The sequence below is a fragment of the Prosopis cineraria genome, unplaced genomic scaffold (genome assembly GCF_029017545.1).
Source record: "Prosopis cineraria cultivar Desert tree isolate PC_DT_omini unplaced genomic scaffold, ASM2901754v1 PC4, whole genome shotgun sequence".
NCBI classification, from domain to species: domain Eukaryota; kingdom Viridiplantae; phylum Streptophyta; class Magnoliopsida; order Fabales; family Fabaceae; genus Prosopis; species Prosopis cineraria.
In genome coordinates, this window is record NW_026555335.1 from 7,649,789 (window position 1) to 7,793,967 (window position 144,179).

A 144,179-nucleotide genomic window follows, 5' to 3' on the forward strand; every position below is an offset into this window, starting at 1 on the left:
CTCCCAGATTGAGTAGTCACTGCATGTTAATACCAAACCAGAATTATAAGAAACACCGGATGTTTGGATCAACTCGCTAGGTGTTAATCTAACTTCATAACCAGAGGTTTCAAGTTCAAGAGCCAAATATGTAGCGATGTTTTATAAGAGATCTCAAGTTCAAGCTTTAAATATACAGCAATGCTTAAATTCTCGATGGGAGGTATGCTCCCAAAGAGATCCCCACGAGCTACCGACCAAATTAATTTGGGTGAAAGACAGAGATGTCGAGGTGAAAGTAAAAAAGAATTATAAGAAACACATGATACATGCACGTGTGTGCAAGTGTAACGACACTGACGATATACACTTGTATTAAACATTCGTAACGTACTTATCATATTTGCTTGGCAGGCATACCGTGTAATATATATTAGACATACAACGGCAAAAAAGAAATGGAATTTTGCGGAAAATGTATTCCAGGTTTTGAGCTAAGTTACAGTGAGCTGCAGAGTCTGCATTTTGATGTCATGGAAACGACAGACACTTGTGGGGATACCGAGTTTCTCACAGCAGTTGATACTAAAGGTGCTATATAGTTGGAAAGGAAATCATATGAGCCCATGGCTATTAAAAAGATAGCACTTTCGAGTACATCCTGAGCTGCAGAAACACCGATCATGGACATAACATAATTTCTTGCCTCGTGTTCTCGAAGTTATCTATCTGAGCATACAAGTTGATTAACCCACCTTATCAACCACAAGAAAATATTCTTACAGTGGTTCTGAATTCACTTAAAATTAACACGTATGTGTGTGGTGTGAGGATAAATTCACTTACGGAAATTTGTCCAGTTTGATTTAAAATGCCACTTCCACCGGAAGCGCAATTGAATCCCTTGACAATCACTAATCCAGATGTGGTGGGAGCCAATTAAGGAGGGAAATCAGAACCCAATTGATTGCCCCTGGAAATTAAATGAATGTAGAAGGAGACAAATGAAAGAGAACAACACCAGATAAGCTGTCAACGCTTGCAATGCATCCCCAAAACTGAATTGCCTTTTCATGTCGATAAACATCAGAAACCACGTCATGGAGAATCAATTGAATAGAGTTGGGTTTCGAAAAATAATTATATGAGCAAAGAAAAATCCAATGCTAAATACACGTGTGTTATGATCAGTCGAGTAATACAACAATATTAACTGCATGTGGCCATTCGTTTATATATCTCAACCATACCCGGGAGCAGATTCACTAAAGTACTTGGGATTGATTCCTATGATCTTTCTTAAAAAAAAATAAAAAAAATATTTTATGCCTTTTACATGGCTTCCATGTTTTTTTATTTATTTTAAACACATGCTGATGTAAAAAGGAAAGAGGAGAGAGAAAGGAGGAGGATGAGAAAAAACTATATCACTCTTATTTAAATGTCAAAATTATGCAATTGAAAAATTTTATGGCTATTTATAGAGCTCTAAAAATAATAAAAATAATAATAAATTAAAATTTAAATTTAATCATAATTTAAAAGATGAAGATAAAATATCTAGCTCGTCTAGATATTTTATTTTATTTAACATAATACTTAAAAATAAAATAAATTTAAAATACTAAAGAAATAATAACAATTCCTGAATACTAAATCAAATCTTAATAAACCGTAAAGCAAATCAAATATAATTTTCATCATATATTATTAGTGTGAAGCTAGAAAAATTTATTAGAAAGGGTTGAAAACACAAAACATATATAATAATTGAAAAAAATTAAATATATATATATATATATATTATTAATATAATATAAATATTTCAACAATTTTTCATGCCATAAGAATAGTTAATTATTATGTCTACAATAAATTTATTATCAATTGCTTTTTCCATATAAACTATCATTAAATTAGTGAAGATTTTATTTTTTCCATAAGCATTGAATAATTTAAGTGCATCATTAGAATTTAAAGTTCTATTCAATATAAAAAATATTATTATTTATTTATTGGATTTACTATATAATTTTTTTAATTGATAATTGTAATAAATAAGTATATCAACTCGGTAATGATGTTCAATTGTCACAAATTATTCAAGATTACGGTGCAATTTTGCCCTTAACTATTCTCAAAAGAGCAATATTACCTTAAAAGTACTCATCATATCAATATTACTCCTAAATTAATTAAATTGAAGTTATGTTGCCCCTGTCATTTAAAAAACTGTACTTAATAGGATTCACTTTTTATTATCTTTCTCTAGTTAACGATTGCTTATGATTTTTAAATAGTAGGGGCAACATTGCTATGATGGATAGTTTAGAGATAACATTGCTCATTTGAGAATAATTTAGGAGCAAAATTACACCTTAATATCAATGAGATCTAAGTATATCATAATAAAAATCATTTATATTAACAACTTGGTTATTATAGAAAAAAGTAATTTTTTTAAAAGAATATATCTTAAGTATAATCTCTTAACTTTTAGATAAATGATTTTATGATAGATATCAAGCACATAGCACCTAATATATTTTGAAATTTTTCTTGTTGTGCTTGACAAAATTTGTTAGTAATAATTGTTATAATTTCTTTTATCAAATGTAAAATGAAAACAAAATTAAATGATATCAATATTTTAAGAACAACTATAGCGTTATCTTATTAAAAATAAATAAATAATTTGACAATTATATTTTCAAGCTATTAAAATAATTGAACTATACATGTCTAAAAAATTATTACAGAATTAAAATAAAAATTTTATCTAATATCTTAATATTTTTATAATGTGCCAATTTAAAGGCAAAAAATATATAACTCTTATATTTTATTAAAAAATAAAAAATTTAGGATAGCCGTGATCCAAACTCATCCCTGTTTACACCCACAGGCCACATGTGTTTTCTTCCGAGAATGATCTACCGCAATCTCGAGGCTTTGGGCCTTCAACACGTCTCCCACTAGTATCTTTTATAATGTGATTTGTAAATTTCTCAATTTTTTGAATTGAATTATGTTATTGTGCTGGTTGGAATATTTGCTGCATGTCTGTTCTTCTTTTGGTGTAATATAAAGAATTAGGGGTAAATCAAATAAAATAAAAAAAAACAGTGTTTAGACCATGGTTTGCTCGAAGGACAGAGCCAGGTGCAACACAAAATTCAGATTTCTTAGATGAAAAGGCAATTAGTTTAATAAAATGTAATAGCTTTAATTTAATATTTCAAAATATTCTTTCTAGCTTTCTTCGTTCCGGTATTTATTTCCATTATCAATAAAATAATTTATTTTATTTTAATTAAAAAGCTATTTATATTTTACATCGATATGTTAGAATTTGAGAATAGAATAACCAGCCAAATATTTTTTATAGCGGTAAATAGTAAATAATAATACTGTAATGATGAAATCTTAAATCCAGGTAATCTTGTCGGGATTACATATTAATACCTTCTTATTGGCTACGATTACATATTAATCTTCACCTACGCCTTCAGCGGCAGATAACAACAAAATATCCACACACACAAATAGTTTTGAGGGGGGAAAAAGGAAAATTGAAGGCCAAGAACAAAGAAATTTCTTGGTAATTCTGACCAGACAGTCAAACTGTCACTGGAAGAAAGAAAACAATTTGATTCAATCATTTAACTCATTTTAACAGTTATCTTAGGTTGACCCACTTTAATTCAAGTAATTTTTAAAAATTCAAAGTAAAAACCCAAGACTTACAACGATTAACTTGTTTTTTAATACATATATATGTGTATATAAATATTATTTTTTATTTAATTATTATATTATTAATTTAATTTTTAGTTTAACCAATTAAATTATAAAATTTGTGATTCTTTGATTTATTATCTAGTATGGTTTTTAAAACTTTGGTAATAACGAAAAAGCCTTCTTTTGTTTGTTCATGAACAGGGGGAGGAGAATCCCCCACTCACAACCACAAATAGCTGATAATCCTAACTATTAATCAGTAACCACACTTAAAAAAAAAAACCATTGAAAATAAAATTTTAAATTCAACATCCAAAAGTCTTAATAAATTTATTAAGACTTTAACCCAAACAATTCTTAAAAATTCAAAGTAAAAACTCAAGACTTACAACGATTGACTTGTTTTTTAATATATATATATATATATATATGTATATGTATATATTATTTTTTATTTAATTATTATATTATTGGTTTAACTGTCAATTTAACCAGTTAAATTATAAAATTTGTGATTCTTTGATTTATTATCTAGTATAGTTTTTAAAACATTGGTAATAGTGAAAAAGCCTTTTTTTTGTTTGAACAAGGGGGAGGAGAATTCCCCACCCACAACCACAAATAGCAGATAATCGTAACTATTAATCAGTAACCACACTTGAAAAAAAAAAACCATCGAAAATAAGATTTTAAATTCAACATCCAAAAATTTATTAAAAATAAATAAAAATCGAATGGACATTAGTCTATTCATTAGTCAATTTCCCATTAATTAATTAATCTAAAAGTTCTTTATCTCAATTAACCCGTTAGTGGAACATTTAAAAACCAACCGGATCAGTTCAAAAAACAAAAGATCATTTCAAGAAATTCATAGGACTGATTCAACCGAACCAACTAGGCAAAAAATATCAATATAATAAATGTGCTGTTGTCACAACCATATGCCAACTTCATATTAAATATTTTTTGTAAAACTTGAATGTAAAAAGAAAAAAAAGGACAAAGAGATCAGTTTGAAAAATCAGGAGTGATGAAAAAGACGATGAACCAAAAAGCGTTGGTCCTAACGAAGGAGTTATATCTTCTTAAACACAATGTCTTGACTTTGAATCCATGTTTTAAAAAAAAAAACAGAACTATTGTCAATTCAATCTAATAATGTTCGAATCTGACCCATCAATCATATAAAAAAATTGATGATGAACTGTGTAGAGTATAATGTACCTATGATCAGATGGTGTATACATTTCAAATAACAAAGCAATCAGAATCAAAAGCGAAGCAGATTGATCCTGAAATTTTCTGAATGACTGATAAATTGAGAAAGCATAACTATCTGCCAGATAGAACTGTGGTGGCCATGGAGTAGGTGGATCCATAGTAACCCGAATTTCCTATTGCCCTCTGGCTCGCCACATAATCAGCCAATGTGGTGCCATTCGAGCAGCTTTCTGCTTCTCCTTCTTCTCCTACTGAAAGGAAATTGGCCGTAACCATCCTCGTATCAGGTGGCTCCTCCACCTTCGCTCTCGCTTCAAGCATCTCCACCACTTGCTTCATGCTTGGTCTCACCCTCGGCCTCTCTTGTATGCACCACAGTGCCACGTACACCATCCTCTTCACTTCTCTCTCTTCCACGCCCCCACTGTCAATCAACGTCTGATCCACTATCTCCATGGGTTTTCCTTCTCTCACTTTCTCGTTCACAGTCTTTGGAAAGTAATCCCACTTCTTCTTTGCCCTGTCCCTTGGATCTTGGATTACGCACACGTTTCTTCTTCCCCCTATTATCTCCAGCAGTACCATGCCGTAACTGTATATGTCTGTTTTCTCTGAAACTCCGTGTTCTAACAGCCATTCTGGAGCTAAATACCCTCTTGTTCCTCTCACTGTTGTCATCACTTCGCTCTCATCTTTCCCCATTAGCTTCGACAGACCGAAGTCTGAGACCACTGCTTTGAAATTCTCGTCCAGCAGAATGTTCTCTGGTTTTACATCCAGGTGTAGGATTGTCGATCTGCAATCATCGTGGAGGTAAGAGAGAGCTTTGGCTACATCGATCGCTACTCTGTATCTCAAGCTCCACGATAAAAACCCCCGGCGAGATCTTCGATTCTCGGTTTTAAAGGGGAATATCCAGGAATCCAGAGATCCGTTTGGGATGAACTCGTAAACCAAGTACCGAGGGGCTGTGGTGGAATTAAAGTACCCAATCAGGCGCACGAGGTTGACATGCTGGACGCTGGCTATGGCGGCGACTTCCGATTTGAACTCCTTCTCGCCTCGTTCTTCGCCGTTGATTCGCTTGACGGCTACCGTGGTGCCGTCGTTTAAAATACCTTTGAAGACTGAAGCTGAGGCTCCTTGGCCGAGTAGCGACTGGAATCTGTTGGTGGCGTCTTCGAGCTCTTGGAATCGGAACTTGGTCGGAACGCCGGCGACTTTTCGCAGGAAGCTGTACTCTATTCGGAGCTCTCTACCTTCAGATTTATATCGGGATTCTATCAGTCTTCTTCTGCGGTTGTATCGCAATCGGATTAGAACGCAGGCGAAGACTGCGATGATCAACGTAACATCGGCCCCCAAGATGAGAAAGAAGACTCTTGAACGCTTTAAGAAGCAGCGAGCGATGACGACGAATGTGATCAGAGCAATCACTGATATTACAGAGACTGTGTTTACTAGTCTGTCCTCCATTAACGCCTCATGGTTTTCCACTGCCTTATGGTTGAAGAAGTAGAAGATGGATGCAAAAGAAAAGTCGTCTCTGGGTATTTAGTATTTACCCAGTTTTGATGATGACTTGGGAGAGACCAGAAGAAGTTGGGCAAGTTGCAGTCTTGCAGCATTCCAAATTTTATTCCATCTAAAAACGTTTGACTTTGACCAAATTCATAAAGAATTAGAAATGGTGGGGTTTTTTTTAATATTTTAAATATTTGGAAGCAAACAAAAAATTGGATGATAAAAAAATTCAATCAAGGATTGACATTTCGCGAGGATGATACTTTTAAAAAAAAATCAATTGTTTTAAGAAATTAAATTGTATAACTTATTTTTTAATAGAATTATATATAAATTCTACATAAAAAAAACTAAGTACTCATAAGTCTCCTCCACTTATAAATGCTGAAGTTTGACATATAAATATAAAAGTTAATTTGTTAATGAAGTGAAAAATAATTATTTCTTTTATCTAGAATCTTCTTGCATTTCTCCCTTGTCATTTTACTAGGCATAACTTGCTTTTTTACTTGGGCGTTTTTTATTTTCAATGTTGTATGCTATAATATACATTTTCCGAGACGCCTTCAACAAAGTAGAAACACGCCCATTTTCACGTATTAAACCCATTGCTGACTTGAAATCCCGAAAAGAAAAAGGGCCAGAACAGAACAAGACAAGATTAAACCAACAAAGAAAAATATAACGTAAACGATCAAACCAGCAAAGAATGACGATGAAGAGCGATGAAGAAGAACACTGAAGGCAATCAACAAGACAGAACTAACTCAGTTAAGAACACCCAACAAAGGACAGAAAATAACGATGACGTAAACATTGAAGGCAATCAATGAAACAGAACTGAATGCAGCAAAGAATGTAACATCTCAAAATTTAAAATAGGCTTAATTAAATTGATTAAAATGATATAATTAATTTAAGTTCTAATTAGAGTAATTTTTTTGGTAAAATTTAGTTAGAGTAATTGGATAATCATTGAATTCATTGGATCCCACATGGGAGTTAATTTCAAACCCTAAATGTTATTGGGACATCTAAGGCCTGATTTAATAGGCTTAAATTAGGGTTTTTAAATTGTGTTATTCACTACAATGGACAACACCATACATTGTGGCGGACAAGTCAAATTTTAAACTCTACAGGCGTGACCTCAGATAGAACATAAGAGAGGAAAAGAGTGAAAGTACGCGAGAGGAAAAGAGGAGGCTAGAGCACTGCTGGGACAAGCTTGGGGTGTTGGTTGGTGGTAGTTTTGGGCTACTAAATCACCAGTTAAGCTTCCTCTTCCTTTCTTTTACCTCTCATGTTTGTTTTCTTCTACCTTATGGAGCTGTTGAACTTATGGCTAAGTTCTACCCACTCTAATGACTTTAATAGAGTCTAATGAGAGTTAACTAAGGTTATAATCTTTGATTATTGCTAATGGCAGCGGATAGTGTCTTTAATAATGGGTTTAGAGTTAATTCTAATGTTAATTAACTAAACTTAAGCCAATAAACTTAGCCAACAGTGTTTATTATATTTAATAAAGGTTAAATAAGTTAATGAAAGTGACTTTTAGGGTTGATTTTACTTAATTATGCTTAATGAGAGGTTTAAGGCCTTAATTATGATTAGACTTAATTAATAATGATTAGTCACTAATGTTGTATGTCAATTATTAGTATAGATTGACTACTTTGAAGCTTGTTGTGTTTGCTAGAAAACTCCCCTAAAATCTAAAATATACTCTTACAATTGTAACCTAAGGGTGGAGATAACAGGGGGTTAAATTCTTAATTATTATTTACAATTATGAGTTGTATATTATTGATTTTGATGAGCTTGATTATATGAATATGTAAGCACATTAGTATTAATAATTGAGAATTATGTGGCTATAATTAGGTGAGTTGCATGATTGAGTTGTAGTATATGTTTAAATGGATGTTTGGTATTATAATAAGCATGAACATATGAGATTGAGTATTAATTATGTTTTCTTGGCTTAATAGCATGTGCTTAATTATGAGATAAGTTAATCAAGTTTACTTTTATGACATTTCATTGCCTAACATGAGTATGTTACATAATGATGGATGGCGGAAGTTCACCTAATGAGTAAGGGTGATATGGAAATTTCACATGGTATAACCTCCACCAAAATTTGCAAACGATGATTGACATATTTGATTAAAGTGCTTTTATGTCCATTGTCATTTGGGAATGGCATATGCGAGCATGCCGCCTTGGATAGCCAATTTTCTATGGGGGACGGTGGGGGTTGGGCAATTATGATACCCTTAAAATTCGAGAAGAGAGGATCTATGGTTTGATAGTAGGGAGTGGGTACTTTGGCTAGGTAATCCCTCACAATTAGAGAATAGGCTTAATCCGGTCACACAGACTAATCTTATATGATTTGATAACTCATAGATTCAATTAAAAGATATAAAGATAGGAATAAGAATGGATTGCATATGATTATGTATAATTGTCATTATTAAGTTATATACCAAGTGATTAATGATTAATAACTTATGGTATATTTTGAGTGTCAATGGAATGTTAAACATGAATATTTTCCTTACATATTTATATTTGCCTTACTTTTATGTACTTGAATTTATGTGCCTTGATTACCAAGATTATATAATCTCACTCTCATTTATTAATATTTTTCTCGGCAATGTACGTTGAAGGCAAGGCTAAAGGGGAAGCATTAAAGACTAGACACTTGTGTGACTTCATAAGTGAAATCTATAATTATTTAGTTCGTGTATTTAAATATTTATTATTGTTAACATTAGGGATTGTATTGTTAGACTATACTTATCACTTGCATGTAGTCCCATTTTTTGTTGATGGTCTTTTATGTGTTTTGAAGTTGAGGCCAAATGTGCAAGTGTGTGATTAAATTATGATTGTTAAATGAATTGGTATGTTGAGGAGTTAAACATGCAAGGTTTATTGTGATTTATGTTGAACATGGTTGTGGTGACTAGTAGCTAGTTATGGAGGGGAAACACTTGGTTGATGAGTTATAAGTGTGACAAGTATGTTATAGCCTTAAGTGTTCTAGAATCCTCATTTAGTATTGAATTGAGGTGAAAACAAAGCCATTAGTTAAAGTATTTAATTATCTACATGTGAATGTCTAGATCGCCTTAATCGAAGGTTTGAAATGAAAATTAGATGTCGTGGAAGTTAGATTTTAGTTCTAGTCTTTTATGTGCTGTACCGTCATGTACATTATAGTGGAATTCTTTGTTGGTTGTGGCAAATGTGTCATGCATTGGCTATGACGGAAAGTGTCGTTGGCCGCAGTGAGTGGCTTCTGTGCCACAAGCTAAGGCAAATTTGCCCAGAAATGCTAAAATGATTGTTTTGCTCCTTTTTCATCAATTAATACTTAGCTACTTTTCCAATCTTCCATAATCCTCATGTTCTCTAATTTTTTATGTTTCAAAGACCTTAACTTATGGTTTTTAAACTTGTATTATCTTGGGACCTCATTTACTCAAATATTATTTATAAATGAACTTTGAAGTTTCAAATGGTTAAGGTTGATCATATCTTCCTTTGATTTCTTTCTTAATTTAATTAATTGGTTTAAATGCTATGGTTATGTATAGATAATGATGGAGGTCATTACAAAGAACATCTGACACAATGAAGAAGATCGACGAGCTTCAATGAAAAAGAACCAAGTATGGTGCGATCATATCCTTTAATAGAATAGAACCAAAGGCCATCAACTTTAAGCATGAAGCCACAAACATCTTCAAGTTTAAAGTCTCATTTGGCAAAAATCTTAGTTCAGCTCATCTTCCACCATATCATGATTTAATATGTTAGTAGATTCAAACGGAGTTAAGACGGAAGAATTAACAAGCTTAACCTATGAGAGGCAGCATATGTATTTTCACTTGTTTTTATTATCCTTGTGGGTTTGTTGCCTCATATACGAGGCCCAAGTTGTCGTTCTATATCTTTTGTCTCAGGGGATCATTTTGGTGTCTTTTAATTGTGCTTTGATATAAAGGAGAATGACATTTGAGGATAAAAAGATTGAATTAATTTAATATTAAAATTAAAAGATTTAAAAAATATATCAAAATAAGGATAAAAGATCTTTTCAATGGTTTGATACTTTTATGAAAAAAAGGGAAAATTTAGCTTGTTAAAGATAGTATGATTTTTAATGGTGTGATCACACTCATTTCCTAATTCTTATCTAATGAAATTTGTCTTTTTCTAAAAAGGGAAATTTAACTTTATGACTACTCCTATTTCCTGAATTTTAACTTTATGCCTATGTAAAAATCACAATCTCATAACTTTTCTGCATTGAGTTTATATCTTCTCAACTTTTTATAACTTTTTACTTTAGGCTATCTCATTTTGGATTTAAGATTTCTCTCAGATTCTTTCAAGATTAGCAAAATTTGAAAGCCTTGACAAGGAAATATACTTTTGCTTCAGATGAAACTACCTCTTTAATCAAGATGTCCTTAAGCTTTTACAAGACTTTAATAGCTATAGAACTTAAAAGTGTGGTACTGATATTTTTATTTTTTTCTACTTTTACTTTACCTAGATATCTTTGTAATGAGAAATATTTAGGTCAATCAGGTGCACCACGTAATTTGTGATTTATCTAATTAAAATACCTTAAGTAATTTAAATAAAATCTTGTGTGATATTTTTTAAATTAATTTTATTATTATAACAGAATGCACACTTGATTTCTTATATTTTTTTCTACTATCATTAATATTAAAATTAATTTATATTTAATGATATCTAAATGTAACATTTTAATTGGACAAATCATAAATGATATGGTGCACTCAATCTATATAAGTATTTCTCCTTGTTAATTCTGTTTTAACATTATCCTTGTAGCTACATTTTCTTTTTATTTGTTAATATATGTGCCTTTTTACCCCCAAAAAAATCTTGTTAATGTGATAATGACATTTCAAAAATAATTTAATTTTTTCTATCTTGAACTCTACTTGATAGGGACGCGGAAGCAGAATCGTGCTAGTTTAGGGACAGAACCCTGAAACAACAAAAACACAAGAATAAAAAAGAAAGGGACGAAATTTATGACGGAAATAAAGAAAGGTATGAAGTAAACAATAGGATAATGATCAAGGAGAAGATCCTCTAGAGCACCTGCCTCTAGGATCCTCTTGAGAGGAGTGCCCCAATACTCTCCAAGCTCTTGAACTTCTTGCACAAGACTAAACAAGGCTTGCTTCATAGCTTTAGTTCGGGCTCTTGTCATTGGACCTCCAATATATTGTAATGGGTCTTTAGGTACGTTGAATTGGAAGTATTGGGTTCCTTCTATGTCACCATGCTCATGATTACCATCCTCAAGCTTCGTTGCCATTAATGCTATGTCACCCGTGCCATGGGGTCCATCATTCCCTCCCAGTTGGAAAGGATTCGTCCTCGAATCTTTATTAGCTTGCTTAGCATATTGCTCATTCTTTCGCTATATGTTTGCTTTAACCTTAGCATGTAAGTCCTGCACAAACTTAGCTTTTTTCTTGCCATCAGTGTTAGCATGCTCAGAGAAAGGCAAAGGTAAAATATCAATAGGAGATAATGGATTGAAACCATAAACAATTTCAAATGGAGAATAAGAAGTAGAAGAATGAACAGCCCTGTTGTAAGCAAATTCAATATGAGGTAAACAATTCACCCAATTCTTCAAATTCTTCTAAATTATTGCTCTTAATAATGTAGTCATAGTTCAGTTAACTACCTCAGTTTGACCATCAGTTTGTGGATGGGCAGTAGTGGAAAAAAGTAACTTAGTCCCTAATTTATGCCATAGGGTACGCTAGAAATGACTAAAAAACTTCACATCTCTGTCACTCACAATAGTCTTAGGTAAACCATGCAAACGAACAATCTCTTTAAAGAATAAGTCAGCAATGTTAACAGCATCATTAGTCTTAGCACAAGCAATAAAGTGTGCCATCTTAGAGAACCTATCAACAACAACAAATATGGAATCTTTGCCTGCAGAAGATTTAGGCAATCCAATTACAAAATCCATAGAGATATGTTCCCAAGGGTGAGAGGGGACGGGTAAAGGAGAGTAAAGTCCATAAGGTTGGATCTTAAATTTTGCCTGTCTACATTTAATGCATTTATCACAAACAAATATGACATCTTTTCGCATGTGAGGCCAAAAGAAATGATCAGACAAAATAGCCAAAGTTTTATCTACACCAAAGTGTCCCATCAAACCACCACTATGTGCTTCCTTAGTAAGCAACTCACGCATAGAACAAATAGGAATGCATAATTTATTTTTCTTAAAAAGAAATCCATCAAATTTAAAGAAATCACCAGATCCATGATTTTCACAAGATTTTCAAATATTTTCAAAATCAGGATCAGTTTTATAAAGATCTTTTAGAATCTTAAAACCAAGTAATTGAGCATGCAAATAGAAAAGTAATGTATACCTTCGAGATAAGGCATCAGCAACGATATTTTCTTTACCTTGCTTATGCTTAATCACATAAGGAAAGGTTTCAATAAATTTCATCCAGCGAGCATGTCTCTTGTTTAACTTACCTTGAGTCTTGAGAAACTTTAAACTTTCATGATCAGAATGAATGATAAATTCCTTAGGCCACAAATAATGTTGCCATGTTTCTAAGGCCCTCTTTAGAGCATAAAGCTCTTTGTCATAGGTGGAATAATTCAAAGCTGCGCCGTGAAGCTTTTCACTGAAGTAAGCTATGGGCTTAGAATCCTGCATTAAAACAGCACCTATACCAATACCAGAAGCATCACATTGTATTTCAACTGCTTTAGAGAAATTAAGCAAAACAAGTAAAGGGGCATTAGTCAATTTATCCTTTAGGGTTTGGAAAGCCCTTTCTTATGTTTTACCCCATTTAAAGGTCACATCCTTCTCAACAAGTTCATTAAGAGAGGCAGCAATGCTAGAGAAATCCCTAACAAATCTCCTATAGAAGCTTGCTAAGCCATGGAAGCTTCTCACTTCACTTGCATTCTTAGGGGTTGGCCATTCACGAATAGCCTTAACTTTCTCCTCATCTACACGAATTCCCTGTGATCCAACAACAAATCCTAAAAAGATAACAGAGTCCATGCAAAAGAAATACTTTTGAAAATTAGCATATAACTTATATTCCCTCAAGATGTCAAACACATTTTTAAGATAATTCATATGATAGTCAAAGATTTACTATAAATCAGAATATCATCAAAGTAAACCACAACAAACTTGCCTATAAACTTCCTAAAAACATGATTCATTAATTCCATAAAAGTGCTAGGAGCATTAGTCAAACCAAAAGGCATAACTAACCATTCATATAATCCAAATTTAGTTTGAAAGGTAGTTTTCCATTCATCACCCTCTTTCATACGAATTTGATGATAACTACTTCTAAGATCAATTTTAAAAAAGATAGAAGCACCATGCAATTCATCAAGCATATCATCAAGTCTAGGGATAGGGTAACGATACTTTACAGTGATTTTGTTGATTGCTCTACAATCAACACACATCCTCCAAGATCCGTCTTTTTTTGGCACCAAGATAACAGGGACAGTACAAGGGCTAAGGCTCTCACGCACAAAGCCTTTCATCATCAATTCCTCTACTTGGCGTTGGATCTCCTTAGTCTCTTCAGGGTTAGCCCTATAAGCAGGCTTGTTTGAAATAGCAGTTTCAGACAAGAAATCTATCCTATGCTCAATTCCTCTTAAGGGAGGAAGTCCATCAGGAATTTCATCAGGGAATAGATCTCTATAATCCTGCAACAAAGAAACAACACTAGAAGGCAAAGTGGGGTCAAAAGTGTTAGTAGAAAAATAAATATTCTTGAGAATTACAATAAGGGCTTGCTCACTCATCAAAGCCTCTTGAATCTTACTTTTCCCATACAATAATATTTTTTTTCACTATTTTCCTTCACTCCCACCATTCTATTTTTTTTCTTTTCTCACCTTCTCACCACTCTTTTTCCTCTCTTTTGATTGATTTTCAAGTAAAGTAATACTCTCTTTCTTTTCTCTCTCACTCATGCCACAATTAAGGAGATCTCTCCTTTGCTTGTAATCTTGAGTAATCTTTAGTTGATCTTCATAGGCTTGGATGGGCCTAAGAGGATTTAATACAACAGTCTTGCCTTTAAAAGGCACCTTGTAACAATTTCTAAAACCATCATGAGTAGCTTTACTATCAAACTGCCAAGGCCTACCTAATAACAAGCGTTCAGCAAGCATAGGGGCTACATCACATAATACATCACAGGTATAAACTCCAACAGAGAAAGTAATCAAAACTTGCTTAGAAACTCTAATTTCAGCAGAATCATTCAACCATTGCAATTTGTAGGGCTTAGGGTGTGGAATTAAAGGTAAAGATAATTTATCTACAAGTAAAGTGCTAGCGACGTTAGTGCAACTACTACCATCAATTACCATGCTACACACTTTCTCTTTGATGAAGCATCTAGTGTGAAAAATATGCTCGCGTTGCTCATGTTCATCATCCTTCTTTGGTTGAATATTGAGAGCCCTTCTTGCCACCAAGATAGAGTTAACTACACCTTTGCATTCAAGCTCATCATTTGATTCATGGGAGGTAGAATCATCATCAACATTATCAGCATCATCTTTATCACTTTCATGCACACTATCATAGCCACCATCATCTCTCAAGATCATAACCCTTTTATTGCCACAATCTCTCGCCATGTGGCCCACACCATGACATTTGAAACACTTAATAGGAGAAGTGTTAGATGAATAAGAAGAAGGTTTATGGTTAGAAGTTTTACCCTCATACTTGATCTTTATTTCTTTCTTGGCCTGGGATGTATCTTTGGCTTTGGAATCCTTCCATTTAGAAGTTGTCTTGGAGTCTTTACAAGAGGACTTGGAACGTTTGTTCTTATTTCTCTGCTCCAACTTTATAGCCTTGTGTATGAGCTCTTCCTTGTCCACAAAAGTGTACAAGTCAAGCTTATCTCTCAACTCTAGCCTCAAGCCATTCATAATTCTTGACATTGCTTCACGTTCATTTTCTTGAATGTTTGCACGAAACTTCAAGATATTCAACTCGTGCACATACTCCTCCACTGTCATAGATCCTTGAAAAAACATTCTCAATTTTCTATTCAGCTCTGTATAGTAGTAGCTGGGGACATAAGCCTTTCTCAAGTACCTTTTAAGCTTCTCCCACGTTTTAATGGGCTTTTTCCCAAGTTGGTTTCTTTTGTACTGTAAATCTTGCCACCAATAAACAGCATAGTCAGTGAAATTCAAAGAAGCAGTTTTTACCTTCCTTGACTCAGACAAATCAAGAGTCATGAAGATTTGGTCCATCTTCATTTCCCAATCAAGGTATTTTTCTAGATTGTTGCTACCCTTGAATGAAGGATACTTTACTTTTTGGTCCGGTAAGTCAACACCACGCTTTAAGGATTTCTTTCTCTTAGGAGAAGGGGGTTCTTCATACTCCTCATCATCGCTGGAGATCTTATGCTTCTTTCCTTTAGAAGAGGAAATCTCCGGCTCATCTTTATCCTCTTTATGGAACCTATGATCAAGTTCCAAGCGAAACTGCTGCAACTGTGTTTTGATAAGTTCTAAAACAGAGTTCATATCAATACTAAGGGATTCATCCTTGTTACTCATGTTCACAGAAGCACTAGAAACCATATAAGATAAAAATAGGTCCTCACACACACAAACTCACGTGTTTACTCTCAAGATAAAGTCACTCGTGTTTCACAAAAAAAAGTAATGGCTTTTTTTTAATGATGAAAAACACACTTGCCTTTTACCACTCACTAAGCTTGTGGATAGAATCCAATGGTGAAACCAACACAAATCAAGAAACTAAGGAACAATCAAGTGAATATCTTCTAAATTAAGGAAACTAGAAAACAAGCACAAGGTGAAAAGAGGATTTTTTTTTTTTTGCAATGTTGAAACAAATAGGAAAGCAAAATTTTCAAATAAAATTAAGCTTGTTAAAGAAAAAACCACATGTGACAACAAAAATAAGAAAGAAAGAAATAAAAGTCAAAGAGTCAAATACTCAAAGACAAAAATAAAAAACTAAATAAAATAAGAGAGTAGCACAAATAGCAAATAAGAGAGTAGAGAATTTGAAAAGTGCTACCAAAAATTAAAAATAAGAAAGTGATCAACGTATAAGACTTTCTTATACCCAAGTTGACTTTTCTCTTTAGGCAACCTCTTGGTGACTTGGAGTTCAAGAATAGCCTTTTTCTACAGTCATAACTCACAGCAATATATTTTTTTGTAATTTTTTTTAAATTTTCGGATTTTTTTTCTCTTTTTTTTTCTCAACACACTAACACTTTTTTTTGCCTTTTTTTGCACGAATTTCTAGGTCTTTTTTTCTTTTTTTTAGAAGGCTAATAAAATGAAAACTCACATAAGATAAAAGTCACAAAGATGAAGAAGAGAAAAACCAAAAGATAGAAGTAGATGGGGTAGATAAGAGATGATCACAAAAAGAAATAACTCAAGATGAAAAAGAAGAAGGAAGGACAAGAATTTAAACCAAAACTAGCAACCAAAGCTCTGATGCCAATCTGATAGGGACGTGGAAGCAGAATCGTGCTAGTTTAGGGACAGAACCCTAAAACAACAAAAACACAAGAACAAAAAAGAAAGGGACGAAATTTATGACGAAAATAAAGAAAGGTATGAAGTAAACAATAGGATAATGATCAAGGAGAAGATCCTCTAGAGCACCTGCCTCTAGGAACCTCAACCTTCGAAGACACCAAAAGAGTTGATCACGCTCTTGATCACGTCTGTTTCTCACACGGGATACCACCACAAAGCACTAAGGCTCACAAGAGTTATAAACTCTAAAATGAATAATTTCATTCAACTTTTGTGTTGTTTACAATAGGGAGCCTGCCTAATTTATATAGGCTCATAGAAAAAAAATATTTCCTAAAATTAAAACCCTAATTTCCTAATACTAAAAGGAAAAATAATATAAAATAATGATAAAATATTCAGCCACATAATTTAGGAGATGTGATCCTAAAATTATGGGATTACAAAATTTAGAAATTAATACTATAATTAATTCTAACCTTTGACTAGACTCAAAATAGAAAATCAAATCAAAGGACCATTAAAATATGAATTAATTTAGGAGACAATCAAGGGATCATAAAGGATTTAAAATCACACCACCCTTGACTTCTTTACTAGGGTTTCATGCCTCCTTGCTTGCAAGAGGCTCAACTTATAGTCTTCATTGCATTGGGCTAAGGTCTGCATCTTTTGGGCTTGACTCTTCATAAGTTTGGATCCTAAATACATTATACACGTATAGATGCTCTTCTTTGGGCTTGAGAGGAGTGCCCCAATGCTTTTCAAGCTCTTGAACTTCTTGCACAAGACTAAACAAGGCTTGCTTCATAACTTTAGTTCGGGCTCTTGTCATTGGACCTCCAATATATTGTAATGGGTCTTTAGGTACGTTGGATTGGAAGTATTGGGTTCCTTCTATGTCACCATGCTCATGATTACCATCCTCAAGCTTCGTTGCCATTAATGCTATGTTACCCGTGTCATGGGGTCCATCACTACTAGTTAACGCGTCAACCAGTCCCATTAACGCGTTATTGTGATTCATGTAATTTAGTTTGGATACCCTTTTTATATAAAAATTAATTTGATAAATTTTTTGGATGAAAAATTAAAAAGCTGATTTAGATGTATAATGACTGAAAATAATATAAGCTTTATGAGATAGATAGATAGATAGATAGATAGATAGATAGATAGATAGATATATATATATATATATATTGTATAAGCATGTAATTTGATAAACTTAAGAAAAATATTAAAAATAAGAAGGAGTTAATATATTATTGTAAAACATTTGGTAAATACCAAAAAATTTAATTAGATCTATTTAATAAATAAGTATATAAATTAAAAATCATAAAAATGTCAAATATTTAAACTAATACAGAATTAATTGGACAGGGAGAGAGAACATAAAGGTAAATTCATTATTTTTTGGCTGGAAAAGGTAAATAAATTTTTAAAAATGTATTAATAAATATCAATGGTTGCATGTAACATGAGTAAGGATCCAAAAGTTTCAAAATTTATTTTTTGTATAGTAGGCTTTGTTGATAGCAAACTGTCAACTATGTTAGGATTGATATTTATATCTCAGCCACTTATTTAAGTAATGAGCTTATCACTCACACTAATTTAAGTTGGATTTCAAAAGTTAATTTTCATCCTAACTATAGTTGGGAAAAAAATCATTTACCAATTATTTTTACCCAAACATGATTCTTTTTTTTAAACTTCTAACTAGCTTTTTAGTTCACAATCTAAGTTTTGGGCCAACTACATATGATCCCAAACAAATACTAAATATGATTAGGGAGAATGATATTAAAGGTCAGAAACAATGAATTTATGATAGTTAAATTCTTAACAAAAATTTATATGAAATTATCAGTAAATATTGATTCAAATATTTATAAATTTAAAAGTTTTAATTATAAATAAGATATTTAAATTTTAGATATAACTCTCAAATTGTAATTGAAAATCTGTTTCCAACTATTTGAGTCTATATTTGCAATATAAATTCTCCATTTCAAGACTTTATTATCATTCTCCCATAAAATTATTATATTCAACCAAGACTTGTTCTCATTCATATTCCCATTCCCATTTCTGTTCCTATTCATTTTCAATAACAACGAATGATTGATAGGTTTTGCAGAATGCAAGTATGGAACAGCTGATTCAGATATGACTGGGGAGGCGTTGGAACATTTCGCTGCTATTACTTGATGTATGTGGATGTGCATGGGCAAGTGATTCACACATAGCATGTGTTGTGAGTCGTGAGTTGTGTGGTGTATGTTGATCCTGTGATCTGAAGTTATTTTGTGAGTGGGAGTGGATGATGTGTGATTTAGTGCTCGTCGTTTTCCTTTTCAGTTGTCCCGGGACTAGAATTTAGGACACAATAACCGTCTTGTCTCCCCAAATCTAACCACTCTTGCCTATGTTTTGTGACACTGTAGCCCAGTTGCCGTTAAGATTTAATCCCGCATGCTTTCACTTTTCGATTTCTTTACTTCATGAAATTTATAAATTAGGAAATGGACAACTTCTAAAGTTATTTTTGCCAAATACTCCCACTTTCATCAAATATAAAGTATTTTTCAAAAGTTTATTTTGTCTCTCAATATAAAAAATTTTATAATATTTTTAAATAATTAAATAATGTTACCCTTATTTTAAAAAATGAAGAAAATATTAATTGTATGTTGTATCCACTACCACCATGATATTAATTATGATATTATCATGGGCAAACCTACAAAATCATTATGGTTTTATATGATTTCAACTAAATAACATACTTTTATTAATATGCAATACTCCCTCCGTCTCTATATATAAAAAAAATTTTAAAATCTTTTTTTATCCATAAATATAAGAGGTTGTTAGCATATATTTTAATGAATGAACCATTATACCTTTATTAAATTAAAAAAAAAGATAAAAACTTTCATTAATTTATTTTAAAAAAAGAGATTCATTTTTTATTTATAATAATTAGATGCAAAATTGAAATGTTGTGCTTTTAATTAGATAACTTATTTTTATTAGTTTGCGTGACTCAATTAAAAACATCTAATATAGGGACCCAGGGAGTATTCAATTACAAACACTTTATATATAGAGATGAAGCAAATATACTAATGACCTAATTAAGGATTTGTATTTTCAAACATACATATAGAAGGTCTTGTTTTCTTACTACAAAGTGAAATAGATTTAAAAAATAAAGATAAAAATAAAATAATCAAAGGGGAGATGTGAGCACATTTATAAAAGGGAGGGATGATTTAGTTTATGGGGTTGAAAATCATGATTCATAAAATTTTTAAAAAGTGTGATAATTCTCACATTTATAATATATATTAATAAATTTTATTATGCTTACTATGAAAGAAATGGTGATTTAGTTCATTTTTAACTTTATTTTTTCAATCCATTTCATTCTAATAACCAAACGGGATTTAAGTAGTACTCCCCCAACTACAATATAAGGCATTGGTAATTAATTCAGTTTTAAAAACACATTAGTTGAAACCTAAATTTCTTAAAAAAATTTACATCTTTTCAATTATACTCTCATTAAATATTTTATATAAGTGCCTTGATAATGACAATTAAAATTCTAATGCATCATTTAAAAAAAAGAGTAATAAATGAAATAGGAGTATAATTAAAAAATCAATGATAAAAATTACTTAATGCCCTATATTTTAAATTAAAAAAAACTTTTAAAAGATACCTTGTATTGTAATTCAGAGGAAGTATCTCTTAATTTTGTAATTTATATTTGTATTGATTCTTGCTTTTCTCCATCTATTTCTATCTTCCCTACCTTTTGGAACCACACTAGAAATTTTAGCATATCTTCCATACTAGCAGGCATACATTTTGACGTATTACTTTCGGATTTTATTATAAAGCATTTTCTAGATGCATTTTTTATCCTTAATATAAAATATACTATGAGATATTAATTACATTTTTTTTCAATATCACCTCTATTTAAATTAATTAAGTATGACAGATAATGTAATGTAAATTTAAAAAAAATTGTTTAAACAGAGGTGAAATTAAAAATTTATTATATTTTTAAATAAAGTTAATAATTTAACTACTTATTGAATCTGATAAAATGATTGGAGATGTGTTATAATAAGGATTGGGCGAACATGTTATGAATCAAATTACATTGACAAGCCTTGCATCTCACATTAACCATTTTCACCCACTCTCCCCGCATTCTTTATTGCTATAAATAAATTAAGATCGATCAGCAAAGACACGGGAAGCGAACCGCAAAAACAAACTTTTTATTTTTTTTTATTTTTTAAATTGGGACAATAATGATAGTACCGTTCTTGGTGATAAATTTATTAGGAGATTTTGGGTAGGTATAATATCAATGACATTTTCTCTTGCCAGAGTACAGTAATGAATTTATTTGAAGGTTTTGGGTGGGTATAATTTTAATAGCTCGGGTGATAAAAAAAAAAAAGTTTTAATATGCATCATATCGGTATATATAAAGCGCTTTTATTTTAAGACAAAAGTATAAATTTAATTATAAATTATTTTTTAAAAATCATTGAATAGCTTAAAATAAATCAACAATTATTTAAAACAGACCACCATTATGGTCCCCACTTTCATTAACATCTCCTCCCTTCTCTCTCCAGATCTCAACTTCTCTCCCAATGACGTACTCAAGGCTTGCAAGAGCGTCCAGCCGTGAAAGCGATGGAGGGTGAGAACTTTCTTGAGACGTCTTTTGCAAATTCAGCAACATCTAGACCCACGGAATGAGGAATCCTAAATGAGTTCATACTGCCAAAATTTCCTCCATTCAACTGGAGAATCTTGCAGCTCACTCAATCTTGAGAATCTGAGACAAACTTTGACACCACCACCGTCATGGCGAGAGCGTCTTCATTGTTCCTTACTCTCCCTCCATCACCGCGGACAAGAGCCTAAAACCCACCTTCATCTCCTCTATCCCCACCTTTGACCGTGACTCCTGCCTTGCCTTCGTCACCTCCCACGGTCTAGCAATTCGCGCCAGCTTGCGATGTATCAAGTGGACAAAGTTACTTCTTCCCCACTATAACTTTAAGGCCAAGCCTCTGATGGTGATGGAGTTGCAATGGTCAGCTTGAAGTGAATAAAGTGTTGGAATGCTTATTTATCAATTTGCATTAATTAATAAGCTTAAACAGATTGATCTTTATGATCTTGTGTGAACCGAGATAAGTGGACCACACAAATAAGCTCAATAGGCAGAGGCCTAACCTATAATCCTATATCTATTAGTTATTTTCTATCTCTTAACTGATTAAGTCAAGGATAATGTGAGACAATTAATTTATTTATCTATTAAAGTGGTTATGAATTTAGTTTACATAAACCGATCAGTCGATAATCATAAACATACAATAGTTTCACTTTCTCCATCATCTCTGAACTCTCTGCAACTTATGGGGATCCAATAAATTGTATATCTGCCTATACTTAAAATAATCGAGGTCTTATATTCAGTCATGAATTTTTTAGATATGCACATTATTTTACTCAATTTTATTTGTTACATGAATTGAGATATTAAATTTAAGACAACTCTGTTGCAATAAGCTTGAAGCAGAGGGAAGAGATTTGGGGGGCCATTGTTGGAGTTACATGATGGGATTTTGGTTGCGATTGGGAAGGGAGGTTGAACAGAAAGAATGAAGCAACGTGGGTGCAAGGTTCCGGCGTGGTTGAAGGAAGAAGAGGAGACAGCAAAGAGATAATTAATGAAATAAAGAAGGATGAAGGAGGACCAGGCCATGGAGGGAATAGACTGCAAAAGAATCAGCCACATGTAATGAAAGTGAACCCCACAATTTAAAATAAACGGATGTTGCACCCAATGGACGGAAAGCACTAGTTGCTACATTTTTCTTATTTCATTCTTTATTTTACCCCACTTCATGAAATATATGTTATCCGGTGATTCTTAAAAAATACTCCGTAACTAAATTTGTACCTCTACCTTTCATTTCATAAATGAAGATATACTTCACTACCCAAAAACTAATCAAGGTTTTCTTCTCATGAATTCCATTTACGTTTCAAGTAATTATACCATTTTCAACAACTTTAAGTGTCATTTAAAATATAATAATGCTAAATATCAAGATATTTGATGCCTAAGAACCTGTTTAGCATGATATCCAATATGTCAAAAAATGCTCCCTCTAACATCTATTATTTTCAATTTCTTAAGTGGAACTAAGGAATGACAAATAATTAATTAAATGTTTTAAAAATAATAAAATTACAACTTTATCTCTATTAAAAATATGAAAAGAGAAATACACAATACACGATGAGTTATAAAATTAAATTTATAACAGGAATAAAATTAAAAAAATGGTAATAAATAATTCTTCATATGTCTCATATTAAGAACCAAGGAATCCTTCTACAAGGCATCCTGTAATAAGGACATGAGGGAATACAAGACAACAATATACCCCAAAATAACTACAAATAACAGATATGTGTTTTCCATTAGCTTTGACACTAAATAAAATAGGCTTACTCAAAAAAGTTGAATCAATCAATTCAATAAGGGCCAAAATAAATCAAAGTTGAATGAGTTTTCGAACATTCATGGGCGAAATGTCATTGGCATCACCATCTAACAGGCGTTTTGCTATGACAGCATTAGCAGCATCAGAAGGATGGAAAGCGTCCCAGAAGACATACTTGGAACGATCCTCGCAGACTTTTGATTTAGGAAAGCAAGGGATCAAGCCTCCAAATCTTCCAGCTACGTGACAGCATGAAGAATCTGGATTCTCAAAACCTGTTCCATGATGAAGACAAGTTAAAGCACCTAAAAGGTTCAAAGTACAATGCTTGAGAAATGAGAAGATTACTAAACACGCGAACCATATGCCCTGTAGTTCTGCAGAATGTCTTCTAAAATGTGATAAACATCTGCATAAACAAATAAAGACCCTTTCAAGTTCGTGTTGAGTTCTGCAACGAGGCTCTTCAATTGACCGTTAAATAATTGAGCCATCTGATTGGGGAAAGCAGCACAGTTATCTCCAGCATCTAGGTTTGTATCCCTTTCAAATGGTATGCACCCAATAGGGCCAACATTTGCCACCACAATTTTTCTGGCTCCCAGATTGGATAGTCGCTGCAAATTAATGTCCAATTATATCAGCAAGTTTGTAAGAAAGAATAAATATATGCAACGACACTCGTGAGACATGTCCTATGGGATACGTCACAGCCTCACAGTGGCAACGCTTGAAGTGGAGACTGAATATTTTGTCATGTTTGTACAAGTGGTCAGTCTTAATAGGGAATAGCAAAGGGTTTCCAAGGTTTTGATCAAAATTACAGTGAGCTGTAGCCTGAACTTCGATGTCATGGACGCCACAAACATTTCTGGAGACACCAGCTTCCTTTCGGGAGCTGATAACACAGGTGCTAAATAGTTGTTGATGAAATCGTTTGAGCCCATGGCCACTGAAAAGATAGAACTTCTGAATAGATTTTGAGCTGCAGAAACGCCAATCATGGAAATAATGTCTTGCCTAGTGTTTGCAAAGTTATCTATCTGAGCATCCAAGCTTAATCGACCACCCTATCAATGACAAGGAAATTCTCAGAGTTTCTTTATTTTCTGTATCAATTCACTTAAAACAGCTATACTGGGACAAATATTTTACAAAAATTTTGACTTTCAAGTTATTTTCCCCATTGTTGAGGAAGAAACTTACAAAAATTTGTCCAGTGTGATTCAAAATGCCACCTCCACCGGAAGCATAATTGACTCCCTTAAGAATCACTGATCCTCTCGTAGATGGAGCCAAATAAGGAGGGGTGAAATCAAGACCCAATTGATGGCCTGGTTGCACACATGATTGAAAGAGAAAAGAGAAGCAGTAATTAATTTGCCAGTTTCAACCAAAGGCTTGAAAGTGGGATAATTTTTTTTTTTTTTTAAAGGGAAATGCAGAACGCAAAAGTTAGCGAGTCTTACCCAAGATATCCACTATGGTTCTTCCATTTGTGAAACGTCCTGAGGGCCATCCAAAATCAATTCCATTGGGGACGTAGTTTGCCTTGGAGAGTGAAACAATGTAGTTGTTGTTACCTGGATCGAGTAAAGAGTCCCCAAACACAAAAGATGCAGTAACATTTTTTGAAAAGCAAATCCTAAAAAGGAGGAAAGCTGTCAATAGTTGCAATGTAACCCCAAGAATGACTGGTTTTTTCAAATAAATAAGCATCAGAAACCACGTCATAGAGAATGAAATGAATCAATTTTAATGAAGTGGCTGGTGCGTTAAAGATCTCAGGAACGACTAAATATTGAATGGGAAGCACTATGAGATAAAGAAGATTGTCTGCTAAGCAAGATGAGATGGAAGATCACAATAAATCAAAAATCCTATGCCGCACGAGAACCAAGCCTTCAATTCAATATAAATAGGAGAGGCGACAACCTGTTGCAACTTGACTAATGGGAGAATGGGTGAGAAATAAGCATTAGAAAGGTAAGAGCCAATGATAACAAAATAAAAAGTATCTAAAACTTCTGTAACATTGGCTTTATATCTCACCTATACAAGGCTGAACCACATAAATGACACCGCGTATTGTTCATGCAGACTCAAGTAAATATTTAGGTCCTCCTGACTTGGCAGAGTAAGAGACATAAGCAGCCCAGGTAAACATGACCTCCACATTTATGACTTCAAACATTTAAAGACTTTGGTTAGTTTCAAGTTGGCTATGTATCCAACTTGAACTTTTGGCAGCTTCTGTGCAGGGCTACTAGTGGTAAATCATTAAAAAAAATCTCAACTTCTACCTGTGACAATTTTTATTTCTGAAACCATCTATTCTTTTATTACTCCACGAATTAATAAACTCTTTTTCACTCGCTTGATAACTATTTTTTTAAACAGAAAAGAGCCCATTTTATTATTTCAATAAAATAAAGAAAGCAGTAAAACCTAGAATACAACCTAAAGGAAAGCAAGTAAAGCCTACAATATAACCTAAAGAAAACAGAACAAAAACCAACCGCAAATCAAATGAACTTGCATGATAACTTAATTTCATCATTTTCATCCTATCTGATTCACTTTCTTGGATACAAACGAGCCAGGCAAATGTTTAGATATGGACATCCTTCAATTAGCTAGGTATCAAAATGGGGAAAACTTTAACGTGCTAACAAGAGGACACACAACACATTTATAAGTTAGTACATAGAATGACGTTTACTTGATCTAGTTTTATTGTGTCAACCAAGACAAAAGAGATCACACCTTTTATTAATGTCATGCATCTAATATCGCACCCAGTTGACCGTACAAGTAAAACATGTAAATATATTTTTTTTCAAAGAGTAAAATTTGTTCATGCACATGCCCTTAATGGAGAAGTAATGTTTCTAGCACATCATCTAAAAACGTAAATTCCTTTGAATTCAAGTGAAAACACTTGCAAAGGATTTACGAGTGACAAGAAATTGAAAAAAATCCTTTCAGTATAGTTGCAGGAGTTGTGAGAATATTTTATTTTACGGTTTTTTAAGATGGTATGCATTTTCACTACAATTATTTATTGCATCAGTAGTTTTCCTTCGTCTAAAAGCATGTTTATTAAAAGAAACATTCCAGTAGTAATAACATAGTGTTCTGGATAATCAAATAAAGACATTTAGTGAAAAGTTTATTTTTTCCTCTTTTTCCTTTTTAATGGTAATTTGATCTTTTCTCAAAAAAAAAAAAGAAATCTTATTAATTTAAATTACTCAAAGTTGACTCATTTGAGAAACCAATGGAATATAATTATAACTTTTGTCATTACGTAAATTTGGTATGTTTCAAATGAATATTTTTCCTTGATGCCTTTACCAGTTACCTCTAACCACCTTAGTTGGCCATACTAAAATTAACTTTTGTACGGATATAAGTAATTAATAATGCTAGTAAATATTAAACATGAATAGTTAATAAGCCAAAACTGTTTCAAATATTTTTTCCTTAAAAAATCCAATTGAAAGAGCTCATTTAATTCTGGCTCCCACTAGCCATGTCAAGTTGGGCAAACCCCTGCTTGACATTGAATGCTCTGTACTGGACCTACCTTAAAAAAATAAGGATGACAGTAATTTCAAGTTTTCAACAGCTACCATACTCCATAACCCTGTACAGTATGTGTGAGTTTCTAGTTTTTCTGCAACGAGATGGAACACCGTCTGCATTGTTTACAAGCTTTAGATTTTAAAGATCTCCCAACGTTATATTTACGATTGTTCAAGATACCTACAAAGATATATGGCTTCCTCCTCTAATTGTATCATCAGCATCTTAAATTAGAAAATTTCACATGCTTCAATTTGTTTTCTGTGAAATTTAGTGGACAAGGTCTAAATGAGTATTGTACATATCTTTAGTACAGTTTCGAATGGCAATTTTTTGATTGTTATACATATCAAACAAGCAAATCTTAGTGCCTTGTTTGGTACATTAGAATTGAGACTACAGAAGTAGAAGTGGAACTCTCAAATTTGCTTGTTTGGTTCACAGGAAGCCAGTTCTCTAAGAAACCCATCATACTTCCATGAGAACTCAATTCCATCCTTCTCACTTACATAAGTTTTATCCAACTTCCATCATCATACCAAACATATTTTTTTTCATCCCACCTCCATTTCCATTTCCATTTCAACTTGCACTTTTATCAAAAACTTTTCCCTTGTACCAAAGGGGGCATTAATATCATTACATATTATATTTTATATTATCTTAGACCAGAACAAGTGACTTTTTTTTTTCAACCACCGTAGCATGTAGAGGCAGCGGAGCTGAAACTGAATTGCCTCTCTATTTACAACTTTGAAACTTTCACGACGGTAGGAAGAAATTCAAAGTTCCAAACTCTTTTAAGATATTATTCTGAATAAAACCACTCTACTAGCTCAAGGCTTTGAAAGAATAAAACCAGGCAAGAAGCCCTTCCTTCTATTCTATCACTGGTATCCAAGAAAGTTTCAGCACCAGAACATGTTAACTCAATTCGCTAATCGCTAAATCCATTCCTTTTATTATTAGCTAGTAAACAAAAATATGGGAGAACACCAGAACAAGCACTTTCTGGTTTTTCCCAGTGTATCCTCAGTCAGAAATATCGTTTCACTTTATTATAGGCACAAAGCAAATAGGTGCTTTAAATTAAAAATAATAATAATAAAATAAACACTGTCAAATGAGAGAAGATTTCTTTTAGACCGATCAGCTTCCCCCCACCCTCCTTTGGAAGTGGTAATTATTAACAAACATATTAGAGTCTTCACGTGTTTAATTATCCATCAATCTTTATTCTTTAGATATTCAAATTCCTTGACCTATCTTAACAACAAATCAAAACAAACCTCGTAAAGAAGACAGTGACCCTGAATCCCTTAATCGTAATCTAATTGCCATGAAGCCAGATCCAAAGCGACTCTAATCTCGCAAATAGATCCTGCTATTAGCTCGCTGATGGATCGTAGCCGACGAGCTCATGTTTTCCCGCGAGGCAGCGAGTGGAACGCTATTGAAAGAGGGATAGTGCGGTCTGGGCAAAGTAAAATCAAAGCCGGTGATGTTGAGGGCTTCGTTCTGGCTAGGGGCATTGGAATCGTTTGCTTAGTACGAACGTGAACCGAAATTGGGACGGATACAGTGACCAATCCTCAGTAGTCACGCTGTTTTATTAATTTGTTTATTAAATAATGAGAAAATTTTTATCTCTATCTTTATATTTTTTTATATTATTATTATTATTATTATTAAAAAATTAATTATTTAATTTTTATAATTTTAATTAAATTATAACTCAATTTTTATAATTTATAACTCGTAATATAATTTTTATAGTTTTAATTCAATTCTAAATTTTATCTTTTATAAGTCAATTTTAATAATTTTAATTATTTAAATATTAATTTATATATTTTAAAAAAAATTTGATAGATGAAAACTATTTTAAAATTTTAATATTCATAATATTTATAAAAATTAAGAGATTTTAGTAATTTAAAATATTAATAATAAATTTTAACATAATTTTAATCATTATAATTATATTTTTTTAAGATATAAAAATTAATATTTAAATTATTAAAAATATAAAAATTGATTAGCAAGAATTAAAATTTAAAAAATTGAGTTACAACCTAATCAAAATTTTAATGATTAAATTATAATAAATTAAAATTTAAAAATTATAATTATAATTAAATTAAAATTATAAAAATTAAAGAAGTTTTTGCACATATTATAGAACTATGTAAAAGAAATAGCCTTTCTTTTTTTAAATTTTAAAAATTTTATTTTTAATATTTAGTTGATATATAATTTACAGAACTATCTTTTTGAAATTATAATACTCTGTTTTTTATAAATACCATTATACTAGAATAGACTCAAAATGTAAAAAAGTAGGTGAACGTGAGAGACGAACGTGAACTACAGTCACAACAGAAGAAACAAGTAAATCAAACTCAAAGATAGAAAAAAGCAAAAACAGTGTGAGTGAGCCACAATCACAACAATAAAAGACAAACACAAGGCCAAAGACATCAAAATTAGATGAAACGGAGCACGCCAATGGAAAAACAGAGCTATAGAATTTTTTATCGTCTGTGTTTGATCCATTTTAAGTAAATGATTATGTGTTTTTCATGTTATTAATATATAATATTATATCATTGATATACAGCCGTATATCAATAATAAACAAATTTATGTCTGATTTTTTAGTTATGTTGATTTGTAAAAATATATTGTATATCATTGATATACTATTATAAATTAAAAATACAAAAATAACATAATTATTTGTCCAAAATAGATCAAACTAGGTTGGTAAAAAATTCTAAACACCTTAATTTATCATAAAAAATCAAATATCTAAAATAATAAATTAAAAATCATGAACAGTAAGAGAATAATATATGTTTTCTATTAGTAATTCAAACAAATTTCATGATCAATGATAACATATAATAAATTATGAACAAATAATTTATTGATTTAGCAAATATATCACCTAGATAAATAAAGATGATGAAAATTTGATAATAGATAATATTCTTTAGCTTCCAGAAAACAGAATATAGGAGAACTTTAATTTGAATTTTGAACTACACAATGTAAAATGCAAAATCTAATGATGGAGTTTAGTCTTCATTGTCAAATTTCAATTTCGTAATATACCTAAGAAAAATAGAGAGGGAAAAAGAAGAAAAACACTAGCACATGAGACTTCCTCCTCTACAATGAAATAACAATTGTAAACATACAATTCAGTTAATTAATGATGAGTTACAAGAAATATATTGTATTTTAATAATATATTTATTTTGAGAATAAAAAAATCACTTTTAATTGATTTTATGAATGAGTCATATTTTAAAATATTCAAAAATTTTATCCATAATTTATGAAAACTGTATTTTTTGAGGCTATTGAGCTAATTTATTCAAGATTAATTGATTAATTTTTTTATTTTATTTTATTATATTTTGCAAAAGGCGTTGGGTGCAGCACTGTAGTTCTAAAATTGTATTCTAAAATAAAATAAAATCAGAGTATGTCTTACGGTAACTTTTGATTATTATAATTTTTAAAAAATATTTTTTAATGTGCTGATGTTCTACAATGCATTAGAGATATTAACAATTTTTTATATAAAACATGTTATTTATTTCCATTTTCTACCCACTAAAATCATTCTCAATTAAAAAAATATTTAATTATTCTTTTATGTTATAGCTACAAGTTTATAATTATTTAGATTGGATAATTCTATGCATACCTTCTAAATACTTTTTTTATAGTATGATTATGGACTTTAATATTTAATATTAATTTTAATATTAAAAATTAATCAATATCTGTATTCTCTTAATTTTTAATATTCCTGTCTTAATTCTCCTGTACATCACATGGGTATGAAGTCTACTTACTTTTAAGTCCGTGTAACATAATTCAATACTGCGAGATTTATCTCCCTCCTGTGTAAAATTACCGTCGAAGAACACTGTAATTCACTAAATCTACAATGATTAGCAATTGGTGGAAAAAAACGGGGGGTAGAATGACAGAAATGTTTCCAAACAATCACTTAATTCAAATTAAATCTGAATTTTATAAATTTATAATTTAATTTTTTAATTTTATAACTTGTATTTTGAATTTTAATAAAAAAATAATTTTTTTATTTTTCAATCATATTAAAATTTAAAAAATAAGTAATAAATTTATCACAACGTAATTAAAAAATTGAGTTATAAATTTTTAAAAATTAACACTTAAAATTTAATTTAAATTAATCAATAATTTTAAAATTTCTTTATCATTCTTTAAAAAAAAAAAAAGAGTCTAAAAAGATATGTGGGCTAAGGACGGAAAGAAATTTTGGACCCACATTTGTTCCCCTCATCTTATGTGTCATGGCCTTTTTTTTTAAAAAAAAAGTTGAGACTAATCTGGATCCCCGCTTAACGTGTCTTCTTTGAGGTGGTTCTCACAGGTAGTGCCTTTTAGTTATTCTAATATCTTTTTTCTTCTACTTAGTTTTAAACATTTTATAATTCCATTTTTTTATTTTTCTTAAAAAAATTTAAATTCATTAAAATATTTATTTTGTCCTGCTTCTTCATTACCTTTGAGTCAAATAAAAGATTAATGTCTCCTGCATCACAAGGAGTCTTAAATCTAGTTGTCACAAAATGATGATAATTTTGGCAAAAAAAAAAAAACAAAATGATGATAATAAAAGACATCATGAATCATGAATTATTAATGAACCTCATCATATTCAATTTTTCTCTGAAAAATTTAAATGCAATTCTTGTAATAGATAATTTAGGTGACTTGCCTAGGATGTGTGACTTGGGAGGATGAGAACTTTCATTACCAAGTTTTGTTGAAATTGATAATAATTAATAATTCCTATCTGATAATTTTGAAATTAAATTAACATAAATTGAAAACAAATTCTGTTTCAAGAATATTTTCCTCAAACCACAATATAAAATATCATAGGCGTTGGATAGGTGTTATATATTGAATGTAAAAAAATATAAAGTGTTTATAGTGTTTTCATATGTAATCATTGTAGATCTTAATATTTCAATTTATATGTATAATAAAATATGATAGAATAAAGTAATTCATGCATACCTGAAGAATCCATGAGTGCTAGAGAAATCTTGATTATCTCGAGTATGGGCAGGTACACAACCCACAGGTCCCCAGAGCTTTCAGAGAGTTCAGAGATAATGGAAGTAGAAGAAAATGAGTCATGTGTATGCAGTTATTGACTGATCGACTTATATAGATCAGATATGTAACCGCCTTATTAAATAATTAAATAATTATATTATCTATTATCTCTGACTCAGTCAGTTAAAAGATAAGAAATAACTGACGGCTACTGGGTTGTGGGTTGGGCCTCTGCCCATTAGGCTCACTTGTGTGGTCCACCTATCACGGTCCACACAAGATCATAAAGACCAATCTATTGGGCTTGTTAATTAATGTTAATTCATAAATAATATTCCAACAATCTCCCACCTAGATTGCATTAATTAAGCAAGTTGTATAAACAAACCACAAACAAAATTTAGAAAATGAAACTCCACAAAATCACTGAATCCTATGGGGAAACAAGTGATATGATATCTCATAATCTGAATAAAATACAAAATTTTTATTCCAAACACAGTTCAGTAAAATAATAACATAAATCACTGATTCCTATGGGGAAACAAGTGACATGCATAGCATACTACAACAGAATAATTGAATCCTATAGGGATACAAATGATATAGACGCATCTAACTGAACTAGACATAACTCACAGAAAAAAACAAAGCCTAAAGAGAAATTGCAATATAAAAGGTTCTCAAACTCCTACTAAACTAGGGCATCAAAGGAATTCACAATACCCATGCAAGTTACATGATGTTGAAAAACTTCTACAGGTAAGCCCTTAGTTAGCGGATCTGCAAGCATCTGCGTGCCAAGAATGTGTACCACACGGGTTTGAGACTCAGCAATTTTCTCTTTCACGAACATAAGTTTGATATTAAAATGCTTTATATGACTAGAATTTCTGTGATTGTTAGCATAGTATACTGCAGATTCGTTATCACAATAAATGGTTAGAGGACGTGATATTGACTCAACTAGGTGCATGCTAGATATCAACTTCCTCAGCCATATAGCATGACGTGTAGTCTCAAAACAAGCAACATACTCAGCTTCCATAGATGAAACTGCTGTAAGTGTCTGTTTCACACTCTTCCAAGAGACAGCTCCTCCAGACAACATGAAAATATAGCCAGTCGTGGATTTACGATCATCCAGACAAGAGGCAAAATCTAAATTTGAGAAGCCAACAATCTCAAGATCTTTTGATCCCTTAAAGTCATAATCAAAATACCCAACAACCTTAAGAGAATTTGACCTTCTGTAAGTCAACATATGATTCTTCGTACCTTGAAAATACCTCATAACTTTCTTAGCAGCCTTCCAATGATTCGGACCTGGATCATTTAAGTATCAACCTAGCACTCCAATGGCAAAGGCTATATCTGGGTGAGTACACACTTGAACATACATAAGGCTGTCGACAGCAGAAGCGTATGGTATCTTTCTCATTTTAGCCCTCTTCTTATCATCCTTGGGATACTGTAACTCTGACAACAGCTCACCTTTCTGTACAGGAGCAGGTGAAGGGGAACATGAATCCATTCTGAATCTCTTAAGTACCCGCTCAATATAAATGGCTTGTGATAAACCAAGAATACCATGAGATCTATCACGATGAATCTGTATCCCAAGAACAAAGGAGGCTTCACCCATGTCCTTCATGTCAAAATGACAAGACAATAGGTGCTTTATCTCATTGAGGAAATTTATTGAATTATTGGCTAATAAGATATCATCAACATAGAGAATAAGAATGGCAAAATTGTTCCTATCAAACTTTTGGTAGATGCACTGATCTGAGACATTCTCAACAAAACTGAGAGAGGTGATAACTTCATCAAATTTTAGATACCACTGCTTAGAGGCCTATTTTAGCCCATAAATGGATCTCTTTAATCTGCACACTAGATGTTCTTTACTGAATTCGACAAAACCATCAGGTTGTGTCATGTAGACTTCTTCATACAAATTGCCATTCAAGAACGCAGTCTTGACATCCATCTGGTGAAGATCAAGATCAAGCTGTGCAACTAAAGCCATTACCACTCTAAAAGCATCTTTGGTGGATACCGAAGAGAAGGTTTCTGTGTAATCAATACCTTCTTTTTGGTTGTAGCCTTTAGCTACAAGTCTGGCTTTATATCTATCAATTTCACCTCTAGCTCCTCATTTTGTTTTAAAGACCTACTTGCAACCCACTGGTTTAAACCCCTTTGGTAGCTCTACAAGCTCCCATACGTGATTGCGGTACATAGAGGCAATTTCTTCACTCATAGCCTCCAACCATTCAGGAGAATGCAAGCTAGAAATAGCCTCTTGGTAACATATTGGGTTTAAGCTATCAATAGCATTTGAATCAAACTCCTGCAAATACACCATGTAATCATTTGGAATAGCAGACCTGCAAACCCTTTAGGACTGTCTCGGTTCAACAACCATATCCCTATCACCCTCTAAAGGTGGTTCATCTTGAGCTTCATTCTGATCCACGGCATTATTTCTGTCAACATGAGGAGTTGTCAAGATAGGCATAAGCAAAATGCTACTTTCGTCATGCAAAGTAATATGCCTAGGCACAGAGCTTCCACTGTCTAAGGCATCTTCAAAGAAGTAAGCTCGGTCAAATTCAATTATCCTAGTAGTGTGATTTGGACAATAGAATCTGTACCCATGAGATTCGATGCAATAGCTAATAAAGAAACCATCAACAGTTTTAGCATCAAGCTTCATCTGTTGTGGATTGTAAGGTTTTACCTCTGCTTTACAACCCCAAACTCACATATGTTTTAGTGCAGGAGTCCTTACAAAATACAACTCATATGGAGTCTTTGGAACTGACTTGCTAGGAACTTGATTCAAAATATAAACAGCAGTTTTAAGTGCATCACCCCACAAGAATTCCGGCAGTGAGGAGTGACTGATCATGCTCCTAACTATATCCATGAGAGTATGATTTTGCCTTTCTGCAACCCCATTTTGCTGTTGGGTGCCAGGCATAGTATACTGAGCTTCAATGCCATGTTCTTGAAGGTACAAAGCAAATGGCCCAGGGTTCCTGCCAGTCTCAGTATATCTCCCATAAAATTCTCCTCCTCTATCAGATCTCACACACTTGATCAACTTGTGAAATTTCAATTCGACTGCTGCTTTAAAGGTCGTGAATGCATTAAGGGACTCGCCCTTTTCGCACAAGAGTTCAATCCATCCATGACGTGATAGGTCAGAGATATCAATATGGATTAGGTCTAAAGTGTTTTCAGACCTCTTTACCCCTTTGGTTCTAGCTCTAGTAGGGAATTTTCCCTTTATACAGTCAACACAAGTCTCAAAATCTGAGAAATCAAGGTCTCGTAAGACACCTTGCTTGATCATGCACTCCAATCTCTCTCTAGAGATATGACCCAAAAGACGATGCCATAACATAGAGGAATTATCATTGGGCCTTTGACGTTTATGCCTAATAGTAGCATTGATATGGAGATTAGGAAGTTCAAGTGACCAATCATTCAATCGATATAAACCATATATCAAGGAAGCGACACCAACATTAATGGAATCAAAACAAATGTCAATTTTACTGTGGAATAAGTTACACTGTATGGCCCCCAATATTAGAGATCCTTGGTTAATATTAGGGGACTTTAATGATATCTCTTCAAGTTTCGAGCTCACAGGTGGATCAACTGGCTCTAGTTCAAGAATAAGATGGTTCCAAGACTAAATTTAGAGCTGTGCGTTCACAGATATCTAGGGAGTGTAGGTCCTAAATTCACTTGGAAAGGGCCTCGTTTATCAGGTTTCAATCGCCTTTATGAACTTTGGATCGAGCACTCGCTAATACATCTTTCTTTATTGAATTTTAACATTGCACAGTTAAGGTAATCCCTAGAACTAATTTTTCAGATCATAACCCTTTATTTTTCCATTTCCTTGAAAGAATGAATAGCCACAAATATCCAATTCAGAAGTTGAAATTAAATTTCTCTTCGCAGAAGGTACATAAACAACATTGTTCAAATGCAAAACATGACCAGAATTTAAATATAAAGAAGCAGTTTCAATGTATTCAACTAATACCTTGCTCCCTGCTATGTCAAAGACTGACTTCTGTGCCTCACTTGGAACCTTCTAGTTTCTTAGCCCCTGTAGAGAATTCACAACATGTACAGTGGCACCAGAATCCAGCCACCATGAGTCAAAGGAAGTTTTAATGGTGTTAGATTCAAAACAAACTAGAGCTAGAGGGGCAGTTTGAAGAGTTGTACCTTTACTTTCTTGTTTGTTCTTCAATTTGAAGCAATTAGCTTTAATGTGACCCGGTTTCTTGCAATAATTGCATAACTCTTTAAAGGGTTTCTTCCTCAACTTCTCACTCTTATCACCATCCTTCTTAAAGTTTGGATTATTAGGCTTTAGGGCATCATGCTTCTTTCCCTTTTTCTTATATGACCCTCCAGATTTGCTGCTAGAGCCATGAGAAACATAGTTTATTAAGTGAGAGGAATTCTTCTTCATAGCTTCCTCTTCTTGAGTGACTATCGATATCATCTGGTCAACAGACCATTCAGCTTCTTGTGAATTATATGAAGTCCTCAAGAATGCGTACTCTGATGGCAGTGATTGAAGAACACGGTAAACCAAGGTACTTGCACCCAAATCAATCCCATATAACTTAAGCTTGTTATAGTAATGAACAAGCTTCAGAATGTGCTCCTTGACACCAGAAACTCCATCATATCGAGTATTGTCAAGAAATGACAGATAGTAGTTCTTTTGAGTCTTGTCAAGCTTCTTGTATTTGTTACCAATAGCTTTCAAGTACTCCACTGTAGTATCATTTTTAGGAATGTTGTCCCTAATTTTCTTTTCAATTGTGTACTTGATGATCGCTAGACAGATCCGGTTGGACTCACTCCATTATTTATGGAAGGCTATTTCAGAAGCACTGGACTCGGAAGAGAGATCCATAGGCTTGGGCTCTCTCAGAGCTAAATCTTTCTCAGAAATAGTTAGATACATATTGAGGGACTCTTTCCAGTCATCATAGTTAGTCCCATTGAGAGCCTTCACAAAGGATAGTTGCGTAAAAGCAGAAACTAAAATCGCAAAACAGAAAATAGGAAATATTAATTATGCGTGCATAACATAATTATAAAACAGAATTCCCCAACAAGTGATTATCAATTATGCAACTATAACCATACACCAAGAAGGCTCATATACCATAAAGATTTAGCTCACATAAAAGTCCATACAAAATAATGCATTAAACATTTTCATACCTATAGGGTACAATAAATATCTAATACATTAAAGGAGTGCTATTAGCCTATTCTCAAAGCCAACCATCAAAATCACATTACTAATGTCATACCTATGGGGTATGTCCATTATCAATGCTACAAGATCCTAAACGTCATCAATAATTTACAAAGTCGTAAACTTTATGACTTTAGGACAAAACAAAATAATTTTAAAGTCCTTAAGGTCTTTTGAGAATTAAGGAACAAATTTAGGACTTGAGTGAAATTTTTTTGAAAGGTTATCAAGGGCAAATAAGTAATTTTGAAAGTGATTTGGGTCAAATTTGAAATTCTGGAAGTTAAGGGACTATACTATAATTTACAAAAATACCTTGGGGCTAATACGTAAATTAAATAAATTATGGGCCAAAAAGAGGTAATTTAAAACTGGGGCCGAAACGTAATTAACAAAAATATTTATATTGCCCACGGTGAGCTGTGCTGAGTCTTGATATCAAGGCGGCCACGAAGAGCTGGGGTAATGTCATTTAAATTTATTCTATTAAGTATGTTTAAAAATAATATACTCTATTAAAATAATATTTTTTTTATTTTTTGCCTGAGCTTTTACCCTTTTAATTTCAGAAGCCTTTAAGTTTATTCAATTTTTTTCCCTTTTTTCTTCTTCTTATTCTTTTCTCTTTTCTTTTCTTTTTATTTTTATATTAAGTATATTTAAAGATAGTATATTTTAATTTAAGTCATTTGACTAAATATTTCCTAAACTTTATATATCATGATTCATTTTTTAATTTTTTAAATGTGAGATTTCTTCTTATACTCTAATCATGCCAAATGCTCTTGACATATTGAGAAGGACGGTGTCAAGAAATTATGGTGACAGAAACGATTGCCCTTTTGAATAAATTGAGAGCTGCAAGGGAACCAATATTGGAGATGATATCGTTCCTGGTATGGGCGAAGTTATCCATCCGTGCATCGAAGTTGATTCGTCCACCCTGTGAATATATAAGCGAATTATTAATCATCTAATCAAGGTTCAGAAGTTGGTGATGGAGCTAGTAATTAACACACACATACACCTATATAAGATGAAACAGAGGAAAAGAAAAACGTACGTACGAAGATTTTTCCAGTGCCATTGAGAATTCCAGCACCCCCAGAGGCATAATTGACACCACGAAGAACCACTGGCCCAGATGCAGTGGCTGCCAAGTATGGTGGAGTATAACCCATGTCTAGTTCTTGTCCTGTTATATTGTTATCACATCTACATTAAACTCAGATGTACAAATTGTTTGAATATCAACAGAATAGTAATCTAGAAGCGGAACTTTTCCATTTTCTTATCATTAATTCCTCTTCACTTCGCTAATATTTAACAATTGACATGGAATCTATTTTAGCCTTAAATTTGAGATGAATGCATGGTTATGGTTAGAGAAGTGAAGAGAAAATGGTGATAAGAAAATAGGTTATGTGCCTCTTAAGGGTGAATTTAGGATTTGACATTAGTTGAGAGGAAAGTTTTAAGGATATAGAGAGGGAACAGAGTTTAATTATATTGTTTATCAGGTCCAAATATGTCTCCATCATATATTTAGCTTGACATGAAAAATTTGCATCCACGACTGGAATAGATGAGAGTAAATTAAATTTAAAAGAAATGCCGCATGTCACGTCTTGAAAATATCATGCACAACTTCCATCTTCATGTGCACTTCTCTTATTTTTCAAAGAACCGTTCCCGTTCCCGTCAACAATTTTAACATTGATAGATGACATAGCCACTATTAATTTTAATTAAAAAATATTGATATCTTCAGCCTTGATAAATTATAATAAACATTAATATTCAGAAGCCATTGGTGCAACACAAGACACGAAAAGAAACGTTTGCTGTCATTTGATACCTATGATATCGACGATGGTTTTGCCATTAGTGAAGCGTCCAGTGGGTATACCAAAATCGATGCTGCGTGGGAAGAAGTTGGCCTTGGAGAGGGAAAGAAGGTAATTGTTGTTTCCAGCATCAACAAGAGAATCCCCAAACACGAAATTTGCAGGTGCCTCCTTTGAAACGCTCATTCCCAATAGCACGCCCAAAACTGTGAAACCACCAATCACGGTCTTAAGCCTCACTGATCTATCCATCTTTTTCACTACCGAAGAATGAACAGCAAGTATGTGTATAGGAAACTGCAGAGGAACTCCTGAGCTTGGAGCTTAATGAGGAAATTAAAAGTCTATTCATTATTTGAATGATATGGAGAAAGAAAGCTTACATTCTGTATTAAATGACCTTTGAAATGAGCAACTACCATGTGATTATATTTGGTGTCTCTATTTGTTTTTCTGTGAATCAATGGAATCCGTGCATTTTCTGATAAACTTCTCAATAGTAAAATTACTATCCTCTAGTTAGTAGTTAGCTTCATAGAGTTTAACATGACAAGACATGAGCATGTACTACATTTTCCTTGTTAATAGGCGCCATACTATGGCCTTCCTATGACAATAAGTCTTACGGTTATTATATAACGTCAAAACTTGCCCATAGCCAATCCATGAGTATCCCTTTTAAAATTAAAAAAAAGTAATCAATTCACACAGTTTTAAAGAAGTTGGTTAAGCATGTGTTTGAAATTAAAAAAAATTGGACTAAATTATCATTATAATTAATTAAATAAATTTGTCTACTGAAAATAAACATTGACTTTATAAAGGACAATTAGAGATAAATCCTCCTTAAAACTTGTAACTTTGCTTATAAATAAAAACAGAGAGGCACATAATAGTTTTTCTTATATTTAAAAATAAAAAAAGTAGTATTATTTCATTTCTATTTATAAAAAAAACTATCTTTTTTTCATATAAACAAAATCACTTATTTTAATAAACATTTATGACATATTTCCTAAATCATTCCTCATAATTTACATTAATAAAAAATAATTAATGCATATTTATATTAATTAACATAGGGCACTTTAATTCAATTTCTTTATTTTCAGATATAATTATTATGCTTAACTAATTTTTTAAAATGATATGATATAATTCTTTTCTCTTATATATAGATGGGGGAGTGTTATTTAAGTTCATCCACAATCCAGACAATTGGATATCATTGGCCGACCTATTGTTCATAATGAGACAATGAGAAGTTGTTGCATTGTGCGGAGCTCAAAACCGATGAACTTTCATGTCCAATTCAAGTTAATGCATTTCACATTAGAACTTGCTTCTTTTACTGTTTAAGGTTAATTACAGGCAGAATCAAACCCGCAACTCCCCCTTATAAAGAGTTAATATGCTATTAAGTTACAAGACAATTGGTTTATTATAACATACATCATTACATGTGGGGAAAACCCAAGCAAGTTGCCATGTTTTTTTACGAAAGCTTGAGATTTTAAACGAATCTTTTGGAGTTAATGTCAACTAAAAATTCAAAATAAAAAGTCGTAAGAAAGAAGATGAAGCTCACTGCTATTTTATAATTCTAATTAATTTATTTGATTTTTATCTGAAAAAAATAATTTAGTTTATCTTCTTTTTTTCCTTCAAATTTAGACTAACATAAGTTTAAAAATGGGATCAATAAGTTTGTGGCTTCTCTAGATGAAATGCAAATGTATATACTCATTCTTTCTTAAATTATAAGATATTTTTTTAAAAAAATCTCACAGCTCTTTAAATACATTTTAGAACTTTATTTTTTTAAGATAAAAATATAAATTTTTAAAAATATTTTTTATTTAATGAAAAATATTAAAAAAAGAGAATATATTAAAGAGAGAGATTACAGTGATTCTCGTAACTGCATTTATGTGCATATGTAAGTGCTGTAGAGATGAATAAAATAACTTCACCTTCAATCATTATTTCATTTTCCATATCATCTTTAAACAGTGAAAATATAATAAGATCACAACTAGGGTCACTTATAACGCAGGTCGATTAATGCGTTTCCATAAGATTAAGATCTCTTTCTCTGATCCATACTTCTAAACTTCTTGTAAATCCTTACATTAATTCCGAACTCGACTACAAGACAAATCTAACATATACTCCCCCCATCCAAAATATAAGTAGCTTTTTTTAAAAAAAAATCATATGTCAATAAAGTTCTCTTCTATAAAAACATATACTCCCTCTATCTTAAATTATAGAACACTTTTAAAGAAGTTTCTTCATCTCAAAATATAAAACATTTTGAGTGAATTAAGGTTTTATTAAATGTACCGTTTTTAATATTATTCTTTCTCTTTTATAATTAATTTTCGTTCATTTTTAAAAGTTTATATTTTTGTTTTAAAAAAATAAGGTTGTTAAGTATATTTAATGAGATTTATTGGTATGTGAGATTTTATTTAAAATTTTTTTTATAATTTAAGACATAGGGAGTATTGTTTTTCCTTTTTACCTCTAGTCCTGATTATCAATGCACTCCATAATAAATGATAAATACATTTACAAAAATATGTAAATTAATAAATATAAAAAATAAAATAAAAAAATTATATATATTAGATTGCTTTTACTTTAAATTAAAATTAGTTGAGAAAAAAATACTTATAACCTTATATTTTAGATCGGAGGTAGTATATAACTCGGCCAACCTCCAAACGAATGAAATCATGGGCACGCGGTACAGTAACTTCATTAATCTTGATCAGTAGGCAATGAATTGATTCGACCACTGACCAAGTTAGTAAAGTACATACTTAAATGCTTAATTAAAGATGCAGCTCGTTAATGCTCATCCCATTTTCAGACAGTGAAAACCCTGCACGCAGAGAGCAAAATTTCCTGCAATTCGATGTGTGTTCACAACTACTCATACTCCATCCACCCAGTTAATATTATTAAACTTTTTTTTTAAAATATCATGTTAAAAATATAAAGTATTTTAAAATTTTAATATGCAATTATTAATAAGGTTTATTAAAAATACTCTTAATTAGGGATAATTAATAATATTTTTTAATTGAAATATCCTATTAATAAAAATAAATATAAAAAGAGAGGGCTATTTTAAAGACAATTAACTAACTTATGAAAATGTGTAATTTAACTAAAAGATGTCTTATACTACTGGACACGTGTATATATATATATATATATATATGAGAAAATTGACTTTTGGTTATTGATTTTTTTTTAATTATCAATCTAGTCTTTAATTTTTAACTCAAAACAACTCAATTCTTAATTTATTGGCTTGAAACAACTTAATTTGTATAATTTTTTAACTCAGAAAATTATAAAAACTTAGTTGCAATGGACTAAAATTTAAGGGTAGATCAATAATTTAAAGAAAAATTAGAAATTTAAAATTATATTATTAGCTTCACCTATGAATAGTGATTAATTGTATGCAAAAAGTTATGTTATTAATTCTCCTCTCTCCCCCTCCTTGTGTGTGTATGTATGTATAAAAATTTCTAGAAAAATGAAACTGGTAAGCTTGAAGATTGTTCCATTGTGATTTACTCTCTCTCTAGTTTAAAATATAATTATTGTTTAATACTAATCTGTATGCCAATTAAAATTTTTATTCAATTGTGATAATATATATTGTTTTTTATTATTAGTTTCAATTTATAATGAGTGGGAAAAAAGACATAAATTTACAAACATAAAAATTCAGCTTAATAAACACAAGGGATAGTGGAATTTTTTTTCACAATTGCTAAGTCATTTATATTTCAGGCTAAGGTTAGCCAAGAGAAAATGTGCTTATGTTATGGACTAGATGAAGTGTTTATTATTCCCTCATTCAAAATTAAGGTACTTTTAATTGAATTACACTCACAATGAATAAGTCGATTGTATTTGAAATTACACTTTCTTTGCATGTTCACCCCTTATTTAGCAGTAGAGTTGTTAATTAGAGACGGAACAGCCCTTCAGGGTTTAAACAAGCTAACCTTATTAAACTTAATTGTATCTCAGTATTTCATTTTGATCAGCCCTCCTTGGCCCTTAGAGCTGAAGAGCCGGCCTCAGTGCCTTGGCCTTATATTTTTCTTCTTCTATTTTTCAATTTAAAAAATGTATTTAAAATCCTAAAAAAATTATTACAGATACATTAATTCTAGGAAAACAAATTTAAATCAATTCATACAACAATAAATTTAAATCTAATAAAAAACAACAACATCACAAAATCAACACAAATAACAATCAGACTTTACTAGCATCATCAATTAAATATTGATAATTTTTATCATCAACATTAATATAATTTGATTCTTCTCCTCATAAAGCCTCATCAATGGCAAATATATTAAGCTTTTCATATTTTTTCTTTATCATCGTAAAATGAGGTTAAAGTTTTAGAATCAATGTAATATTTAATTTTTTAATATTAAAATTTTTAAAAAAATTATAAAAGGGACTTAAAAGAGTAGGCTCTAGCCCTAAAAGGGCTAACTCTTTTATTTTAAGATTTAAATTGATTCTTTTATTTTAAGACTTAAAAGTGTCAACCTTTTTATGTTTGAATTGTTATTTTACACTTTAAAGTAGCGATCTAACTCTAATTTTTTTTTTTGGGTTTAAAGGGGTTGAGATTGATGGTTCTATTTAGTAGGGTGTTTTAATTAAAAAAGCTTATTAACTATATCCCTTAATTAAAGATATTTTTGGTAAAATTTCATTAAATACATCTTGAAAAACTTATAATATCTTATATTTTTTAACATCTTACTTTACAAAAGAGAGTAGTGGTAATTAAAACTAGCCATGCATGTATAAAATATGAATGCTACTAGAGTTGGCTTTCTCTCCATCTGCATGTCACCCTTGTGGCCGATGTTTAGGTTGCTTGGGGAAATTTATAACATTTTTAGGTTTGTTGAAATCTTACAAACTACAACAAAAAATAGAATTTAACGACAAAAATAAGCAAAGTCTTGTATATGAAGGTTTTTGTCAGAAGAAGAGACAAACTTAAAAAGGAGAATGGGACAAGTTGATCGATCAGTACCCAGACCTCTTTTTTCAGGCAATGTGAGTCTGGACTTTGGACTTGAACATTGAAAGGAAAAAAAAAAAAAAACGAACTCAGACTCAGACTGCAATTGTGAACAAGTTATTATTTTTCTAAGGTATTCAACACTTTTTTTTTTAATGAATTCATCCTGTAGTAAAGCCACATATATAATTTGTGGCAAAAAGGTATATTTATATGTATGATTTACGGACAAGATGTTTTGTCTTTATGGAAGGCAATTGGTCTCTATACGCATGAAATTTAAAATTTCTCTACTCTTTTGACTTCGTTATATTACGCCAAGGTGGCATCAAGTAAGTCCACTAATATAGTAGAGTAACAATCCCCTATTGATTCCTTTATGACAATGTTGTATTATTACATTTCAAGGATACACATCAAATCTTGAGATTGCAAATCAGAATTAATTACCACACATTTGCATCTTAATGAAAAGAGATCTAGTGTATCGCATGGCACTATCTGTTCGTGGGCATACCACACACGTAAGGAATTAGCCAGCCAAACTTGTGTTTATTACAATCCAAAACTAATCGATTTCAGACTTTTTACAATCATGCTGTGAACTGTTAATACAAATAAACAAGAGAGTGGCATGCAGATAAAAAGTAGAAGTGAGTATTATCCATGACCTCACTTCTTCTCTTTATCGATCTCTTATTCTCTCGTGTTCTCTTGACAAGTACGTACTTGTATCCATCATGCATTCACATAATCTCACGCACACGCAAATACACGGATTATTTATTGGAAGAATTTGATTCAAGATTTACCACCAACTGATCCAGCAGTAACATTATTGTCCCCGCCACCGCTGGCACTCGCATATTTGTTACCATGGTTCACACCTGTCTCAACGGCGCCGCTGCCACTGGTGCAGTTGCTTCCACCGTTTCCGCCGCTGGAGCCTATCCCGCCGATACTTATACCTATACTTAAGCCCCCGCTACCTCCATTGTCCCCATTGTCACCACATCCGCCATTGTCACCACCACTAGGCTCACCTCCATAGCTTCCATCTCCTCCTCCCTCGTAACCTCCTCCATTTCCTCCTTCATCGCCACCTCCTGCGTAACCTCCTCCATTTCCTCCTCCGCAGTCACAACCTGCTCCTCCGGCGTAACCTCCTTCACAACCACTACCACAACCTTTTCCTCCTTCATCCCCTCCTCCTTCATAACCTCCTCCACTTCCACATCCTCCGCCATAGCCCCCTCCGCTTCCATCACAACCTCCTCCTTCTCCTCCATTCCCTCCCGCGTAACCTCCTCCACTTCCTTCTCCTCCGCCCCCTCCGGTGTAACCTCCTCCACTTCCTCCTCCGCTTCCACAGCCTTCTCCCCCTCCGGCGTAGCCTCCTCCACTTCCACAGCTTGATCCTTCTCCTCCTCCACCTCCGGTGTAACCTCCTCCACTTCCTTCTCCGTTTCCACAACCTTCTCCTCCGGCATACCCGCCTCCGCTTCCACAACCTTTCCCTTCTCCTCCTCCACCTCCGGCGTAACCTCCTCCACTTCCTTCTCCCTTTCCACAACCTTCTCCTCCTCCGGCATACCCGCCTCCGCTTCCACAACCTTTCCCTTCTCCTCCTCCACCTCCGGCGTAACCTCCTCCACTTCCTTCTCCCTTTCCACAACCTTCTCCTCCTCCGGCATACCCGCCTCCGCTTCCACAACCTTCTCCTTCTCCTCCTCCACCTCCGGCGTAACCTCCTCCACTTCCTTCTCCCTTTCCACAACCTTCTCCTCCTCCGGCATACGCGCCTCCGCTTCCACAACCTTCTCCTCCTCCTCCTCCTCCTCCACCTCCGGCGTAACCTCCTCCACTTCCTTCTCCCTTTCCACAACCTTCTCCTCCTCCGGCATACCCACCTCCGCTTCCACAACCTTCTCCTTCTCCTCCTCCACCTCCGGCGCCGTAACCTCCTCCATTTCCTTCTCCACTTCCACAGCCTCCTCCTCCTCCTCCTCCATTTCCCCCTCCAGCGTAACCTTCTCCGCTTCCTCCTCCTTGCCCACTTCCATAGCCACTACCATCACCACCTTCACTTCCGTTACCATAGCTTCCATAACCAGGAGTCACACCTTCAGTGCCATGAATCTCGCCAAGTTTGACTGATCTTCGACCCTCGGATATTCCTACAACCGCCATTAATATCACCACCAGGAGAGTCCCACTCACAAGATTTCTCATCTTTAATTAGAAAAACAGAGTAAATAAAGATCGATATTAATCGCTCGATTGGCGACTTAGTCTGGCGAACATCGCTCGCATTTATACTGACAATTACTGGGCCGTAGATCGTTTAACCATTAATGCATTTCGTTGAGCTCTCTTTTTCTGCGATCGAGACTGCTAAACTTCCACTCGTCCTTTCATTCCGAACAGGATTAGAAGACAGATTCTATATAGTCTGATCGACTCCCAACAAAACCTTGTCTCTTCTCTCAAGTACTTCAAGTGCTAATAACTGGCTGTGCACAACTCATGCAAGTTTCGACTATCTAAAACAAACTTGCTCGTATATCTATGATATATTTGAACTTGTCCAAGGAATTAATAGGATGCATCTAATTGACGTACATCCCGTTTTTAGTTACGAGAGCCGTGTACGTAGTAAATTTTTCTGTAATTCAGTGTCATTACAATGATGAGTAAGTAACAAAACAAATGGAAACAATGTCACTTATAAAATGGAACTGGCGGCCATGAAGCTCGTCCCACCATGTGGTTCACTTATAAGTCGTATTAAATATTAATGTAGCTTGCAACAAGGCTCTATATAGCACCCGAGCCCACCATGCCACCATCTAATCATAGTTAATTAGGTGGCATTTTGTCTTATAATTACAATGAATCAAAAGAGTGTGCCTAAGTTATTCATGCCTCTTCTAGAGGGTGGTTTGGCGTATATTATATATATATATATATATATATATTTATTGATATTAATATCGAGATTGGTGATATTGTCATTGTATATCACTTTTTCTTGGACAAATTTTTCTGTATCATCAGACTGGGCCTAAGTCTCTCTCTCTGGTTTTTTTTCTAAGAAAATAGAAAATTTCTAGGCTTAATAAAGCAAAGCACAATATCCAAAGTCAGATTTTATAAGGCCCAAGCCCGAAAAGGCCCAATCTCCATATATGGCACTGTGTGCTCAATAAGGCAACATCCTCCGAGGCAACGCAGCGAAGGTACCGGCAGCCTTCAAGTTTCGAGGCTCACGCTCATTTTCCGGTTCTCCTTGCTCAAGTGTCGCACTATCGTAGTCCTTCAGACCATCAACAAGGGTCTAGTTTTTTCTACTCTTAGGGCATATAAATCTACTCGCAATAGAGACTTTTATATTCCCTGTCTCGAATTTCTTTCGGGAACTTCTGTGGCAAAAAGCTGGAAAGAGGGAAGATGGAGGCTGCGGATGAGGGAGTAGAGAGGATTGAGGATTCCAAGGATTTACAGCAACAGAGCAAAGCGTTTGATAAGCTCACTGACCGTGTCGAGGATCGCCAGCTCGACTCCACTCGCGTCCAAGAGGTCCCTCCCCGTCTCCTTAATACTTGCTTTTTTATTCGATATTTTATTCTGAGAAATCAAAAATTGTAAGAATTCGTTAGTTAGTGGTGATGGAGGCTTGGTTTATAATGATTAGGGCAGGGCAGTGCGTTCCACTTAAATGGTTTTATGCGATGCTTTCTAACAGTTCTGTGATTTGGTAGGCCATGGCGTCCATTGCTGCATCGGCAGAAGCGGACTGGAATGCGATGCGTTTGAGGTAAACAGATGAGCTTGTTATTTTCCAGAAAACGGTTGAAGTCAGAAGTTCCTTTTTTTTTTTTTTGCAATCACCAACGCCATAATCCTTCTCTTTCAGTAAGTTGACATGGGGATGTTTTAACAAGTGGAGAGGCTTTTGGCATGCTCCTTTCCAATCACATGCTATTTTGCTTTCAAATATTTTAAATGCACCAAAATACCCTATTTCTAATCAAGAGATTCATGTTAGTATGTTAGATTTCACTTGACTACCTAATCACTTTTATTGCAAAATTGTTGCTGGATGTTTTGATCTGTTTTGACCAACACAAGTAATTGCTATGAAGTCTCTTCTTCATCATTATCTCTTAGTTTATTATTGTTATTCTTCTTGCTTTTTCTCTTTTATTACCCAATTCTCTGTCGTTTAATAAAAGTATGAGAATGGCATTTTGATAGATGAGATATGTAGAAAAAGACACTCTAATCTATCCCATCTGCGACAGGTTTATACCTTGCATTTAAATCTTTTGTGCTCCAAAATCAGTGGCTTGCAGTTATGATGGGTCATTAATATTTTGGCCAAGGCAATTAAAACCAAACCTGTCATTGAATTGGTAGGGGTACTAACGTACTAGTGTAAGTTTCATTGATCAGATTGTGGTAAAATCCATCATAATTAAATTAATATATTTTTCTAACTGAAATATTGATTATTCTAAAAATAATCTTGAAGTCTTGTTATTATCACACACATTACTACAAACAGTTTGCATAAAGCTAGTAAAAATATTACAAGCCTCGAGATATCATTAGTTTATTATAGCAATAATGCATGTCATTGTATATATGCATCTATGTTTGTATAGACATGAACCATGAACCCAAAAACCATGTTCATACAAATAGACTTAAACCAAGGTGTATGGACAACTAAGTTTTTATTTCATGAGTGGAATATGGAGACAGGACACAAATTATTATTATTTTTTTAAAGGGCCCTCCTAGCTAGATCCTGGTTAACTGAACCTAGGAGGGAAGTTGAGTGTTCATGATTAAGGAGGGGATAGAATTTGTAAATTGAAAAATGCTTTTTGAGTTCAATAACTGAAGGTGAGTATTACCTTGTCCCTCATTGCAAAGCGCAAGGAGTGAGAAACATGAGCTTATATAAGGGAAGAGGAGTGGGGGGTCTTTTTCATGCTTTGTGTTCTGGGTATTACTTTGTGGAAAAAACCCATGGTTTATCAATCTTCTCCTTTTAGTCCAAAATTAAATAACCAGCTCAAATTTGTGAACCAGTTTTATTGAAATCTGTCAGTGTTTTTACAGATGTACCTGTTTTTAAGTAGTTTTTTTTTTGGCAATTTTTTTGATGTTGGTTTTGGCTTAGTTCTAGACTGAACTTGTTACGGATTCATTAATGAATTGGATAATATGTTTCCATTTTTATTACCTTGATTTTGGCAAACTTTTAGGATACGTTGGATAAGATTGAGGGGCTGATGAAACATACCATAAACTATCACTTGGAGTAAGGTCTGTCTTTTTCCTTAGACTCACATCCCAGCTATGAATTTTGCTCTCCCCAGGGAGTCAAAGCCGCAAACCAAGATTAACATGGGTTTGTTAATCTTTGCATATTTCATACCAAGAAGGAGGCTTTAAAAACTTCCAGGCTTAACTGAATTTCCCTTAGGTGATAGAAATTTCATTGGCCAACAGCACAATCAAAATATGCATATTATCATCTTGAATTCCCAAGCTATTGGGCTTTTAATCTGAATTTGTAAATTTTATTTAAATTTTGCTGGTTAAAGATTCACATAAATCTGCAGAGTTTGAAGTTCCACCAATGTTTTTTCTGCGTTTGGTTGCTGACTTATCTGATTTTGATATTAGTTTGATGTTATGATTTACAAGTTTCTCTTTTTTTTTTTTTTGGGGGGGTTGGGGGTGGAATAAAAGCTCATCTTGAATATATCTTTCACCTGAGCCACTTTGTCTGAGACCCAAATACAAGCATGCTTGAACCAATTTGCATTTGGTAGTATGAGAAAAGCTTGTGTCAGCAGCGGAGCCATTGGGACACTAGAATAACATTCTTACCCGCTGATTTGGTGTCCCCAAATCCACATATCTTAGCAATTTTTCATCTTGAGCATTTTCTGAGTAACAAATCTTCAAAAGTGTCAGAAGTGCATCGATTCTATCTCCCAAAGTTGATTTGTGCAACTAAAACACATATTTATAGCTATTAAATCAAGTCTTAGTAGACAATCTCTGCTCTATTTAATCTGCACATGTCTTTCTTTTGTTCCCATGTTTGGATTAAAATCGCCAGTTAAATAACTTGCATTCTTTATGCAAACATATTTTCTCTTTAACTGCTAAATTGCTCATATCGTGTTGAACCACTTACCAGTCACCACGTTATTGACGCCTTAGTCTTGGTATGCAAATGTGAACTGTGAGCTTATATTCAAAATTCATTACTGTATGCTCTCACCACCCATTCTGTCGTTTGCAATATAAGTGTATGTATCAGTCAATTTTTTTATATCTTAAATCTAACTTCATTTTTATTTCATTACCAGGGAGAAAGAACTGGCTGCTGTTAAGATAAATGCAGCTGATGTTGACATAATTGCAAATGAACTAGAGGTAACTTCATCTTGAACTTGAAGTTTCACAACTTTTTTAAGCTCATTCTGGTCTAAGATAGATTGGTAACTCTTCTTTAATGTGTTCAACAGTTGGACAAAAAGGTGGCTGAAAGAACCTTGCGTGAGCACAAAGGTGATGCTGTTGCTGCCATTAGGCATTTGCTTCGCTGAAGATTTGGGTCGAAATTTGGATCCTCAAATGTATACCATCAAATGTCTGATTTATTCAGGATTTTCATTTTTAATATTTTGGGGGTGGCAAATTAGATTTTTGCTTTAGTGACAAGTATTACGTGTTTTTAGGTGAAGCCCTGAAAGATCCGCTTTGTATTGAAATTTGCAACCTGCATGGTTTATTTACCAAATTTTGGGTTGAGCGGATGCTTTCTGCATTTCATTACATTTCTCAGACACAACCTTTAAAAGTTAGTATTAGTATTTAATATTTAATTGTCTCTCAATTTCAAATTATAAGATATTTTTGGAAGATTTAACATTTTAGAATATAAAATAATAAAGTTTTATTGAATAAGTTTATTACTTTTTCTCTATCTCTATTTAATTTTTATTCTCTCTTTTTTAAAATATCAAATGAAAGATATTTTTAAAAGTTTATATTTTTGTTTTGAAAAAAAGTAAGGTTATATTTAATTAGATTTGTCAGTATATAAGATTTTGTTTAAAAGTATCTTATAATTTGAGATTGAGGGGTATTAATAAATCAGAAGAAACAATGTTTGCTAGTAGAATGTGAAATGACATTTATTTTTTATTTTAAAATAAAAACAAATGTATTAAATGATACTAAAAATATGATAAAAATTTATCAAATTTTACGTTATGAGCCATGATATGCAAACTATAGATTTTGCATTTTACTGTAGTATACAGGCAATAGGAAGATGGCTATAAAGAAAGAAAAAAGAAAAGCACTGCCAATTGGTGGAATCTTTCTGCCGTTGTTTGTTGCCTTGTTGGAAAGTTTACAAGTGCTAAAGCTCTATAATACTCAATCGATCTAATCAGAGCTTGGAAAATTTTCCGCAACTGAAATTCTACAAGTTGCATGCAAAAGTTGGGGTTCAGACTCGTGGCCCCCAGCTTGTATTGCATCTATCTTCTATTGTCTTCTTTTTCGGCTTTCTGCTGCTTTGGGTGTGTTGGATTTCAATGATCAAAAGTTGATTAATACAACGTGATGATGTTTAAATAATATTTTTTAAAACTGATATACTAAATGAAAGAAAAATTAGATTTTGGAAAATGGAGTATGGGAAAATTGAAAGTAATTGGTTAGCTTCTGTAAAATAGAGTTTTAGGAACCAAATAGAATTTAAAAAAATTAGAGGTGTTTGAATTTTTTTTCTTTTTCGAAACTATAGTTTTGCACCCCATAATTAATTCCAGAGGAGTATCTAAACAGACCCATCAAATTGTCATTTCAGTTAAATGTATAATACATCAACCAAATTGCCAGAAGTTGCTTTGGCTATCTATCTCAATCATCATATCCACTTTATTAAGGCAATAAAGTTGTCGCGCAAAGACACAACGACGAGGTGAATAAATTCCCTCCATGACTATAATTCATAAGAACTATTGGTGCATAGTTCACCTAACTTGCTCACTTTGACTTGTTAATCATTATAGTTGGTCCAGAGTTCACTTTTAATTATGGATGGCATTGAGATTGAACAAGATAGATTTGTTAGTCTCTCCAGTCAAATTCATTTTTAATTTGTCTTATATCAATTATATAATTTTGAGAGTTTTTCTTATACTCAATTTAGACACGTTTCTTAACATATTGTTTGGAATTTAAAAAATAAGTGGAACTATTTATAATTTTTGAAGTAGTGTAATTTTTGGCTTCGAACAATTATTAATTATATTTTACAATTTTTAATTTGAAACTAAAAGGTTTTGTACATTACAAACATAAAAAATTGAGTAAAAGTCATGTAGTGTGGATCATGTTGTTGGAAAATATTGTATAAAATTATCATTTGTACAGGTTTTATATGTATCAAGAGAGCTGAATGGTGCTGCTGACACGTTGGCTAAGGAGGGACTCCAGTCTTCTTTCTTCCTGAATGTCGTTCCACATTATCTAAGGGACCCTGCAGCTAAAGAGAGTATGGGATCTCAATCCCTTCCCTTCTAATTTTACTGTTGGGCTTTGCCCTCTCTTGTATTAAAAAAAAAAAAATTAAAGCGATACTCACACCATTCCATCATTCCACCAAAGTTAGCTCATATAAAAAAAAAAAAAAAAACAGAGAGAGCCTACATTTGGTTCAGCTTCACCCATATTTTGATAACTTCTATTCCTCTCTCTCTCCCCCTCTATATATATATATATATATATAACTCTCAAACAACAGAACAATTCATTCAATGCTTCAATGCTTCGCATCCATAATAGACTCTATCTAATTAATCTAGATTGAACCATGTGCCAATGTATTCTGAACTCAAAGTTGAGACCAAATCTAGTTAAGCATTCGTCTCTTATTATACTTTCGTATATTTATATTGCATGCTGATATGCAGAAAATTTCAGGCAGAACACAGGTAGGGTCAACCATGTCACGACCTCGTCCAAGACTCAAACCATGAAAGATTGAATTTTTCTTCAAACTTAGCTCAGACGCCTGATTAAATGTTGATTTCAAATGCATTAAGGAGCTCGTGGTATTAAAAAAAAAAATCTTGGGAGACTACTTCCAATAACGTTCATCCTCAAAGGGCACTAAAATATGAAATGTCCCTTTAAACACTAAAAGGGACAGAGGATTTTAAACCTTGCACATAAGGAGCAATTAACCTGCACTGGTACTTCAGTTGATTTTTGAAATCTATTCTTGTCCATAACTCCAACTGGTATTAGCGGCAACTGGTTCTGTTTCTTCCCTCATTCATGTACAAAATTCTGCCACTTTGGACTACAAAGAAAGGAAGTGGACCTACGTAGGAAAATCACACTCACTGATTGGTTTAAAACAGAATAATCGATCCTGAAGGGTTATTGTCAAATGCCAATCTGACATGCCAAGCCGCACTTCGTTGATTCAAGTGGGCAATGACAAAGCTCCAACCATGAATATCAAAGAATATAAAGGGAAGGAACTTTTCTGATCCTAATCCCCTTAGTCCAATGAAAACTCGAAGTTTTTGCTTTCTCTGCCACTGTACAAATTTTTTTAATAGCACCTAAATTCTCCATCTAGGATTACAACAGAGGTCACAATCAACCCCATTTGGCATGGCTCCAGGCAAATAGCACTACTAACAAATCGAAGATCTTCGATGCCTTAAAAGAGACAAAACATGACCATCCCCCAATCATAATCAATGTCAAAAGTCTCTTGCTCCACTTTTTCTATTTTCCATGTTGTCCCCTTATAAGTTCTATTGCAAATGGTGATGAACCGCAGTTCTGATCAGCAATTTGGTATGGTTCCAAGTTCCAACTTCAAGCCGGGCAGTTTGTACCAACTCCTCGGCTTACCAGAAACTGGTAAAAATGTATGCAGAAAATCATCATATGGACTGCAAGCAAATAAAGGAGAAGAAGCTCAGAGGCTGTGTTTAGGATTCCTTTTGAGTGTTTTCAACACCAGCAGAACGAGCTGCTTGAAATTGAAGGGCATAACGTCTTTGCAGCTCTCTCAGCCTTTCTAGCAGTTCCTGAAATGTTGGCCGACCAGCTGGATCACTGGGGGGAATGAACCAAGATACAAGTCAGCAAAAGATATTTAACAATGGTAACGTGTTCCCGCAGAAATGCTGGCATACAACTAGGTGAGTCACATCATTTATATACCAGTAAAATAAAGCCAAATCATTAAGAACTCATACAATACTACATTTATCCAATAGTGCTATAGTGAATAATAATAGAGTATGAGCTTTTTCCAATGTCCAATTTACATGACAGCACAGTGATGGCTAATAGGCTGTGGGCCCAGTGATATAACTTGCACTATTTTATTTGATAGTTTATAAATGAAATAGTGCACCTGGTGTACCCAAGAATTTTCCCATAGTGTTAATGATAATAGGGGTATTTAGTTGGCATGCTAATTTTCTCTTAGTCAATTCATTTTTCTCTTCATTTCAGAATGAAAAAAGTTTCGATATATAACTTACAAATTTTCTTTTAAGGTTTCCATAACTTGAAAGCAAATATGGGAACAACAGAAAAATATAGTTAGTATATCAGATGCACACGACATGCATGCATGTGTGCTGCTAACAACTTAAGGTGACCAACATTAATTAAATAGTAAACTCAAGGGCAGTAAATTTTCTGGGGACAAGAAGACACAGACTATTTGCCCAAAAAAGGAGGGAGAATTTGAGTCTTGCTACTAACAGCATACAAACAACATTGTTTCACCCATCAAAATTATTAGAACAAATAGTTTGCAAGGTTGTCTCTGTTTGTCGCCATTATTTAATTCATAAGTTATCTTAAAAAGGTGAACTTGTCCCCACTCTAAGCATTAATACCATCAAATATGTGATCATTCTTAACAGAAGCCCATACCAAAAAGCTGAAAGAACAAAAATTCCGACTCCCAAAAAGAGGTAGAAAAATAGATGGAATAAGCGTTTCCTATCACCTAGTTCCGTTACGTAAACCAACAAAACATTGTAAAGTCAACTGATGAAACTGCCAATTTGTCATAGACCAGATTACCAAAATGAAATTTGGGCTACTTCGAGTATTCCAGGTAAAGAATGAAGAAACAGAAACTAGAAATGTCAGCAACTATGGAACCATCAATATATACAAAGCACCAGCTCAAGCAAAAGCTCTTTGGATTTCGATTTTGTCATAAAATTTAAGCAGGGAAGTAGGAATGATAAGGTTCAAATGAGTAAAGATGTTGAGAAATGCTAAAGATAATAAGAAGAAACTCAAAATATAGATTTTTAACAAAAAAGAAAACATCTCAAACAGCTGGTCTTAAGAAATTTGTTAAGGCACGCTGGCCAACAGTAGGACACAAGTCATTTTTAATTGATCATTTACTTTACTAGTGGCATAAGATTAATGCTTGTACGTGTAGAGCTGCGGAAAACGAAATAAATTAGTATGGCAGAACGAACAGAATATAATATAAACCTATGCCAGCAGCTCTCAATTATAGCAGCCCACGTAGGATCAACATCCTTCGGAATTTCTAGCCGCTGGTTCATGAACCCAACAGCTCCAATTACCTGCAAGTATCCTAGAGTAACCATTGTTCATATTTGGACTCACCATAATATGACAGTTACAAAATATGAATATGACAAATTAATATAATTAAATATCAGAAGGAATTGGGAAACAAATTAATTAACAATAGAAGTTGCAGGTCCCTATGACAAAATAACAAAACAATTCAAAGATCCCCATATCTTCAAGGGCTGGAATAATTTATTTAAGTGGTTTTTCCATCAATATGAAACCAACTCTTTTGGTGGCTTTCGGTTCAACAATCTTACATGACACCTTACTATATACATTCTCCATGTAGGAAATTCAAGGCTCACATATTCATGAAAACTATACCTGCATTGAGTTGAGACTCTCCCAAGGGATCTTTTCAGTTGTAAGTTCCCACAATATCACCCCAAAGCTGTATACATCAGACCTGATATCCCCAAGAAGCAGAGAATATAAAGTATTCAAAATCCATAAGTTCAGTGGGGAGAGAGAGAATAATTAAGCGTACAGATCAGACATACTTCTCATCAGAAGGCTCATTACGAAGAACTTCTGGTGCCATCCATTGAGGCTGCAAAGAAGAAAAAGCTAGAATCAGCAACTTCTTTGTTTGTGTGAAATAATAATGAATTCAAACAAAAAGATCTTGTGGCCAACAAAGAAGATATGTGAACCCACCGTGCCCTTTCCTGTCTTTGTCGTGAGATAAGTTTCATGCTTTAGGCGCGAAAGGCCAAAATCACCAACCTGTTCAGCTAGCACATGGTTAATATACTGTCTAACTAAACAAAATATAATACTAGAAATACTCAAGCAATCAAAAGAGAGCGTACAGCCTGACAAATGGAGAATAAATAGAAAAATTACAAGATGCTGACCTTAACAGTCCAGTTCCTATCAACTAGAAGATTTGAAGACTTCAAATCTCGATGAATGATAGGTGGGCTGCAATGATGAAGATAGTTTACACCCCGTGCCTATAGAAAGGATAAAAACAGAACATATCTTTAATTAAAGCAAGAAAATATCCAAAATGAATATGTAATACAAAAAAAAAAGAAAAAGAAAAAGAAAAAGAAATGAATATGACGCTATATCAACAAAACTTGAATGAGACGTTTTCTCCATAATATTACCAAAGAATACTTACAATGTCTAAAGCCATATGAACACGTCGTCTCCAGTCAAGTTTGGATGTGTTTCTCTGAAGTAAGCGAAACAAGCTTCCACTGAGATGAATTACAGATGAATGCAAGGATAATTAGCCCAACTTGATATATTGTAACTACATGATTAAAAAACAAAAGGAAACAAAAGTTTCTGAACAAACCGGGGGAGAAACTCTGTCACAATGCAGAGACGTTGAGGTGAAGTTACCGCCCCCATGAAAAGAAGGACATTTGGATGTCTAAGTCTTTTCATAACAGATACCTTCACATTAACATCATCATCATATCAGTGTTATATAATGAAGAACTTTAAGGGGGAGGGCCAGTGCTGTGAGGTACTAATATATTAGAAGAAGAGTAGAATATAGATAGAAGAAAATAACTATCAGAGAGGATTCGTGAAGAACTGGAAGAGAAATCTCTTGCATAAACTACTCCAAATTAGTTACAGTCTAAGAAATAACAATGCCAGAAAACTATGGCTCCACTCAATAGCTTATTTGGTTCATGTATAAGTCAATTTATTAGTTTTGCTAATTTTTTTAATTAAAGTGGGAATCAATCTTGGTGCAATTTATGTGTTTTCTTTGAGGTCCTTTAATAGAATTACGATATGTGGAGAGACCTCTTTAAAAGAATCAATCACGTGGTGCTGGGTGTTGAAAAATGTTTAAGATGTTAGCAAATACTTGATGAACTTTGCCAAAGTCTTCTCCTTATAATTGAGGAATATATGCAACAGCTTACTTCCACTTTGGTTATCCTTACCCACATCACTAGAGCTAATCAAGCTAAATCCTATTCAACTGCTCATATTATGGCTACCATAAGTTCATTCCAGACTTTTGGTTCTACAACATCTGCTCATAATATAATACCCATATAAGAGCAGCATGCTACAACGTGGCAATGCCACCTCGATGATATATTTAAAGTTAGAAGGTTAAACATATTGATCCTTCTTCTTTGGCGAACAAATAATTAATAGTCCTGATTGAACAAAATTAAACTCAATGAAGCGTTCCAGTTATCGTTGGTGGTGAATGGAACATGTTTATATCTATAAACCCTTGCCCGACACCTAACATGGATGTAGTTTAGTTTGTCAATAAAAAAATGGCAACCATAATCATCGGGCAAATATCATCAAACTAAAATCCCCAAGGTAAGCCTCGCACATTCTAAGTAGTTCATCTCTCCCTAGTACATTAGCAACTGAAGTTTTTCTCTAGAAAAGAAAATAAAATTGACAGCCTGAAAGCATACCTCTTGTCTGAAGGACATTATTACATCATCTGAGTATTCTTGCTTGGAGAATACCTTGACCGCAACATCCTGCAGAAATGTGGGAGTTAGTTGGCATCACATAATAGTCATCAGCAATATTTAGTTTGTCTCTGCAGAAAAGGCACATCCCAAATGAAACTCTAGCATTGCCTCAGGCTTGCATTTTCCATATACATTGCGCTGCCTTCCAGAAATTGCTTTACCTTTCAATGAAATATTTGAAATTCAAAACATCATAGGACATGCTGGTAATTTGAGTTGCAACCTAATCAAAATTTGTGCAATATAAAAGGAAAGCCTTAAAGGTTTTGTTAACCCACAGAAAAGTGGACAATTGAAAGAAGCAAAAGAGAATTCTCAAACATAGCTACAGCCACTAGTTATTTCAACATCCTTTTTACACATAGTATATGAACTTGAAATTATAATTAGCAGGAAGAGCAAAGAACATACTGATCCATACCACAGAGCGTGATACACAGTTCCACATGATCCTGCAAAAGCAACAGCAGAGAGGTAAATAGGAAATAGAAATAACATACCAAGCAAAAACCAAACAACAAATTTGACAAGGAAAGAATGATGGCATTAGCAAAGGATGGTAGAGGAGATAATAAAACTAACCAATTCTATGCATGACAACTACACTGATAACATTAGCATAGCTATCAATTTTGGAAATAAGAAATTTGAAGTTATAAAGTTCCAAGTTTTTTGTAATGAATGCTCTATTCTTTTGCTCTTAATACATACACAATCCCAAATCATGACCGTTTGAAGTTTTTTTAAGGAAAAAAAAAATCTCTACCTTGCCCAATTTGTTCTCCAATTGTCAAGTCTTCCCACAAGATTTCATAATCCAAACAATCGGTATCCATGTCCAATTTATTATTGACTGCACTGCTGCCACTCCCACAGCTGCTTGCACTACTTGTGCTGTTAACATTGAAGGAGGACCAGGATCCTGATGCTTCATTATTAACAGGTCGACCTCCTTCTCCTGCCTGACTTTCTGGCCTCACACAAGAAGAAAGAGGCTTTCGCTGAGCTGGCTCATTTTCTTGATCATTCTGCACCCAGGGCCAACCAACACGGACATTCCTTCCCTCTGACCCATCCCGTTCATATGCTTTCCATGGCCATGATATTGTTTTCTTTTGAATCCATGCTTCAGCCTTGGAAGTTAATACTTTATGACTAGGTTTTCCTTCACCCTCATCACCGTAATCTTTTAAATTTTTTCCTTGACTTTTGTCTTCTTTGTGAGAAAATAGACCAAAAGGAGATGGGGGCACATCTCCCCTGGGTGTGCTAGCTCCACTTGAATTAGCATCTTCTCTCTGGTCTGAGAGAACAGAATCTGAGAAGCTATGCTCAGAATGATGACTTTCACCGCTCCCACCTTCACGATCCACATTTTCTCCCATTCGGATTCTTGACTTCACTTTGTTACTTACCTTGGATGCCTATTATAATGGTTCTAACATCAAAACATGCCATGCTAAATTAAATAAAAGAAACATTAAAAAAATGTTGAATACTAACCAAATTAGAAATTTTTGATGCTATACCAACTTGAAGAGGCTGTTGAGAATCCAGACCAAGTTTATTTGTGATGCCACTTTTAAGATTGCTGGAGCCTGAACCTGTTTCAGAGTGCTTTACTCCTGATAACGGAACTCTCGTGTCAAGGAAGGGGCGTGAATCACTCGAGACCGAAATAACGCCAGCCAAATTTCCATCATCGTCATATAAAGGGGTATTACTAGCTAAAGCGAAAAACTTCTCTCCCATCTTATTTTTGGCAGGGAACTGCCCAATCCATTTCTCTCCCTTAATGACCCGGTTGACTATATCATTGGCTACGGCAAAATCCCTGGGGTCTACAAGCAGTTCAATGCCATCCTTACCGAGGGCTTCTTCCGCTGTATAACCGTATAAATTTTCAGCACTACGGTTCCTGCAAAATTATTACATAAACCTTAAACAATTAAGCTTTTGATGTAGGTCCCAGAATTCTTTAATCGACAGTAAAGAACATTTTATGCTCGAAATAAGTATAGTTGAAAACATATCCATTTTAATCTGAGAACATATAATCTCCAACAGCCTAATAAACGAAAGTCATTACAACTACGTTTGTATCTCCATTTGCAAACAGAATAAGAAACCACAAAAATAATCTTCACATTCTATCATGAAGAAATTAAATACAGGAAAACTTGAAGTCGAATAAGCTATTCACCAGTATATCATACGACCGTTAAGATCCAATATATGAACAGAGTGCCCCATTGACTGCAAAATATTGAGATACTGCCTATCAGTAAAATTCACAGCTGAAGGGCCCCTTCCAACGCCAACTTCTCCATCATTCTGAGGATCACTGCTACGGCTCTCTCTCTGAAGCGGTGACGAATGTTTAAACGAAGTTGAACCTTTCTTCCACGAAGCAGGTCCATCGAATCCGCCGCCTCCAGCTCTCCTCCTGGACGCACCCAATCTCGAACGCTGCGGCGATATCGAGTGCGACCTCTGGCGATGATGGCTCTGCTCGGCTCGGGCATCGCTCGCGCCCGAGAGCTTGAGCTTGGACATTTCTTGCTTGAGATGAGCGTGACCCGCCTCGAGGTCCTCGATCTTCTTGAGAAGCTCTTCTGGTGGTGGAGTTCCCATTTCGAAGCTAAAATCGAGCTATATCCAAAAGAGAATCTTCAGATATGTTCAACGCAACGAGCTGACAACATGAATTTAGAAAGAAGATTCATCAGTCATCACCCTCTCTTTCTCTTTCTGTCCGTTTCTCTGCCACACAGCCAAACTAGTCCCGAGCTTGATTCAGTGACTCGGCCCCTCTCTCTCTCTCTCTCTCTCTCTCTCTCTCTCTCTCTTCCCCCTTCCCCACAAGATTATTTCAATAACAGCAGATAAACTTGAGGGGGAAAAGCAGATATAGGTTGAAGTTTGATTAGACAAAATGAGAAGGTCTAATCTATCTCTGCTTTCTTCCGCAGTCAATTGCTCATTGAAAGAGAGATTCGAGCTCTGAGGGGTCAAAAAGCTTTTTCGGCCTTGTGTGTGTGTGTGTCTCTCTCTCTCTCTCTAATAAAAATAAATTCAACTTCAGCTTCCTTCTCTTTCTTTGTTTTTTAGGCCAGAAAGCTTCCTTCTCTTTCAGGTTTTGCTCATTATTATTCAACTCCCCCCCCCCCCCCAAAACCCACGCGGGGTTTGGCACTTGTGGAATGTGAAGTACTGTGTCATAATTTAATTCTATTTGGGCTATTTGACCAAGAAATGGCAATTACATATAAATCCAAAAAATCCCACGCGCCTTAACGCGCCAATAATCGTCGCCGGTTGTTGACTATCGGTCCAATCATCGCAGCGCGTCTAACTCATTCTCCTTCGATAGCGTTTGTTGAAGCTCAACTGGCAGATTCTTTTTGTTTTAATTCGAGATAAAAATTTATATCAATCCTTCTTAAACAACGAAGTTTTATGAGAACCCAATTTTAAAAGCAAATTTTGTCTATTCTAAATTAAAGATTAATCACTAAACTGCTATGATGTAAACCTGTCCCAAAGAAGAAAAAAAATTATATAAATTTTTAATTGTAGTTTAGGCATCAATATTCTTTTTTTGCCTAAAGTATTCCATAATTAAGATTAATCTCTTAAAAAATTTGAACATCATTTAAAAAATTATCCTTTCTCAAGCAGTGTTTTTCTTATTTGGTAATGCATCAATTTTATTTTAAAAGTAATATGAAGTTAACTGTTTAAAAACATTAGATATTGCATATAACTTAATAATTTTTTTCCGTAGAAAATATATTTCATTATAAAAGGAAGAGTACACCCAGCAACTTTCTTTTTTGGCCAATACGCCCAACACCTAATAACTTAATGATTATTGAAAAATATAAAATATGTAACATCAAAAAAATATAAAAATAAAAAAATGATAATAAAATTTTTTTAAAATATACAAATAATAATTTAGTCTCTTAAAATGTCATAATTTTATTGAAGTCCTGTAGATTTTTTTTACCATTAATAAATTAATATAAATGATCAAATTGTCCTTGTTAAAAAAATAATTTACAAATTTTGTTTAAATAATCACAATTTTTCTTCTCATATTCACAATAATGTAACAGCAAATCAGGAACTTAACATGTAAAATTATAATTTGTTGTTATATTGTTGCGAATATAAGAAAAAAAATTATGATTATTTAAATAAAATTTGTCAATCATTTTATTTTCAATAAGGACAATTTAATCATGTATATAAATTCATTGATAATAGAAAAATTTATAAAAATTTTAGTGAAATTATAACATTTTAAAATACTAACTTATCATTTATATAATTCAAAGAATTTTATTATTTTTTTCTTATAAAAATACATGATCGAATATTTATATTTATTTAAAAAAAAGGGTTTGTCTTTTTTATTTCATTTTCCCTGCTTCTAGAAGACTCCCGTGGCATGCATTAAATTCAGACAACAATGGACACACATTTTTCCGTTGAAAAGGGTCGAAAATAATAATATAAAATAAATATATTCAACAACTTTTCTTCTCTCAACTAGAATTTTTTATATGAGCGTTATATGAAATTTGATGTCACTGACATTTTATTGTCTAAAAATTATATGATAAATTTTGTGTAAATTTTATATTTTACATTAATATTGATATTAATTAGTGGCTAAAAATCAATAAAATTTTTCCCTTTATTTGAGTTGCTTTTTGGTTCAATTCCTTAATTTACCATTACAATTGTGTATATCCATTCAGGTCGTTGGCCAATTATGCAAATTTATTACTTTTTTTATTAAAAAATATAAAATATTTTTAACCGAATCTCGTCCTTCAATAAAATAGTTAATTACTTTTCAACTAATCATATTTTTTCTTATTTACTCCTATTAAACACTCTATAATAAATATAAAATTATTATCAATAGAGGTACTTTTAAAAAAATAATAATTACACCTCAAAAGACTAAAAATACTTTATATTTTTTAACATCTAACTCCTCAAAAAATGCTTTATATTTTTTAACAAAGGAAGTACTTTTTTTCACCCTTATGCATGTGTGTGACAACTGTCATATTGATTACAGGAAAAAAAACACTAGGAAAAATGACAATATATCCCTCTAAATTCTATAAATGATAATGTAACATCGAAATTTAAATTTTAACAATTAATTTAGATTAATAAAAATTTTAAAGAATATTTAGAGGTAAGTAAATTAGTAGAAGATGATTATCAAATCTAATTTAGAATATAATTCTAAGTTAAGATTTTAAAAAGTATTATTATTATTATTATTATTAGGGAAGAAGAAAGAGAAATATAATAAAAGAAAGATAAAAAAATGAAATATATGTGTGCGCGCGCGCGCATAGGAATTAAAAAGAATAGAAAAAAAAGGGGAGGCGGACGTTCTGCTGTGTAATGTACATACATGCATGCAATATATATATATGTTAAAAAGAATGAAACGGGAGGAAAAAGGGTGTGGGATCCACAGGTAATTTTTTTAAATCAACAAATGCCCCTTTCCCTTTGATTTTCCTTTTCTTCTCACTTCTCTTTTGCGCACGAATAGAGCAAGTGACTGTAAGCGAGTTCATCCCGTGTCTAAGTTTTAAAGGTGAGACTTTCTAATATGATATTTAGGATGAGATTTTAGACTTTTTAAAATTAAGTAAGTGTTTTAAAATTTTTTCTTAGCTATCCTTCCTCTTTTATTTCTAATTTTGTAGTGGTAAAAAATTTAGAGTTTAGAAGAGAGATGAATTTATGTTAAATAAAAATAATTGTTGAGGTTGTTAGTGGTATAATAAATATTTTAGAGTATAAATTTATTGATAAGCTTGAAATATGAGGTTTATGGATCAAATCCTAGGTTAGATTTTTATTAAATCTAAAAATATATATTGATTTATTAAGGTTTAGATGATTATTTGAGATGAGAAATGAATTATTATGGCTATAGAATGTTGTCTCCAAGCTTGAGACTCAATTTTCAATTTTTAGGTATTTTAGGTGTGAATTTATGAAATGAAAAGAAAAATTTTGATAATAGAAATTAGTTTAAAGGTTGATTTTAGCTTATTAAAATTTATTGATGACTAAAAGAAGAGTTAGAAATTTTATTTAATAGTATTAACTCTAGATTTATAATAAGGTTGAGATTAAAAATTATGTTATATATTCTAATTCTACTATTAGAGTTATTTTATTAGTTTCAATAATTAAAACTAATATTTATAAATAATATGTTATTTGTAGATTGTGTTGTTGATGAAGATTGTAGTGGAGAGAAATTGTGATGAATAATTTATTAAAAAAGCCACAAGATAATCATGCTTTTTATTTATGATTAGTGTTGTTTGATGTTAGTTAGGTAATTATTGAGAGAATTATAAATTGTTGTTGAGAAATTACCCTGTTATGGTTATGAAAAAAATTATGATCTATTTTTTTATCCTAAATAATCATCTAAACCTCAATAAATCAATAAATTTAATAAAAATCTAGCCTAGGGTTTGATCCATAAGTCTCAAATTTCAAGTTCATCAATAAATTTATACTCTAGAACATTTATTATACCACTAACAACCTCAACAATTACATTTATTCAACATAAAGTCATCCCTTTTTTAAATTTTAGATTTTCTACCACCACAAAATAAAAAATCAAAGCAGGAGGATGGTTAAGAAAATTTTTAGAATATTTACTTAGTTTTAAAAAACTTAAAATCTCACCTATAAAACTCAGACACGCTGTGTCGATGAACTCGCTCACAGTCGCTTGCTCTGTTCGTGCGCGGAAGAGAAGTGAGAAGAGAAGGAAAATGAAAGGAAAAAGGGCATTTATTGATTTACAAAAATCACCTGTAAGTCCTATATCCTTTTTCCTCCCATTTCATTCTTTTTTTTTAATATATATGTGTGTGTACATTACACAGTAGAACATTTGCCTCCCCCTTTTTTCCTATTTTTTTAATTCCTATGCACGCATGCACGCACGCACACACACACACATATTTTATTTCTCAATCTCTCTTTCTATTATATTTCTCTTTCTTCTTCCCTAATAATAATAATAATAATAATAATAATAATAATTTTTAAAATATTAACTTAGAATTATATCCTAAGTTAGATTTGATAATCATCCCCTACTAATTTGCTTACATCTAAATATTTTTAAAATTTCTATTAACCTAAATTAGCTATTAAAATTTAAATTAGAATGTTACAGATAACCTAATTTCTCAAAGTATCATGATTTTATTAAATTTTTAAAGAACTTTTTTATTATTAATAAATTAATATAAATGACTAAATTATCCTTAATTCAAATTGACAAATTGCCTTTGACATGCAAACTTATGATTTATTATTGCATTCTTACAATTTTAAAAAGAATGATGTGATTTTCTAAACAAAACTTGTGATTGGCATTTATTATTTCCAAAAATAGCAATATCAAGAATTTAATATATGAATTTGAAATTTGCTAGTACAATTTTACAATTTTAAAAAGAAAGTTGTAATTCTTTGAACAAAATTTGTGAAAAAATTAAAGGCAATTTTATCATTTATGTTAATTCATGAATGATAGAAAATTTTTCAGGAATTTTAATAAAATTATGACATTTTAAAAAATTAAATTATTATTTATATAATTTAGAGGGATTTTATTATCATTTTTGCTTAAAAACTACCACATGTTTCTCGTTGATAACAAGTGTTTAAAAAAAATTAAGAAAAAACATAACTCTAAATTCTTACACTTCGCTCACATTTTATTATAGGTCTCTGTATTTTTTTTTATATTATAGGTCTGTACATTTTTATTTTTTGATATTCTTGGTCCTTCCATGAATAAAGTATAAGGATATAGAAGGAATTTAAAATATTAATAAATAAAAGTGTAGAGATTTAAAATACCAAAAAAATGTAAAGGACTATAGTAAAACATGAGTAATGTGGAGGGACTTAAAATTATATTTTTTCAAAAATTAAAATTAAAAGTAGGGAATAAAAGTGGTGATAGGATGAAGTATATGTTTGATGTTTTCAATCTATCATATTCATTTAATTAAAAAATATAAAACATTTTTAATCAAACTTTATCCTCAACGAAATAGTTACTTTTTTTTAAATTAATCCTATTTTTTTATATTTATTTTTATTTGATAAGATGTCTTGCTCTTAAATAAATATAAAGTGATTTATTCAATAAGAACACTTAAAAAAAGACAATAATTATACCTTAAAAAATAAAAAATGTTTTATATTTTTAAACATTCAAACTTTCAAAAAATGTCTTATATTTTTTAATAGGAGAAGTAATTTTTTTATAAAATGTAAATAATTATTAAATAGAGACAGAATCTTATGTTAAAATTTTTTAAATTGCTTAATAATTGAACTTATTAAAATTTACATTTTTCAAATTAATTTTTAAGAAATGTATATATAACAATAAAATTGTAGGTCTGTATATTCCAAAGATGAGGTGTTCTTTCTGTACATGATAGAGTTTGAAAACAAATTATATTTTTTATTATAGTTTGTTGAAATTTGTATACCTTGAGATATATTTTTATCATATTTTAATAAATATGTTTTAAATAAATAAAATAAATAAAACAAGATTATACGAGGAGAGGATACCCAGCCGTCATTTTAATTTAAGTGAAGTGAATGCAAAAGGAAAAAATTGAAAATAGGTGAATAATACCACTAGGGTAGGTGCAGAATGTGTCACATCAAATATCAGCTTGAAGAGTAATTAAGAGCAGAATCAGAATTATGCCATGAAAAGCACCAGATCTGTGTTTTCCCTCTTTCCTTCTGTCCCCCTTTTTTTCTTTTTTCTTTTCTCTTTTCTCTTCACCTAACGTTTTCAATTGATACTCCTTTTTTTTTTTTAACCATTTTTTCGTTGGCTCTTTATCACATCCTTTATTCTGCTCAAATACCTTTTCCCCTCTATTATATATTATTTATTGTAAAATATACTATATTTATTATGTTTTCATTGTCATTAATCCACTGTAATTATATTTTATATTATTTTCATTGAAAAATATAAATAACTTATTCAAACCATTAAAACTATTTTTTTATATTATCTTCTCTCTTTATTCAGTCATTCTCAAATATTCTAATGTAATGAGTTGCTTGTATTTCGTCTTTTTAATTCAACTAATATTTTTTTAATGTATATACATGGATTCATACTTTAGATATTTTCTATTATCATGCATACATGATACATTTATACATTATACTCAAGAATAGTTTTTCTTTTTTTTTTTGTTTGTAAAAAAATTAGGTGAATTAAATTATAAAGATAGTTGACAACAATTTGAAAAATATTTGTTAAAATATTTAAAAAAAATTAATCTTTTAGTCCTCCAACTTTTAAGTCACTTGTAATTCAATCCCTCAACTTTTGAATCACTTATAAATTAGTTCCTTAACTTTTGCTAATTTTTTTCATATTAGCTTATATCACACATCAATGAGCAAGATGAGGGTATTTTAAAATAATATATGAAAATTTTTTATCCCTCTTATTTAATAAGAAATTTTTTTAAAAAATTAAAAATAAGGACCGAGTTATAAGTGAATCAAAAGTTGAGGGACTGAGTCGCAACGAGTTATAGTTGAGGGATTGAGTCGTAGCGAGTCATAGTTGAAGGACTAAGTTATAAGTGAGTTAAAAGTTGAAGAATTAAAAAATTAATTTTTTAAAATATTTATGTATTATCTACTAATAAAATTTTTACATCAATAGATATAATGGACAACAGTTTTATTTGAAAAGTATGTCAAATATATTTTTTCACAATTGACCCGTAGAAGCACGTTAGGAATAAAACTTGACAAAATTTCATGCATACAAATAAATGCTTAATCACGGTCATTGTGATTGACCAAGAAGTGTTGATGACGTCAGCTACAATTGTCAACTGGTCTTACGTTCACAGTGACGCCAGTTTAGATTCCATGTTTCCGTTTCTTATGTGACAATTTATTTCTAACTAATTTATGTCTACAAGCATTTTAAAAGTAATTTATAATTATGAGTGTAATACTGAAATCCAACTCAACCAACTTGTTGAACGGGCTGATAGCGATGCAATTACGAATTTAATCATTAATGTTTAAACAAATGTTGTGAGGAATTTGATGCCTGATTTAATTTTAAATCTTGGCCTGATATAGAAAAAGGCTAAAAAAAATTTGACCTAGAAAAAAACTGGATTCTTTAAAAAGCTAATTTCATTTTTTGGGCTTTTTATTTGTATATAATATGATTTAGGATTTATCTAGAAAAATGTTATTAGCTATAGTACAAAATTCCAAATACATATGTTTTGAGTTTACTCACTCATACTTTAATTAAGATCGTTTTATATTTAATAAGTTATGAAATTATAACTTCTAATATCATTATCTTATGGTTATTTATAGACAATTGAACATATTATGGATTTATTTTATATACTTATTTAATATCAATTTTTATCTAACTATTATAACATTTGTTCAACATTGATCTGACGGACTGGATAATAAAAATTGACACCTGTTAGACTTTTTGGTTCAACGTCTAGCCAACTTTTAAAAACAATGGTCGTAATAAATAATTGCCATTCACTAACAATTCAGAAAACATCTAGGGAGAATGCACAAATACATTTATCCAAAATAGGGAGATGGCAATTTAATTTTCCAAAATATGGTAATGCTTTTTGAGTCTCAAGGAATTTAATTGTCATTAAAATTTTTTTATGAAATGATAAAAATATCTCTTGATTTAAAAAAGTGAAGAAAAATTGTGAAAAAAAGTTATCAATGCCAAAACTACTTTAGTCATTTATTAAATCAAACTTATGAATTCTAGAATCAAAGTTGTGAATGAAAATACTTTATTGCACTTTGCAAATTGAGGAAAAATAGAGAGAGAAAATTATGAATACCTAAACCACTTTTGTTATTTGCTGCACTAGAATTATGAATTTTAAAACTAAAGTTGTGAATAAAAAAAGTTGGTTGCATTTTTTAAATTAAGAAATATTTTTTTCATTTCATAAAAACTTTAATGATAATTAAGTTTCTTAAAACTTAGATGGCATTATCATATTTCATGAAACTAAATTGTCATTTTTCTATTTCAGAGAAATTTATTTGTCATTCTTCCAAACATCTAATTCTAGATCAAATTAATACATTCAAATATAAAAAAAAAAAAACTATTTAATCTACAACATAATTTCAAAGTAAAGTCAGATTATCAAATTGAAAAATGAAGATAAAGGAAGGATTACGTTTGTTTAGTATACAAGAAATAATCCTTAATTAATTGAACAAACTTAAGTGTATGAAAAGGGTAATGCGTTGAGTCAATAAGTGGAAGGTTGTTTCGTACAAAGCATGAAGAAGGGCGTGCACGCACACAACTTGTGGAGACTTGAAAGTGAAGATGAAATGGAATCGTTTCTCTCACTTTTTTAATCCAAACAAACAACAAACAATAATAATAACAATAATATATGAATATATTATTGTAAAGGCAAAGAAAGTAAAAGCTTCAATGCTTTCAAAGTTATGATGGGAAAGAAGGGAGCATAGTTCACTGCACTCCCAAATGGGGAATGCAATTGTACAACGAATATTCAGCCTCATCTCTTCGTTATCGACTGTATCATTCAGTGCTCTTTGTACCAGAAGATAACGTAAAACCAGAATGGCTTTTAGACACTTAAAAGTGGCAGCTTGACATTGAAAAATGAATTATAGTCTGTCTGTCATCAAAACTTTATCAATAAATTATGTTTTCTTTTGGGTTTCAAGTTGTTGGCTTAAGGTAACATTTTGACCAGTTGACGTGGCTACCAGTTTCGGTTCTTTTTTAAACGGTTGCAACCTAACTGATTGGTATGTTGTGAAAATTTCTTGCTTGTTTGGTGGATTTTCAATGTAGGATTGAGTTATTTAAATCAAAGATCAGGATTTTGAGGGGACCAGAGTTGGTGAACTTGAAACAGATTACTTGTTTTTTTGGTTTCTCCTCAAGATTTCTCTAGCAATATCTGTTTTCTTAGACTTCTTTATTAGAATGAAGCTGTGTATTCAAATTCTAACATATTCAATAACACCCTACCCTCTCACACCATGATGCAAGTTGCAACTAGATTTTACCCTTATTATAAACATAAATATTGGTTCTTGTATAGTTATTGACTTGACAAATGTGCGTGGAGTCCACTTGCAATTTTTTTTGGTAAAAAAAAATTTAAATGACTTGAATTTAGAAGCTTATCAAGGTTGGGACATGCTTCCAAACTCAAAGAACACTCATAGAAGCACTTATAAATTACTCATTAACAAGGTCTTCATATCAATTGTGGGATTTGATCTCATGACCTTATAAATCAAGGGTCAAATCCTTACTCATTGGACTAACTTTTGGTGGTTATCTGCTTAGAAATTATGTTCTACACTTCTTACAGTCCAGTGAAGCCCATTAGAGATGAATTTAAGACCACTATTCATGAACAACTAGACTTGCTGCAATAACAATAAAACCAGTAGGGGAAGGCTAGAAATACTATTAACATCATCTAATAATGCACACATGCCTTGGATTTGTCTTGAGGATATGTTTGGACTGAAGAATGGAGAGGGGGAAAGGAAACCCCAAAAAAAAAAAAAAAACAGAAGAAGAAGAAGGACAAGATTTGCTTTATATCCAAATCAAGGGAAATGTCTAAATCAAATCCAACCTTCACTTCCAATCGCCTCAATCCAAACATAAGCTAAAAGCACATTCACTTCCCAACGTTTTCTGAAATCTGGCAGCTGTCATGAGTTCATCCGTTTGTGTTAGAGAATAATAGATCTGCAAAGAGAAGGCATACATATTCAACTATTCATCTGTGACTGATCCACAGAACTTTCCTAAAATACTCGAAAGTCCAGCTTTTGTTACTTAGAACAAAGAGACGTACAAAACCGTGGGAGGAAGGGGGAAAATTAGATAACAGGTAGAAAAGCAAAATCTCCAGAGAAAAACTTTCAGCAGGCAAAGATTTTACAATTATTCGCGAATTCAAGAAAAACACATAGTATAACTATAAGTAGTTACATGACTAAACAATGGCAGGATAAGGATGAAGTTCAATCCTGAGCCCTGACCATGGAATCCACAGCAACTGCTAATTATGGACTCATGAGCAACAGTTTCACAGGAAACCCACTTGATCATGAAGATGTACACAAAATGGCAGCACAACTTTTTTTACACTCCGCCATAACTCTATGAGATTCTTAAGGTTACATAGGCTATAAATTTACTAGTCGCTAGCCGGGTTGCTGCACCAAACATGTCTGGTCAGGGCGGAGGCCTGAATAAAAATCCTATTGGCAGTAGAATTACAGCATCAGATCCGGATAACAAGCCAAATCAGCTTTTGCTCAAATGCAAGCCCCTAAGTCCCTCGATAGGTGAGCTTCATACTCTTGAGAGTATGACCAAGGACATATCTAAAAGTCAACATGAGAGATTGCAAAGTACCTAGTTCACATTTTTAGAATCTTTCCGTGTCATGGGCAGCTCAATAATTACTAAGAAGTAGCATCGTTCTGACTCCCTAATATATTGGACTTCACCGCTCATTAGCTTTAGAATCCTCCTGCACATGCTCAGCCCTAAGCCTTCTTGAGTTACCCACAGGTTGCTATTGAACATGTCTTGAATCAATTCAGCAGGAAGACCTTCACCGGGACATACCATCCTTCACAAAACCAAAAAGAAGAAGACACACAAAAATTGAAATAAATTAAGTAGATATTAGAAGCCAAGTGAATAAACTAAGTATGTGAGAGAAACAATTTTGGCACAAATTATCAGGTTTCCTCGTAGAAGAATTGAAAAAAAAAAAAAATTACCATGCATTTGGCGAATGATCAGAAGTTGCGATCTTCGTTTAACTTTTCTTAATGGAATATTTTTTCATGAAATGCCGTGATCAAGAGATAATAAAAAGAAAGCAATAACTAAACTCATTTTCAAGGTATACCAGCATAATGTACAAAGAAATTACAATAATGGGGCAGGCCACTAGGCCTTTCCCCCAACAAACATCATATTATGCATTTGCCACAAAAGAAATTTTGGCATCTCTCACTCTCTTTCCAGGGGGAGTTCAGGCAGGCAAATCAGATACTATTAGGATAGCAATTAAGAAAGGTTGTGTTTAAGTCAAAAGCGAACAAACAAGGTTGAAGAAGGCATCTTAAATCCAACCCCAACCAGATTTCTGCCATTTTGAAGGTCACAGTTCAAGTTATATATCATGAAGCATGATGTTGTGTAATCATCAAGAATGGGAAAACATCGGCCTACCCATAGAAGAGATGCAACCCAAAAAATTGGTCCAACTTGCATGGTCAATCAAACAATTAAGAAAATGTTCCTTAACATAAGAGTTTTCAAAACTTTTAAGGCAAGATAAACAAGATTAATTTGAACTAGCAATTCTTTGCAATAGTTTTGCAGTGCTGTATGATGAAATCATTTCATGAAAGGATCTAAAAAATATTAATGATTTCTCATCATGTTTTCATTCTAAAACAGATATCAAGTCAGGGTGATAAAATGGTAGTCATCATCATCAGTAATGCATGCTCAAAGAAAGAAATAATTATTAATGAAATAACAAAAAGTACATGCTAATATACCTGAATTCAGTATGAAGAAGAGTAAGTCCGTCAGAAATTTGTCTTATTCTCGGAAAAACATGAATCTCTACCCAACCATCTGGAGATGGTGCATAGCGCACCATATTCAATAAGAAATCAGCCAAGACCTGTTGAATCCTTGATTGATCACCATATACAGCAAAGGTCTTGATTTCTTCAGGAATATCACGGATCAACTGTAAATTTCTTTCTCTCAGCAATATCATCACTTGGCTAACAACTGCATTGATGACACTTCCAAGTAAAAATTCCCCCTTCTCAAGCTCCAAGGACCTAGATCCAAAAGTAGACAAAGACTTAAGTCTTGTCTTATTGAAATTGATGCAAGAAGTTTCAAGGACATTAAAGCAAGCACACTAATTGCCAACAGCAGCAAATAGCAAGTGTATAACTCACGATCATAACACAGACATCTATAATGTACCTTACATGCAGTCAAAGTTTGAAAAATAGACAACTTTTTAACAGCACAAGTTGATATATCTGGATCATAAAAGATAAGTATATTAGTAATTCCCCCCTTTTTACCATATTAGGGGGGAAAAAAATTATTCCATATGCTATTTCTATATGCATCAACAAGGCGGTAATCTACTAGCATCAGGACTATTAATCGTGTGAACTTGGAAAGCAGAAACTAAAACAGGTCTGCATCCTTTGCACTATCAGAGATAATGATAAAGAAAATTATCAAACATTCTAACTGACACCACAAATTAAAATCCAATAAATAGAATGGCATGTCTTCATGTATCACAATGCTAGCTATGAAACAACTTGCCCAAGAGCTCAATTTTTAACCAGAGGCCTAAGAAAGGCTCTTAAAATATCCATTACTTTTGGGGGGGGGGGAAAGCACTTGGCATGGAATAAGGATAATGTATTGACTCAAAAATACCAACTATCTTGTACTAAAATCACAAAAATATACAAAAATATCAGCAGACTGGGAGGCAACAAACATTGAAACTTTGAATTTCTTAGTCAATTTACTCTTAATGCCATATTAGAGATTCACCTAACCAAAAAATCTAAGCTTTTAAGCAAACCCAGAAATGGTACATCATAAATTTTCTAGACTAAGAGAAAATTGAAATGATTGTTCAGAAAACCCACCCATCATCAATGCTCTCCAAATCTACATCACGTATTATCTTCAACATCTGCTTCTCACAAGCAGTACTGGTCTCAAGAAACTGCTTTTGATCATCAGTCAAGTCTGTAGCTTCCAGAAGAGAGTTTGTAAAGCGTATGCCATTCAAAGGATTCTTTATTTCTTGACAAATGTAAGCTAATTCTTTCATCCTAGCAAAGCATTTCTTCTCCTGTTGTCTCTGGATTTTCAGAGCCTGTTGAAGTTCAGGACTTGCAATTTGCAAGAAGCAGAATGCCCCAATGATCTGACCATCCATGTTTATCCTCTTATTAGCAGTCAGGAGTGCCTGCACATATTTTCCATTCTTATCAAGAAATGAAAAGGGAAATTTATCCGTATCCTGTCCACCAAGGGCATTGTGCAGCACAATCATGAACTTGGTCAGAGAATCTTGGCCCTTTAGTCGACAGAAACTACCAAAAACCTCTCCTACCAGCATTTTCCCAATGATTTCCTCACGCTTCCATCCTGTAAGATTTTCCATTGCAGTGTTCCACTCTGAGCAGCATGTGTTATCATCCGATGCAAAAATAGGAGGGATCAATGGATTTGGACTGTGTACAATAGCCTTGTAGTCACCTTGTATGTTAATGAATTTGTCCATTACTACTTTTTGACCAGTAACATCTTGACCAACAAAGCATACTCCAACGATATGATTTGTATAATCCTTGCTGGAGCAAGCATTCACCACAATATAAACTGCCTTCTTGTCATGTTCAGGGCCAAACGTCCTCATTTTTATTTCAACGTTTTATCTTCTTCACCTGTGCTAATTAAATTCAAATTGTTATGGTATAGCCAATCACCAAAACTGTCTTTTGACCAAAGAACAAGATAATATATAACAAGAGATTCAATTAAGAATGACATAATTAAAGAGTCAATTGTTACATTGACCTTTTCTTCATTTTGGTCCAATAAACAATGATGAGCAAAAACTCCACATTCAGGGTCAACTCACTGTTCCCATTCTCATACAGTTTTTCTTTTGAAGCCTAAACCTGTTGTATAGCAAAAACTTAATCCCACATGACAAATATATTATCACATTATAAATGCCATGACTACCACTAGCGAAATCAGACATCCCTCAACTGTGCTAGGAATGGTAAATCAATTTATTTACCAGGGGAAAGATTTTGTCACTTGCAGTTAATTATGCGGCAAAGCACCATTTACACATTCTACTAAACTTTTAGCTGTATGTTTAACAAGAATATAGGCAACCAAAACATCCAAAAGTTCTTCCTAATATTTAGTCAGAGTTTCCTTACACAATTAATTAATAAATTAAACAGAGAAATAGTTTTAGAAAGACTACCTCTTAAAGCACGAGAAAGAAGCTTGTCTACGGTTTCTTCAGATTCTTTATACACAATATCATGTATCAAAGACTTCCCCATAGCTTCATCAACTGAGAGTCCTGTCAATTCTGCAGCCTTTGCATTCCAGCCATTTATGCAGCCATCAACGTTTACAGCAAATATGGGAGCAGTAGCAGTCTCTATCAATCTAACCATTTCCCTGGCCACAGAACTCAGCTCATCCACCCCTTGCAATTCCAGATTATGAAGCTGGGAATGCACAACAGCCTTAGAATTGTTTTGCTCAGCATCTCTAAATGAATCTCGCAAGATAAGCTGCAAGGAATGTATAGCATCCATTTCTGCATTGTCCCAGGGCAGACTACGGCTTTTTACCACTTCTAGAAATGCCTTGAATGAAGAACGTGGATTCATTCTCTGTCCATCATCCTTGTCCTCTGGGTGATGCTTTGCACCACCCCATTTGATCTCTTTCGCTGTATGGGATCTGAACCAGAAAAGATAAGCCCTGTCTGTAATATAAGCAACAGCCATCCCACATACCGCATCACCAAGAGAAACAGCCCCAGGATACCCAGCATCAGCCAGACTATCAGTACTTAGACCTGTTGAGTCTCCGTGGCTGGCCAACAACCACTCTATGATATCCTTTATCTGGAACTCAGTTGGGGTGACACCTAATGGGTAGTAGTTATTTTGGTAGTAGAGAGCCGCTCCATCACATTTCACAAGGTCCATAATATTAGGGCTCTGAGTAACAATGCCAGTAAGAGAGTCCCGAAGTAACATGTCACACAAGAGGGTCTGTGTCCTTAAAACACGTTTTTCTAATAGCTGTGATGCCAATTGAAGTTCCATATTCAGCTGAAGCCCAAAGGCCTGCATAAGGAACTCACAAGCATAGCGCAGAGGGAAAGGAATGCATCTAGCAGAAGTATGATGACAAACAACCAGGCCCCAAAGCCTCATTGAGTTACGACCACCAACAGCTTCCTCTTCGTTCCCATTGATTATGACTGCCATTGCCAGTGAAGCTATCGATCCCATATTGGCCATATACTGCGCATGACACCCATGGGGGGCACGAAGGGTTGATCCAACTAAGCATAGCGGCTGCATAAGCGCTTCATCCTGAATTACCTTAACAGGAGTGGCATGACAATCCACAATCATCCTAACCCGATTCTGCTTGAACAAGAACCTTGAAGCCTGGGGAATATCAGTAGCAGGGTAGTGCAAACCGATATAAGGATCCAAGTCTGGCCTCTTACTCTCAGCAACAACCTCTCCATGTTCATCCTCATGAAATTTATAAACCATTACCCGCTCATATCCAGTCAGTTCTCTAACACTCTCAACTACAGTATCACACAAAAGCTGAATATCTCCACCAGGAAGCGACTGCAACTGCGAGATTGCACGCACCGCCAACTTCTGAGACTGCACTGCCCCAGCAATGGAAAGGGCAGGGTCCTCTGTTCTGGCGGGTTCCAAATCAATCACAATTCCCACGTCAATTCTGTGCAAAATTGCATAAAAGGGTTTCCCTGAATTCTTCGAATGAATCCAAATGGGGTTTAACAGTGTGATTTCCCGAGCCCCAAAGGCCTTTTCGAGTAGCACCGCACTTGAGGGAGTAAAAAGCGTGCGAACATCAGCTCCAATCGTGAGAGCTTCAGATTTTTCAAGGTTTGGAACCGATTGAGGAGTGATGCCCAGCAAATCCCGCGCGTTTTCACTGTATCCAAGAATCCGAAAAGTGGGTTCATCTACGGCAATCATGCAACCAAAGGGCTGAATATACCCGCCCCTTTGAATTCTCAACAGGTAGGCCGAAATCTGCTGCTCGGGAACCGACTGGATGCTGGTTTTTATGGACTGTGAGTAATCAAAAGACTTACCAGACTCGCCGGATTGCTCGAAGACGGCATGGAGGCGAGCATCCTCAGTGTACTGAGCAATTGCTTTGCTGATGGACTCTGTATTTTGGGTTCTCTTATAGCTTGTGCCTGAAGAGTGAACTTGGGTTAGTGAATTTGCCGCTCTGCCCGCCGCTGCCATTGAAGGGTCTTAGTGTTTCGCTGCTTTGTTACTCCTTTATCTCTCAATTGAAGTCAGTTTCTGCCTCGAGCTCGAAGATCCTGGAGTCGTAACTACGCAAGGGGCGAGATATTATTCTTAAAAAAAAAAACTTAAAAACAAAAAATCTAGCTTTAACAGAGTTCAGAGGAAGTGACGCGCGGACTAGTGTATTTCTTGTTAGGCGTCACTTTTCTGATTCTGAAATGCTACTCCCTCTCTCGCCCGACCCCTCCCTCTCCCTGGAGTGAACATAAATATCTTTTTCCCTTTTTTTAACCTTATTCAAGTGATTTTTTATTGTAGTGGAAACAAGAAAAGCAGTGCTCTCCATTGTCATACAACGTGAGCTGGATTTTCGTGTGGTTGAGGACGAGGGTCTGCCCGTATAATTGAGAAAGGCATCAATTGATTCGTGGCTGTATTTTCGAATTGGGCTCTCCAATCTCCATCCATATCTACGTCTGAATATGTCTAATAATAATTTGTCTATAAAATGTTACGTTACATGTTATAGTGCACCGTTTTTATTTTTATTACAAAAAAGTACATCATTTTGATTCACGTTGTACCTTTACTTTCTATTTTTTTATTTCCACGTGATATATTAATTGTACCTTTTTATTTTTAATTATGTCTTTATCTCATTTTTTTTTAGAATTTTTCTATCATTTCTTCCGCGCAAGGCATTTTTTTTTTCTCTAGCTATTATATTCTTTCTTTTTTTTTTTGCTAGACTCTAGTTATTATATTCAGCACCTTAAGAAATTTAATTACAAATAATAAGCATAGTTACAAGTTACAGCTAGCCTATGTTACCCTGTGCAATGCACGAGGACCTAAATGTCAACATTTAAACATTATAGCAAATAATAATTATACTATCATTGAACAACACATTATAATAAACTTTGCTCTACCACAATCACATGCAAGTAAATGAGAAAATAAAAAAAAATGGTTTTGCAAATACAAGGCTTCAATTGTCACACTAACAACAACTTTTGAAATATTTCCCTGCAAACAACATTTGTTATTGAGCTCTTTTGATGACAGTCATCTCCATGCAATAGGATCTTTAGGCCATTCATGTCTTTAACTCTTGATAATGCCACATATAATTGACCATGTGTGAAGACAAGCTTTGTAAGATATAATCTTACATGATGTAAAGATTGCCCTTGACTTTTGTTGATAATCATTGCAAAGGATAGCGACACAGGGAATTGCCTTCGTTTCATCTTGAATGGCCACCTACTTTCTGAAGGATTTATGTCCATCATATGGATTAACACCTTATCATTTTGATTTGATCCATTCAATATGATCCCTTCTATGACACTTTTTCCTAACTGTGTGATTCGTAATCGAGTTTCGTTACAAAGCCCAGAAGCTTGATCAATATTTCGCATTAACATAACGGGTGCCCCAACCTTCAAAGTTAGCTTATGTGGAGGTAATCCAGAGCAAGTTACCATGTTCAAGAACTCTGTTGTATACAAATCATCAAAGCTATCAGAGTCTTCTATTGACTTGCATACTGTATTACAACCAAAGTAATCCACAAATTCACCAGGTAACAAAGAACACATGAAATCATTCACCTCATTCACACATTCAAGTGTTGGAGCTAGAATTGCCCTATTATTAAAATATTCAGTGTTCAATAAATTTTCTAGTAAATTTGGATAAGTAGAGGACATAATAGCTTCCATAAGATCTGTATAGTTTTTGATCATGAAGTTAAGGGGGATTTCAATCTCTGCTATACCATCATGTGGTAATCCTAAATTTCCATCACCAACATCTAGCAACTATTGTGAGAACGTTTTTAATTTTTGTTGGTCATGATTTGCAGAATTTAAAGTTAATCTCATATTCTTCATCAATTGGAACACCTTGCAATAATCCCATAAATGTGATGAACTAATACATGCATCAACAATGATTACTCTTATACCTTTTGGAATCACTAGAAGAATTTGACGAAAATCACCACCCATGACAACACACTTACCACCAAAAGGACGGTTTGAATGCATAATATCCCTTAATGTTCTATTAAAGGCCTCAATACAATAACTTTGGACCATTGGAGCTTCATCCCATATTATCAATTTAGTGCATTGAATAAGACATGCAAAGGGAGAATTTTGTTTTATATGGCAAACGGATTCCTTAGTAATTTGAATAAGGATTGCAAACCTTGAATGTGCCGTCCTTCCTGAAGGTAACAAAGTTGCAACAATGCCACTAGATGCAACAGTCAAGACAATCTCACCAGCAGCACGTAGAACAGATATCAAAGCATTCCATAAGAAAGTTTTCCCAATTCCTCCATAACCATAAACAAAGAAGAAATGATTAGTAGCTTTCGAGCATAATGAAGACATAATAGAATCATAAATATTTCGTTGCTCTTCATTTAAACTCGTAATCAAATTTTTGCATCAATCTTCAAAGCTTCTTGGTCATAACATAACTCTTGGATAATGAGACAATTCATGATGTCAACAACTGGCAGTCCTTTAGGCAATGGCAATGAGGGGAAATCTTGAAGATATTTTCCATTATGCTTTAGCATATCATCTATTTCCTTTAATGCCAATTCCTCTTTCTCTTCAATAGAAAAGTTGAACCCTACAATTTAAAGTAAGTCAAATATTAATTATGAAGATAATAAAGTAATATATATCAAATTTCATATAAGAAGTCTATGATGTTTAATATACCTGTTAAATCATGATTATTATGAAACATGTAACATATCTTCAGATAATATATTTGAAGTATGTTTCCAAACAAAGTCAGGACAGCTTAATGAGGAGCATATTAACATGCTAACAAACATTTTTTGCAGCAATTTTTCAGAAGCCCAAATAGAAGCCTCTCTTATTGCATTGATAAATTCATTGTCATCATCAAGTAGTCCCCGTGCAAAGCAAGCGGCTTTAAAAGTTGAATGTATCACACCATCAACAGTTTTAATATCATCATACGAAGTTGGCCCTCTAACCTTCGTTAACAAAATTCTAAGAAAGTAGAGTTCTCCATATGATGGGGAGACATGAGTAATTTGACCAACTACAAAACCTTTCTCTCTTTGTTTCCATGTTCTCTTAAACCTTTGGTACACATAATGTTGTGGGAACTCAATATATGTAAGCTTTTTTGCATCATCTTCATCACGATTCATTTTCATCCATGCAAGGAATTGAGATTCACAAACTCGTGGCTTGTCTAGCAACTCAGAAACATCATCATAATTATTATAAATCATAGATTGTTGATTTAGAAGATGAAAACTTAGTCTCTCTACTAAAGGATATCTATGGTGAATGGTAAAGCCAAATATACACCATGATCCCTCGTATGCAAATATATAGTGACAATTATAATACTGTTGAATCTCATCATGATTATCATAGATTGTAGCAACCATTCTATCATTGCTTTTGCTAATGTACTTAAATAAGTACTTAATTAAAGTAGATTGATTACATTTTTCAACATTGATGTGACCTTGGTACATAGTTAGAAGAATAGGATTGCAAGGAACAATATATCTATTGTCTAAAAGTATGCCTTTTACTTCAATCACTTTCCCATCATCCCTTCTTCTATATGTTGAATAGCTATGTTTATCAATTGTTATACTTTCATTAAACTTCTTAGGGAAATACTTGCTACACTTATTATCTTTCATGCATGGAGATTTAAGGTTACCACGACCACAAGGACCATGAAGTATATATTTCTTCACTAAATCATGTAACAAAGGTGAAGAAGTCTTATCTGGTATCTCAACACAAATCATATTATCAACACTATCTGGATCTTTGACTTTGCCATGTTGATCCAGAAACAAAAGTATGTGAGCATACGGAAGACCTCTTTTTTGGAATTCTATTATATATACTTCTGTAATAAAAAATAAAGATTAAAATATATATTTATAAAATAGCGTCATTTAAAACCATGCAATTAAAATTAATATACCTGTATGAATAGTTCTAAAAATTCTTTTCTCCTTGATCTTTTTCATCAATGATTGTAGCTTCATTTTGAAAACACGAGATAATAAATCCAGTCTATCTGAGGGAGACAAAGAATGTTGCTGACAGAATCGAGTGATCTCTGGCTATGCAGGATTGCAAGTAAATGTGATAAATATATCTAGATATCCTGCCTAACGACATATGGCCATTGCATCTTGGTAATTTTGAATCATATATCTTGCTCCACCAGTAAATGATGATGGTAAAATGATTCTTTGACTAGTAGATGATGCACTTCTTTCTCCTTTTGTCAATGCATCAGACAATCCTTGATATAAGTATACTCTGAGCTCTTTTTGATGTGTTTTTATCTAAAGTAACCTCTGTGATTCAATCATAGTATACCCATCCACTATGAATTGTTGAAATAGCCTGCGTGCATGTAAAATTGTAGAAATCTCATCTTCTTTTATCATTAATCTATAGGTAAAAAACTCTCGCATACCAACTTTTTTCTTCTTTTTTGTTACAGCAAGGGTTTCTTCTCTATGATCAACATCATCTCTATAACCATCCTCACCATATGGAAATAAAATTGGATATTAAAGAGGAAGATATGACGCATGCAATTCATCGATACGTTAAGGTAATCAAGATAAGTCTTCTACTATAATATCTCTTCTAGTAAATGACATATTTATATCTCCTACAATCAAGGCAGCAACTTCATTTATAGATGGGAGATTATAAGTATGACCATCATGTTGACGTGTACTTATCAAGCGAAGCCTAAGATTGGTATCATCTTGATTCTTCAACATTGATGATGCAAGACGGTACTGTTGAATATGAGGGTTGAACTTATCTAAGGCATCCTTTATTTTTTGTACAATTATTGGATTGATTTTGACTGTACTTAGTGTTTGCTATAAAAAAATATATGACACCATCATATTAATATCAACTTCATAATGCATAAATTTAAGGAATGAAATGGCCAGAAAAACATCAACATTAAATTACATAACAGCGAATATATAGTTTGCAACTTCATTATCTGTATCATAAATATACAGTTGAGAGTATACAGGCTTAGCTCCTTCTAGTGGCAATAAACTTCCAATCTTATGGTAATTAATTCCAGACAAGACAAATGAATATAGCCCATTCTTACAATTGATGCTATGGTTTATTTTTCCTCCCCATAGATGTGAAAGAAAACATGTTATTATATTGCCTTATATTCATAAGGAAGTTCTTTAATTCAGCTGATGTTTTGTCAAAGAAAAGGCTATGTAACACTTCTGGTGGTCTTTCAATACTTGGCAAAAGAACTTTACCTTTGAGACAGCACATGGAAAAAGTGTTCACAGTTTTAAACTTGTCTTTTTTAACTCTTTCATTAAACTATAGGAAAGCATCATAGAATCTGCATTTATATATAGGGTCTCCTTCATCTATATATTCTACCAAAAAAGAAACAAATAAGATTAAACCATTTAAAGTTGAAATTTTAGAAATTTAACTACTGATCAGAAGTAAGTGATGTTGTGATTAATATACCAGCAACTTGGCCTAAACCATATTTCTTTAACTTTCTGTAAGTTGTCCTTTTACTATTAGTTTGATATGTTTCAGCATTTTGCTCATATGCCAAATCACGTGTAATTAGAGTTGGTAGCTGCATAGATTTATATCCCATGTATAATATTAATTAATTAAATCTTATTACCTCCATAGATGGTTGAACCATATTCAGTACATTCAGTCTCTTCATTCCCATTATTGACATGTGAAAATTCAATATCCTTGTAAGTTTTTTCTGTGGCTATATAAATATTCAAACCTAACAAATAGAAATAGTTTACATGAGAAAAATTAGGATAATATTTCAAAATGTAATATACTAAGAGGGTTTATGATGTGTTTGACATTCATGTATTGAAATTACATATTGTGAAGCATCTTCATGATAGTTTTTATCGTATTCAAAAAGTATGAATATAATCTGGCATTTACCTCTTTCATTTTGATGTTGAGTTATGCAGTTACTGTGTTCAGCGGTATCCCTCACAGAAGAACAACTTGTATTGGAAGCTCCCACTTGTGAATCTTTGAAAAAATATTCTATGGCAAGTTCCCTTGCACTCTTCCTCTTCACTGTATGTTGTTTTATGAATTGTGTATCTTTTTGTGCTCTTTCATCTTGCTGATGAGTGTTGGAGTTACAATGCTGACCACCATCTACTACGAAATAGTTGTTACTTTTAGCTTGTGATTATAAATGTTGCTTAAAGTTTTCTATGCCAAGAAACCTTGCAGATTTCTTTTTTTAGGTAGCACAACATCTGATATATTATCAATAATCATTCATGACACAAAGTGTAATTTAATAGGTGTATCTGATAGTACTTAATTAACTCAAATGCATATACTTTATAAAATGAAAGTACTCACTTGAAACAGATTTTTGGTCAAATCTAAATGATAGGTTAGTTGCAATGTTAGTTATGTTTTGTAGAATAGCTTCTGGCTTTCTCTGGTTCTTCCAGCATATTTTCCCATCCTGAGTCAAGTTAGAAGATGGCTGAGTATGTATGTTGTTGTTCCTACAAGAAACTTGATAAGAGGAGTCATGCATGTCCTGTTACAATATTGCTTCCTTGTCAGTGGTGTGGTAAAATCGATGCTTTCTTTTTTCTCTGTAACTATGAATTAAAAGGTAGTATTACTCACATAACGAAAGGCAGCTAAAATAGAAAAATGAACTCTGGGTAAATGTTACTTCAAACCTAATATCATGAGTGTTAGATATAGTTTGAGAAGAATCTATTGTTGTAGTCATGAAGTATGAAGGTGTTGTAGCTTGCTGGACTATTAGTGAATAAAGATTCATTGGTGTATGAGGCCTTTTTCTTTTAGATCTTCTAGATAGATGTTTCTCCTCCATAATTTTGTAATCGAGAATGAAGAAAAGATTTTACACCAGGAAGACAGCTACAATTTGTTGAACTTGAATGATTTTTACTTGCAAGGACATGAAAGTAACTTTCCTTTGTTGCACTAAAATGGAATAGATAGCAAATAGCAAATATAGTCTATACAAAACATGATATGGAAAGAGTTTGGCTATATTGTCAGCCTTTATCACACTTTTTACTGACTTTATATTAAAAAGCGTAAGGAACAAAAAAGGTTATAGAGTATTTGGCATATTGTTGAAACTATCATAGATTCTATAAGTATTAACATGCAGTAAGTTGGTTACTTAATGATAATATTCATGTGTTAATTGGACTAAGAAGTTGGCTTGTTGTTCCTTAGTAAATTTATAAACATGCTACCTAGGCCAATCTTTATGATTTTATTCTGTTAATAACAATGATCACCCTTGAAATTTATATAATATAAATGAAAGTTAGGCACACATTTTTCTTATGAGGTAATAACCATTACATTTGTGTTTTGACTTTGTTTTCTTAATTGAAGATTAATAGTAGATTTTGAAAAGGAAAAGCTGTGAAGAGAAGCAAGAAGCTAGAGTTCTCAAGATGAATTAGTGGTGAAAAATTGGAATAATAACTAATAAGAATGAGAGGAATGATACGTCATTTTATAAATAATAACCCAAGCATATTCTCAATTTTAGATATATATATATATATATATATTTTCATCTATACATATATAGAGGAGGTTAACATTAACTTCCATATCCATGGTAAATAGTTAGATGTAAAATGCAGTGCACAAAGAGTACATAAAATTATGTATAATTTATAGATAATAAAAATTTATATAAATTATATAAATGATAACATCCCATAAATTTAATGAAAAAACTTATATACTTAATTTTACATTATAATTTTGTTCAACCAAATTAAAACAATTGAATTTTAGAGTATTAATAAGTAATTAATTACTTAGGGGAATTTTATATAATTTTCAAGTTGGTCATAATATGCATTATAATTACCTAATGATTCAATTAATATAATATTGAATTTGTGGTTTGTAACGTGTAGGAAACTTTGAAGGTGTTTTTGATTTGCATTATTATTCTTAACGTGTCAAACTTCATTGGTTAATATAATAACTAATAAAACTGGTAAATAAAAAATGGTTTAAAATAACATAACAATTAAAATCATTGCATTACTAAAAGGAAATGACTAATGACAAATTAGTGCATATTACCAAGTATGATCCAAGGTCAAAGTCTTCTTGAAACAAACATAAAAGCAAACATAACCTAATACATTTGAAAAACAACAAAGATAACCTAAGAAGAAACTATAATGTTAAACGAACATGCAACACATAAAGGAAGGAAGCACGGTTTATTTCTTCTCTTGTTTGACTGATTTCAATACTTTAGGTTGGTTCTATGAAGAACAACCCACTTCATTACTGCTATCAGCATTAGTTGAAGGTATAGCTTTCTTTCCAGTAGACTTTCTCTTCCCTTTTGAAGGTGGAGGGGCTATGATAATTGGTGGAGCATTAATCTGGCTCATGGTCATATCATTAAGGCCTAAAAGAGACTGCTTATCAATGACCACACTCTCTTCAATATCTTTTTGGACCATATTAGGATGAGTTTCCTAAAATAAATGGTTACACAATAATATTAACATTGACTTTAGAATAATAAATGTAATTAGATCTGTGAATAATTAAAAGCTTATCAATTTACCTCATCTTCAACAATGACAGATTGTATTTCAGCCTATATGAATAGATAAAGTAGGAATTTTGAGGTTAGAGAATATTATTATACAGGAAAAGGATATTACTAAACCAAACATTACAAATTTTGTGCTTACATCATCAACAGCTTGACCAAACTGATTCATAAGATTCTCACATTCAGTGTAATTCATAACATTAATGCTGGAATTAGGGAAGTCTTTGTTGAATTTATTGAGTTTTAGTTTTAGCAGCATGTTCTTGCCAACCAATTTATCTAATTGATCAGGGAAATCATAATCATGTTTATCCTGTCATTTGGAAATAAAAGCTATAATAGTAGTTAAATGGTACAAAACAATAAAGACTAAAGATTGCAACACCCACATTGTCAAGGATAACCTTCAATTCAATAGCAGTATTCTGAATTAGCTCCACAAGTTGTTTGTCCTAGAATATGACAGAAGCCTTTCCTGTGCTATCTTCGATAGTGTAATGGACTTTTAATCTAAAAAAATAGAGTTTGCATTACATTAGTTTGAATTTTTAATAGAAACCCTTAGCATTAGCATTGATATTTTATATTATATGGTTAAATGACAACATTACTTTAATACAACAGATTCTGGTTTCTTCTTGCGAGTAGTACATAAGAGTGATCCATTCTCTTCCTTTGTCTTTATTGCACATTTGGAGCAACCTTTATAATTCCATCCATGGCGAGTGTCTAACTTAATAATTTTGCAGCTTATCAAGAAAGGGCCATCCTACACAGATATGGTTGAAAGTATTCAGTGATGAATAACGATTTGTAAAAGATAGCATAATGTACCTAACATTGAATATTATCCTTACAATTCCTTGATTTAGTATGTCCATTATATTTATTTTTTTTGGCATTGCGCATCATACTCTCCATTAATCTTTTGGTGGACTAAAAAGGTGTTGGCTGACTGATTGTGCTAAATATTGGTGAAGGATAGTCCTTGACACTATATAGAAATGTTAAACTATTTGTAATTGTACAAAGCAATATTAATAAATCTAAAATTTCTTCATAGAATTAAAAAACCTTTCAATAAGTTCATTGACCTCCTTGTTAGATGGGTTGAAGAAAACTCGGGTAGCATTAAAAGAGCTACAGATTTGAGGTCTCCCTGCTTCATTACGCTATTATACTTAAAATAAACACATTGCATAAAAAGATAGTGGAACTGACATGTAATCCAAGGTTAAATGTCCATACCATCCTCAGAGAAGCCAACCCTGCCAAGATTGATTACAACAACAGCAGGTGTTGTCGTATTCTTAAGGTGGTTGAGCAAAGTATTGGTAGAGAACTCATCAAAAAACACACACTCAGTATCATTTTTCTTGCAATGTTAGAATGATTAGAAAAAGTGAGGCAGAGACATTATTTGGAATGGTACAAATACTTCAATAAGTTAAGGTATGAGAACAAACTGATTGTCAACCAAGACCATCCGCAACTTATTCTTGGTTTCATTATCTCGCCTATATTCTTCAAGTGAACCTATTGACTTTACAAACCCGATAGCATCTAAAAGGAAGAAAAACAACAATGAGTATAGGTTTGTCACAACTTCTTTGATGCAAATATTATATAAACATAAGAATGAGAGGAAATTACTAAAGAGGTAGTCAATAGCATTGTTTTCTATTTGTTTTCATAGATCAGAAATTGGTAGGAATGAGTAGCTGTTATTCAAAATATCTCCAAGTTGCTGTTTGATAAAGGTCTGCTGCATGAAGGTGATCTTGAATGGATGGTTTGTAGCTCAAAATTAGTTGTTATTAGCAGTGACAACAAAATTAGCAATAAAATATGTCTAAGCTTCCACAGGTCTGTCATGGTATTGATCATGCAGATTTTTTTGGAGAACACTTGCTTGAATCTTGTTTCCCTGAAAACACAATATTGCTTGAATAAAAGTAAAAATATACTGTTTATATGGAATTTGACAACTTACCCCTTCATCAACTTAGACTATTGTGATACAAAACAGTTGATTTGGTGATGCTTTGTAATAGACATTCCACCTTCTTTGAACTCTCACAAGGATACTCCACCTATCAGTACCATCATGTAAATTTTTCAACAATGAGCATCGAGACATTTTGGTTATAAGTATTTAAACAATATGATTTGTGCATAAAGACTATGAACAAAAGCATATTTATAAGAAGATGGTATGTAGTTTTGGCTGTTATTTCCCATGTAATAAAACTATAAAATATGGTTATCCATAGTTTCACATAAGTGGGCCAATTTTGAAAAGTACCTATAAGTTAATTTCATGTTCAAATATCATCTTACCATTCAACATGCACAGTACTTAAAAAGAATTCATGTTTAGAGCAAAGTAACAACAACACAATAGGAAAGGTTGCTTCATATCACAATTCATATATCTTTTAAAAGTAAAAAGAAATAGAATAAATGATATACTACAAGCAAAATGGGTAGCAAAATTACAGCAAGTGATACCAACTACTCATGGACAGTAAAATGATAAAAAAGATAAAATATAGCTACGTGATACTAACACAGTTGAGGTAACCAAGATGCTTACAAGATATGCATGGAGTTGTGAAAGTTTTGAGCACCATGTTTCTATTACTGATAAATAATATAGTGAAGATAAAAGAGCATTTTGTCTTCATATAGGTTGAATAAATACCTAATAGGTAATTTCGTAGGCTGGCTCATGTAATCATTGATCAATCCAAATCAGATGGAAAAGCTCTGCGTCCTATATATAAATTCTGCTTGCAGTTAGCGTAAATTAATGTTTGGAAATACAAAACAAATAGGATGCAATGTCTTTTATGCTGTCAACTATGCTTACAAATAACAAGCTTACAATTTAGGTTAAGTAATCCCAACTGTTACTGAAAGCATATTATAAATTACAACACGCCAATAGCTGAGGTAACCAAGGTCATTAAATGAGAAACAAGAAATAGTGTAAGTTTTGATTACTGTGCATATTATACTGAGTTAGGATATCTTGACATGTTAAAAGTTCATTTTGTCTTGACACCAATTTAAGGAATACAAAAAAAGCAGAATCAAAAATGCTGGTTCAAGTTACCTTTCATGCAGTGTAAGTTTTGATTAATGTGTATATTATATAGAATGAGGATATCCTTAGATGGTAAAAGTTCATGCTGTCTTGATATCGATGAAAGGAATACAGTAAAGTAGAATCACTATTTTATATAAATTGATTGAAAAGCTAAAAAAAAGTAACAATTAATATAAAATCATCTTCAGGGAGCAAGCAAGTCAAAAAGCAATGTAGGATTACATTCATTCAGATGCCTGCAGTAAAGCTAGTCATCCCCTCTTTACTGAGTTAGGATATCTTGACATTTAAAAGTTCATTTTGTCTTGACACCAGTTTAAGGAATACAAAAAAAGCAGAATCAAAAATGCTGGTTCAAGTTACCTTTCATGCAGTGTAAGTTTTGATTAATGTGTATATTATATAAATGAGGATATCCTTAGATGGTAAAAGTTCATGCTGTCTTGATATCGATGAAAGGAATACAGTAAAGCAGAATCACTATTTTATATAAATTGATTGAAAAGCTAAAAAAAAGTAACAATTAATATAAAATCTATCTTCAGGGAGCAAGCAAGTCAAAAAGCAATGTAGGATTACATTCATCAGATTTTGCCTGCAGTAAAGCTGTCATCCCCTCTTTGAGTTGTCTTCATCAAGTTTTAAATTTTCCACTTGGCAATTAAGTAGGAACATGGTCAAAAAAGTAACGTCTATGTTCATTAAAGGTAGTATTTTTTAAACCAACGATAATATGTTCATTCGGTAGTGCTACAAAGAAGAAAGAATTTGGCCCCACATTATGAATAGAGGTTTATGTGTGCTTGTGATATGGTCAAAATATACTCTTTTCCACTAAAAAAAAATCATTCTGTTACATTTTTGTAATAGCAGAACTCATACGGTAGTGCTTGTGATTTTGGGCCTATTTCAGCGTTTTATAGGCGTGATAAGTAAAAAAAAATTATCACTGACAGGTAGCAAGAATGATACGTCGTTCTCAATATTTATGAATCCATCTTCTTAAAACATTAAAAAATATGTTTATATTTGATAGGCCCAACCTATAGCTAATATGTCCTTGCCAGCTCATGAAGGATGTTGTTGCACGGAGCCAAAGTCAAGCCGGATGGTGAGTAGGGAGTAAGATTTGGGGAATAGTTTTTAAAGATATATTAATAGTAAACACTCACAGTCACATCGGTTAACATCAAGGTCTTTTCTACAACTATTATTTCAGATAATGTAAATCACGTGTAAATAAAATAATCTCAGCTTTTCTAGGTTTAAAAAAATTCATAATTTTTGTAAAAAAACAATTTTATCGTGAAATTAGAAACTTGTCTAGTTACAATAAAATCAAGACGTACAAAAATAATATACCATAAGTATACCTTTGGCCCTTTTGTATAACAAATTAACAATTATTATTAATAATAATTTACAACTAAAAATAAAATGAAAGATTATATAATATGGTTAGTAACTAGTAATAAATAATATATAGTTCAATTTCACAAAACAGATGATGGATAGTGGAGTGCTGCCAACAAAAAGTGCACCAAGTTATAAAGTTGATTAAAATATCTTAAAGATGATGATATTTTTATTAAGAAATAACTTCTAAAAATTAGTTTCTTAAATTTAATAAAAAAATTAATTTATTTTGAAAATAAAAAATAATTTTATGATGATGTAATATGTAACATCTCGAGTTTTAATTCCCTGATTAATTAAATTTAATTAAGGTAATTAAGTAAATTGAAGTGGTATGTGGCTAGAGAGGTCTAATAATCTTGTTTGATGCTATTTCAGTCTTAGTTGTGGGTCCGATATCAAAGCGGGCTACTCGGGCATCAAAAGGAGAAGAAAAAGAAGAGTTAAAATTGCTATGTCACACACCGCGGCGCATAAATCATTCGTTATGGCGCATAACCATCTTCGAGCAAAGGAGGACCTCTCTGTGTCATGCACCGCGATGCGTTGTGCGTCTAACCACTATGCATAGCCATTTTCTGCACTTTTTAGACGTGAAAATAAAATAGAAAAAGAAAGAAAAGAAAGGAGAGAAAGGAGAGGCATGCTAAAGCTCTGCTAGGATTTGCTTAGGGATCACTTTGAGAGTATTTTGATGGCTACAAACACCCAAGATAAGTATCATACCCATTAATCTCCCCTTTTCTTTCACATTTATGAGTTTATGGTTGGGGTTTGATAGTAAAAGTGGGATTTCAGTCCATATAGGTTATGGGTCCGAATTTGTTGACTCAAATGGAGTTAATGGGGGTAGATTAAAGTATTTAAACCTATGTATGATAATTTTTGATGTCTTGGGTTGTTGCGCGCCATAAATGTCCGAAAATCCCATTTATTATGGGTAGTTGGAAGTTTGTGATGCCATTAATGGGGAGTTAATGGCTCATCAATGCTATTGGGGGCTAAAGGTAATTATTAAACTTAATGGTTAGGCTCCACCTCTTGTAAAGTGAAGGTTGGGCCAATTTAGTAGTAGAGATTGAGGGTTTTAAATGGTTGAGTTTGTTATGTTGATGGAATTCAAATTGGTTAATTTTAGTTTTGGCTCTTGGTCACTTTTTAGAGTGGAAAATCTAAACTTGGAAGTAAATTGATTGAAAGGTAAACCTTTGACCTCTCAAAAGTTTGAATCCAAGGAAAAAACTCTACTTTGGATAGTTGTATGTTAATTAATGGTTAATTGGTTGTTGAGTGTGAGATTTTGAATGTTACATGCATGAATTGTTGTTGTTTAAGTAAGAAATAGATATTAGCTTTTGAGTACATGAAAAAGCTATTTTTAGGCTTGAAAATGCAAGTGCAAAGTTAAGAGGATTTTATTATGAATATGCCTATATTTTTAGAAATGAATGTGATGATGTGTAGAAATAGTTTTGTGTTAATAAGAAATAAATTTGAAAGAAAAGGATGAGAATACACACTTGGATAGTGCAAGGTCATGAGCCAAATGTGGTTGTGGTATAGTGAGTAAATGAAAGCGAAAAAGTAAACTCAAGTGAGTAATGATTATGGCATGATCAGTGGCGGGAGTTTGCCTATGGATTTGGGGTAGAGAAAATTCATATGGTAATTAGGTTGCCCTCCGGTGCATGGGGGCTATAGCCTTGTCCTACTGTTTTTGAGGGACTGTCTTATAGTTTGTCGAGGGACTAGAACCTAACTATCTCCATCGGTTCAATGAGGAGAGTAGCCTAGGGTATGAGACACCTAGGGATTCGAAAATGAGGGAAACTATGGTCCGAGAGTGAGTTCTGTGATTTTTAACCGGGTCATACCTCACAATTAGTGAGTTTAGGTAGTCCAGTCACACTAATGGAGTCCTAATCTATGTTATAGCCCACGATTTCAGTCTCAAGAAATAAGAAGGATATAAGGTTGGTTAATCATTGCCTAAGTAAATACATGACGTGTCACACATGCTAAGTGGTGGTAGGTCGCCAGAGTATGGGTCTTCTCGCATATCTGAGAATATAGTGATAATGCACCTAATTATGTGAGTAAAGAAGCTCTAGGGTGATAAATGATAAAATGTGACATATGGGCAAATGTTTATATAATTTGATCTTGTTGTGCATGTATTTGTTTTATAATTGATATATAACTGCATAGGGTAGGTTTAACCTTGGTTTCTGAGTGGCTAGACTCACCTATCTTATTTAATACTTTTGGGCTCTAGCTCTGGTGTTGAGAGGAGAAGACTAAAGAGGTGGGGAATTAGTACATTCCTTCTTGTATGCCTCTAGTTTTAATGTAGTTGTGTAATAGCATATGTTTGCCAATTCTAGAATGTATATTACCCATACTTGCACTATTTTGGTTTGAAAATGTTAAAATTGTATTTTAGGCCCTTAGCCTTTATGTAATTTTGTCATATATATGCTTATAGGGCCAAAATACTAGTGCAAGTGTAGAAATAAAGATTTAAGCATGTTTTAAATGATTTGAGTTGAATGAAATGTTAATTTACCTCCCCCTTTGTTTTTGTTAAATTCGGGTTAACGAGTGAATTTCAATTATAATGATGTTTCGATGCTTGCAATGTGTTGTACTGGTAGTCCTAAGTTTATTGAACATGGTCTAGGTGTTAGAAAAAGCTTTGGCAATTGTTGAGAGTTTTGGACACTCATTTTGTATAAAAGTGTTAAAAAGTGGTAAAAATATGTTTGGGTGTTCAACTTCCTAGTGTGATGTGTTTTGGAAATGAAACTCATGCCATTAGCTAGTATAAGAAAAGAGCTTTTTATAGATACTTAGATCACGTCATTCGGACATCAGACGAAGAATCGGTGTAGTCAGAAGTTTTTTGATTCTACTGTCAAATTGACAATAGAACTAGTGAAAATTCATGCAACACGTCGCGGCGTATGACACCTGAGCTGCAACACATGGCACAGAGAGCAACACACCATGGCGCATAGTGCGCCCGCCGTGGTGCATTGCTCTATATTTTAGGACATAATTATTCTTCATCATTTTTCGACTTCTTTCACTTCTATGAGATATCTCATGCTTTCGAAACTTATCTTTACTCTAATGTGAAATATTTTTATCGATGTTAACTTGTTTTTATTTAGAAAAATTTGGGATCCTTTATTTTTGAATTAAAGACTTGGTAATCACTCTTTGGAGATAATTTCTCGATTATCATGAGCTTGATTTATTAAATGTATTTAGTGGAGTGAGATAATACATAATGGATACTTACTATTTAAAATACATAAAATACAATTAATTGTATAAAATTATTTGCTGTGAGATTGTGAATTAAGTCACAAATGTAAACTTTTACAATTAGTAATTGAATGATATTTTATTGGTTATTTGAAAAATTAAATATATAACATATGTAACATATAAATAAAAAGCGGAGACCTTCTGGACAACCATGAAATAGCGACAACGGTGGTGGCCATAAAAGTAAAGACTGTAACGGAGAAGGCGGACACCACCGATGATTTTTATCATTGCAACGTAATGGTAATGACAGGTAAGTCAAGTCGTTCCTGTCCATTTGCTGTCAACGTTCAAAGATATTTTGCTACCGCCAAGAAAAATTTTCAGCCAAATATACGTTTTATTTTACGGAATATAATATCCGACATTTTTAAGTTATTATATGTTCTGATAAAAACAAGGTTTTGTCATTACTATCTTTATTAATTGTCTAAAATAATTTCTAAAATTTTCCCATTAGTAGCTTCACTTCAGACTCTTTAACTCCCTTTTTTATCATCTATTAGGGTGTTGTCGTTATTATTTTTATTTTTTTCTTTCTCATGAATTTTTATTTTTTCATTTTTTTGATAAAATGCTCATGAATTTTTAAGTTTACTAACACTTGACTTGAGCAACTCGTGGATATTATTCCCATGAGCTCCATGCAAAATGAGTTACTGGGCTGGCCAGCTCAGCCGCATCTAATACCGCAGGCAAACTTGGGAGTTTTTCTTTTTTTCTTTTCTTTTGGGTTTTTTTTTGGGGGGGGGGAATTTGGTAGTCGGGAGAGGGAATGTATGTTATTTAATTTTTAAAAAATTATGATGATTTTAATTTTTTTTAATTTTAAAAATATTTTAATTTATTTATAATGTTTAATTTTATTTTAATTTTTTATTTTTTAAGAAAGGGCTTACGGGCCTGACCTTGAGCCCTGAATATGAGGGCCGGGCTTGAGAAATGGGGGTCAAAATGGAAAACCGGGCTTTAGGGCTCAGGCCCTAAAGGGCCGAGCCCATAAGGGCCAGGCCCTTAAGGGTCGAGCCCGCCCGTATTCCCAGCTCTAGTCGGGAGAGGGAATGAAAATTTTTTCATATGTGCATATATAAAGAAATAATGTGCGTGTGTATTTATATTATTTATTTAACAGTATAAATAGTATTTTATTCCTATATTTACTAAAAAATCAATTAAAATTAATCAAGTGACGATACCTTTTATAATTTTTGAGAACAACTATTAATTAAGTTTAGAAAAAAAAATTCTTTTTAAACCATAGTTTTACTAAAAGGAAATAAAGAAAGGACTTTTCAGGAGATAAATTATATTATAAGTTTTTTATTAAATTCTGTAAAATATATTGTTTCAAAGACAGAGTCTTATTCAGGTAAAAAAAAAAAAAAAAACAGACTCCGTCTTATTAGAATAATTTTTTCTATAGTATGCAATTGTACATGTGTCAGTTTGTGTATGTAACAATTATTATAATACTGTTATCATTTCTCAAACGGACAACAGCACACAAGCCCTGACTTTTAGACTTCTTCCTACAATTTTGGCACAACCTACAAAAGGAAAAATGCACGGATTGCCCCAGGTCGTACAACCCCAGTTTAAAATCTGTTGAAAACAAACATTCCAGCATATTGCCGATGTAAGAATGCTTCATTGATATATCGAAGCAAGAAATTTGAAATTTATCTAGCGACAATTAGGATATAACGTGAAGAAATTTCTTTTTGAACGAAAACAAGGATCAATCTTGTGGTAGTGAGTAGTAAAAAGATATTCAAGCATGATTTCGCATCAGGAATGCAATACTACAGATTTAGAATGCATTGCCTGTCGGAGTAAAACAAGATTTTAAATGCATAAGACTTCGATCAAGTAAATACAGGCAACAGCACTACCGTACACTTAATCACAAATAAGCACAATCAGTATCAGTGAACGTAGGACCACCTCATGGATGAAAGTGGACTTGTTTGGAGTTTGGTCCACAAGAGACAAGTGGATAAAAAGGCCACAAAAAAGAAACAACAATAATGCGTGACCAGTGGACCTACTCTCATATATAAAACAAAACAAAGGGTCCAGATGGGGAAAAAATCGAACAATGAAGAAGATGCAACTCACCCAATCAGTCCAATGGAGCGAGCCAGCACACATAGCCCATTCAAATAGCCAATCTCGACAATGTCATTGATCTCTTGAGTGGTGAACATCCCACTGCCGGCAAGAAGATCCAAGAAAAGGGACCCAGTTGCATCATCTACGTTGAGAACCAGGTTATTTGCCTTTTTAAGGGTGTAGTTTTCAACCTGAACGGCATATTCGATGTATTTCACAGAAGGACAATGGATGTTTGCAAACTTTTGTAGCAACTCTACCCTCTTATATTTGTTGTCTCTGCTCTTGATACTTTATTCATAGGGTGAAACCAAGCTTCAAACGTTTGCAACATTACAGTATCAACAACAGAAATAGAATTAGCACAACAGTCATATCGTACCCGTGCCCTATTCCTGGCACATGGATGCCCTTCTTCTTACTTTCAACAAATTCGTAAGGTGTAAGATTCTGACAAGGCATAGCATAGTCCCCATGTTACTGTTGTAGCAGAGGCTGCTGATATATATATATATATATATATGTATATGTATATAAATTAAGAAGAACAAGGTAAACAAGCCAAAGTGGCAAAGGCTGATAACATACCTTGTCAAAAGCATCCTTGAAGTAACGAGCAGCATCATCAATGGCACCACCAAATCGAGGACCAATTGTAAGCAAACCTGGTTCAGAAGCTCATTATTCACCACTGCATGGAAAAAATGGCATACTGTATCAGGACATTAATCTTAAACATACTCCATAAGGGGAAAATTCGAGGGCAATATTCACCTGATACCGGGCTGGAGACAAGGTCCTTCCCTGCCCTTGCTGTCACTACAGCATTGTGAGCACCAGAGACACAAGGACCATGGTCTGCACATAACACATGATGCATATCTGACAAAGGTGTATATATATATATATATATATTAGCAATTAAGAAGCTAAAAGAAGAAATCAATAGTTTGCTGCACAAAGCAGTATCTAAATGATACATTGACAGCACAAAGACGTATATAAAGAGCCTCAGCATCGGCCAGTTTAACGAACTATAGACACAGGAGAGAAAGGATGGTAATCAATAACCTTCCTCGATAGTGTGTGCAATAACGAGGAAGGCTGCGTTTAAACCACAGGAGAGATATAACATCACCTACACCCAAACCTTTTTCAATAATGTTAGACATGGGAATACCAGCATAGCATGGCTCCTCACCTGCAGAAAATTTGGGAGGAGACTTTAGTTCAACTATCAAGTCTAAGCCACAAAAACAATACCGCGTTACGGAATTAATGGATGATGGACCCCAACATGCCTCTATCATCAGAGATTGTGGAAACAATATGAGTTGGAGCACGGACTTTTCCATTCCTAACTGAAGAATTAAGGTCTTCAGGAATCTCTGGAGGAGTAAACTCCTTCACTGGCACGATTTTCCCTTCTTTTACCCATAAAAGTATTAGCCAAAAGCATTATAGCTAATGAAGGACACTAGAGAAATTTCTCCAAGCACTGCTCTCTTTAGGGGTTGGGATCTTGTGGAGGGTAATAAGGCTCACATTTATAATATAGCAAAAGCTCAGGATGAAAGAAAAACTGCAAACTATCCAATTTGTCAAATGTTTCCTTAATTGCAACTTCAAAAGCTTCATATGAAGTGGGAACAACAGCTCTAGCTTCTCTAAGTGCTTGATTCTTCGCTTGAGGAGACTCCACTTCACCACCACTTTTAGCTCCCTGATATATATGTGTACGAGGGCCAAGAGGCATTAGGAATGTTGTCCTCTTATAACATCCTTTAATTGAAAACTTAGTCATAGATAATGGAGAAGCAGCATACAGCATTACAGCATGACCAAATTGTACTTCAGACTTGAAGAGTCGTGCATAGGTTCCACTGACCCGGGCAACAACTGGTTTTGTCACCTTCCCGTGTTTTAAGGTTTCCACTAGAGAATACTCATCTCGTCCACCCAATTCCCCAAGTACTGCCATCATTTTAACCTGAGATTTAAAATAAATCGAAACAGTTTCGTAACAAGAAACTTTTTAAATTCTTTGAATTCTCACCAGCTGCTTATAGTTTGTAGACATGATATGCAGTCCCCCAAAGAGGGGAAAAGACAGCTTACCCGGGGGATGTTGTCATAACGCAAAATATGGTCGGAAAGTGTAGAACCAGGAAAAACATCTCCTCCAATCGCTATGCCTATAGCAAAACAAGGTATAACCCAACAATAAATTTAAGAAATACAGAAAGATAAAATTCAAACAGTGGTACCTTCATAAATTCCATCTGTTACCCGAGCAATAGAGTTGTACAATTCATTGGACATCCCACCCTACCATTCACAAAGTTTGTCTCCCCTCAGAAGCAGTATTGTAGATATTACGTGACAAAAAGAAATAATATTCAAATCTAGACGACTATTTGACTACATTCCAATATTGGGAAAAATGACATTTAAGGATCCAGTAAGAAAATTAATTAAAGTTAAAAACCATGAAATTAATTAGCTCTTTACATAATCTAGGATTTGACGTAACGTAATCTTCTGAGCTTTTAACCCCTTTTCCTTTGTTCTCTCTGGCTTTTCTATATGATTCTTGTATAGTTTGTTTGTTGGATGATATCCCCTTTTTCCCAATTTAAAAAAAGAAACGACCCCATGAAATTTTAAAATTTCAAAAAAAGACTATGGTCTTTGATTGAAATTAAAATTTTCTTGAGTTAATTTTTTTTTTGGACACTCATTTTTCATATTTTCAGTGCTCAACATTCAACATTGACTTTTCGGTATTCATTTCTAATATTTTCAGCATTTAGTTTTTCCATTTTTTTAATAGTCATCATAGATGTTTTTAATACGCATCTTCCATATTTTCAAAACTTATCTCAAACAAACTTATCTTAAATAACTTTTATTTCTACCACCTATCTTAAATAACATAAAAGATGAATACTGAAAACATTTAAGGTTATTATTAAAAAAATAGAAAAACTGAATATTGAAAGTGCTAAAGATAAATCTCCAAAAATATAAAAGATGAATGCTGAAAATATAGAAAATTGGTACCAAATAATTCACCGAAAAAATTTTAATTATAACCAAGGATCATGGTCATTTCTTGAAATGTCAAAATTTTACGGTCCTTAACTGTAATTAATGTTCTTAGATGGTCCTTAAATGTTTATTTCCCTTCAATATTTCATAATTTAAGAGATACTCTCTTCATTAAAAAATGTAAAATATTTTTAATCAAATTTTATTTCCTAGTAAATTAGTTAATTGTTTTTAAACTAACACTCTCTTTCATATTTATCCTTATTTAATAAGGTATTTCACTTAAAAATAAATATAAAATGATTTATTTATTTACTAAGGGCAATTTTTAGAAAAATACATTAATTACACCTTAAAATACTAAAAATGTCTTATATTTTGAAACATTTAACTCTTCAAAAAATACTTTACATTTTTTAATTTGGATAATTCTAAGGGAAAGTGAGCAGTTTACTGTTTTATTATGTCATAATTCTGTTATAAAATCAACAATGGGCAAGTTCAGTATTCACCAAATTATTTAATTTTAAAGGATTTTATTATCTTAGGTTCTTTCAAAAGCATAGATTAATAGATTTAAAGATGTTGATGGATGTGCTGTTGACAGATTGCAAGGTAAGTGACAAACATACGCTTGTTCTTCCATTCTGTTCTGTTCCACTCAGATATTCAGTTTTTTATCTTCACCGAATGAAATCATTCCACAAGTCAGGTTTAAGAACGAGATATGAAGGGTATGCCATCAATATAAAACCCACTTAAATACTAATTAGAATCCTCTATAGTCAGTCCTTTCTGAAACCATCAACAACTCACTCTAATACCAATTGGTGGGCTCTGGAGTAAGGTAAGGAGCCCTCCCGCAAGAGCTAATTATTGAAGTGGAAGAACTAACTCAATTAAATATCTCACAGAATATCTTAGGCTACTTAATGCGGTACTTTAGCATCTTATGCTACCGTGGTCTCCATCACTGATTTCGGAGGTTTTAGGAATTAAATCAGGATGGACAAGCAAGATAGACAAAACACAAGATTCTAAGCCCTTGTCTTTCATTTTATTGAATTTTTTGCTACAGATTCACAAAGGAAAAACAGCAAACTCATCACAATTTGGGAACTCTACTGAGCGGTGTTGTGAGTAGAGAGCAAGGATGGATAAACCAGGCATGATATCTAAAAGTAAAAAGTGCATACTTGCAAACACATACAAAATACGCCCACAACATGATTATGGGAAATTTCAGGGTTTGTACAAGATCAAAAAAGAGGTTTGTCAAGAAACGCAAAGAAAGGAAAGTAATAGATACATACAGATTTAGAAACAAAGCCAACAGATCCAGGCCTGTACAGCTTGCATTGAATTATATTGTCAATTGTTCCAGCTGTGTCACCTATCTTAAAAGCGCCAGCTTGAATACCCCCAACAGTGGCTGGGCCTATAACAACCTACCATAGCATCAGCAGTGAAATTAATTTGCCGGGCTACATTCCTTTTTTAGCCATTTGTTTGTGTAAGTATGAATTTCCATTTCTCTTCTCGCCTTATTGTTTGACGGGGCATATGCAATCAAATGCTTAGTGTCGGACTCAGGTACGCCTTCAGCAATAATAGCAACCACTCTAATTGTTGGCTGCTTCAATGCGGACATGGATGAAGCAGCAGCACTGCAAGCATATCAATCAAATCATTATCAGCCTACAGTGCATCAAGACACACCAAGTCACAAAAAAATACATAACAAAGGATTATGATCATTTTTGTTCCTCAACTTTATCCGAAAAGTCGTTGGGGACCCTAAACTCAATTGTAGATCAATTCTATTTCTCCACTTTAAATATTCCCTCCCTTATCATCCTACCGTTTTTTATTTTCCCACTATTTGTTGACCATTAGTGGGCCTGACATTACATTTTTTAATTATAAAATATTTTAGTTTAGGGTGCCCATTGACCCTTCGAATAAAAGTTGAAAAATAAAAATGACCCTTAACCCAAGAAAAATATAAAAGAGAATAATAACAGACGTTAAGTATTTTTAATAATAAGATGATAAAAGAGGATATCTTTAACATTGAGGAACAAAATTAACTCATAATTGAGTTTAGAGTTTCTAGTGACCCTCCAAGTAAAATTGAGCTATAAAAATAACCCTTAACCCCAATAATAAACACAGACCTTCTAAAGGATGCAAAATTGATGATGACATCAGCAGTAGGATGTGCAGCACAAGCTGCCTCAATGCTGCAAAATAAGCCTACACAGAGCTGAGAGCATTTTGCACCCAGTCAAACCCATATATCACTCACTACAGGTTGATGGCTTATTTTTTAGCAGTATATTGCAAATAATGAAGCCAACTAAGATGAAGAAAAAGCTCCAGGCAAAAATAAATGAAGAAAAAAGCATCGAATGATCAAATTCAAGCCTCCAAATCTAAATGTAAGGCAATGGACAGACAAGCTGCAAACAGATATGAACAAGCAATACATGCGTAGAATGCACTGGGATGGCAATTTCATCTTGACCAAAAAAGGGCTTCTGAAATCCCTCAGAACCAGGATTGATGATTCCAGCAACTGATGGAGTCTCCCTACCTATAAAAAAAAATGGCATTTTCAGTAAAAATAAGAACATACAACATGCAACTGTCCAATTTTGCTATAGTCTGTCCGACTCCAGAAGAGTACCATGGAAAACAAGCTAGAAGACGAAAAGAATCGGTACAAACCACAAAGGAAGTCAAAATCAAGCATCCGCTGGTAGGGAAGTTGCTTGTAGTTGTAAAACAATGCTTGTGTGGTGCGGGAGAACAGTTGTCCAGTTGCCATCTTGAAGAAACAAAGATCTGATGATATACAAACAGGTTATTTTTTAGTTGGCACTCAAACTGGTATTAAAAAATATTAGGGATACCACACTTGTCAACCTAAAAGCAATATTTGACAGTGATGTTATATATATATATATATATATAACAAAATAAAATAAAGTTTGCATCTCCACAAAAAAAGTTTCATGCATATAATGTATAGCTGTTTCAAGCAGCAATATATTATAATTATAAATACAGTAATCAACTGTTTCAAACAGCACATAGCTTCAAGAGGATAATTTCCCCAGGCCCAAAAAAAAAAAATTACGAGATACAATTCATGGCAATAAGGAATGCAACCTTTTAATTTTCCTTGGCCAGGGAAATCACGAAAGAAGAAACAGTATTCAAGTAAAGAATTAATCAGCAAAATGGAGGAGTTTGAGGAAAAAATGGAGAAATAAACGATACAGAGTTCTGGGCTCCTATTGTAACAAAATGAAGTTATTATTTGGCCAAAAAAATGAAGTTGAACAGTCAAGTAAAGATTCATTCAATAAGAAAGGAGATCTAGAAATTTTTTGAGGCGAAAAGTTATTTCGTTCAAACAAATTCAAGAAGGGGGGGGGGTAAAGAACTTAGCAGCCGGAAAATTTACCAGTATTGAAAAGGAAGAGAACAACGTCACACGCACACAGATAGGTAAAAGATATCACTTCCATTTACCAAGAAGAGCAAATTCAGTAATGTTTGGGGAAAAGCATTCACAGCGCTACCATCGCTAGGAAATTGCGACAAGAAAGAGAAACGTAGAGAATATATTATTTACAAAAGAATATTAATAAAATGGAAAGAAAGTAACCCGAGCAAATTCACCATCATAGCAAATTCCAAGCTGCCAAACTACTGCTCTAACTAAACAGACTTGACATCGTAACTAATTAAAAACTAACGTGAATTCGAACAATCAAGTTCAACACATGAACATTGAAGCTGAGCTACTATGAAAGCGTATCCTGCAGGATCTCCATTACTATACTGCAGGAAAATCCAAATCCACGCAATGTACGTAATTGAATCAAGTTCCAATCATTGCATGGGGACAACAACTTGGATTCCCAGAAGAAGATGCCGAGCTCTAAATCCATCATATTTAAGACATAAATAAATAAATAAATAAAGGTAACAAAATAATTAGGCACCGAATTTAAATGTGCATTGTGGAAAAACAAGTCGCAGAACTTTCAATTCAGATAACAAGACGGAGAATAGGAATTTGAATGGGCACCTTGAAAGTACAAGCCGGATATTCCAGATCGCAAGTGGAAGGAAGCAGACCGGTTGTAAAGCAGTAGAACAAGAAGAGATTAAAAGGTGAAGTAGAGGGTACCTGATTCACTGGCCTTATGGAATCAGCAGGGAAGCGTGGGGTGTGCAGTAGTAATTTGGGAGATGAGAAAACATGAAAATGGTGGGATTCTGAAGAGGCAAGAGAAAGGTTTATATATTGAGAGAGATCAGAACGGCTACGTGAAGTAAGGTAAGGTTGCTAGCTCACGGCTATTGCCATGACTATAGTATTGCTGATAGTCTCCCTTGTCTGCAGAAGAGGGGGGCTGTGGGAAGGGAAAACTAAAAATTAAAAAGAAAACCATTTTTAAGAAAATGAAAATAAGATTACAATTTTTTTGGGTGATACGATGGTTATTAAAGTAATCACGCGAGCTTCATCAAAATTATTATTTTTGTAGCCTCAAAGACAGCATGAACGTGAAGATTGTTCTGACGCCAGTTTAGGAGAAAATAAAAGAGTTACATGTAAAATTGTTTCTGGAGTTCATTCTCGCATTGACTTCATATATTTAATCAAACTGGATAAGCCTCATAAGGCGAGTGTTAGAAAATTAGTTGTTAATAAGCATTAGTTAATCATGGTTAGTTGTTATCCCAGCCCTATATAAAAAGATTAAAATCAAGCATTTAGTTAAATAGGTTTAATTCTATCTAAGAGTAGGAGATTAACATGATCTCACCTCATATTTTTCTCTTCTTTGATTTATTACCAGCGAGATTGAAATTTACGACACTAAATAGCTAAATGTTCCTAATTCTTTTTTTTTTTCTGGCTTCCTAACTCATTTTGTTTATATGGTTACTTCATTTTGCTGGCCAAAATAAAAGCAATAATTAACTCTACATGTTGAGAAGCCTAAAGTCATAATTAATTGAATTTATAGCAGATGGAGATTGGATTAAAGTTAATGTAGATGGAGCCTACTCTGCAATACATCAAGTGGGTGCTTGTGGAAGACTATACTTGCCCCTGACAGATCCTTCAAGGTGGGGTTCTCTAGTAGAATTGATGATGGAGACCACCTAACAGCAGAATTATGGGCATGCATGCATGGTTTAAAGATTGCTTGGGACGAGGGATTTCGTAGAGTGGTGCTGGAATCTGATTCTACTAATGCAATTGATTGTTACAACGCGAAGGAAATGCCCAACATGTAGATTATGGTATTATCAGGGAGGTTCGAAATTTCCTCAATAGGGATTAGGATGTTAAAATCCAACACGTGCCGAGAGAAAGAAATGCTGCAGCAAACTTTTTAGCTAAGCAAAGACTGAATGCTTTACTTGGTATTTGTTGGCAGCACTGGCAGTTAGACGTGAATGACAAGCTGCTTGAATCGTGTTCGGAAGGATACTGTCCTTAAAAACTATTTCAGTACACTGGGATGATGGACCAACAGTTTTTCGTGATTAAACAAGCACTTCCTACGGAGCAAGGAACCAAAACAGCATAAACTAAAACACACTCAGATGAACAACACATCAGATGGCAGAAGGAGGAGAGAATTGGCTCAAAAACTCAAGATGCTGGTGAGTTGCTCTGTCTGCACCCATGGCTATATATAGCTTGAAGATGGAGACGTGAATGTTGGCTCATAATCACCTAATTAAGACATTGGTTACACTCTCATAAATCACGTTTAAACACCATTAATTTGGAGACGTTGGTAGACACATGCGTTTAAGACATTAGCTCAACAAAATTAGTTTTTAGAAGTGGTCTAATGTCCAAAAAAATTGCCAAAGCTTCAAATTTAAATTTAAAACAACAAAATTTGAGGTTTTTCATGTAAGCTAAAAATAATTATTTATCAAATTATTTTTGTAAAAATAATTTGATAAAAAAAAATCTAATGCCTCTTGAATGTGTTAGCCTATCTCATATGCACAAGCTCACTTCTCCTTCAAACCCATTTTATTAATTCACTTCATTCTTTAATATTTATACATTTAGAGAGTTCTTCATTTAGGCAATATGAGACTTTTGACACACACACAATAGTATTCATGTATTCACAAATGTCTTCCCTGACCTCCTTAGCATTCTTGATAAGGATGGTTCTAATGTGGTTGTAAGGAATGGTTAATTAGTTTTGGTTTCGGTTGTTATAAAAAAAAAGAAAACATAACTGATTAAAACCCAAAAACATTTCAGTTTCTTGGAAGAATCATTCAATACTAATCACTTAACACTGACAACAGAATTAAAATTTTAAGAAACAGGTTTTAGAGGCAGAGAGTGCTAACAGGAAAAAAAAAAATGAAACGAAACAGACGCCATGAAGAAAGTGCGAAGATGCGTCCAAGAACATGGTCCGCGAGAAAAGTGACTGCTCATATATATATATAGAATGAATTCATAGGCGTTAATCATATTACTTAAATCTAATTTATTATACAAGTATTTCTATAAGTACTTTTTTAACTGTGAGATATATATTCTAGTAATAGTCCGTAACTCAGTTTACTTAAATTTTTGTTTGCTTATTACAGAAGTCAAAATTTGAATTTTGAATAATTGATCTGCCTAAAAGATAAGAGCTCCTGCATGCTAATCTTGATTCATAACCTATTTCGACTCTGAATATCTGCCCCTTCGATAACTATTGTAAACTATTTTAATTAAACCAGCATCCATCAAGAAAAATTGTTTATTATTTAATTATAAAGAATAGATAAATTGGATTATAACATTTTAATAAAAACAAGGCAAAACTTAAGTACTTAAGCTTATGTCCTAAATATACTTTCCTTTAATATATTATTGCCACTTGGATGTTTTTTTCCAGCTCATTACTTAACTCTCTTTAACAGAGATTTCCATTGCTGGCTATCAAAAATGGAAAGAAAATAAATAAACCTAATTTCTTGTCTCAATTAACGCTCCAAGAATTTGGTCCTCACTTATTAACCTTTATCGCCGTTGCAACTTTTCCATGACACCAGTCTTCACCTTCCATCGTTCGAGGATCGCAAGAATTGCTTGGGGTAAAAAGGATTGATAAGGGGTGAGCGAGGCAGGAGCTTAGAGAAAAATTTAAGGGCTACAACATTTATGCTATATGAGCAAAGTATGGAAGAGAATGAATCTAATGTCATAGTTTTCGTGTGAGCGTCAAGATGATTCAAAATGATTGTAGTAAGATCAAGATGAAAATGAAGATGACCATGACAGTGTGTCTGCAAGTGAGATTTTAAGGGAAGGGAGTTTGGCTTTGAAAGGGGGGAGAGAGTAAAGAGGAAGGAGGAAAGTTTGACTGAGACACGAAAGTTAGACGATTCAAAGACTTACGATTTAAAGACTTACAACGTCAATTGAAACAAGAAATTGAGTTTTGACTTATTTTCTTTCTAGTTTTGACTTAAGGAGAGTTAAGTAACAAGTTGGAAAAACATTCAGGTGCCAATAATAACACAAGCTTAGGTAGAGCTAGAGAAACGAGCAGACTCGACCTTTACGGGCCTGAGTTTTTAAGTTTGATTTTTCATGTTTTACTTTTTTCTGAGACAAAGCCCTTATTTGAACAACTCAAAGCTGGGCCCATAAGTCCTGTTCAAAAAAAATTAAGCACTATAAATTAATTAAGATATTTTAAAATTAAAAAAAAAATCTTCATGATCTTTTAGAAATTAAACAACACACATTTGAAAGTCTTGTAAGGAAATTCAAATCTTGGTTAAAAAAATAATTTATTTTTTTATAAATACACAAATATAATAATTATAAAAATAAAAAATATTAGAAATTTTATATTATACACTGATATTTATTAAATTATATTAAATTAATTTTAAAATGCATTAAATTAATAATAATAAAATCATATAGGATTAGGGCTTCAAGCGAGCAGGTCTTTTTTGGTTTCAAATGTGTGTTCCACAAAAAAAAATCAATAATACTATATAGCGACTTGAAGTTTACAAAATTTATCAAAGTTAGGCTCTAAACTTAGTTACTTTAAAAAAATAATTTTTAAAGATTAAACTTTATTTAAATAAAATCTCTAGATTGACCCTTATTTCAGCTTTAAGCTTAAATACCAAAGTTTTGTACTAAAATCAAATAAGTTAGTACGGACGAATCTAGAGTGCTACGTAAGGGGGGGGGAATTTTCAAATTTTATAAAATACAGGGTATAGAAGTAGTTTTACCATTTTTTACAAGGAAAATTTAACCGAACGCGAAGGAAGTAAAAAATATAGCATGGCAAGCACCCCGGTATGCCACCGTTAAATCCGTCCCCGCATAGAGGAAAGAGGTGTATATTTATTTTTTCATTAATTGTTTTTTTTAAAAGGGCAAATATTTAAAAAAAAATTCAAACACATCAAAAGAAAGTGCCCAAACACAAATACATACAAAGGTGGATAATTATAAACTCTCAAAGTCTCTATAATTGATAGTGAGCCAATGAAGTACCTAACTAGCGAGTACCTGAATGGATCAATTTAGATGTTTTATCAGTGTAATTCTACAATGAATGTGGATGTAGTTTATTGAAAAGGGTGATAGCTCCAATAATCCGATCTAGTTTAAGTGATATATGCATTGATAACATATGGCAGGAAAAAAAAAACTTATAATCTCTTAAATTTACTTTAGTTATTGATTTAATCCCTCAACTTTAATTTTTATTAATATGATCTAGAGACATGATACAAAAAATTGTTAAAATTACTTGGTTTTTCTTTGTCAAAAATGGTAAAATTAATTTTAATCCCCACTATAATACAGTTTTGTATTTTAACCCCCTATTAGCTTGGTTCTAGATCCATCCCTAATATGATCCCTTGAGTTTGCCCTGATTAATGATTTAGCCTTCATCATTCAAAAAGAATGCAACGCTGTTAAAATTTACTGACACGAATCTTAGCCTACAGAAGAAAATAGAGAGAGACACCAATAACATGTTACAGTATCAGCAAATGTCATGGTGTTGACAAACATCTCTAATATATGGTTGATAAGTACGTTTAAGTAAACGGGGTCCTCATTGAAAGGAGGAAAAAACATCATTGATGGAAGTTTGAGACTTGAGAGCTTGCCATATAGCTTGCAATTGAACTTGAAGTTTGCCTACATTCTCAATAACATGATATTCCTATCTACGCACGAGGCGATCCAACTAATGGTGATCTCACTGTTGCTACAAAAAAAAAAAAAAACTTCTTTTTACCTTGCTTTTTAAACCATTTCAATGTCACTATTGATGGGGGCCATGGAAAGTTAATTGATCCACCTCAATTGACCGATTCAAATTACTTACATTTAGTAAGATCCAAGTCAAAAAGACATTTTTTTTTAGTTGTATATTTTGATCAGCAATGCTTCCTTTTAGTCATATAATATATTTTCAATGTTCTATCATAAAATATAAATAAAAAAAAGGTATTAGAACACTTTAAGGATTAAAAAAACTGAAGTTTACCAAAAAAAAATTAACTTATGTATATTCCTTTAATTTTAGAACTCAATTGCATGACTTTATCTCAATGTCACAAATAATATCTTATATTCTATTATCTAAGTTATTCACAGCTTGCTCATTTTGAGATGTAAAAATTTTTCCTACTACTCATATCATATTCATTTTATATACCTCATATTTATCCTATCACAAATCAAACACTTTTTTTATTTCATCAATATCCAATACATACTTATTCAAATAGTTAACACAAGGATAAAATTATTTCTCATTTTTACTAGAAACATCTCTTCTAAAAAATTCAAAAAACCGGTCCATACTATTTTCATATTCATCACTCGTTCTCCTGGTATTCATTTAACTACAATTCATTTTGTTTTTTTACCTAACCAATTATCATAGAGTCTACCAAATTAGCAACTCTCTAGTTTACTTGAGCTTGAACAAAATGTTAAGATTAGGGGGGAAAGTAAGCAGAGTTTTTCCTTCAAAATAAAACCTCTCCAAATTTCAACAACATTAAATAAGCATTTTAGTCCAAATCATCAAATAAAAAATTTAAGTATAAATGAAAATGATATACCAATATTAAACTATCCATGCATTACACATAATATTTTTCAAAGCTAAGCAAACTTAATTTTTTCAAAATGATACAAATAAATTTGTAGTAATAATTTTTTGAAGCTAAGCAAACATGTACTTTAATTTTGTGACAACTTCAACACAAAAGAGCTAAGAATATTAAGTTCAAACAGTGATTTCAAAAAATTGAATAAATCAAAATAATGATGGAAAAATAAAGACTCATGGCACTAATTAAGACCAACATACATTCAAAAATTCTCAAAATTGTATCGCTAGTTCAACACCGGTACTTCACAAACATGTTAAGGTTTAAAAAAATTGGCAAAATTTTTCCTGTAAAAAATTTGGACCAGCATGAGAGTCCAACCACGTAAAAACGGGACCTCTAAAATTAAGCATTTTAACAACACCAAATTAAGCATTTTAACTAACACAAATCATCAGTATACTATAAATTAATATCAACCAAGAAAAAGGTAAGTTGGGATAAGCAGAATCTTTCAATAAATTAAAAATCAATATACTACAAATTATTGGGAGAAGCCGAAGATAATAAAGTTTCTTGGGCATAAAAAATTAATGGGATAAGCAGACAATAATTAAAAAAAAAAAAAACCTGGATGCCGAGAATAAAGAGGAGGAAAGGAGCTGGGGAGTAGCGAAGCTAAACAAAGAAGAGGAGCTGTGGATCATCGACGAAGAGGAAGAGCTGAGGGAAGCTCTGGGTCACCCATGAAGAGGAGAAGTTGAGCTTTACTAAGTTGTCGGTTTCAGGAGGGGAGAGGAGAGAAGGAGACGAGTTGAGCTCGAAAGAGGATAGGAGATGAGCTTACTCAAGCTAAATGGGGGACCTTCAGCTTTGGGTCGCCGATAAAGGAGAGAAGACGGCCTTTGAGTTTTCCTGAAAGGGTAGTTCGAGCACTCGTCGGACGGCGAGCTGTAGTGAAAGGTTTGGGTTCTGCGTGAGAGTGCCTTTTTGGAGTTGTCTAAAGTGTAGCGTTGAATTGATGAGGTGAAAATAAAATTAAAGATGAAATTTTATTAAACACGATTGGTATGTAAAAATTATAATTTTTAAAAATTTTAATTTTATTAAAAATATTAAAATTTAATTTTATCATATTAATTATGAAATTACTTCAATTTTTTTGAATTCAATTTGTGAACCTCATTATTCTCATCTTTTTTATTCATTTATAATAAAATAGATCTTTTTAATTTTGAGAAAAAAAGATAATTTAGTCTTTTTTTATTTTAAATACATATACAAATTAATATTATATTAAAATTTTATTTTTATATCAAACACACTTTTAAAATTTGATTTAATTTTATTTTAATTTTAATTTTATTAAAAACTCTTTTACCATACCAAATGAAGCTTAAAATGTAAATGACTGGGGAAGCTTGATTTAGGATGTAGTTGAAGGAGTGGCCATGTCGTTTCCGCAGAAACACGACATGACTACTAAAAATCTTATTTAAAAAATTATACACGTGATGTGAATAAACTAAACCACATCATTTATTTAAAAAATGATATGGTTAATTTTAATTAAAAAAATTTATTGAGATTTGTATTTCAGCTGAAATTTAAATCCCTGAAATGACATGGCTTTAAAAAATAAAAATTAAATTTGATTTTTAATTTATTTATTTTTCTCAACAAGCCACGTCGACATGGAATTTTCTCAGGCCGCGTTGTTTTTTGAAAGATGACACAGTTTCTTATGTATGTATATATATTATAGTAATAGTTTATTTTTATTATTATTATTTTTTTTTAACGAGAAGAGACATGGATCATTCTCTTGCCATGTCACTTTTCAATAAAGAGACGTGAATAACTTTCTTGATTTTCAATTTAATTACAAAATTGCTATCGATATTATTTTTCACCTTACTTTTTTTAAAAAATGACGTAAATTAGAGTCGTAAAAAGTATATTTTATATTAATGGATTCATAGAAATCTGAATGAACCATGAATTTAAAATTGTCCAAACTCCACTAATTAGTGATTTGAAAAACTTCTAGCTGTCATCCTTCAACACTGTCAGTCAGAGAATTAATCGACAACCTTTGAGATTGCTTGAAATACAAAGTATATTGAGGTGCAACGGGCAATCATTGAGCCGAGAAGTTGCTGATGAAATTGCTTCTACTATGGTAAATTCTTTGCCTGCAAAGCAAATTTTACTGCGAAAAAACCAGATCGTATCTAAAAAATAAAATGGCAAGATATTTGACACACCAATCTCAATAGAATCATCAAAATAATCATCTAGTTTCTAGCTGTAGAGGCAACCATCGTTGGATCGTCTGACCAGGACGACAATCCACTTGAATATCAAGCAGACTTCCGAACCAACATCCCCTTGCGTAAACGATTTTAAGTTGTATTGATTAAGATTTTAAAAACCGGATCAATTATTGAATCGAACTAACTATTGATTCATGGTTCATTGGTTTAACCGTGGTTGAATTGTAATTGAACCAGTTGATATTAAATTAATATATTATTAATTTATATATCATAATTAAGTAAAAAATATATGTAAATATTTATTTTTTTCAAAAAAATATTAATAAATACTTGATAAAATGATGTATTGTTGATGAATACATGATTAATATTAATTATTTTTTAAATTAATTTTTTTAAATTTTAATTAATTTAAACATATTTTTAAGAAAATTGATCCGGTTTTCAACCAATTTTTTCAGTCATTGATTGGTTTTCTTGTAGTCGATTTTGAAGAGTCAACTGAACTAGATTAAGAGCTAATTGTATGTTCAACCAATTGAACAGGTTAGGTCGGTTTGGTTTGGTTTTTAAAACACTGAAATTGATACATTTTGTTTTGTCTCTCATGTATATTTCTTTACTTCTTCTTTTCCCTGTTTATATGAATTCTCTTATTTAAAATAATTTTATTTAAAATACGGTTGAATATTAAATTTGAACATACTTTTAATAAAAATTTCAGCACATTTCATATATATTTCTTTGATTACAATAAAGATTACATTATACCCCCCCCACCAGGCCGACTTGAATTTTTTAATGATTTTTGGTTATTGCTTTTAGTTTTTTTTCTTTTGGTTCCTCCAGCACGCTACTTGTCCGGCATGAGGTGACATATTATTTTACTGCACAATATTTAGTTCAGTCTTCTTGCTGATTTTGCCATATCCAACACATTGTTTTTGATTTGGATGGAATTTCATAAAATAGAATGACTTATGTTTGAATATACGGTGATTTAGATTTAAATTTAAATCAAATCTCATATTTGAATACATAGAAATCTATGAATTTAAATAATTTACCTTATACTTATGTTGAAGTATGGAAAGTTTTTTGAGAGAATATTAATAAAGGACCCATAAAAGAATTTTAATATTTGACAAGAATTTAAATAGACTGAATATTTGTTAAAATAATAATTTCACTTATTACTTGTTAATGTTTATTTGATAAAAATCCTACTTAGATATTAAATTCTTGAAGAGGCTTTTCACTGATATTCTCTCAACATTTTTTAACTGAGAAAAAACAACAAATTCATTTGATTATACTTCAAGCAATACACCAAAATTCTTCATGATTAGAAATAACAACAACAAAAATAACGACAGCATTAAAAAGGATCAATAATAGAACAAGTCTGGTGAGTTGATATTTCAATTCAAAGTTCCAAGTTCAAAGTTCAAACTGAAGAAATGCACATGAATGGCTATATATAAGATTATTCAAGCGTCTTTGGCCACAAAAAAGATTATTTAAGTGTTTAAAATCTTTTTCCCCCCCCCCCACTTGAACCGTTATTAGAATTAGAATAACCTTTCCATCTAACGCCATTTTGGCAGCTTCTCCTTCTCCTACACCCTAGGAATAAAAGAAAACAGAAATTCATAATTCACAAATAAAGAGAAAAAAAGTTCTATCTTCCATAATCTTTCTAATTCATTGGCCCAAAAAAAAAAAAATCTTTCTAATTCTTTCGAGGTAAATTCCTTTGAAATTATTCTGAATTTCTGCGTTTTCCCTGAACAATTGATGTCGCAATCGCAATTAAGTCAATCCTATCATGCATGTCCATCGTTCTCAAACGCAGTTGTTATCCTTTTGTCCCAGATTCTTCTCACAAATGTCTTGTTAAGCTATGAGATCTAATACCAATATCTTGTTTTCTCTTATTATTGCATCTTTGATTGTAATTACTGGTTCGAAAGCTTCATCGGGTTTAGATTCTTTTGTCATTTCTTGTGGCCTTCCCTCTAATGTGGGCATGGATAACCACGGACGAAGGTGGCGATCGGATTATAGATTCCTGACGTCTTCCACTAACACAATAAACTCAACAGCACAATACAAAGACCCTTCTCTTCCTTCACAAATTCCTTACATGTCTGCGAGAATCTTCACTTCCCCAACCACATACAAATTTCCTGTCTCTTCTGAATCTCGGCACTGGCTTCGACTCCATTTTTACCCCTCAGAATATAGCAGCCTTGATCCCTCCGATGCTTATTTTGCGGTTTATGCAAATGATGTCACTCTCCTCCACAATTTCAGTTCTTTCATTGCAGCGCAAGCTTTAACGCAAGCCTATTTCATCAAAGAATACTCTCTCCTGCCAATCCAATCTGGTGAACTGAACATCACCTTCACACCATCTTTAAGCCACCATGGATCATATGCTTTTGTTAATGGGATTGAGATAGTGCCTATGCCTGAGATTTTCAAGCCTGCTAAGTTGGTTTCCACTGACCGGTTTATTGATGTCGGGAACAGGCCGTTGCAGACAATGTTTCGTTTGAACGTTGGAGGAAATTTCATAGAACCCAAAGAAGACTCTGGTCATTTGAGCAGGACATGGTATAGTGATACCCCCTATTTGCTTGGAGCAAGAAGTGGGGTCACTTCCGGTGCTGATGAGAATGTGACGATTCAATACCCTTCTGAAATGTCTCGCTCCATTGCCCCTTTGGATGTTTATAGCTTTGCAAGAACCATGGGTCCAAATGCAAGTGTCGACCAGAACTACAATCTCACTTGGGTGTTTCAGGTTGATCCAAAATTTACCTATATTGTGAGGCTTCATTTCTGTGAGTTGGAGTTAGACAAGATTAACCAAAGGGTGTTTGATATTTATGTTAATAATCAAACAGCACAAGAAGCTGCTGATGTTTTAGCATGGACACGTTCTAAAGGGGTTCCCACTTACAAAGACTATGCAATTTATGTCACCAATGGACCTGGTGACGAAGAATTATGGGTCGCTTTACAACCTTCTGTTTCAAAGAAACCAGAATACTATGATGCTATTCTTAATGGATTAGAGATTTTTAAGGTTAGTTCCGATGATAGAAATTTAGCTGGGCACAATCCGACACCATCGGATATGCTTCTTGAAGATGAAGCTAGAAAGAAATTTAGCCCTTCAGAGGCCAATCATGCTCCAATCATAGGAGGGGTTGCTGGAGGAGCTGTTGGGGTTGCTGTTGCTGTTGCTATATGCTTTGTTGCCTATAAGAAGAGGAAACAAGATCGTGGGAGTGATTCAATTGCTAGGAGTTGGTTGCCCATATATTGGAATTCACAAACAACAGCTAGCAAATCAACTTTCTCTGCTGTTAGCAGTACTCTTTCATCATTAAGACAGGGGTTGTGCAGACACTTTTCATTACAGGAGGTCAAGTATGCTACCAAGAGCTTCAACGAATCACAGGTTATCGGTGTTGGTGGGTTTGGGAAAGTCTATAAAGGTGTCATAGATGGAGGGACCAATGTGGCTATAAAGAGATCAAACCCCACTTCTAAGCAAGGAGTTTTGGAGTTTCAGACTGAAGTTGAATTGCTTTCAAAGCTAAGGCATAAACACTTGGTCTCTCTAATTGGATTTTGTGAAGAAAATGGTGAAATGATCATAGTTTATGATTACATGGCCAATGGAACTCTAAGAGAACACCTATACAAAAGCAACAAACCAGCTTTACCATGGAAGCAGAGGCTTAAAATCTGCATTGGAGCTGCAAGAGGGCTTCACTACCTTCACACAGGTGCCCAATTCATCATCATTCACAGGGATGTGAAAACCACAAATATACTATTAGATGATAAATGGGTAGCAAAGGTATCAGATTTTGGGCTGTCCAAAACAGGTCCTGATTTGCACCAAAACCATGTAACGACAATTGTGAAAGGTAGCTTTGGATACTTAGATCCTGAGTACTTCAGGAGGCAGCAACTCACAGCAAAATCAGATGTGTACTCTTTTGGGGTGGTTCTTTTTGAAGTGATTTGTGCAAGGCCTGCGCTAGATCCTAACTTGCCTAAAGAACAAGTGAGCCTAGCAGATTGGGCTTTAATGTGTCAAAGGGAGGGGAATTTGGAGAGCATCATTGATCCAGAACTTAGAGGTGAAACCAACCCTGAGTGTTTAAAGAAATTTGTGGAGACTGCCCTCAAGTGTATAGCTGACCATGGGCCTGAAAGGCCATCAATGGGTGATGTGTTGTGGAACCTTGAATTTGCACTTCAGTTGCAGGAGAACCCAAGTGGAGGGGAACATGCAGCAGAAGAGAAGGCTAATGATGCTTATGTTAAGCATAATGCTGTGGCTATTTTGAACGTTGGAGAGGGGAGTACAAATGCAACAACTAACGAGATGAATGATTCCAGTGTAGTTTTTTCACAATTTTTTCAGCAAAAAGGAAGATAACGTAAGGATTAAGAACCATTAGTGTCATTTTTGTAGAATGGAGTTAGAAGTTATGTTAGGAGCTTCTATTGGCCAAAAAGGAGTTTTTTTGTTCATACTCCTTGACCTTCTTTTAACCTTAGAGGAACAATGCTTAGCCAAAAAAAAAAAAAAACCCTCAGAGGAACAATGCAGTCATAAGGAAAAACTCAGGATTATGCAGAGCAATATCTACTCTCAAGATGCTCCCTTTTGTGTGAAGGTTTTCATGAAAGCTTTTAATTGTTTTTCTCTTATTTTCATGAGAATGTATATAGTATGACTTAATCTTTTTGTTTTTGGTACAGTAATTATGACTTTATCTGTTCCTATTATAAACCAACTACCAATGTACATATGCAATGGCAGAGGGTGCAACTTTAATTTATTTAAAAAATGTTCATATAAAAATAAAAATTTATTAATTTTTTAAAAAATTACATGTGTGATAATTGTGTTTTTGAAACAAATAATTTTAAAAATATAGTTTGTAATCTTAACTTTTGCATAAACTCTGAAAAGTACTTTTCATTAATAAGAGGGGGAAAAGAAATTTATTTAAGGAGTGAAATAATGAGAAAAAAATATTAGAATGACCATTGTTAATAAAATTTTATTTTTTTTTCAAAATGTCTTGTACCTGACACACCAAATCATTTTAAAAATGTCTTATAAAAGAGGATGATATCAGTGGTAATAAATTAAAAAGGTGAGTTGGATGTTAACGATTTTTTCCCTCATAAGCAAGACAAAATAAGCTAATCAATGCTTTCAATCTTCTGTATTTCTAGTGAATCATTCCATGCATCTTCACACATGGGGTCAGAATTTTTAAATTAGTGGAACAAAGTGCCAAAAATTTTCATACTTAATTGAAACTTTACTTAACTTAGGGGGTGCATTTGCCTCCTTGAAATAAGTGGCTCCACCATTATACACATATTTTTGGGGAATCAAGTAATTTTGACATAAGGTACTATACTAATATAGCAATAGAGAATGAATTGGTAACATTTCAAAGAAATTGTGATTCCATTTTTAAATGCATTATGAGTTCTGATTTGAATACTTTAGTGTGATATAAATTAAAAAAGAATGAAACATTTAAAATTTGATTGAACTCATAGTTAAAAGTTTATAAATCAATACATTGTTACATAATGGCATGAAAGCTTTCCGGTAGATTTTGCTTATAATCCCAAGTCATTCACACTTGCCCCTCTAGATTAAAAAAAATAAACTTTCAAAAATAGAACTTAAATTTAAAATAGTATAACTATGTTAATGATAAATGACAATTTTATATATTTTTATCCTTTTAATTTAGACTTTTAAATATTTATTTGAAGTTAATAGAGTTTAATTAGATATTATTTAATTTTATTCGCCAATATTCAATTTTGGAATTTGAACTAACTAAATCTTTGATTTTAAAATATAAACAATATTTTTAATATTTTTTGCACAGGTGCTATTTAATTCTATTTTATTTGTGCAGATCTTCTAAATTCAATTTGAAAGATATTGATAGAGAATATATTGGATAAGAAGAATATGAGCATACTTGAAGATCAAATCAAAAATCAAATCTTTAAAATTTTATTTAAATTTATTTTGGGTTATTTAGTGTAATTTTTAATTAGGGTTATTCAAGGTAGTTTTATCTTTTAATAAATTATTAGTTTTTATTATAAAAGAAAGAAAGAGAGACGCAGGGGGGACGGTCCACTTTTCATATATATATATATATATGAGTAAACGGGAGACGCACAGAGGAAGCATGATCTGGGAAAAAAAAACGAAAGAAGGGAAACAGAGCAGCTATCGCCATTCGTCTTTTCTTCCTCCAATTTCTTGGGTGATGGCTTCTCAATTTCTCATTTTATGTTGTTTGATTTTTAATTCTATGGAGAGCTAATTTTTTATTGGTGTGATCCATCACAAACCATGATCTTAAATTTTAATCAGAGTCTTTGATATTTAAGGAAGAATTTATTTTAGCTTTATTTCAATTTACTCTTTCTCTCTCTACCTCTGAATTTTATGTTCTAATTGCTATTACTGATTAGAGTTGCTTTATTGCATAATTTTTGAGTTATAAATTTTATTTGAGGTTTTACTTGCTATAATCAATTGATGTAGCATTATAAGAGTAATATGGCCTAGCTTGGGTGATTATCCATGCTTTGTTTTTGGTATGGCTAACATAGAACAGTTGTTAGGTTGTACGTTAAAGAAGATCTCAATTAATCTATAACTTAATTTCTTGTTTAATTCTTGAATGAAAATTTGAGAAATAAATAATAAAACCAGAATAATAAAGTTAAATAAAATTAATTTAATTTGTGTACGAGGAAGATTAAATTTAGGTGATTGACTTGTGATTGATTGCACTGCTTGTTCTTGATAATTTTTTCAATTGAATTTTCTTTATTTATCTAATTTTAATTTAGATATTTTTAATTTCATTATAAAACCCCCCATTTTTTTAGCTTTTCATAATCATAATTCAAATAGTTACTCTATTGACTCTCAGAGAGACGACCTAGGTTGCGCTTTACTGCAAAATCTAGTTTTTATTAATTTTGGTGCTATTCGACAGTAGTGTCAGTTAATATCTCCGTTAAAGCAACAACGCAAAATATCTAGTCCATGGTAAGTATTTTAAAAGCTTATAAACAAAATATTGACGTCACCATGTGACATCCAACTATCTAAAAATTAAAATTACTCCGGATTTAAATTGTTTGACATTTTGTGCAACATCACTTGTCTATTATAGTATTATTTTTTTGGCCAAATATTATAGTATTATTTCATTATGAACTTTATGTAAAATACTGGCAAGAAAAAGAAAAATATTTATATAAATTTATCAAAAAATGAATTATTTTTCTATTTCTTAGTATATGCTTAAATTATATAGTTTATTATTGTAAAATTAACAAAAATATATTGAATTTAAACTATGATCAAGATATTGTAACAATTAGTTTTATTGAAATTATTGAAAGATATATTCAAACTTTTTTAATTTTAAACATTCTTTAAACTTCTAAAATTAATATTATTCAAATAAAAAATTTAAAATAATAAATTCGAATATTTCATAAAAATTAATATATAATTACCTATATAAATAAAAAAGAGCAGTTGGCAAAAAACTAATATAAAAAGAATAAAAGTTAAGGTGACTTTAGCTTTAGCCTCCGATAAAAAAAAAATGACAAAATCTTTATTTTTCCCTTGTCATGCATTAGCTAGGGTTTAAGGTCCCAGGGGTTTTTGGATCAAAGTTATTTAGTGCGAGTGGGCAATGAGCCTACTTCACTGCTCCCTTACTTCAGCCAGGAAGGGACCATAAGCTCTTCAGCCTTATCATCATTAAATGGAAGATCCTAATATTCCAAAGCCGCAGCAATCACCTTTCCTTTGTCTCTGAGTTTTGTAGGTAGAAATGGAAGACTTTGACGATGATTTTGGAGAACTTTACGCTGATGCTGAAGTTCACAGAACTTCAGCTGCTGATGGCGTGCCTGATTTTGCTCGATTGTACATAGAGGCCGAAGAAGATGATGGCAGTGATGGTAGGAAGAGTCAAGATGCTAAGCTTAAGGAGGATTCTGTCTCCGACGCAATGAAAGTCGATGCTGAATGCGGCGAATCGACACGTTCTGACGGCGAGGTTTCTGAGTCCAGTGCTGGGAAGGAGGCGAATGATGATTATATTGGAAGTGACAGTGAGGATGATTTGAACATAGTGTTGAATGATGAGGATTGCCCGGGTTTTCCAGTTGGGGTTGTTAAGAATGAGGGAGTTGTTAGAGGAGTTGGTTATGATGAGGAAGATAGTGATGAAGCTATAGGCCTCACTGACGGGAGCAATTTGGGCAAGAACGGGAAGTGCGGAGATCAACTTGCTGATGGGACGGAACTGGTGAGTTCCAACGGACTTGGAGTTCAAAATAGAAGTGGACTGAAAGGTGGATGCAAATCACAGTATTTTCACCATAAGGTAGTAGTTCTTTATGGACTGTTTGTAATTATGAAATAGCTAAAGGGTAATTTAGTGTGTTGCTGGATAGGACAATGTATAAAACCTTGGTTTCGTGAATTTTGCATGGAATATTTTTTATCCGTAAGCAGCGTCTATTATATTTGATTCAGACCTTATTCTGTTTTCACAGTTAAAGGTCTGCTATCTATTTTCCTGCTATCTTCCATCATATCGGTCCCTGTGGCATTATTTGTGCAACTGACACGGGAGATTACTGTTTAAGGCGTTCAAGTTTTGTTCCTTACCTCCATTCATTTCTGTAGTATGTAAGGAGAGGTTCAGCATTAGTGAACAATACGAAAAGCAACAAGTCCATGGGGCTGGTTTCCTACCTCCCTTCCTTTACTAAAGGTGGGCGAAATGGTAATGCATCTATCCAGAAACAAGTAGCAAGCTCCTCCTACATTGCTCACATGCAAACTGCAGCAAATCCGATGGTGTTTCAATGTGGATACGGATCATATCTTCCTTGGCACTGGTTAGTGCATACATATGGACACAGTTTGTGGTCTGTGCATGTCTCGGTTCATTTTGCTCCCTTTTCCTCCTACCTCCCCCATTCTTAAAAGCATTTTTTGAAAAACTAATTCCAAATTCTCAAGAAACTGGAAAAGGCAGCTTATACAATGGCAAATTCTATGTTTATATTTTCAAGTTTACAAGAACAATTTAAAAAAATCTTTTTATGCCATGTTCTATCTGGCCTCCAAATATCTTAACTTCCTCCATTCTATGCTTTCCCTAACAGGAGTATATTTGATGTAAACATTGATACATTAGAGGAGAAGCCATGGAGGAACCAAGGAGTTGACATAACAGATTACTTCAATTTTGGTTTTGATGAGAACACTTGGAAGTACTACTGTGCATCACTGGTGAGTTAATTGTATTTAAAGAATCTCAAATTTCAGCACTAATTTGACGCACGTCCCTTTTAGGAGACTGGGGTTTCTGCTACCTTCATTTATCATTTGTTTAATGTTTTCATAGATAAAATATTGACATTTTGTTTCATTTGAGGGTTCGTGCAAAGCTTATTTAAAAGAATCATACACTTAAATCGTTTGCAGGAGCAACTTTGGGAAGCCTCCCTGCAAGCTGGTATTTCTGTTAAGGAGTCTTCAAAAATTAATCTGGTGTGTGATAATTTGTGTAGGAAAATGGTTAATAGATTTACAGGTTGTGTTATTGTGCCAAAGGTCACTGACCTATTCTTTTTACCTGGAAAAATATTTCAGGATGACATGAGAGATCAAACTGAACAAGCTGTATCAGGGAGTTTACTTTCACCTTCAATAGGATGTGAACTGGTATGATGATATCCTTACTTCTTTCATCCAACTTTGATGTTTTATATGTTGATTTAAGCTAGCTTCTCGACTGTTGCATTCAAATACATGTTTGGGCTTTTTTACTGACTGACTTTTGGTAATTCAGCCAAAAGGTAGAGCAATTCAGATTGAGGAGAGCAAGTTTGAGCGCCAACCATCCATGGATGTAAGGCGTCCACGCATTAGGGATTCTGATGTGGTGATACAGGTGCTCACTCTTAAAATTTCTCAAAATTCTTGTGCTTTAGCAGCCATTTATCTTTGGATTAACTTGGGCTGGTTTTGAGCAGATCAAGGTGCTTGAATCCTCTGATAGTCATTCTAATTCTGGTAATAGCAATGTGCAAGAATTATCTGAAGAGGGCAAATTTTGTCCTGGCAATAACATAAATATTCCCAGTTCTGTCAGTGAACATGACAACAAGCTATCTGAAGAGCCATTGGAAGATGTTAAAAATTCAGAGGACTCTTCCCCCAAGGAAAGGTCCGCAGTTTGTCAGATACTGAATTTTTGCAATTCCTTTTTATTTCATAAATGTTCTTGCATATCTGGGTGCAAATTACATCTGTTCTAATTTCCCCCTACACATTTTCAATGTTCAAAGTACAGGTAAGTATGTGAATTTTGAGAATCAGGTGGCATTTCTTGAATCAGAATTTGAAAATACAAGGCTGTAATTATGAAAGTGTTTGTGGGTTGTGAAACATAGAACCCGTACCCTTTTTTTTCTCTTTCTTTTAATATTTATAAGTTTCATAGTCTTTTCCCCTTCCTTGCTTGTTCTTTTGTTGTTTTTGGCTTATGCTCTTTAAAAATGGCCTCTGCAGGACGTAATTTTGAAAATTATATAGAACTGGCTAGTTTTCTAATAAACCAATGAACTGGCTAAGTTCACTGATTTTGTTGATGGCCCCATGTCATCATCAACAAATATTGTAGATGAGTGCCAATGCATGGTTCAACCAAGATCCTTTGAAGTGCAAATATCAGCCTTGCCACAAATCTGACATGAGTGTGGAGCATTTATTTACTTATTTATAATATAGATGGCAGCTCGCCTATGAGTATTCCAATAGAAGAGTGACAAAAGAAGTTCTCCAAACAAAATTCTATATTTATGTCATTATTCTAGTACAGATCGGTTAAGTTTTCAAGGCATTGGCTAGCAATGTTTCCCTTTAGAGCTCCTATAGTTTTTCTATTTATCGCTAAAATTGTTCCCAATTAATTGAAATAAATGATATGCCATGATGGTACATTATTGCATTAGTTTTCATCCTAAACTAGTTGGTAATTCACATTATGTAGATAATCTTTCTTCTAAATAATTGTTAACGTTTTTTATTCACTGACTGATCTTTGGTTAACTTTGGGTGCAATCAATTATAGTTTTTCTCCTTCGTTGGGAATATACATTTAATGTTTAAGTTCATAGCTAAATGTTCTCTTTTGGAGCTAAGCATTTGTTAAATAATTTTGCTAATAGGACTCTGAATTTTACAGAAAAGATCCAGTTCTTGTTGATAAAAATGGATGTCAGGATCAGATGGAAACACGTTCAGAAGATACTGCAGAAGAAGCATCAGAGGATGAGTCAAAAGTAGAGGAAGCAATTGACGTAGGCACTTGCACCACTGATCAATGCTTGATTGAATCACAGTTATCATTTGGAGACCACGACCTTAGCTTGACTTCCTATTCTGACAGTGAATCTGAAAACAGTGTACATGCTGACTATGAGATAAAGCACAGCCAAAGAAGGCAATTAGAAAAGTCTACTACAAGCTTGAAAGAGTCTGCACCAGCAGATTGTAAGATCCCAAAGAACAACAGTTTCAACAGAAAACATGGAAATATGGATTATTATTCTAGAAAAAGAGGTCCAATTCAACAAGAATGGAAGCCTCTAAACCATAGCCATGACCCTGGTTCTAAACTGCATAAATTCAGTGAAAAAGATAATGATATCTTCTCCAAGTCCATGCCTGGTGCTAGAGAGCTGCCTCTCCTTGGTCATGATTTTTTTAAATATGGCCGGAAGGACATACAACTGAAAGATTATGGTGGTTGTAAAAGAAGAGATGCTTCATGTTATGGGGAAACAGAACAATCCTACCATTATGATGATGAAAAGGTAGTTGATGATATGGTTCACACTGTTTCCACTAGACACTCGTATGGCAAAGATCGTGACAGCTTTAGAGAGCATACAAAGCGAGATGTCAGAAGGGAGTGGGATGGGAAGGATTATGTTTTTGAACATAAAACTCTGAAGGAGGATAATGATGACAGTCTACAAGATTGGTATCATGCTGATGGAGGATACTCTGCTGATGAATTGAGTCCTCTGTCCTATAGGGAGTCCAGGCAACTTATGTCAAGACATTGCTCTTTTCCTGCCAAGGAGAGGAGTATTCAGCGGAGAAGAAAGCATGAGAAGCCCTATTTTAGGGACAGAAACAGTGATAAAGATAATTGGTTTAACGAGTGCAGGCTTGACTTCATAGACGAAAGCTATACTGCTTCTATTGAGAGAGAAGTGGAATCACTAGATAGTAAATATGAACATCAGTGTCTGGAACCGAGAAGAATTGTCAGACAGGGGAGACATCATGTCAGGCCTTCATTAGAATTAAACAGCTTATGGTCTGGGAGAATTGAGGATGAAGGTCAGGAATACACTGGTCATCAGACTTCAAAGTTGCCCTATTGTAGACAATTTTATCCAGATTCACATAAAAATTTTGTGTATGATACAGAAGTAAGTGAATGTCTGAGAGGTCATAGGAAACATAAACATGCTAGAGAAAGCAGATGTGGTGACTGGTATTGTAATAATATTGATGGTTCAAAAGATGAAGATTTTATAATCCATCCTGCAAAAGAGTGTGACTTGGGGAGTAGAAGATACAGTTCTCCATCTGAAGTCCTAGATTGGATTGAGGATGATGTTATGTTAGGGCATCATGATACATTTCATGCTGATGAGGAAACATTCTCCTATGAGGAGACATCATGGCATAACGTGACTCATGCAAGATATGAATCTCTGCATGATGAGGTGGAAATTGATCATATACGATTGCAGCGGCATCACTTCCATATGCCAAGGAGAGGTAGTGACAATTGTATAGAAAGATGCTATAAGATTGCCAGTAGAGATAACCGTGGGCAGGCAAAGTGCTGGAATTCAATTGACTTGGTTAAAGGGGATGGAAAGGTAACCCTGGGGAGCTTATGGTTAAGAACCTGTACTGCTATACTTGTACATATGAAATATTCCGCATCTGTTGGGTTATTTAATTTAATTCTTTTTTTTAACTTTATCTCAATTCACTGTACTACCACCCTCCCGATTATGTGCTGTGTTCTACAGTTTTCTTCTCCACTTTTATATATGCTGGCTTCTGCACTTGTACAGTATGTAGTAATGTGCTTGAGTTTCAGTATTATCATCAGGCTAAGTTGGAGAGAATCTCTGGTCAAGCAGAAAGAAAATATACGAAGTTTGTCAAAGTCATTAAGACGTTAGTCTCCAATGTCTGATTTGCTTTCTATGATAGAGTGAATTTGAGGTGCTTTTGTTTAGTCACACGTTTCCCTGTTCCTCATACTGTTTAGTATTTTATTATTACTTTCATGATACAACATTCTGACTTTTTTTAATTTAAATTATAATACTTGTCTCCAGGCAGCGTTAATTAGCTTGGCTATTTTGCACTTGAATTTGAAAATATTCTTTATTGGTCATAGATTAAGTTATCATGTTTAGTGGTCTCTCCCTATTTTCTCCTACTTACTGAATTGAGCCCCGCTTCTTTTTTCTTGCTAGTGCTTTATTGACCCTCTGAATCTGAGAATAAACGTTTGCTGTTCTGGGCATGTGGCATGTCATGTTAATTATAGTGATGATTCAGCTCATTGTCATTAACACAGCAAACTAGCATTTGATAATGCGTTCTGTATTATTTGCATCTTGTTCAAGTACATTACATTTGCTTGCACATTTCATTCATTTTCTAATTATATTATGATTTATCTAAAATAGTTAGACCAGATTTTTCAATTTAGTGAGCTAGGGCATCCCCATCCAAGCAAGTGAGCAAATATATCATAGGAATTAGAGAAGAATCCTTTACTATGCAGTATTTGCCAAAAAAAGGGATATGAGCAATAAGTAGCAATAACATTTCTCATTTTGCAACGATACATTGCATTTGAAAGGGAAGCTGAAGAGTTGAAGTTGGTAGTTGCACTTCGACATTTATATCTACTGGTCTTACATTGTTTGCAAGTAGATATTCAATATGCCCCTGGGGAAGCTTTCGTCATTACTTGAGCTTCTCCTGAATAAAACCATCTTTCATTCTTACCGCATAATATTTTTTCTTCTGTTGAGCTTGGTTGACACACTTAGATATTCAAAGTTTATGCCCATCTTACCTTTATCTTTGGAGACGGGAGAAAATTGGGTGGTACTATCTTTGCTTCTTTCCAAATTGTCTAGGGCACCTAATTGAACCAGTTTACTGTTTTGAACCTTGTCTTGCAAAATGAAACTTGGAAAAACTTGGAATTACATATTTGAACCAGTTTTGGAGCTTTAACATTTCTAAGGGGGATTTGGGGATAAAAGATGTCATCTGCGAAGACATCTATCTTTCTTTGATTATAGCTCCTGTCTTGCTTGATGTATGAACTGTATATACATTAACCTGTTGCTAGTCACTTTTTTCCAGCTTTTGCAGTCTGGCCATTTATGTGGTTTTAGTTTTAGCTACTCTTCAAACTTGGCAGTGGGCCTGCAGGTTGATTCTTCCTGTTGATTTGGTTTGGAAAGACATTGATATCTCTGATCCCCAATTCAATGAGTCTTGCTTTACATGATCAGATGATCTATATAAGATTTGACAGCTTTTCTGTTCTATATATATTGGCTTGTCTAATTTTTCCATAATAGGATTGTTCTTTTGGTTGACTGAACAAAGAAGGCAATTGTTTTGTGGTGTATTTATTCATCTCCTATTTATCATTGAGTGTGGAGAGAGAGAGCTTTATGGTTATTATATCTTGTTTTATATTGAGCTTATGCTCATAGGTCGGATAATGTGGCTAATCTTTCAATTTTAGTGTGTGGTTTTGCCATAGTTTTCTGAAGTTCTTATCTATCCTGTTATTAACTCTGATGACTAGTTTCTTCTTATGAGCATTATTTTGAGATTTTATGTTTACTCTTGAGAATCCAACTCTGCAATTTACATCCATCATATGTTCTAGCTGTTGCCTCGCATGTTATCCATTATATAATGCATGTGTGCGGCATCAATGGCCTTGGTTTGTTAGATGTGTCAAAATTATTCTGGTGTGTGCTTGATATCCCAAGTATGACAAGTTATAAATTTGTGGTGTGCTCATGACTGATTCTGCAGTTTCATGGAAGAAGTTCCAGAACTAGAAGTTTGTTGTGCGGTGGTAGGATCAAAAACTTGGATCAGGACTTTGCCAAGAAGCGGACAGCTTCTATGGGCATATATAAATCCCATGATGAGAAAGCTGCAAAATTTGAGAGTAACTGTAACCGTAGGAAATGGCTTCACAGTATTCCAGATAAGGAGCATAAAGGTTTGGAATCTGAGGAAGGTCAGATGGTGACAGAAGAGCCATGCATGCTGGGTTCAATGCACAGAAGGGATCTTTCTGAGGGTGAAGCACAGACTGGCAGCAAGAAGAGGATGCTTCACAATGAAAATAACCGGGATAACAATACAAGTGGTCAGGATAACCAAAGGATTCTTGAGACGTTAGCTAAGATGGAGAAACGTAGGGAGCGCTTTAAGGAGCCTATTGCAATGAAAAAAGAAACAGCGAAGAGTTTGAATTTGAAGCTGGATGATAGCTCGATTGTTGTTACAGATGAAACAAAGCAACATAGGCCACCTCGAAAACGGCGCTGGGGTGGTAATTAAATTCCTGCTGCACTTTGAGGGCTCCCTTGTCCTTCAATTTTGACAAATGGTACACAGAGTATAATGAGGTGGTCCACAATTTTTTCGGTCCAAGTTTTGTTTTCTTGACAAAGTGAGATTATGATGAGACGACATTTTTACCATACTTCAGCAAGCAATAAAGTGCATGCGGCCTTGTTATCATGGCGAATTTATTGAAAGCTCTGTATTGTGATGGCTGTAAATAAATCTGACATTTTTTAATATAACATGCCCATTTCTGAATGCCAGTCATTGTTTCTTTGCTGAAATGCTCTTATTTCTTCGTATTATCTTTTGTGACCCCCCCCCCCTTTTTTCCCTAGCGAAGTTCTGATTCTGATTTTGATTGTTGTGCCTCTGTCTTGTTGCTAAAGGCACACGTTCCACTCTTGGCGTTGTGTGGGGTGCTGGCAGCAATACGAACAGATTTTAGATTGGTGATTCAAATTTCTTACATTCGTTATCTGAATATGATATTGAAAAAGAGATATAGAAACAAAAACAAAATGAAAGATGTGGTGTAGGCTTAATGAAGTCATCATTTTGTATGATTTTTTTTTTTTTACATTATATAAATGTAAAAGATCCATTTGACAAAGTCGATGCGTTTGCCCTGTGGTGAGAGCAGTACTGAAGATGGGCACTTGGCCAGTTCATGCTATAAAAAAATAAATGTCTTGAATTTCTCTTTCTTTCTTTTCCCCGGACGAAGTGTTAATATCTTGAATTATATGGCCCGGAATGGATGAGGCTAAAAATTATATGGGTCTCATCTTTCCTGAAGTTTTCCAAATATATTGGGGGGGACTGTGGCACTGTTGATTTCCCAGATGTTATAGACTGACAAAAATGTACATGCTAAGAAAAGTAAAGAATTAAGTGCCCCCATGCAGGATCGAACTACAGACCTTCAGTTTACAAGACTGACGCTCTACCACTGAGCTATAGGGGCAGTTGTATCTTCAGCACCCTATGATATTAATAATTACAGAAATAATTTACAATCTGGCCTTACTTTTTCTCCCATCATTCATTCAACAGTTCAATTGTTGAAATTCAAAACAAAAGAGTCAAAGAAGAAACTAGAATGTTGAGTGACTATATTGTTTTTTCGTTGAAAGATTAACGGATTTTTTTGTCTCCCTGTCAGAATATTTAAAATTATATTTTGAGAAAAAGACAATTAATGATAAATTTATTCTCTCTCCTAATAACTTCACTAATAATTTAATAAATATTTGGCCTGAGTATTTTGTAGAGGATGAAGGATGATTTTCAGTATTCATATCACATGAATAATTTTATATTTTATATTACACATATTAGAACTAGATATTAATCATATATTACTAGAAAAATTGCAATTGATGATAGATAAATATATCATTAATTTTAGATTTAGTGATGAATTGGCTATTACTAATTTTCTTCACTAAATATAGCATGACTAATCCATGTGAGATGACAGTATGTGTACGTCACTAATTTAGTAACAAAAAATAACTTACTAATTAGTAAACTGTTGTCATTACTTTATTTTATAATTATAAGCTTTTTTGCTAGTTTAATCATTGCCACATCACCCCCATATCACTCATCACTCGCCACATAATCGTCACTTGAATTCCCTCCATGCCACGTCAATGGCCTGTTTTAATTCTCTTTAAATATGACTTTGTCATAACTCAAACATAAGACCTTTCTATTTTCACGCATGCCTTTAATTAGTTAAGTTGTAATGACATTTTATTCTTAATATACAAAATTTAATGTGTGTGTGTGTGTTTGTGTGTATATTAAATATTCAACATAATGTAATTTATTTCTTTCATATAATTTTATATAAACATGTTGATAATATATATTGCCATATGTACACATTAACATACTTAAATGCATAAATCAATATATATTATTAATAAATAAATATATTATTTAAAATCAATTAATATATATTACTAAAATAAATAGTTGTGCATATCATTTTATATTATCTATGTTACAATTAAAATATTTCATATGACAAAATTTTATTTTTATATGTAAAATTACATAATAAATTTTTTTTTCTATTTTTTCTATATTATTTGTATTATTTATTTTACTTATAATATAAAAAATTATTTTAGTAATTATTTATTTTATTAATTTTAAATAATTTGTATGTGAATCTCTATGTATATTATATTTTTTAAAATTTATAAAATAATTAAGTACATTTTATTAATATTTTAATTAAATTATATGTCACTAATGCAAATATTTAGTGACGTAAAATAGTGATGGATTTAAAGCGATCACTACATTTATAAAATTTGATAAAAATGTGATGATATTTTATATTTGTCACTAATTTATGTAATTAGTGATAAATTTTAATCCGTCATAAAATTCCTGTCATTAATACCTAATCTGTTATTAAATATCTGTCACTAATTTTGATTTTTCTAGTAGTAGTGATACTTGGCTGCTGATTTGAGGGTTTTGTTTGTGAAAAAGCTTGCTTTGTGCCTCCTAATAGAACTTTGTCAGATACATACATGTAACATGACCATGGATCAGTTTTATACTATACACATTATTACATACATATAAGAGCCAAATTATATTTAACTTGGACACCATTTCGGTCAACTTAGTAGTAGATGTACGTGGCTGATTAATATACCTAAAAATCTCTAGGATCAACAAACACGTTCCTTACTTGTCCCTTCAACAACACTTCATCGTCATCGTCATCATCCTTTTCATCACTCAGTCCTGAAAGCCTCTTAATATACCACAGATCATCGATACAAGACATGGAAGCTGTTCGAGGCACAAGCTTCGCAAGAGGATCTCCAAACCCTAACTCAGTTATAACCACCTTACAATCCTTCATGCTTTCTCCCAACCTCGACGTGAACCTCCACGCACATTCCATGAGCTCTCCGAGGTTGTCTCCCACTCCATGGAGCCCATACATGAAGAGAAACCCAAAGGGTCTCAAGAGCGAGTCACTCACAGGGATTCTCAGACAAGGGAAGATCTTATCTCTTGCGTGGTTCAGAGTCGAGTGAATTAGAACCCTGAATGGCTTAGACTTTGACCTAACGTGAAGCTTATCAGCTTCACAGGTGTTCCATAAGCTAAACACAATCCATGAGGTTGGAAAATTACTGGTTTCATTATCAAGTTCCCAATTACCATCGTCTTTGTAGTAAGTGACCCAAGTTCCGAGACTGAGCTTCTCCTTCAAGATAAGGTCCATGTCTGTGAGATATAGGTCTTTGTGTTTCAAGGTTCTGGTGTACAAGGAGATGGCTTGGGCTATGTTGAGCTTCTGTATTTTGACCTGTCTGGTGGCGGTGGCTGCGGAGACGTGGTTGTGAGGGAAACTTGTGGGTTGGACGAAAATGAGGAGGGAAGTGAGATTGAGGTAGTGGCATTTGAGAGAGAAAAGGTTAGTGGAGGCAGTGTTGTTCTTCTCTGTGGCTACGAATGAGTACTTCGCTCCATTTCTCACCATCCATTCTTCTACTGAGCTCACTAGCTTTTGTCCTACGCCTTTTCTTCTGCACAACAAAGAAGATTGATTATCATATCAGTTACTTCAGAAAAGAGGATGGCTCAAACATGATCTCAGTCTTGATTAAAATCTTGTGTTTCTTTTGTGAGGAAGATTATATTCCATGTTTTGCAAGTCCTATACCCTTCGACACACGCCCCCCTCTGAAGATGCCTTCTATTTTACTACTCATTTATCTTTTGGTATGAAAATTTTGATCCTAACATAATTTATAATGTGTGGAAGATTTGAAAGTCTTGATTCCGTGACAAATTGAAATTTTCCGTCATCAAACATAGTCTAAAACACGACAAAAATTGAAATAAGTTAAAAACAGTACGTATATAACAAGTAAAATTGATCAGGAGACTGAATAAAAATTAATCTAAGCAGGCCTTAAAAAAAAGCTATTTGTTGGTTTTCCATATAACATTTTTTTTAGAAAATATATAAGATACATAGTTTGATTACAATTGATTTGATCGCAATTAAATTAATAAACCTTTATATTTTTCTATCAGTTCAATTCCACCATGATGACATTTTATTTTAAACACGTTGTTGAAATCCCACGTAACGTGTTCCAAAAAATTAAAAAAGAAATCCCACGTAACGTACTAATCAAAAACCTTTTCCATATTTTTATCCCAAATTTTCCTTAACTTGTCATTTCTTTACCAAATTGTACACGCGCGCGCGCGCGGGGGCGGTATTCATCAAATGCAAATGGGCCAAATTGCAAGAAGATGAACTGAATTCGCCCCGCCCCCAAATTAAAAAGTGAGTGTTGATTAATTAATCTTAATTATTGTGTTTCACTAACTTATATAACTAAATAAAAATTTCATTTTATTTTCATTGGATCAGAGAACAGAAACTAAACCTTATCACGCAGTTTAAATCATTTCAACAACATTATCCCTACCCAAAAAAAAAAAGCAGAAATAAATCAATAGTCATCTAACTAAATGACGTACATAATACATATATATGATCAGAGAGGCCGAATTAAAAATGAGTACTCTAGTATATATATACCGATAAGTAGGAGAAACCCTAAGGCCAAGAACACAACCCATCTTGAAGAGCGATCCAGAATGAGAGCCTATCGTCTTAATGCATCCTCGAACCACTCCAACAATCTCACCACTTTCTACCATCTCAGCCACCTGCATATGTATAATTAGATTATGAAAACTAAACACTCTATTACATATACACAAGGCAAGTAGATAGAGAGAGAGAAATGATTAATTGGGGAAAAGAGGAGAGAGAGAGGCACCAAGATGAGACGAAGAGGATAGAAGGAGATCCTAGAAAAAGGGTGATTAGCAAACATGTTGGTGAAAATGGAGACCCCCTGTTTAGTCCCAATCTCACAGTTCCTCTCAAGCTTCCCCACCACTTTCACATCTCTTTCTTCCTCGAATTCCCTTATCACTATCTCTCTCCCCACCATTTCTAGCTTAGCTACCTGATAAAACCAATCCTTCAAGCTTCCTAGCTTATCACCTACCTCATCTTCCTGTTGCCTCGTCCTTCTTCCTGCCTGCTATATATACACGTGTTATTACTTTACTTGCTGATTGCTTGATGCACAGATGGCGTGCGTTTTTCCTTCTTTTGATGATTTACCTCATCAGGATATATTTACAGCGTGTATATTATATGTGTAGGAATTATATTGATGATGATGATGATGCGTGCGTTGAAACTTAGAGTGGGGGATCGTCCTCTTAAATTGGTGTTCACAGAATAAAAGGCTGACAGGGTCTGGAATAGTCGTTTTCAGGAGGACAATATCAACAAGCCTTGCTTCCAAAATCACTAGCATTTCCCTTACGGGCCCTTACCATATGATTCACACAATCTTTGTCATCTTTTTCACTTTTTTACTACTTTCATGTTCCGTCACTTCAAATATATTTGTTGGTACCTTCCCTTTATGTATTCATCCCCCAAAAATATATAACACATCCCATTAATCCTCCACTACTATACATAATCGAATTTTTTATTAAAAATAGTTGAGGGCAGTAGTGCTGTTTATTATACATTATTTTATAATCCATATTTTTGTGCTCTTGGTGTATTATCCTATAGTGGCAAAGATGCCTCCCAAAATGGGAAGAATGAGGGCATTTGGAAAGTCGATTAATAATCTTGCTTCATCGGATCGCTAATATAGTTGCTGAGTCTCAAACACCAATTATTGATAGAATGGATACGAATCCTTCTACATCTGTCCGAGAAAAGATTTGTAAGTGGCCTACCTACAAAAAGATCAAATTTTTTCATTGGGAAGCTACTAGACTAGTCTAAAATTCCGTTATGATCTATTCCTTTTGATCCAAAATATAAACAACTTATAATAATAACCCACACACCAATAAAAATGTATTTATTGTTTTTTTTTCTTAATTTTAATTTATGATAAGTAAGAAAAATGTCATAAATTCATAGACACAAAGATATGGGTTAATAAATAGAAGAGATAAAATAAAAAAATTACAAATTTTAAGTCGCTTATATTTTAGAGTTGAAAAAAAAATGCTTATATATATTTGGAACGGGCTCTATATATTTTCCATTTATTATGAAAGTTCCTAAGGAATTCACCATCAAAGGAATGGTTCCAATAAAAATCACTTGTAATTGAAATCGCTTACAAGCCAATATTTTTTCTACTTGTTGGGTTTGGCATGGGTCAAAGGACTTATCCTTTCGGATGTAACTCCTATGACTCATGCTTTTACATGATTCAGGATTATGTTGAAGGTGCTGATTTAAAAAAAAAAAAAAGACTATGTTGAAGTTAGAGAGGTTTGGATTCAATTGGTCAAACAATCTAAACTCAACATTTATCTCTCTTTGCCTATATTTTGTGCGCGCGCGCGAGCAAAATTAGATTATATGTATGGAACTTGAAAATAAAGCTAGAAAGCAAAATAATGGGAGAATTCTTTAGTAAGGGCTCTTTGCTCATGGCTGTTGATCCATCTGGAAAGAGAGATGCATCAAACTTTACTCAAATGATGCAACCATTGATAGAGACATTGATTTTTTCAAGCACCTAGAAATACATTAATTGGAGACATAAAGCTCCAGATTTTGAAGAATGTCTTAAACCTGATCAGTTACAGGGAATGGGAACCATCTCAATAAATTAAAGTTAGATTAGATTGGACACGGATGGCTCCATTGATCACAGGTTTCATTACAGAGCTTAATTAGTTATATGCCCTCCACATATGCAGAGATTACATAGGATCCTTAATTAAAGATCAAAGCTTAATTAGATGGAACAATATGTGGTTACAAAAAAGTTAGAATTTTTCAACGATATAGTATCGAAGCATATTAAGATCCCAGAGAATCACCCACTTATCAATTCGATTAGAGAAATTCAAGATTTTACAATACATGATTGGATTATTATCTTTGACTGCATGTATAAGAAATTAAATCTAACAGTTGTACTGATCGGTTCACTCACTAGAAACTAAATAATTCTGCCATATTTTTTATGCCCCTTATGCATGCAAAATGTAAGGACTTGCTGTATTTATGAGCTACATATATGCATGTCATTAGTCAGTATCTTGAACGATTTAATTGTGGCCTTTGTGTTAAAAAAATAAATAAGTCTCTAACATCAATTATTAATTATTTTGCTCTTTCTAAAAGCTAATTTGTTTTAGATATATGATCACACTTCAACACGGTTGTATTATTGGACGCTCAATTTGTTATATCAATTATAATTAGTTGCATGCTGGTAAAAATAATTATAATTAGTTGCATGAATATAATTATATATAGTTTATAATGTTTCAGTTATAAATTATTTAGTTACATGATCACATTTCGATAATATATATGGACAAGTTACGTACTTTATATTTACGCGATGGAATTTATTAAACGGATGGTATCAATTTATTTAATTTGTATTTTGGGATGAAATTCCGGTATGATATATAGTCGACTTGGGAACTTTCAATTTGATCTTCTGAAGCTTTTTGTCGAAATTTTTTTTTTTGGCCTATTAGTAACGTGGATTAGGCTATTTCTGAATCTTGGAGAACTCCTTTAAGGAGACAAACAAATGACAAATATAATCAACAAACAGATGAAGTTGCAGCGACCATTTTAATTAATTAGGAGAATAATGATACTCTCTTTGTTCATTTTTAATTTATTATAAAGCACTTTTATGTGAATTATACCCTCCAATGAGTTATGAGTTACTATTTCTAAAATTACTCGTATACATTATTTTCATATTTATCTTTATTTAATATGATATCTTAACTAAAAATCTTATTAATGACACCCCTAATTAGGAGTATTTTTTAAAAAAAATATCAATTACACCTTTTTTTTTGCACGAGATCATTAATTACACTTGAAAGACCTAAAATGCTTCATTTGAATATTTTACCTTAAAAAAATGCCTTATATATATATATATATATATTTGAATAGGGAGAATAATATAATTCAGGATTTGATTAAGCTGTCACTTTAACAAATAGCATCTATTTCAATAAAACAAGGAGAATGACAATTATATGTTACCACAAAATGCAATTTTCCCGCATGCAGCATCTTGCAAAAAGGGCTATACATTGTCTGTATCACTAATTATAGATGCAAACTTAGTAGTAACACTAGTAATAGGTATCTAGCCCTACCCTCAATGAGTATTGCCTCTTTTAAAAAAATTTAAAAAGACATATACTCTTTCAGTTAAAAAATGTAAAGTATTTTTAATCAAATCTCATCCTCAATAAAGTAGTTACCTACTTTCAAACTAATCATATCTTTTTATATTTACCCCTATTAAACACCCTATAATAAATATAAAGTTATTATTAATAAGGACACTTTTTTTAAAAAAAGGCAATGATTATATCTCAAAAGGTTAAAAATGCCTTATATTTTTGAACATCCAACTCCTCAAAAAATATTTTATATTTTTTTACAAAAAAAGTATATACTAACGACTTGAAATTATAAATAGGATCAAAACCATAAATTAATTTCTATTGAACTGGCTACAATATCACTTCTAACTTACTTGACGAGTATTGTTTCATGTTCTCTTTTGTCACAAGTGCTGGTCATCTATCTATATGGCTTTTGTTATCTAGAATATTCTCCAAATATTCTATTATTATTGTATATATATCTCAATCATTATTAGGAGTTATTTTTGATATTATTATGTAATTATTAATCATTATTAAGTTGTCTTTTTTTTTATGTATATATTGTACCTTTTAGCTCAATAATAGATAAGATATTTCTTCATATTTCTCTTGCTTCTTTCATGGTATCAGAGCCGTATTTTTTTCTGCTCCTTCTTCCAGTACTGCATCTTCATCATCTGCTCGTTTCATTCCCGACACTATCTTTGGCTGCTCTTTTTTTTTCTCTTGCCTTTGGAATTCAATTCTTCCTTCAGCTTTCACATCTCCGGTGGGACCTGCTATACCTTTTTTCTTTAGCTTTTCTAGCTTGCCTTAACGTTCTATTCCTTTCTTTTAGTTTTTTTCCCCTTCCCTTTAAAGTAACATCTATTTTGTCTTCTTCCTCATTGAATTTTTAAAACTTTTCTCTCTAATTAAGCCAATCCGTGTGGACTTTTTTATTTTGAAATTCTTGCTTCACTGTGAAATTTTCATTTAATCACCATCTCCTCTTGGTCTTTCTTATTTATTTATTTTTTACCCCTTATTCTTTAATGAAAAAAATCTGAGGTTGCTCAACCTATTTTTATTTCGTTGACTAGTCCTAACTATCGCTTATGGATAGAAAGTATACGTGGTTTTTTGAAAGGTAGGAAACTTTGGCGATATATTACCAGAGATGTCTCATTTCTTGTTAAATTCTTCTTTGAAGATGACAAAAAATTTACTGATCGGTTGGATGATTGGGATAGTAAAAATAATCAAATCATAACATAATTTCTAAATACTTCTACCGCTAGTATTCATTAGCAGTTCGGGTGCTTCAAAATTGCTAAGGAGGTATGGGATCATCTTGCTAGCCGATATACCTCTTTTAATTTGTCCAATCAATACCAACTACAGAAGGACTTAGCTATTCTCAAAATGGAGAAAAGTTAATCATTGCTTGAGTTTCTTTCTAAAATGGAGACTATTTAGAACCAACTAGCCTATTCTGAGCCTACTTTTAAAAATGATGAGGATGCTAAAGTTTTCTTCAAGCGGCGAGGTCAACTTCATCTTATACAATTCTTGATGGCTCTTACTGATGATTTTGATCCTATTCGTGCTTCTCTGCTCCACCAAAGCCCACTTTCGACTCTTGAGGATGCTCTTCCTCCTCTTTATTCTGAGGAAACTCATTTAGGTCTTCTCCAATGATCCTTTAATATAGCTTTTGCTGCTCCTGAAAGGAATTCTAAGCTTTATCGTCGCTGCCCTCAATCTACTCACACTTTTGATCAGTGTCCATATATTAAATGTAAAACTTGCCAAAAGAAGGGACATATTGCTGCGAATTGTCCTTCTTTGACTTGTCATTATTATAAGAAGCTTAGGTATCTCATTGATCAGTGCCCTACTTGACCTCCTATACCTGATCAAGGGAGGTCATTCAAGTCTGGTTCCTCATCATCTAAGCCTGCTCTATCTGTTACCAATGAGCTACCTATTATTGCTACTTCTACTTTGGGATTCTCTACTGTTGAACTTGAGTTTTTACTCTGCAAGCTTATCTCCAACTCTTTCAATCCACCTGCTACCTTAGCCACACCTTTAGGTATACCTTGGTATTTTGATTTTGCCTGTTGTAATCGTATGGCCAGTTAGGAACACTTCTTCTCCATGTCACCTAATACTATTGCTCACCCTATATATACTGCTAATAACTCCCAAATACCTATTAGTCATATTGGTATTGTTTCCTTGCCCTCTCTGTCCATTCATGATACTTATTTGGTCCCTAACATTAGTTTTAATATCCTATCTATTGAACAATTAGATGATATGGGCTATGATGTTTTATTTAACAAATGTGGTTGTGTTGTTTCTAATTCTCAGACAGGATAGGTTATCGGGACTAGGCGTAAGGTTGGTTGAATGTTTGAGCTCAATTTCTTACATCTTTATGAAGTCACTTCTTCTAGATTGTGTGCTCCCTCCATTTCTACTTCCTTTGAATTATGGCATCGTCATCTAGCTCATTCGTCTTTAACTACTTTGCATTCTTTACTTTCTACTGGTCTTTTAGGACATGTTGGTGTTGAGACTTTACATTGTATCTCTTATTAAACTACTAAATAGCCTGATTTATCATTTAATAAAAATAACTTTATTGCTAATGAGTCTTTTGATTTAGTTCATTCTGATGTTTTGGGCCCAGCATCCACTCCCTTTATCGGAGGCTCATGGTATTTTATGATTTTTGTTGATAATTTCTCCCGTTATACTTGGATTTACATGATGAAAAGTTGATCTGAGTTGCCTGATATTTATATCAAATTTGCTACTATGGTTCACACTCAATTCTCTAAAGTTATAAAAATTCTTCACTGTGACAATGCCTTAGAATACCATGATTCTAAATTGTTCAAATTTCTTGATGCTCAGGGTACAATCTCCTAATACTCATGTCCTTACACCTCTCAGCAAAATAGCTGAGCTGAAAGAAAACACTGTCATATTCTTGACTCAATTTGAGCCCCCCTCATTTCTTCTTCTTGTCTTAAACGCTACTGGGGGGAAGCTACTTTAATTGCTGTCTATTGCATAAATAGAGTTCTTACCCCAGTTCTTGGTAATATTTCTTCTTTCGAGCGCCTTCATGGTATTCCTCTTGATTATAGTCTTTTGAAAGTGTTTGCCTGTGTCTGTTTTGTTCTTCTCCCTCTACATGAAACTACCAAAAATTCAAGCTCGTGCTCGTGTTTGTTGTTTTCTTGGTTATGACCCTCAGCATAAGGGTTTTCATTATTGGGATCTTATATCTCTTCGCATTCGAATCTCTCATCATGTTATTTTTTAAGAACATATGATATTTTCATCCTTAATTGATTTCTCTTCCATTTCTCCTCCTTCACCTTCTATTTTCATAAATCCTTTGCTTGATCTTTTTTCAAGTGACTTTGATGCAGATTCACCCATAGAGCTCACTATTAATGCTACACCTACTCCTGATATGCCTATTGTCATGCCTCAAGATGTTTCCACAGAAGCCACGTCTCCTGAGCCCTATTGTCCGACGATACTTGGCCCCACTATATAAGAAACCCACCTTCTTACCTTAGTGATTACAATTATTTTTTCACTGTTCTGCAGTTATAGGAACCCAAATCCTTTAAGAAAGCCTCTTGTGATCCCTTATGGCAGCAAGCTATGAATGAAGAATTATAGACTTTAGAGAAAATGCACACTTGGGATCTTGTTGATCTTCCTTCTGGTAAAACTCTTGTTGGCTGTCGATAGGTGTAAAAAAACAAGACTCATTCTGATAGCTCTTTAAAGCAACATAAGGCCCGCTTGGTGGCCTAAGGGTTTACATAGGAATATGGTGTTGATTATGAGGAGACTTTTGCACCTGTTCCATGCATGACTTTTGTTCCAATCTTCTAGCCATTGCTGCTTTTAAGCACTGGTCCCTTTATCAAATGGATGTTAAAAATACTTTATTGAATGAAGATCTAGAGAAAAAAGTGTATATAAAGCCTCCACTTAGGTATCAGCATCCGAAAGATAAGGTTTGTCGTCTTCGTCGAGCTTTATATAGGCTCAAGCAGGCTCCTCGTGTATGGTTTGCTAAGTTTAGTAACACTATGAGTCAGCTAGGCTTCACTTATAGTCCTCACGACTTAGCTCTTTTTGTTCAATCTAATACTCATGGTATTGTTTTGTTGTCATTGTATGTTGATAACATGATTATCACAGGCAGTGATGATACAAGAGTCTAGGAGCTCAAGATATACTTAGAGCAGCAATTTAAAATGAAGAATCTTGGTAACCTAAACTATTTTCTTGGACTTGAGGTCCATCATAAGAGAGATGGTATCTCTCTCTCTCAGGTTAAGTATGCTATTGATTTGATATCTCAAGCTCATCTTTTTGATGAGGAGGTTGAAAATACTCCTATCAAGCCAAACGTTTACTATACTTCCACTGATGGCATCTTGTTGGATTATCCCACCCGTTACCGCCAGTTGGTTGAAGGCCTCATCTATCTTACTATGACCCACCCTGAGATTGCTTATGCGGTCCACATTGTTAGCCAGTTTATGTCAGAACCTTGAACTACTCATTATACAGCAGTTCTTCGAATCCTTCGATACTTCAGAGGCACTCTATATTATGGGCTTCACTTCTCTATGAGCTTACTCTGACGCTGATTGGGGTGGTTATCATGATGATCGATAATTTATGACTGGTTTCTGTATCTTCCTCGACCATTCCCTTATCTATTAGAAAAGTAAGAAGCAGACGTTAGCCTCTTGCTCTAGTGCTAAATCAAAATACCGTGCACTAGCAGACACAACCGTTGAAATACTTTAGCTTTGTTGGTTACTTGACGAGCTAGGAGCATCTCAAAGCTCCTCCACAAACATCTATTGTGACAATCAAGCTACAATCAAAATTGCTCACAATGATGTGTTTCATGAACGAACCAAACATATTAGGGTTGATTGCCACTTCACTCGATAGCTTATTGTTAGGGGCACCATCCAACTTGTTTCAATTCGAACCAAGCATTAACCGGCAGACTTGTTTACAAAGTCTTTTTCATCCAAGCCACCTTCATTTTTTAGTAGACAAACTCAAGTTGCACTCAATCAAACCATTTTGAGTTTGAGGGGAAATATTATCTAGAATATTCTTCAATTATTCTATCATTATTTTATATATATATATATATATATATCTCAGTCATTATTAGGATATATTATTTAATATTATTATGTAATTATTAATTATTATTAGATTGTCTTTTTCTTAATGTATATATTGTACCTTTCACCTCAACAATAAATAAGATATTTTTTTATATTTCCCTCACTTTTTTTAGCTTTGAAGTTTTAGCCTAACTAAAACTCATGGAGCTAAATGTTTATTTTCTGCCATGAAGTGAAATAGTAGGAACCAATTATCTCACCTACTACAAAAGCTGGACTACCCTTGTAAATTGTAATACCCAATTACCCACTCTTCCTAAGTTAATTCTTTTGAAAAAAGAAAAAGAAAAAATTGAAAGAGATGTGAAAATTCAAAGTTCTAACTCGAAACCTGAAATAGTCAAAGGTCTCGGCTCCCAACTGTGGACTTGAGGGGACAACCATGGGGAGAAATCACGTGAAGGCACTGTCATAATATATGTGGCTGGAAATGTGCAATTATACATATAAATTTTTTTTGAAGATAAATTATATTATTAACTTATGTGTTATAAATATTTTTTTTTTACAAAATTTGCCCTCGTCGAACAGTTAAAATTAGTATTATTTGTTTTTATGATCAACTTCGCCTTACTGTAGAGAAATGGTGGATGATGATAACAAGAGGCAGGCTTCTTTAGACATCTATTTTTTGTAATATATAATTCTTTGATTAATGTCATCGTGGATTACCAATCCACTTTACATCCAAAAAAGGTTTAGATTTTTAAAATTAAAGTTAAATAAATAAATAAAAATCTAAAATCCACGCGGCATTGAAGGGCTTGCCGTGTGAATATTATATTCTTTGCTTTTTTCTGATTAATTACGCGCTTGCAGTGCAGTGGGGACACCCGCTCCACCTTTTTTCTCTCTAGTCAATTCTGATTATTATTGCCTTGTGCCTGCAGAATTCACCGTCACCAGCGACAACTTTAGACGTCAGAAGGGGGGAAAAATTCCAAATTATGCAAAGTACCGTAAAACATGGACCTATGGAACTGTGAGAATATTCCCATGTTTTCTTTTCCCTGTATTCTTATTTCAATTTTTGTACCCAGAAAAATTATATTAGACTTCGAGTAATCAGGATTGAACCACACTTCATAAGAACGTAAAACTCTCCCATCAGGTTTTTCTAAAGCACTTTCTACTTGGAATTGAATTCGAGATTATTGATTAAGTTGACAAGGCTGAGCTGTTCTTGATCTCTGCTAGAATAAACATGCATGTTTCTTTGTCATGTGTCTCTGAAACTATATCCTTTTCCCTGCGAATTGGACAATCATGCATTCCAGTGAACATGTCTTTTATTATGCAGAAAAATCATGTGTTGCTGAAACTTGTTTCTGAAACTATTCCACATGTCAATGAGTAGTCTTTTTCTTGCTGTTGCTTCGATCACAAAACAGATCCTGTTGCTACTGAATGGGGACTAGAAGAATCGCCTTTTCAGACCTTTTCTTCCTCATTCATATATTCATATAGTTGGAACAAATAATGTATATTAATGTTTTAAACTCTTTTCTTGATTGATTACCCCATTAAAAATGAAAAAATTAACATTTTACATTATGAAAACCAGGGGAAAGAAATATTTGGCTTTTATGTATAAAATACTTTATGCACATCCTTTTTCTTTTTCTAACTATATAAATATGTGTGAGTACAAGGAGTATGCCTGGCTTACTGGCTCAAAACCGAATGAAAGAAAAACACTTGTGTTTATTTTTTGAGCAAGTTGTTCGTCCATACACGAAGGGAAGCTTCTTATTTATACCACTGGGATAGGAAGGGGTTACAACTGAAATGAATAAAAAGGAATTAATGTTTGTGAAACAGATGAACGTTAACGGCATAACACTGTAATGCGGTGGTTGGCATTATCCCATCGACGTTATTGCCGGCATTATCTCATCGGCGTTATTCTGTTTCACTGACATTAGAGATTATCTGTCTCAAGATATTAAGACAAAGAGTAAACCATTCTCAATTAACTTACTATATACATAAGCTAAAGGGTGCCATTTAAAACCTCAATGAATTGTTTCAGTAACAAGAATTCTTATTACTCATGTCAATTTAAATTTTCAGCAACATTATTTGGTCCAAGGATAGGTTAAATAGAAGAGTAGTGGGCTCATTATCGTTGAAGTAGTCAGATTTAAACCCAGTGAATTGAAAAACTAGGTTATGTGCAGAGTTCTTTCACTTAGACCAATGATTCTTAGACGTAAATTAACTAACAGTATCGATTATCGAATATCATGTTGTTATTAGAAAAAATACATGTAGTTACAGCTTATGATCACGAACATCATTTTGTACTCATCCAAACTTCATATAATGCACTAGAAAATATATGTTTGATTAGAAAAGGGAATAAGAAGCCAAAAAGATTTAAAAAGAAAAAAGAAAAAGAAATTTAGCGACGGTTACAAAGAGCCTTGTTTATTATTTTGGTTCAAACAGAAAAGACCCTTCAACTACTCTTGTTTCATTCTATCGGCGCCT

General features: G+C 33.1%; 13 protein-coding genes, 1 non-coding gene and 1 pseudogene across 24 annotated transcripts; 3 read left to right on the top strand and 12 right to left on the bottom strand.

Moving 5' to 3' along the window:
- Positions 1–10, bottom strand: part of LOC129308446 (GDSL esterase/lipase At4g16230-like) — a 522-nt pseudogene extending 512 nt beyond the window's left edge.
- A 4,898-nt stretch (positions 11–4,908) lies between these two features.
- LOC129309793 (probable receptor-like protein kinase At5g20050) lies at positions 4,909–6,556 on the bottom strand. The gene has a single exon (XM_054951511.1). It carries the CDS (start codon positions 6,418–6,420, stop codon positions 5,056–5,058), a length of 1,365 nt encoding a protein of 454 aa, XP_054807486.1. The 5' UTR covers positions 6,421–6,556; the 3' UTR covers positions 4,909–5,055.
- A 16,971-nt stretch (positions 6,557–23,527) lies between these two features.
- Positions 23,528–28,837, bottom strand: LOC129309416 (GDSL esterase/lipase At4g16230-like). Of its 2 annotated transcripts, XM_054950992.1 has the most exons (6): positions 28,565–28,837; positions 25,157–25,270; positions 24,894–25,021; positions 24,512–24,757; positions 24,049–24,304; positions 23,528–23,962 (listed from the first exon to the last, which is right to left on the bottom strand). In XM_054950992.1, the coding sequence occupies exons 1-6, from the start codon at positions 28,614–28,616 to the stop codon at positions 23,739–23,741; spliced, it is 1,020 nt and encodes a 339-aa protein (XP_054806967.1). In that variant the 5' UTR covers positions 28,617–28,837; the 3' UTR covers positions 23,528–23,738. The 2 variants fall into 2 exon arrangements, with proteins under 2 accessions (XP_054806967.1, XP_054806966.1); XM_054950991.1 differs by having other exon boundaries at positions 25,157–28,837.
- An 8,477-nt stretch (positions 28,838–37,314) lies between these two features.
- On the bottom strand, positions 37,315–39,815 carry LOC129308447 (GDSL esterase/lipase At4g16230-like). Its single transcript, XM_054949557.1, has 4 exons — positions 39,575–39,815; positions 38,784–38,911; positions 38,543–38,659; positions 37,315–37,461 (listed from the first exon to the last, which is right to left on the bottom strand). Exons 1-4 carry the CDS (start codon positions 39,813–39,815, stop codon positions 37,315–37,317), a joined length of 633 nt encoding a protein of 210 aa, XP_054805532.1.
- Positions 39,816–45,473: 5,658 nt separating this feature from the next.
- LOC129308448 (uncharacterized) lies at positions 45,474–46,754 on the bottom strand. The gene has a single exon (XM_054949558.1). The coding sequence runs from the start codon at positions 46,752–46,754 to the stop codon at positions 45,621–45,623; it is 1,134 nt and encodes a 377-aa protein (XP_054805533.1). The 3' UTR covers positions 45,474–45,620.
- A 1,113-nt stretch (positions 46,755–47,867) lies between these two features.
- On the top strand, positions 47,868–51,560 carry LOC129310010 (uncharacterized). The gene is made up of 4 exons (XM_054951816.1): positions 47,868–48,225; positions 48,408–48,463; positions 51,042–51,108; positions 51,201–51,560. Exons 1-4 carry the CDS (start codon positions 48,097–48,099, stop codon positions 51,279–51,281), a joined length of 333 nt encoding a protein of 110 aa, XP_054807791.1. The 5' UTR covers positions 47,868–48,096; the 3' UTR covers positions 51,282–51,560.
- A 2,511-nt stretch (positions 51,561–54,071) lies between these two features.
- Positions 54,072–61,919, bottom strand: LOC129310009 (serine/threonine-protein kinase BCK1/SLK1/SSP31-like). 3 transcript variants are annotated; one of them, XM_054951814.1, is made up of 13 exons: positions 61,033–61,915; positions 60,333–60,747; positions 59,596–60,253; positions 59,241–59,281; positions 58,767–58,835; positions 57,662–57,762; positions 57,482–57,560; positions 57,210–57,308; positions 56,989–57,078; positions 56,853–56,902; positions 56,677–56,758; positions 56,245–56,339; positions 54,072–54,828 (listed from the first exon to the last, which is right to left on the bottom strand). In XM_054951814.1, exons 1-13 carry the CDS (start codon positions 61,461–61,463, stop codon positions 54,702–54,704), a joined length of 2,337 nt encoding a protein of 778 aa, XP_054807789.1. In that variant the 5' UTR covers positions 61,464–61,915; the 3' UTR covers positions 54,072–54,701. The 3 variants fall into 3 exon arrangements, 2 of the variants coding, with proteins under 2 accessions (XP_054807789.1, XP_054807790.1); XM_054951815.1 differs by having other exon boundaries at positions 57,010–57,078; positions 61,033–61,912; XR_008592992.1 differs by having other exon boundaries at positions 54,812–54,828; positions 56,245–56,350; positions 61,033–61,919.
- Positions 61,920–71,916: 9,997 nt separating this feature from the next.
- On the bottom strand, positions 71,917–78,123 carry LOC129308621 (phytochrome B-2-like). The gene is given in 4 exon segments (XM_054949862.1): positions 71,917–72,637; positions 73,584–73,877; positions 74,721–75,518; positions 76,060–78,123. Coding segments are annotated over 4 exon segments (3,123 nt in total). The 5' UTR covers positions 77,871–78,123; the 3' UTR covers positions 71,917–72,417.
- A 1,030-nt stretch (positions 78,124–79,153) lies between these two features.
- On the bottom strand, positions 79,154–80,560 carry LOC129308449 (ATP-dependent DNA helicase RRM3-like). The gene is made up of 2 exons (XM_054949559.1): positions 80,066–80,560; positions 79,154–79,699 (listed from the first exon to the last, which is right to left on the bottom strand). Exons 1-2 carry the CDS (start codon positions 80,558–80,560, stop codon positions 79,154–79,156), a joined length of 1,041 nt encoding a protein of 346 aa, XP_054805534.1.
- Positions 80,561–96,590: 16,030 nt separating this feature from the next.
- On the bottom strand, positions 96,591–99,153 carry LOC129309571 (ATP-citrate synthase beta chain protein 1-like). Of its 5 annotated transcripts, XM_054951187.1 has the most exons (9): positions 99,096–99,153; positions 98,947–99,023; positions 98,663–98,802; positions 98,130–98,551; positions 97,900–98,029; positions 97,603–97,710; positions 97,417–97,493; positions 97,211–97,278; positions 96,591–97,119 (listed from the first exon to the last, which is right to left on the bottom strand). In XM_054951187.1, the coding sequence occupies exons 5-9, from the start codon at positions 97,961–97,963 to the stop codon at positions 96,831–96,833; spliced, it is 606 nt and encodes a 201-aa protein (XP_054807162.1). In that variant the 5' UTR covers positions 97,964–98,029; positions 98,130–98,551; positions 98,663–98,802; positions 98,947–99,023; positions 99,096–99,153; the 3' UTR covers positions 96,591–96,830. The 5 variants fall into 5 exon arrangements, with proteins under 5 accessions (XP_054807162.1, XP_054807163.1, XP_054807161.1 ...); XM_054951188.1 differs by having other exon boundaries at positions 97,979–98,029; positions 98,130–98,802; XM_054951186.1 differs by lacking the exons at positions 98,130–98,551; positions 98,663–98,802; positions 98,947–99,023; positions 99,096–99,153 and having other exon boundaries at positions 97,603–98,025.
- Positions 99,154–101,014: 1,861 nt separating this feature from the next.
- On the bottom strand, positions 101,015–103,770 carry LOC129308376 (ATP-citrate synthase beta chain protein 2-like). Its single transcript, XM_054949457.1, has 5 exons — positions 103,647–103,770; positions 102,610–102,726; positions 102,369–102,475; positions 102,057–102,145; positions 101,015–101,546 (listed from the first exon to the last, which is right to left on the bottom strand). Exons 2-5 carry the CDS (start codon positions 102,707–102,709, stop codon positions 101,351–101,353), a joined length of 492 nt encoding a protein of 163 aa, XP_054805432.1. The 5' UTR covers positions 102,710–102,726; positions 103,647–103,770; the 3' UTR covers positions 101,015–101,350.
- Positions 103,771–114,231: 10,461 nt separating this feature from the next.
- LOC129310023 (receptor-like protein kinase ANXUR1) lies at positions 114,232–117,075 on the top strand. Its single transcript, XM_054951831.1, has one exon. It carries the CDS (start codon positions 114,232–114,234, stop codon positions 116,791–116,793), a length of 2,562 nt encoding a protein of 853 aa, XP_054807806.1. The 3' UTR covers positions 116,794–117,075.
- A 3,017-nt stretch (positions 117,076–120,092) lies between these two features.
- LOC129308747 (FIP1[III]-like protein) lies at positions 120,093–128,435 on the top strand. 2 transcript variants are annotated; one of them, XM_054950088.1, is made up of 9 exons: positions 120,093–120,826; positions 121,132–121,346; positions 121,617–121,743; positions 121,939–122,004; positions 122,107–122,178; positions 122,306–122,407; positions 122,490–122,683; positions 123,704–125,420; positions 127,630–128,435. In XM_054950088.1, the coding sequence occupies exons 1-9, from the start codon at positions 120,269–120,271 to the stop codon at positions 128,164–128,166; spliced, it is 3,588 nt and encodes a 1,195-aa protein (XP_054806063.1). In that variant the 5' UTR covers positions 120,093–120,268; the 3' UTR covers positions 128,167–128,435. The 2 variants fall into 2 exon arrangements, with proteins under 2 accessions (XP_054806063.1, XP_054806064.1); XM_054950089.1 differs by lacking the exon at positions 121,939–122,004 and having other exon boundaries at positions 120,094–120,826.
- Positions 128,436–129,067: 632 nt separating this feature from the next.
- Positions 129,068–129,139, bottom strand: TRNAT-UGU (transfer RNA threonine (anticodon UGU)). Its single transcript has one exon. It is a non-coding gene; the product is annotated as a tRNA-Thr (tRNA).
- Positions 129,140–130,709: 1,570 nt separating this feature from the next.
- On the bottom strand, positions 130,710–133,221 carry LOC129307807 (probable N-acetyltransferase HLS1). Of its 3 annotated transcripts, none has more exons than XM_054948715.1 (3): positions 133,209–133,221; positions 132,773–132,903; positions 130,710–131,741 (listed from the first exon to the last, which is right to left on the bottom strand). In XM_054948715.1, the coding sequence occupies exons 2-3, from the start codon at positions 132,892–132,894 to the stop codon at positions 130,856–130,858; spliced, it is 1,008 nt and encodes a 335-aa protein (XP_054804690.1). In that variant the 5' UTR covers positions 132,895–132,903; positions 133,209–133,221; the 3' UTR covers positions 130,710–130,855. The 3 variants fall into 3 exon arrangements, with proteins under 3 accessions (XP_054804690.1, XP_054804689.1, XP_054804688.1); XM_054948714.1 differs by lacking the exon at positions 133,209–133,221 and adding an exon at positions 133,017–133,192 and having other exon boundaries at positions 130,710–131,738; XM_054948713.1 differs by lacking the exon at positions 133,209–133,221 and adding an exon at positions 133,017–133,192.
- Positions 133,222–144,179: the final 10,958 nt, after the last annotated feature.

Bases quoted from the DNA above. Each gene is read 5' to 3' on its own strand.
- LOC129309571 (XM_054951186.1), bottom strand. From the start codon at position 97,846: ATGCTGAGGCTCTTTATATACGTCTTTGTGCTGTCAATGTATCATTTA. The intron at 97,494-97,602 runs GTGAATATTGCC...CTTCTGAACCAG, and splicing joins TGTCTCCAGCCCGGTATCAG to GTTTGCTTACAATTGGTCCT. The intron at 97,279-97,416 runs GTATGTTATCAG...ATGCCTTGTCAG, and splicing joins TCAAGGATGCTTTTGACAAG to AATCTTACACCTTACGAATT.
- LOC129310023 (XM_054951831.1), top strand. From the start codon at position 114,232: ATGAGATCTAATACCAATATCTTGTTTTCTCTTATTATTGCATCTTTG.
- LOC129308376 (XM_054949457.1), bottom strand. From the start codon at position 102,709: ATGGCAACTGGACAACTGTTCTCCCGCACCACACAAGCATTGTTTTAC. The intron at 102,476-102,609 runs GTTTGTACCGAT...TTTTTTTTATAG, and splicing joins TGATTTTGACTTCCTTTGTG to GTAGGGAGACTCCATCAGTT. The intron at 102,146-102,368 runs GTATTGCTTGTT...AAATGCTCTCAG, and splicing joins TCCCAGTGCATTCTACGCAT to CTCTGTGTAGGCTTATTTTG.
- LOC129308449 (XM_054949559.1), bottom strand. From the start codon at position 80,560: ATGTCTTCATTATGCTCGAAAGCTACTAATCATTTCTTCTTTGTTTAT. The intron at 79,700-80,065 runs GTGTTCCAATTG...ACAGTATGCAAG, and splicing joins ATTTATGGGATTATTGCAAG to TCAATAGAAGACTCTGATAG.
- LOC129308747 (XM_054950088.1), top strand. From the start codon at position 120,269: ATGGAAGACTTTGACGATGATTTTGGAGAACTTTACGCTGATGCTGAA. The intron at 122,179-122,305 runs GTATGATGATAT...TTGGTAATTCAG, and splicing joins CTTCAATAGGATGTGAACTG to CCAAAAGGTAGAGCAATTCA. The intron at 122,408-122,489 runs GTGCTCACTCTT...GGTTTTGAGCAG, and splicing joins ATTCTGATGTGGTGATACAG to ATCAAGGTGCTTGAATCCTC.
- LOC129310009 (XM_054951814.1), bottom strand. From the start codon at position 61,463: ATGGGAACTCCACCACCAGAAGAGCTTCTCAAGAAGATCGAGGACCTC. The intron at 57,079-57,209 runs GTCAGCATCTTG...CTAGCTGAACAG, and splicing joins ATAGGAACTGGACTGTTAAG to GTTGGTGATTTTGGCCTTTC. The intron at 56,903-56,988 runs GTTGGCCACAAG...TCTTCTTTGCAG, and splicing joins TGGGTTCACATATCTTCTTT to CCTCAATGGATGGCACCAGA.
- LOC129308448 (XM_054949558.1), bottom strand. From the start codon at position 46,754: ATGGAAGCTATGGTAACGGAAGTGAAGGTGGTGATGGTAGTGGCTATG.
- LOC129310010 (XM_054951816.1), top strand. From the start codon at position 48,097: ATGGAGGCTGCGGATGAGGGAGTAGAGAGGATTGAGGATTCCAAGGAT. The intron at 48,226-48,407 runs GTCCCTCCCCGT...GTGATTTGGTAG, and splicing joins ACTCCACTCGCGTCCAAGAG to GCCATGGCGTCCATTGCTGC. The intron at 51,109-51,200 runs GTAACTTCATCT...TGTGTTCAACAG, and splicing joins TAATTGCAAATGAACTAGAG to TTGGACAAAAAGGTGGCTGA.
- LOC129308447 (XM_054949557.1), bottom strand. From the start codon at position 39,815: ATGGATAGATCAGTGAGGCTTAAGACCGTGATTGGTGGTTTCACAGTT. The intron at 38,912-39,574 runs GTATCAAATGAC...ACAATATAACAG, and splicing joins AACCATCGTCGATATCATAG to GACAAGAACTAGACATGGGT. The intron at 38,660-38,783 runs GTACGTACGTTT...ATATATTCACAG, and splicing joins ATGGCACTGGAAAAATCTTC to GGTGGACGAATCAACTTCGA.
- LOC129309793 (XM_054951511.1), bottom strand. From the start codon at position 6,420: ATGGAGGACAGACTAGTAAACACAGTCTCTGTAATATCAGTGATTGCT.
- LOC129309416 (XM_054950991.1), bottom strand. From the start codon at position 25,421: ATGACGTGGTTTCTGATGCTTATTTATTTGAAAAAACCAGTCATTCTT. The intron at 25,022-25,156 runs GTAAGACTCGCT...GTGTGCAACCAG, and splicing joins AACCATAGTGGATATCTTGG to GCCATCAATTGGGTCTTGAT. The intron at 24,758-24,893 runs GTAAGTTTCTTC...TGTCATTGATAG, and splicing joins ATCACACTGGACAAATTTTT to GGTGGTCGATTAAGCTTGGA.
- LOC129307807 (XM_054948713.1), bottom strand. From the start codon at position 133,073: ATGTTTGCTAATCACCCTTTTTCTAGGATCTCCTTCTATCCTCTTCGT. The intron at 132,904-133,016 runs GTGCCTCTCTCT...ATACATATGCAG, and splicing joins ATCCTCTTCGTCTCATCTTG to GTGGCTGAGATGGTAGAAAG. The intron at 131,742-132,772 runs GTATATATATAC...TTTGTTGTGCAG, and splicing joins AGGGTTTCTCCTACTTATCG to AAGAAAAGGCGTAGGACAAA.